The sequence below is a fragment of the Rhineura floridana genome, chromosome 7 (assembly GCF_030035675.1).
Source record: "Rhineura floridana isolate rRhiFlo1 chromosome 7, rRhiFlo1.hap2, whole genome shotgun sequence".
NCBI lineage: Eukaryota > Metazoa > Chordata > Lepidosauria > Squamata > Rhineuridae > Rhineura > Rhineura floridana.
In genome coordinates this window covers 132,778,461-132,910,180 of record NC_084486.1, presented here as the reverse complement: position 1 = coordinate 132,910,180, position 131,720 = coordinate 132,778,461, and the positions used below count along the sequence as shown (strand labels likewise).

The following is a 131,720-nucleotide window of genomic DNA, read 5'->3' as shown; positions in this document are numbered from 1 at the left end:
GTGCCCCAACTGCAGTTTTCGGCCATTCTCTCATGCATAACTTTACCATGGTTTTTTGTACATACCTACCTTAACAGGAAGACGTCCTTCGTCCCAATACCTACACATCAAACAAAGGGGTTACAGCATCAACAGGACAGACACACGCTTTACTATTCCCTTGCCCCATGATATCTGGCAGTCACTAATTTACTTTGATTACTTTAATTTTTACTCCAGCAGTCCCGTTGCTCAGTTCCGCAAAACGCAATTTGAGAGTAAGTCTCTCTGAGCGCCTGGGTGTTTTGCAAAACCTGGAACGGAATCTTTGTGGAGTCCCATCTGGGGTGCCATATTGTTGGGTTCAAATGCAAGCGCTCCCCCTCCCTGCTGCAGGGGCGAGCCAGCGCTTCCCTCAGCCTGGGTAGGAGCGCAAGCTTGACACTTTATTTACCTGTTTTCAGTGTGGCCCAGCCAGATACCAAAAGTAAAGCAGACACACACACAATTACTGCTTGATCAAGAAGGGGTCTCTAACCTGCAGACTGCAGTCTGACAGGGCAGAGAGCGTTTATTAAGTGAAGCATCATTTATATAGGTTTTATAAGCAAAACAAAGTATAATGTTATTAAAATCATGATGGGAATACAGTATTACATAGATAAAGCAAGCGCATCTTCATATCCTTATTACATTACTCATAATTCATAAAAAGCGAGGAATTGATAAAGAGTTTATACACTTGTCAATCTGAGAAGCTTAATGTGAGATAAGAACTGAGGAAAAGCGAGGAAGAGGGTTAGATTGACACTAGTAAAAGATAAACAATAGGGCTTGTATGCCTGCAGAAAGTTATTCACTCAGCAGCATGATGTAAATCTATGGGTACAATTCTAAAAGCAAGTACGTGGGGAACACTTCTTCCTTTGTGCTGAGTTAATATACACGGGATGGGTAGAGTGAAGGCAAGATAAGGGAAATATCAACAATCCAGAATAGGATACATTTAATCTCCTTTCCAAGATGTTACAGCTTTTTAGAGGCGCCTCTGGGTGTTACCTCTCATGAGAGAGAAGAATCGAAACTAAGAGTGTTATGTTCCCCATCCTCTCTTAGGTCATTGCGGTACCAGCTCTGGCTTCAATTTAGCATCTCTGAACAACTTTTGGGGCCTGGAAATAAAATATTCCTAACACTTCCACACTGGAATGCTTTAGGAAGGGTGAGGTATTACTTTTCCACAATCAGCTGTGCACAGGATTAAAACAGGTTCCACACAAGCACTTTATAGTACAATATTCAGCAATGCCCATCCCCATGGCCACTGTTTGTAAGCTGCATGCAGCAAACATCTGTTTGTAAGTCCCATGCAGCAAAGGTTCTTTTTAAATGTTAAATGAAACCTTTCTGTTTGAAGTTTCTGCCCATTTATCGGTTCCTTGCTAGTAACAGCTGTGGGATTATTGTTCCTTTTGTTCCTTGTATATGTATGTCATTTGAGCTACTGATTTGTTTTCATTTTTCTTTTTCTTTTCATGATAGCAAAATAATACTATTTTGCTATAATTAGGGGAAGCTACATAATAAATAATGGAATGAAACCAGTAGTTTCACAGATACCACTGTGTACTGGCAGACAGACTGGAAGCTAGTGAAGTTATTTCAGTACTGGTGAGATATGCTCAGCCAACTGGTCCCAGTCAACAGCCTAGCATAGGGGTGGGAAACAGCTGGCCTTCCAGATGTTGTTGGGCTTCAACTCCCATCAGCCCCAGTCAAAGGTTAGGGATAATGGGAGATGGAGTCCAAAACATCTGGAAGGTACTATGTTGGCTGAGCCTGCTCTAAAAGATGCAAGTCCAGCTAAGCAAGAACACCAAAAAAAGCTATAAAGGCAAAAAAGAAAAATCCTAAATGAATAAAACAGAAAGGAAATCATTTATAAGATATGTGATACTGAGAAAATTTACTTGGATATAAAGATCTATTTAACTTAATTAAGCTTATTTTTAAGTAAAATGGCTTAAGATTGAAAGGCAAAGATAAAAAGGCAAATTGGTAAAAATATAAAAACAGTCAAAGTGAAGCAGAGAGAGAGAGACCAATATAAGCACATATTTAACTCTCTAGCTTAAATTAGCAGGATTTAAAAGTGTTTCACATTTGGCTCAGTCATACCCATTGTTTTTAAAATATCCCAAACCTGTAAAAGGAGCACTCAAGGAATCCAGAGAATTTTTAAAAATCCAATTAACAATTAACAATGCGATTACATTGGGTTCTACAAACAAAACCATGCATCAATATGAAATGATCATAACATCATCCAAGGGATGTACAATGCAATGCTACTTTACAAATATGTCAAGTCCTAGAAGAACAGTGTCTCCAACCAAACAATCATGAATGCTTCAGTTTTTCTGTTATAGCTATGCTGCTGTTAGCCAATTGGCTAATTTGGAGTTTAATGTCACTACGTTTTATAGAAGACTTGCAATGATAGAAGTCTTTAAAAGTGTAAGTACTCTCCCTATACTTTCTGATATCCTTTTTGATTACTTGAAAATTGTCAATGTGACCCATCTTAATCTTTTCATTTGGCTAACGATGGTAATTAGAAAACAGAACAAGGTGACTTCTTAGGTACAACATCTGACATCTGCTCAGCACAATCATTAAAACCTACTTCAAATCACTAAACCTCCTTGAAAAATGGAAATGGACTGCCTTCAAGTCGATCCCAACTTACGGCGACCCTATGAATAGGGTTTTCATGGTAACTGGTATTCAGAGGTGGTTTACCATTGCCTTCCTCTGAGGCTGAGAGGCAGTGACTGGCCCAAGGTCACCCAGTGAGCCTCATGGCTGTGTGGGGATTCGAACCCTAGTCTCCCAGGTCGTAGTCCAACACACTAACCACTACGCCACACCTTAAGGTGTCTTAAAGAGCTTTCTCATCATTCAAAAAATCTTCAGCTTTCTGGTTCCTGGACGGGGAAGGGGAAGAAGGACATCTCTCATCAAAAAAAATGGCATTGTTTCTACATGTGACTGTTTGGGGAAACTGCTTTTAAGAAGAGGTTATCAAAGGTGCACATTTTGTGCAGTAACCAATTTTATGAAATGAGAGCCATATGTTCACACCTGGAAACTCAAACATACACACACACACACATATCCCATGCTGCATAAAAGCTCATTTTTAGATGTTGAACAGAGGAGCAGGTAGGTAGCGATGAAGAAGAAGAAAGGTGCCCCGAACCTGCCGCTGAAACAGATCTGCGGTTTGAAAAAATAAAATCTGAAAATTGTGAAACGGAGTGAGGCAATTAATGCTTTCCCTCACCACCTTTTCTCCAGTCAAAATGCCACCCACCCAGCAGGCTACTATTAGACGTACAGGTGGTGGAGAAAATAGGTACCCCATTGTATGGGTTGTTTTCACCTCACCAGGTCTAATAGTCTCAGGAAGGCAATTTTGATTGGGGGGAAAATGGCTGGAGGGGAGAGGATTAAAAAACCCTCTTCACAGGACTGTTTTCCCAGTCATATTAACATCGCACCAAGGAAAAGAGATCTGATCATCAAACTTCTGCATCATATCTTGTTAGCGCCCTTATTTCCCCAGAAACTCAGTCATCACCTCCTATCACCTCGCTTTCCATACTATCAATCCTTTGTCTACCTTTTCCTAGACCTCCTCCTTTTCTGTCTAGCAAATGCAGAATCTCCACCAAACACAAGAATTACAAAATCATGAATTGAAGCTCAAACTACATTCGATCACACTGACCCAAACCTAGGTCTGTCCTAATCATTTATAAAGAAGGGTGGGGTCTGATTTTAGAGCCAGGTGGGTGCTAAACTCTCCTGCCTGCCCAACTGCAGAGCTCCCTGCTTTCTGCACCCTTAGATGCATTTCTTCTCAGCCAAACTCTGATACTGGAAGTGAGCTTGGTTATGGGAAGGCGTTAGGGAAGAGGCGTAGCACAGTGGCAGAGCATCTGCTTTGCGTGCAGAAAGTCCCAGGTTCAATCCCTGGCATAAGAACATAAGAAGAGCCTGCTGGATCAGGCCAGTGGCCCATCTAGTCCAGCATCCTGTTCTCACAGGGGCCAACCAGGTGCCTGGGGGAAGCCCGCAAGCAGGACCCGAGTGCAAGAACACTCTCCCCTCCTGAGGCTTCCAGCAACTGGTTTTCAGAAGCATGCTGCCTCTGACTAGGGTGGCAGAGCACAGCCATCATGGCTAGTAGCCATTGATAGCCCTGTCCTCCATGAATTTGTCTAATCTTCTTTTAAAGCCATCCAAGCTGGTGGCCATTACTGCATCTTGTGGGAGCAAATTCCATAGTTTAACTATGCGCTGAGTAAAGAAGTACTTCCTTTTGTCTGTCCTGAATCTTCCAACATTCAGCTTCTTTGAATGCCCACGAGTTCTAGTATTATGAGAGAGGAAGAAAAACTTTTCTCTATCCACTTTCTCAATGCCATGCATAATTTTATACACTTCTATCATGTCTCCTCTGACCTGCCTTTTCTCTAAACTAAAAAGCCCCAAATGCTGCAACCTTTCCTCGTAAGGGAGTCGCTCCATCCCCTTGATCATTCTGGTTGCCCTCTTCTGAACCTTTTCCAACTCTATAATATCCTTTTTGAGATGAGGCGACCAGAACTGTACACAGTATTCCAAATGCGGCCACACCATAGATTTGTATAACGGCATTATGATATCGGCTGTTTTATTTTCAATACCTTTCCTAATTATCGCTAGCATGGAATTTGCCTTTTTCACAGCTGCCGCACACTGGGTCGACATTTTCATCGTGCTGTCCACTACAACCCCGAGGTCTCTCTCCTGGTCGGTCACCGCCAGTTCAGACCCCATGAGTGTATATGTGAAATTAAGATTTTTTGCTCCAATATGCATAATTTTACACTTGTTTATATTGAATTGCATTTGCCATTTTTCCGCCCATTCACTCCGTTTCCAGCATCTCCAGGAAGAGCTGGGAATGCTCCCCATCTGAAACCCTGGGGAGCCACTCATTATAAGGCTGGAGGGGAGAAGATATTGGGAAGAAAGTGCCAGCCATGCAGAGGGCTTGGTGACAACCCTCACCCACATGCACCTTTTTGTTCTAAGAATTAGTCCTGTCCCCTGTTTTATATGTGATTGTGGTAGTGGTGGTAGCACAGATCTGGGATTTAAACAAGCAGATCTGCCACCACTTCATGTATTGTGAACATGACGTGCCCACCTACCCAAAAAAACAGCCAGGCACTTGACTGCACTGGAAATATTTTTAAAAAATATACCCCACATTTCTGAAGCTCAAACGGTTTACCTAAAATGCATTACAATAATAACTGTTATATATTTAAAAAAGACTTCCCAAGTGGCTGGCTGTTGCAAGCACTCACAACTGCAGAAAAAGAATATAATACTAGTTGCAAAGTTGAGTCAATTAAGCAGGGTTGGGGAACTTGTGACCCTTCAGATGTTGTATATCTCTCACCAACTCTGACCATTCATCCATCCCAATGTGGGCACTACTGCACATGCAGGAAGGGAACTCTGTGGGTCTCGATGAAGCCCCCTTCCCTCTCTCTTCAGCTGGCCCTCAGCTGCATGCACATCAGAGTATGTCAACCAGAACTCAGAGGAACAGAGACAGCTACCATCTAGTCAAATATTGTCTATTCCAGAGAATCGGAACCTGTGGTTCTCCAGAAGTTGATGGACGTCTCCCATCAGCTCTGACCACCTGTTGTTTCTCTAATTCCTCATATTTTATACTTTCAGCATGGCTTCTCACTGCATTTCTTCCTGCATACTTAACTGAAAACCCTTGACAGCATAGAATGCATTCTGCTGTAAATGTGTTGACTTTGTGAAGCCAATTTTCAAATACATCTTCCTTGCACCATTCATCATTAAAACAACACAAACACCTTCTCTTTTTTTACTGTGCCACTGTCTGAAGGTCCTTCACCACCACCGCTGTCTATCATGATTTGAACATTTTTATTTAAATTTAAGAGAGAAAAATCATATGACTGACAGTATAACTCAGAGAGGCCTTCTGCTGGCTTAGTCAGCAGGCAGCAGCAACATGCTTAGCTACAGAGAGATACAGGGAACTGTTTTTGAATACTCAGCTCCTCCTCTCTGTCACTCTTGGCTGTCTCTGCACCTCTACCAGTCTCGTAACTCAGTGGTTCCCATACTTCCCCCCCCCCATGGACCACTTGCAAGCCGCTGAGGGTCTTGGTGGACTGGAACACTTAATGATTTTCAGCCTGTAATGCGCTGTGCTAGATGCTATATTGTAATACAATATAAAAGAAGCAATAAAATACAATTTAAATCAATATGAATATTCAATGCAATGGATGCATATGGAACAAAAATGGGAGGAATTCACAGAGGGATTTGTGTGTATGTAGGTGGGTTTGGTTGGAAAAGGCAAGTCACCTGTGTAAGGGGTGGGAAAGGGCTGAAAAGATTTGTATTCCTACAAAAATCCCTTAAAACCTGTCTGTATTTCCCCTTTTCCTTCACCCTCTCCTTGCAAACATAGTTGCTGTTTCTTCTCTTTTTCTCCCCAAACCTCATCATGCAGCCAGTCCCGTGCATATTCACTCAGAGTTAAGCCCCACCAAGATCACTGTCAGACACGATTAGGACTGCATCTTTAGAGGTTTGATCCTATGCACTTTTACTCAAAAGGAAACCTAACTGTGTTCTGTGGCACTTACTCACAAGCAAACATCACAGTTCACAGCCTAGAAATCTCTTGGTTACCGCTCCTTACGTAGTGCCTCTCTGTGCAGATAATACCGGGTGTCATGGCAGAATAAAGAGGGGTACAAAATGTGGGGAGGGGGAAAAGGAAATGTGGGGGGCGTAACGGGGGAACAGCAGCAGTTGTGTTAGGAAATGTAGTGCTGTTTGTCCAGTGCTTGCTTGTCTGGCTGGCTCATAGGGATGGAGTTCGCTATCTGATTCTGTCCCGTATTTCAATTCGTCAAATTCCTATTCGCTATAAATTGTGTTCCTCTAGTTATTGCAATTTCCAGTTCTCCCTCTTTTTTTGTTATTTTTTCCAAAAAATTACACAATTCTCTGCATTATTCCTTATCCTGCTGTATATTATATAATGTATTCAGCAGCAGCAGATTGCAAAAATAATTACATAAATAATCACATAATTCTCACCATGGATTTTTTTTTAAAAAAATGGTGTCGCTAACAGCCGCAAACGTTCGCAAAGAGTGGGAGCCTGCTTGACGATGAGATGAACTTGCGGATTATCCTAGAATTTGATACCAAATCCAATTTTGTGAATATTAGACACCATCTCTACTGACTCGTGACTGCCAGACCCTTGGCACACATGCATAAACCCCGGAAGAGAGAAGGGGTGGGCAGAGCCACCAGAAGTGACATCAGTTGTGAGGAGGGAGAGACAAGACCACCCCCCTTCTGCAGATAGTGGAGCTAGGATTGGAGGGCTGGGTAAAAGACGTTGCTACCATGCCCCCTCCTTGTCCTGCTGGGGATGTTTCAAATCCATTAATTTGTCCCTCCAAAATGAAGTAGATTTAGAAGGCAGAGAAGAGTGTGAGGCCGTGAACACACTAGTCACTGGAGCAAATTGTTTCCATTAGCCACACCTGGAGGGGGAACGGGTTGATCTGCCAATCAGTTGCAAAATCTCTGAAGCTGAATTTTAAAAACACAATCAAGCTGCTCCCACCAGGTTTTACAGTAAAAAAAAGGGGGGGTTGGACTAGTGTGGGGTGTCTCCATTTTCAGAAGAGAGAGGTGGAGATACACTGGAACCGGCAGAACAGCAAGTGTCTCTCTATCCTGAATAGGGTTGCCAGGTTCCTGGCCTGAGACTGATCCTGTATCTTTAGGAGAAGAGAAAGTCAGCCAAGTGCAGGTGTTCTTGCAACACCGTAATGAGAAAAACCACAAGGTGGAATTCTCCCTTCCCCCTGCACAACTTTTAAAGATACAGAAGACCTCTTGGCTGCCAGGCACGGCCTCCAAGAAGTCTTCTGTATCTTTAAAAAAGAAAGGGAATGTGGATTGCTGTACTGGCTGCAAAGGAGTGAGGCTGCAAGTGAGTTCCACTTTGCAACAACAGACAGTGCAAAGCATTAGAAAGACAGAGCTGTTGCTGCTCCTGCCGTTCTTCACAGACACGCTGTGGACCACCAGCATGCATCTCTCAGACCACAGTTTGGGAACCCCTGTCCTAACTGCATTTTGCAACATTTAGCCAGGACTAGTTTTCATGGTTATCCCTTACTTTACTGACTATTAACCCTCCCCCCTTTGTATCTCCTGCACATTCCTATTTAGGCCTCTCACAGGGAGGTGTGACATCACAGTGGTGGCCTGTCACATCTCTGGTACTGGCCTCAAAAGGTTCTTGGAGATCGAGGTCAATTCCTGGACTCCAGGCCAGACCTGGAGGGTCGGCAATTCTCCTGGAAATAGAGCTCCATTCCTGGTCATTCCAGGCCAAAGCTGGAAGGTTGACAACCCTATATATTAGAGGGAAACTGCTTGCAAAAATGTGTACATTCATCAAAACTGCATACAAAAATGTGCTTATTAGGAGAAAATAGCACTAAAGTGCTATCATGAGGCTACAGAAATGTGGGAGAACTGAATTTAAGGCCACATTCACATTGTACATTTATTCCACTATTATTCCACTTTGAACAGTCATGGTTTCCCCCAAAGAATCCTGGGAAGCGTAGTTTGAGAAGGGTGCTGAGAGTTGCTAAGAGATCCCTATTCTTCTCACAGAGCTACAGTTCCCCGAGTGGTTTAACAGTCAGTCCCTCCTCCCAGAGAACTCTGGCAATTGTAGAGTGGAAAGATGAGAAACTGAGAGAACCAAAATTGACAGATTCTTCCATCCCTGCTTTGGGCCACCCACCACTTGGCCCCTGGAAGTTTGCCCAGAGGGGAATGCATCTGTTGGGCTCGGAAAGGTCCCCCACTCCTATTTTAAGTCCTTAAGAGCTTGAGCAGCAGCCCCAAAAGCAGAGCTGCCCAAAAAATATTATGTGTATGTGCCAGTGTTGCACAGCAGTTAGGATGGTTCAAATTTCCATTTGGCCATGAAGCTCATGGGCAACCTTCAGCTGGTCACTGTCTCTGACTCTAACCTACCTGCCAGGGTTGTTGTGAGGACAAAATAAAGTTAGACAGACCCATAAATGTTTTCTTGAGCTTTTTGGAGGAAAAGGAGGATATACGTGCAGTTCCTACTTATTATTTCATGATCTCTAAACATGAAACTGAATCTTACTGTATTATATTTTTGTAAGCATCCCACTACCTGTGAATGCTTATAGGTGAGGCAGACAAGGCTAGGAAAACTGCAGCAGTGATGGCAATGGCAGCAAGGGGGCAGTGGTGGGAGGGTGGTGGGCAGGGAGCAAGTGGGGGGATGAGCAAACGGTGGCAGCAGCAACAAGAAGGCAGTAAAGTAAGCAGTGGAGATGGGTCTGCGGTGAGTGCTTGGGGTGGTTTAGGGAGCTGCCTGGGAGAGGGGAGAGCGTTGGTGATCCATGGAGGAGGTGGGGGAGGGTTGGCAACCCATGGAAGGGGCAGGGGAGGGTTGGTGGCCCATGGAGGAGACAAATGGAGGATTGGCGACCCATGGAGGGAAGGGGGGAGAGCTGTGACCCCTGGGGGAGAACTTCAGTGATCCCTGTGGGTGAATGGGAGAGAGCTTCAGCAACCCATGGGGGTGAAGTGCCCCATGGGGAGGAAGAGGGAGCTTTGGCAATCCATGTGCAGGGGGTGCTTGGCAGAGGGGGTGGGAGGAGGGCTTGGGGGTGCTGTAGGGTGGGGTGTAGGCAGGATGGCAAGCAAAGCAAGCAGGGGTGGCAGCTCCTAGTATACTCCTAACTGCCCGAGTCACAGTTGCCTGAGTTGATGGCCTTATTTCTTGAGCATTCATCTTGATTTGTTCTCTAATATTCTTTTCTTTTTTCTTTTTAACTTGGATCCGTAATCCATATATTAATTATGTTTAATTTTGCTATATTAAATTAATGATTCATGAAATGGAAATACAGTGATGCTGGCATTAATATGTATTATGAGTAATATTTATAACGTGACCTGTTAAACAGCCATAGATGTGGACTTCTCCTTAATCAAGCCATATATCCATATACCTGTTGGATGTTGTATCTGGCGCAAGCAGATGCCCAGGATGCAGAACAGTATAGTGACAGGCTGGATGCCAGTTGAAGCAATGAGCCGGACAAGCAATAAGTTTTAAGAGTCACTTTACTGACAATATATCACAAGCTCTCTCTGTACAAACTCCTCGACCCCCACACTCTGCAAGTGTCTGCTGGCCCTCTATATAGATAAGGCCAGCTGCCCGAGCCTAGGTTGCATAGCAACGTGTCCTTGAAGATGGCTCGAGCTCTGCCAACTTTCGCTTCTAATCCACGTAGCTCACTTGTGGAAATTTAACCTCTGCTTCCTTGGTTTAATAGCCAACAATCCCCCACCTTAAATTTCCACATTCTGCCAGTTACATTTCTTTTCCATTTACATGTGTTACATTTCATATTTACATTTGCATCATCTGGTTTTACAGCCATTACATTTCATTAGAAGCTTAGCATCATTTTTATTACATACATTTATTACAGCAATTATTTATTACTCTTCATGATTTCCATCATCCCACTTTTTCCAGTTACTGAAGTCTATATGTTTAATGGAATTTATTTTAAATCTAACAGGTGGAATACCTTTGGTTGTTCTCTCTGATCTGCGTGGTTGTATTTCTGCCTTAGTGTCTGTGTCTGTGTCAGGCGATTCCTCTGTTTCTCTCTCAGAGCTAGAACTTGATTCACTACTGCTGCCTGTTTCTTCTTGTTTTATTGGTACTGTGTCTGCCTGTTCTTGTTCATTACTAACTTCACTGTTTCCCAACTCCACATATGTTTTCTCTTCCCAATCCTGCTCTATTGCTTGCACGCTTCTGCTTAACACCACAGACCTTTGTTTTGGCATCCAAATTCTGTAATACGTGTTTTCAAATCCCAGCATGTACCCTTTGTCTGCTCTCCTTTGCAGCTTCCCTGTCCTTTTATTTTTGGGAACATGTACCCAGCATTCTGCTCCAAACCTAATCAAATGTTTTAATCTGGGTTTTCTGTCATACAATTTCTGATAAGGAGACATTCCAGTGGCCTTATGGAATATTCTGTTTTGAATGTAAGCTGAATACAGAACACACTCTCCCCAGAAACCCTGTGTTAAAGAGGAGTCACACAGCATTGATCTTATTGAGTCCTGAAGCAACCTGTTCCAGCGTTCAGCTAACCCATTCTGATGAGGACAATAAGGGGCTGTTAACTCCTGTTTTATCCCTCTTTTATCCAAGTATTCAGTAAAAGAGTGTCCTGAGAACTCTCCTCCTTGATCTGATCTTATTCTCTGTATTTTGACACCAAACTGCACTTCAATTTTTGTAACAAATCTTTTCAGTTTCTCTGCAGCTTCACTTTTAGCTTTTAGTAAATAAACAGTGCAGAATTTTGAAAAATCATCAACTATTGTCAGGAAATATCTTGCACCCCCCTGAGTAGGTTGAAATGGCCCCACTAAATCCACATGTATTAACTGATAAGGTGCATCAGTACTAGGCATGGCTTCTTTGTTCTTTGCAGCCACAACTGCCTTAGTTTGTTTACACACATGGCAGTCTACATATTTACCACAGTTTCTCAATGTAATATCATTACTGTTCTCAGTTGTTTTCACCACATTTTCATATCCTATATGGCCTAGTTTTCTGTGCCATAAATGAACACAATTATTATGGGGTTTCTCATTAGCACACATGAGTACATGATTTGTTTGTTTCACGTGTAAGAAGAACAATGAGTTCCTTACTATTCCTTTCATGAATATTTTTTCACCTCTCATAATATGCACTGAACCCCTTTTGAACATTACATTGAACCCCATTTCATTGAGTTTCGACACAGCCATAATGTTGCATTCAATATCAGGAACAAACAGCACATCAGTCATAATGGTATTGAAACCTGCTAATTTCACTGTACCCCTACTTTTGATCTGTTTCTTAGATCCATCAGCCATTATTACATGATCCTCTACGTCACAAAATGTATGAAACATAGATTTATCATTGATAATACTATTTGTTGCCCCACTGTCAATTGCCCATAAATCTTTACAGTTATTTCCCTGCTCATTGTTAATACATTGCTTATTCTTACTAGCATAGATCACCTGTACACATGGTTTTCTTCCTCTTTCTCTTCTTCTTGCTTCACAATTCCTTTGAAGATGTTGCTTGGAACCACAAAAATAACATGCCTTTTGTCCATACAGTCTCTCTTGTGCTGCTTTGTTGTTCAGCTTTCCCAAGTTGTGTTTAGACTCAGTCCTTTCTTGCTTTGCCATTTCCTGCCTCCTTTGGAATTCTTGTAAAAGTTTGCCTTCTATATAATCCATATTGAGATTTGCATCGTCCATTGCTTCCAAAGAGCTCACCAGACTATCATAACTTGAATCTAGTGAAGCTAATGTGATATACACTTTTTGCATTTGAGAATGTTCAATTTCACGTTCTGACAACTCAGTAAACAGTCTGTTTATTTCCAACAAATGCTCTGACATGGTTGTATCTCCAGATAAGCGCATCTGATACAATCTTCTGGCAAGATATATTTTAGAACTAGCAGTCTTTTTCACATGAATATTTCTTAAAGTTTCCCAGGTTTCCTTAGCTGTTGTTGCATCACGCACGTGCAGTAATTGAGAATCATCAATAGCAAGAACAATTAACGCCTTTGCCCTCTCATCCAGCCTTCTCCAATCTGCTGGAATAGGCACCCCGGCGGGTGGGTCTTCTGCGATAGCTTTCCACAGGTCTTCTTTCACTAGAAAAGCCTGCATTCTCTGGTTCCAAGTGCCATAATTTTTCCCTGTCAGCCTTTCCAAGGGAATCCCAGCCGATAACGTAATAGACATACTTTCACTTTTCACAGTTCACCGCCTTTGTAATTAGAGCTTCTCACCTCTGTCCTTCAGTCAGGTTTTTTTTTTTCCCACGGCTCTCTCACAGCTTTCAGCTCAGCTTTCGGTTTCTCCATCTCTCTGCTGTTTTACTCGCTGGTCTGCAGTTCTGGCTTTTCTCTGCCGCTTTTCTGCAATCCTCAGCACCAGGTAATCATCAGCACCAGGTAACCATCCTCTGCTACCACTTGTTGGATGTTGTATCTGGCGCAAGCAGATGCCCAGGATGCAGAACAGTATAGTGACAGGCTGGATGCCAGTTGAAGCAATGAGCCGGACAAGCAATAAGTTTTAAGAGTCACTTTACTGACAATATATCACAAGCTCTCTCTGTACAAACTCCTCGACCCCCACACTCTGCAAGTGTCTGCTGGCCCTCTATATAGATAAGGCCAGCTGCCCGAGCCTAGGTTGCATAGCAACGTGTCCTTGAAGATGGCTCGAGCTCTGCCAACTTTCGCTTCTAATCCACGTAGCTCACTTGTGGAAATTTAACCTCTGCTTCCTCGGTTTAATAGCCAAATGGAAGTATTTGTGATCCTTAATCATTATTTTTAATTAGCTTCTGGGAGTTAATATAGCTTGCAGCCCTTGAATGAACTCATCAGGTTACTTATTCATGCAAATGCTTAGCTGCAAGGAAATTACTTTTGACATGTTGAGAACTAATGTAGTGTTGGAGCTAACAGGCTAAGCTATGAAACAGGAAACAAGCTCTTTCAAAGCTTGCCTTGGCTGTAAAATCAGGATGTGAGCCTCAAAAAAACTACTGTCTCCCATTCTGTTGCCCTAAACCTTCTCCACCCCCCTATGGAGTTAATAATACTGACCTACTTTACATGGTTGTTGTAAGGATTAGTGAAATAATGGCTCAGTTCACATGTAATGCTAAGCCAAATCATGGCTGAGAATGAACATATGAGCATAAGGGTTCCTGGAGAGGAGTTCATGGGCACTGCACTCTTCCTCCTATTCCCCTGCTACTACACAACCTGGGGCTAAGCCATAGTTTGTCTTAGATATGTCATCCAAACCCAGGGTCATGGTTTGTCTCCTCCAGAAAAACCATGAGACTGTAAACCAAGAACAAACCTTGGTTACAGCTTGTGGTTTTCCTACAGTAAGACAACCACGAGCCTAAGTTCAGATGACATGCTGAGTCAAACCATAGTTTAGCTCCAGGTAAAGCAGCAGCGGGGCTGGGGGAAGAGCACAGTGGCCATTACCTTTTCTTTGAGACCCCACATGCCCATGCATTCACACTACATTATGGTTTGGCTTAGTGTTACATGCAGAACATGTCAATGTGTGAAGCGTTCTGAATACTCTATAAATCACTAGATCAATTTTAAGTACTTAGAGAAAAATCCTGATTTTGGCCAATGAATGGAATGTATTTAATGGAAAATATGTCTACCCACCAATTTATTCCTGTCTTAGGTCCTGTTTACATGTATCAGCTGAAAATAATATATGCACAGTGAGACCACAACCCTGTGCACACATTCTCTATAACACATATGGCAAACAGTTATATGCATAGTGCCTATTTCCTCAATCCTTCTACTCCTTAAGGTGAATGAAGAAGCCCTTATAGGCATGGGTGTGTTGTGTGCATTTCAGCACTTTTATGTTTGTAAAGAAACACTGGGCGGTGCTATGATGTGCAGGGTCCCTAATATGACTAGACTAAGTTATCAGAAACAATGGTTATATTCTCGTTAAACTTCTGTCTCCCTATCTTTTTTTTTTTAATCTTTTTTATTTTTTTTTGCAAACAATACTTACAGTAGTGCTTTCTTTAGATTAGACATGATTTTCTTAAAACAAAAGAAAATAAGATTGTTTCCTTTTCATATTTAGGTTTTCATTAATGCTTTCTTTTGAAATTACTTAAGCTTGTCCAAATATTTGCCGTTAGGAAATACTGCATACATACTTGCAGATATAGAATTCTTACCAATAGTTCCCAGCCACACATCTGCACATCCAATCTAAAATGTATGACATGGGGAGTACACATACACCACTGTGAGCATGTATGTCTGACCAGATGAAAGAACTGGGTATAATGAACACATGAGATGAGGCAGGAAGGGAGGCTACGCTGGATGATTCCATCCCCAACCAATGCACAAAATATTAAATATACTATGCACACACAAACTGTACATGTGAAAGCTCTTTGTGCAGGATATATGCATGCCAAGATACGTACAAAAAGCCTACTGTACATATATAGGACTATTCATGTGACTGACTTCCCAGGAGGATCCCTACGCCTGTGCAGCCTCCGAGATGAGGTCCGTCTTGGATGAAACTTATCCAGGTTAAATTCAGTCAGAAGGCTCTTTTCTGACTGGGAATAATTTCTTCCGGTTAAAGAAGAAACGTGAGATTTCCCATATAGCTTTGTTTTGATTGTTGGAGTCTGGAATTTGTCAGAATTGTCTGTCTTCCAGCAGCTCAGACAGAGCGAGGATTTTTATGCTAGCTCAGCTGGATAAGTGACCCATTTTTTTATACGGATTAACAGGCAAACATCCTCCTGTCTACATTCATCACTTTCTTATCTATACAGCTAAAGAGATTTGTCAAAGTAACAGCAATTGAGATAACCTAGGTGAGGTAAGACTTTCCTTTTTTTATTCACGGAACTAAGGGGGAAGAAAATATAAATAGCTTATCTTTTTTTTTTATTGCAAAAAGCTGACATGGAAAATAGCTTTTTAAAGATTACAACGGACGAGAGATTTTTGATTGGGAGAGATAAGAAATCTTTTTGATCTATGGCTGGGACTATTTTTCCTGGTCTACTTTTTTTTTTTTTTTTGACGAATCTGCTCATTCTCTCTGCTACTAGCTATTTCGACGCTGTGAACTAAAGCTGTTCTTACACTTCCGGGCAGATAAGAGATAAGGGCTGTCTAGCGTGTGACGTTAGTTTGTTGGAAAGATTAACTCCTTTGTAACTGGTTAAAGAAATAAGCTGCTCTTTGTTTGGGACATTGAAAATTGAAGGAGTTTTGTTCCTTTGGCTTTAAGAATGACAATTAAGAAGATCATGGATGTACAAGAAGGGACTTTATCTCTAGACATGTTTCAGAAAATAATGAATGGGATTAACTCAATAAAACAAGAACTGAGAAATAATAGACAAGCGTGGAGAATTGAATTTCACGAAATGAGACAGGAGCTGAAAGAAACTCAGGATTCTATGAGAAAGGAGAATAAAGATAGATCTGGAAAACAAAAAAAGGATGAAAGAGAAATTAAAGGCAAGGTTCAAACTATGGAGATTGGCTTAATTATGGACATGAAAAAAGATTTGGATTTCCTGGCTGTGATGGATCCTGGAGACAAATATTACAGTTTGGAATTCAGCGCTGCCCCTGAAGGAATTGAAGAGATTGGAGATAAAGATATTATCGGTTCAAAAAAATTCTTGGACTGGAAGGATTTGATGGAACTTGAAATGGAGAAAGTTAACAGAATTAATCCCTGTTTTGTGTCAATGGAAAAACCTTCAAGAGATGTACTAGTGTATCATGTGGAAAAGAGGAACAGAGATGCGGCTTTGCAACAATACTTCAGTGATACGTTTGGATTTGGTGGCAAGAAAATATCTGTGATGGAGGAAATTCCTATCAGACTTTTATTATATGACTATGACAGCAAGATTTTTGGGTGCGTAAAGATGGAAGATGCAAGATGGACCCAATATGGATAATGACAGAAGAGCGATTTAAAATTACTGGACTTAGTAGATTTGATCAGTTGGATTAATTGGCATGTTTATTCAGAAAAAAAAATGGATTGACATATATCTCAAGGATTGGAAATCTCTCTTTGACATTTTGTGGAAGATTAAAATGATATGATATTAATGAGATTTGAAACCAACTAAGATAACCGTTGGAGGAAGGTGATTTTATAATCTATTAAGAGATAGGTTTGTTATATATTATAGATTTATAGCTGAACTATGACAAATCGGAAGTCAATATTCTTTCTTTTTTATATATATATATATATTTTCTTTTTGTATTGTACTAGTTATTGATTTGTGTTGTTTTCTTTTTGTATTGTTTTGGTTTTGAAAATTGGAATAAAAATTAATTGGAAAAAAAAAGGACTATTCATGTGACCAACTGAACCCGTGTAGCGTGGGAGAGCTACCGTTACAATCCCACTCCCACTCTGTGCATTTGTGGTTCCCGGTACTGTTGTCTGAAAAGACCTCTGGAAACTTCTTGCTTAGGGGAAAGGACAGCTTCTCTCATGCAAAGGAATGAGCACATGCTATTGCCCATCTCCATGGAGGGGTATAGCTTGTATACCTGTTTGGCCACATACAGAGATCTGGATTGGGCATGATATATAGAGTGTCACCTTAACAGTGGCAAACAATTGTTTGGGGAAAAGATGTATCTTAGTGGTAGAGCATCTCCTTTGTACCCAGAACATCCTGCTTTCAATCCCTAGTGGCTCCAGGTATTTATTTATTTATTTATTTATTTTTAAAACTTATATACCGCCCGACTAGCAATAGCTCTCTGGGCGGTGAACATAGATACAATAAAATACAATATAATACAAAAACATCAGTCTAAAATCAAATTTCACAATCTAAAAACAGCAAAGGCTAAAATCAAATTACAAACATTACAATCATTAACAAAAAATTAAAATGCCTCGGAACAGAGAAAGGTTTTAACCTGGCGCCGAAAGGATGATAGTGTCGGCGCCAGGCGAACCTCCTCGGGGAGACTATTCCATAGTTCGGGGGCCACCACTGAGAAGGCCGTTGATCTTGTCACTGCCCTCCGGGCCTCCCTATGAGTCGGGACCCGGAGGAGGGCCTTCGTAGCAGACCGTAGTGTACGAGCCGGTTCATAGCGGGAGAGGCGTTCTGACAGATATCGAGGTCCTGCGCCGTATAAGGCTTTATAGGTTAATACCAACACTTTGAATTTGGCCCGGAAGCGTATTGGAAGCCAGTGCAAGCGGGCCAAAACAGGTGTTATATGGTCAGACCGCTTCGTTCTTGTTAGCAGTCTGGCCACCGCATTTTGCACCAGCTGTAGCTTCCAAACCGTCTTCAGAGGTAGCCCTATGTAGAGCGCATTACAGTAATCCAAACGTGAGGTTACCAGAGCATGTACTACTGATGTAAGATCCTCCTTACTCAGGTAGGGACGTAGCTGGGCTACCAATCGAAGTTGGTAGAACGCATTCCGTGCCACCGAGGCTACATGAGCCTCAAGTGACAGGGAAGAGTCTAGAACGACTCCCAGACTACGAACCTGTTCCTTTAGGGGGAGTGTAACCCCATCCAGGACAGGATATGTATCCACCATCTGATTGGAAAAACCATCCACCAACAGCATCTCAGTCTTGTCAGGATTGAGTCTCAGTTTGTTAGTTCTCATCCAGTCCATTGTCGCGTCCAGGCAACGGTTCAGCACATTGACCGCCTCACCTGAGGAAGATGAAAAGGAGAAGTAGAGCTGTGTGTCATCAGCATACTGGTGACAACGCACTCCAAAACTCCTGATGACCGCACCCAACGGCTTCATATAGATGTTAAAAAGCATGGGAGACAAAACCGAACCCTGCGGGACCCCACATTGGAGTACCCACGGTGTCGAGCAATGTTCCCCAAGCACTATCTTCTGGAGACGGCCTGCCAAGTAGGAGCAGAACCACTGCCACGCAGTGCCTCCAACTCCCAACTCCGCAAGCCTCTCCAGAAGGATACCATGGTCGATGGTATCAAAAGCCGCTGAGAGATCAAGGAGAATCAACAGAGTTACACTCCCTCTGTCTCTCTCCCGACATAGATCATCAAACAGGGCGACCAAGGCCGTCTCAGTGCCAAAACCGGGCCTGAAACCCGATTGAAATGGATCTAGATAATCGGTTTCATCCAATAGCGCCTGGAGCTGGTCAGCAACCACTCGTTCCAAGATCTTGCCGAGATATGGAACATTTGCCACTGGTCTGTAGCTGCTGAAATCCTCTGGGTCCAGGGAAGGCTTTTTCAGGAGTGGTCTCACTGCTGCCTCCTTCAGACAGCCAGGGACCACTCCCTCTCTCAAGGAGGCATTTATCACTTCCCTGGCCCAGCCAACTGTTCCCTCCTTGCCAGTTTTTATTAGCCAAGAGGGGCAAGGATCTAGTACCGAAGTGGTTGCACGTACCTGTCCAAGCACCTTGTCCACGTCCTCGAACTGAACCGACTGAAACTCATCCAACAAAACATGATAAGACTGTGCACCAGACACCTCACTAGGGTTAACTGCTATAAAATGAGAGTCTAGGTCCTGACTAATGCGTAAGATCTTATGCTGGAAGTGCTCAGCAAACTCATTGCAGCGGGCCACCGAAGTATCTACAGTGTCCTGAAGGCCTAGATGGAGCAGCCCTCGGACAACTCTAAAAAGCTCCGCTGGGCGGGAGAGAGATGCCTTAATAGTGGCGGTGAAATATTGTTTTTTCGCCGCCCTCACTGCTCCTATATACCGCTTGGTGAAAGCACAAACCAGCGTATAGTTGCATTCATCAGGAGTTCGTCTCCATCTCCGCTCAAGCCGCCTCCTATCTTGCTTCATCGCCCTCAACTCTGGAATATACCAAGGAGCTGAATGAGCTCTGCAAAGGAGAGGGTGCGCAGGAGCGATCGTGTCGACAGCCCGGGCCATCTCCGCATTCCACAGATTAACCAGGGCTTCAACAGGAGCACCGGTCCTATCAGCCGGAAAATCCCCCAGAGCCCTTTGAAAACCTTCAGGATTCATTAGTCTCTGGGACCAATTTAATAGGTCCCCCACCCTTGCGGAGGGAAAAGGTCGCTGAAAGTCTAAACTTCAGCAAGCAGGTAGGGTTGGGAATGTCCCTTGTCTCAAAACCTAGAGAGTCACTGCCAGTCAGTGCAGACAATACTGAGCTAGAAGGACTATAGATGCTATAAAGCAGTTTTCTATGAGATCCCTTAGTAAGAACTGAAATATGTTTCTGTTTCTGAATAACCACTGCAATCTCTTAACTGAACACACTTTCATGTTTAAATGTGAACAGCAAATAACCCGGAGACAGTTTGCTTTGTGTCATGCACCAGGGACATAGAAAGCTGCCTTATAATGAGTCAGATTAATAGTCTCTTTAACTCGGCAATATCTACACTGACCTGCAGTGGATCTCCAGGATCTCTAGCAGGAGTCTTTCCTAGATGCCAGAAACTGAACCTGGAACTTTTGCATTAAAAGCATGTGCTTTACCACTGAGTACAGCCCTTCCCATGGAGAATATGAATGCTTATACCCATCGCCCCAATCTAGGATTTCTTGTGGGAACTGAACTTCAGTGTAAACACAGAGTTCTCTTGTCCATCAATACTTCCCTTGTTCTTTTCATAGGTCGTGAAATTTTTATGTGCAAGGCAATATATGGCTGGATCAGTTGTCCCATTGAGGACCATTAGCAGGTGCATTCACACAGCAGCTCTATGTGTACATCAGATAATATACAGGGCTTTTTGCCTTTCGGTTGTAAACTGTTACAATGAGACATTACATTAATACAAAACAGACAACAGAACTGAATGCTGGTGTTCTTGGGTAATATCACCTGGGCTGGACTAGGCTCACTACTAAACTGAAGAGGAAATGCTCACAATAATACTTCATGATTAAGTGCATGCAATATAGGATTTTGGTGTTTGTAAATCCTTTTTTTGACATCCACTTGTGGCATTAATCCTCTAATGGCATTATTCCCTTAGACTATATGCCAAATTAAGGAGTCATGATGAGGCAAAGTACAAAAATCCATGCTAATCTTTCAGTGGCGGATGCTGTGTGGGATGCAGCAAACAAGGTTGTCCCCATTAAGGGTCGCTCCTTCTTTTGTCCACCTACTTCCTTCCCCTTCTGGCAAATCATGATGATGAAGAGGAAGGAATATGTTTCTAGGTGGTTTGTACACAAGAAATTCCCAAACAGTGCCGTTGTCAGAATCTGCCTCCTTAGAAATCAATCATTAGTTATCTGATCACTTCCTTGGTAAAGTCCTCTGTGCTCTGTACAGGTGACTGCAAGACAATTTATGAACTCTGTTTTCCCATCATGCCTTTGGAAGCTGGTTTTTCTGCAAATCACGCAAAAAAGCTCAGGAAGTTATCGTAGTTGCAAAGGTCATTATCACCTGAATAAAATATGCCTTTGGAATGTATGTCCTGGAAAAAGGAAGATAGTCACTAACATTCCCTTTCATATTATTTGTACTAAAGCATACCCTGATAACCCAGACATACCCCTGTCTTATACGTCTATAGTGCAAGCAGAGGTGAGTGCTCCAGTGACTGAATTGCTATCTAGCAATAGAGCAGAGGCACAGGAAGCTGCCTTATAAATCATCAAATTATTGGGGTATCTAGCTCAGTATTGTTTACAGCTGAACATCAGGACTTCCATGCACAGTGCTATGTAAGCCCTAATGATCAGGTGTAGGCAAGTGGGTGTGGCTTGGCCAAAAAGGCCTCATGGACCGAACAGGTATGACTGGTGGGCCCAATTAGACCTGTGGGCCAGAGGCTCCCCATCACTGGTCTACAATGATTGGCAGCAGCTCTACAGATTTTAAGACTGGGATCTCTCCCAGCCCCACCAGGGATTCAACTTGGAACCTTCTGCATGCAAAGCATATGCTCCCCCACTGAGCCATGGCCCTACTTGTCTGAAGGACAAGATACAGTACACCTCAGTTAAGGAATCCTCCAGGAAGAAGCTCCTTTTAAGGAAGGCTTTTTAAAAGGTGAAACTGACCGGATTTGCTTTGCTATCCATAAACTTTCAAGCCTGTTCCTTTACTTTAAGGTGAAACTGACTAGCCTGAGCCTTTGCTTTGCTATCAGTAACCTGACACACCTATGACTTTACTTTAAGATGGAGTAGGAAACTATCCCTATTCTTTCCATGTTATTCCTATCTCTGGTACCAACATTTCTGTTAAAGAAGTAATGTCCAGAAATGCATCTGTATTACTGTATTTCAGAGTACAGAGGAGAGGCAAGAGGACCTACATTTACTAAGAATATAACTGCTCTGGGGGTTCAGGTGAAAGGCCCGTCCAGCTTCATGTTCTACAAGAGTTGCCAACCAGATGTCTCTGAAAGTTCACAAGCAGAGCACAATGGCAATGACCATCCATTCTTATTTGTCCCTATCGTCTGAACCATGTACATTCATTCAGTTACCATATCTAACCACCATGTCTTGTACTGAAACTGTTACACTTAATTCATTTCTTTTAAATACTTATATCCCACCTTGCTGCTGGACAACGAGCCTTCAAGGTGATTTTCAATTTAAAAAATGAACACACAACAAAATGGAAATGGACTGCCTTCAAGTCGATTCGACTTATGGCGACCCTGTGAATAGGGTTTTCATGGTAAGCGGTATTCAGAGGGGGTTTACCATTGCTTTCCTCTGAGGCTGAGAGGCAGTGACTGGGCCAAGGTCACCCAGTGAGCTTCGTGGCTGTGTGGGGATTCAAACCCTGGTAGTCCAACACTCTAACCACTACACCACACTGCTTCTCAACACACAACAAGCATGAGTAAAATAAAGAAAATAAGTCAGTGGTGACCAAAAAGAAGGTACTGTGCTCCCACAACCACTGCTCTTGAAAGGTTGCACTATATGAGGAAATAGCTCCTCCAACAATATTTCATTCCTGGGGCTGGAGCACCTCCTCTTGGTGAGTTGGATAGCCTGCAGTTTCTGGCTCAGTAGTGAGTCACTGAAGCAGTGGCAGGGAGCAGTTAACTTGTCTACCCACCCACCCACCTACTCAGAGCTGCTGGAACCACAGATTATCCAGGAGGTGTCCTTTCACCAGGGATGAAAGGTTTGATGCTACATGACCCTGGTAGCTAGATAGCTCACTTCCAGTGATTGGGTAACTATTTTCACATTTTGCTATGTGAAAGGGGAAGGGTCACAGCTCAGAGGAGAAGCAGGCAGAAGGTTCCAGGTTCAATCCTGGGCATCTCCACATAAGGCTGGGCATGTCCTGTGTCTGAAACGCTGGAGAGCTGCTGCCAGTCAATGTAGACAGCAGTGAGCTAGATGAGCCAATGGTCTGACTAGGTATAAGGCAGCTTCCTGTGTTTCTGTGTTCCTGCGATGTCACACACACACCTCACTTGCCCAGTGCTAACATTCTGGAAATTTTAAAAGCCATACTAACAGAGTTGTGCAATCCCCATTTCTATGTGAAATGCACAAGATTATGCCAGCCAAATGAATAAAGTAAGCTCCACAGACCTGGAGGTATAAAAAAATAAACCAGGCCTGTTGGAAACCTCTCAGAGATTCTGGTGGTAAGCAAGAGACTGAGCCAAGCATGAGGTTTTGAAGACCAAATAGAGCTACTTACCACCTGCCGTATTTACCAAGCTTGTACTGTAACCCATCACAAGAGTCAACTTTTTCTTGTCCTTTGCATTCACACCCTTTGTATATTTACAGAATGGTGTATTTACTCAGCATCACCTGTCTTTCATCCAGTGTGCTGTGCACTCACTCCTACATCAATCTATCACGTCTTGATCGCTTTGCACTGAAATCTCTCCAATAATTTGGTGTGTTATTCCCTTGACTTCATGCCGCTCCATCTCATGGCTGTATTCACAATCTTTTTCTGAATCTACACCAGTAATTCTTACTTTTTACTCTTACATTCAAAGACAAAGATTTTTGCTGAATTGGTGTTTTAGGAGCCAATAGTTTTGAGCCTAGATCTGAGTCTCAAACTATATTATTATTATTATTATTATTAGTAGTAGTAGTAGTAGTAGTAGTAGCAGTAGCAGTAGCAGTAGCAGTAGTATCATCATCATCATTTCAATGCATGGGTGCTTTTTGGGGGTAAAAAGTCTTTAAGCAACTTACAAAGATTTAAAAACATAAAGTATAACATAAATTCAAAAAGGAAAAAGAAGAGGAGGGCCAGGGTCTCTTCTCGATCATCCCAGAGTGCAAAAATAACGGGCTCAAGTTAGACGCCAGATTTCAGCTGAACATCAGGAAAAATTTCCTAACTGTTAGAGTGGTATAACAATGGAACCAATTACCTAGGGAGGTGGTGGGCTCTCCAACACTGGCTGCATTCAAGAGGCAGCTGGACAGTGACTTGTCAGGCATGCTTTAAGTTGGATTCCTGCATCGAGCAGGGGGTTGAACTTGATGTCCTTAGAGGCCCCTTCAAACTCTATGATTCTATGAAGAACCCCCCCAATATATTACAATAAAACCATGCAAAAATCCATAGAACATACCTAGTAAAGTAGCAGCAAAACATATCCACGAAATCATCATAATCTTTCAAAGGCCAGGTGAGGTTTTTAGATGGTACTGAAAAGATGTTAATGATGGCACCAGGTGGATCTCACAGGGAAGAGTATTCCACAAACAGGGAGCCACAACTGAAAAAACCATCTTCCTTGTCAGGTGAGGCACCCAAAAGAGGACCTCAGATGAATATCTAAGGGTACAGGTAGGTTCATAATGGGAGAGGCGTTCCAAAAGATATTGGCTCCTAAAGCACTAATTCAGCAAAAATTGTGTATCATTTTTGAAAAGGCACAAAGACCACTCAGTGAGAACTGAGTCTAGATGCGGTTGGCCTTCGCCCTTAGACAAGTTACCAACTTCTCAGCCTGAGTTCTGAATCTGTAAGGTACAACAAGAGTGATCTGCTTAATAAGATTGTTGTTAATGCAAACACAATAAAGCTGATAAAGACCATTGTAAATTAAAAAAATAAATAAGGTGTTGTATTGATGGCACTAGAATTATGGGCAGAAGAAACACAGGATTCTGCAGGCAGATCATTCACTTCAAAAGATTTTGGCAAATTTCTTTATTACCCCTACCCTAACTGTGATGACCAACTGTGCCAAATTATAATGTTGAAAATCAGAACAGATACAAAATATTTGGGGAGAATGAACATGCTATAATATTGCTTCATAAATTCATTCTCACAGAAGTATGCTAGCTATTTGATCTTTCAGCTTTTCCCAGGTACCATCAGTTTACTCTTAAAAGCACACAATGAACTTTTTCTTCAGGTAGTCCTGTAACTTGAGCTGTAAACTGACTCAGCCTTCCCAAGAAAAACCAGCTGCCAGCTGTCTGTCACATGCAGGAGGCTCCTGTATCAAAGTCTATACAACTACTTCCTCTTTTCTTTTGGAGTTGTGATCCTAACAACAACAAAACCCCAGAAAATCTGATCAGACTATTTAAATGAAATGTTCAAGGCGGTGGTTGAGGAAAACTATTTGCTAAGCCTTTGGCAAGATGTACTGAAAAGACTAATCAAAGAAAAAGTTGTGGTAATACCTTTCACTGGACCATCATCTTTCTTGATGTACCTGTAAAACTGTTGAACTCTGTACAGTTCTTCCAAAGAGCATATGTTCCAACTACACCACTAAACCAAATCATTGTTTTTTTCTGCATGGAAAAGTGGGCTTAGCAGTAGAAATTGTCCAAAAAGACAAGCAATCAAGCGTACTGAAGGACTTGGAACTGAATCAAGATCAAACTTAAAGGATGTCCGGTATCAAAGCTGATTTGTGTCATAAGCCATGAAAATACTTTGAAAGGTAAAATGACTTTGCATCTCAAAAAAATGGATGGTGAAGGTAGGTTGTTTTATCTGTTAAAATCTCTGGGAATATAAATTGTATTTATGTATGTATTGTTTTAGCATGCTGTGTTCCAAACACTCAGGAAGCAACCCTTAAAATCAGGTGAACAAAATTCCCAATGACAAAATTTTGTATAATATAATTATTTGACCAAACAGTCAATTTTTTGTTCATATCCCGTATTCGATAGTACCTTAACTCGTGGCTGCTTCATACAAGTGTCCTCCTAAATAGATGTCACTGCTGTGTTGGAAATTTGATATATATATAATGTGTGATATGCATGTTAATGCAGTTATCTGTCCATACTTCAGGAATTGGGACTTTCTATGATGGCAAAATCTATACATATGTACGTTTCACATGTGATAGGGTAAACACAGCTTTCCACATGGAGGTAAGATGGCTGTAGGAAATTGTCTGAAGCCTCCTCATATGCCAAACATGAGTCCAGAAAGTGGTAAGGCTTGGATTTTGATGAGCTCACAGGGGTCATGGTTTGTTATTTCAGGCCAGTTACCAAGAATGCTTCTGTATATTATTATTATTTATTAAATTTCTATCCCACCCTTCCTCCAAAAGGAACCCAGGGTGGCAAATGCAATAACAACAAAAATTCTAAAAACAATTAAAAACATTCTAAAAAATAATTGAAACATCCTAAAAACAGTTGCAGATAAAAATATTCTACCATCTAGTGATCTACAGAAAAGGGACAGGGAGGGAAGAGGAAACAAAGCAAACTCAGGCACCATTTCTTAACAGCAGATCTTATCACAACCAGCTGGCACAGAAACCTTATGAGATCCTGTTTGCAAGTTGGCTTCAGCTACAGTTATTTGGATCCAGTTTGGGCTAATACTCACGCCACGCTTTTTGTAGTACGGTACATGACAAATGTGTCTGTATTTTCAAGAGTCCCCTCCCCAAAAGAAGATTCTTCACAATCTGGGGGGGGGAATAGTTTTTTCAGTGCTGGTCGAACACCTTTGAATTTCCCTAGGTTTTTAAATTATATATTATATAATTATATATTTTAATGCATTTTTAATTTTTGGTCCTAATGATTCTCTCTTGATTAGTCTCTGGATTTAGGTAGTTTTATAGTGATTTTTAGGCAGTCCTGGGCTGGCTTTTATGCAGATACTGACTTATTTTTCACTAGTGTATGTTAAAGATGGACAAATCTGTCAGTTTCAGTTTCTTTCTGTTTCTAATTTTTCCAGTCTTGAGCTTACTACCCTGCATTTGCACATCAGTCTGCATTTTTTAAAGTCCTCATGAAAATTCATCAGCATCTCTGTGTGAATTTCTCTTAATGTACACATTTTTGTATGCATATACATTTTATGCAGACTTTACCCTAGTATATGCATTTTTTGCACATAACTTGGCTGTGGAATTGCACTGCAAAATTTATAGAAGTGTGAATTTTGAAGATGGATGTGTTTCAGTTTACATATTATTTCAAAAAGTGCAAATTAGGTAGGTTTGCCTTTAAATGCAAATAGAATGGAATTTCTCCCTATCCTGAGTGTCTGTACTTGTATTCTGGTTACATTAATATGGTTTTAATATATTAATATTATGTGATTGAGTGTATTTTTGTGTTGTCTTGTGAACTGCCCAGAGGACCTTGTTGAATGGGCTGTGTGTAGATATGCACACACAAAAATGGCTAAGAAGAAATATGGTAAACATATACATACACTATTATGGTTGGAATTGCCATATATTAAGTACTTTTCCTGGGCAGAAATGATGAGGACATATATTCCACAAGGCATGATTTTGTCTGCCCTGGTGACCAAGGCAAGCTCAAGAGCAAATGCTGTTCAAAACACAATTTCTGCCTCTTTTTATCCTTGAAAAGACACAAAGCAGAAAACCACAGAAAAGGGTGCAGATGGCTTCTTTCAGAGATCCGCATTCAACTTGTTTAGAAGTCAGACCCAGAAGAAGAAACCCTCTGCCCAGAAAGGGAAATGGGAACATTCATCAAGGAGCAGAGCCTTTGACCAGGAGTCAGACTGGGAGGAATCCAAAGATGAAAGCGGAAAAGGAAATGGAGAATGCAAAATGAATGATTCTGGAGCAGAAACTCAATCAGTGGAGCAAGCTGTCGTTGCACCAGGTAATAGTGATAAGAATATGCATTTGAGGAACAGGGAATGTCTGCACAGAAAATCCGTGGTCCCAGAGTAGATCTCTGTGAGTGACAATAGACGTAACATTTAACAAGTGCTTACAGTAGATTCTTCATCCACCATGTTGCCCCAAGTTACATTTTGCACACGCTCATGCCAGTAAATTAAATTCTACCCCCTCTTACCATAGTCAGGCAGGAAATATCCCTTCCCCACTGTCTTTAAAGCTGCATGTGTATGCTTATATTTATTTATTTATTTATTTATTTATTTATTTATTGGATTTCTTAGTCACCCATCTGGCTGGCTTCACTCTGGGCGACGTACAAAATAAGCAAAATAGCACAAAATGACACATCAATACAATAACATTAAAATTATACCAGGAATAAGAAATCTGCAGCCCTCCAGATGTTGATGAACTCCAAGTCTCATCATCCCCAGACAGCATAACCAATGAATGATCAGGGTTGATGAGAGCTAGAGTTCAGCAACATCTGGAGGGCCACAGTTCCTACCCACCCTTCACCCAGAGGTCCAAGGGAGGGTTAAAATAATTTAAAAACACACAAAACAAAGAAAGAAAGAAAGAAAGAAAGAAAGAAAGAAAGAAAGAAAGAAAGAAAGAAAGAAAATTTTATTTGTTAGTCGCCTATCTGTCTGACTGAACGGACACTCTAGGTGACGTACAATACTATAAAATACAATATACAAATCAAAACCACAATCATCAATTAATCTAAAATCATCCTTCAGTTAATACAGCATAAAAACTAATCCACCCCAGAGATCCTATAGGCCTGCCTGAATAGCCAGGTCTTTAAGGCTCGGCGAAAACCCATCAGGGAGGAGGCATGTCGAAGGTCAAAAGGAAGTGAATTCCAGAGGGTGGGGGCCACAATCAAAAATGCCCTCTCTCTGGTCCGCACCAGCCTAGCTGTTTTGACTGGTGGGACCGAGAGAAGGTCTTGTGAGGCTGATCTTGTCCGGCGGCATAATTGGTGATACTGGAGGCGTTCCTTCAGATAAACTGGGCCAAAACCATATAGCAATCATCCTTTACCTTATTAAAAAAAACAACAACCCTCAAATGCAGACGTGTGAATATGGTGCTGGCATGGGCGCTAGCCAATGGCACAGCCAAGAATTTGCTCATAACTTGCAAAACCAGTATTTCAGAGTTTATCCAGGGAGAAGAAAAGACACATTTGTACTGATTGAGAGTACTACCAAACAATCTCCACTTCTCTAAAGACTCCTCCACATCATCTGTTGGTTGAGAATTCATTCTGATTTGCTTGCACAAAGTTTACGTGAAGTTTAGACTATGGGCTTATCCACATGGGAGCATACCTTCATACTAAAGACGCTGCTTGTACCATCATGATAGATTTGCAAGGTCCATACTTGGTAGCTTCAAATCCACTGTTTTCCATTCACACTAGTAGGTGTTCCTCTGGGAAGGATTACTGTTGCTGTTTCCTTGTGCCCTGCTCTCTAATTTTACATGTTTATTCCCTCCAATTCAAGGCTGAAGCAGGAAGAGCTCCTGTGTGTGCAATTGACAAGAAAAAAGGAAACTGACTAGACACTCCCTCTCCTTCTCCATTGTCCAAGCCTGAGTGAAAGGCGAAAAGGGGGGAAGTGAGTGAAAGGCAAAGTACGCAGCGGCTGCAGCAACTTTTGCTGGCAGCAGAGAGAGGGAGTGGGCAAAGCAAAGCACCCAAAAGGAGAAGCACAGCACAGCTGAGATGGTTTTCCTTTCCTTTTCGCATTATCAGCGGATTGGGTTAATACGGGTTTAAAGAGGAAAACTGTGTGATAGGTTCTGCTTGCCTGCAACTTCATTTGAACCATGCAAATTAGGAAGGGATGCAAGTAGCATCAGACACACACTAATTTTCCGTGTGGATGAGCCCTTTATCTGAATTATATTGAGCATTCATTCTGATTTGTTTTGGGGGTGATTATACAACAATGAACATTCATCCTGATTTGCTTGTGAGTGTTCATATGTTTTGCCATATGTTCACCCTACACTTTTCAGTCTATATCCCCATCACTTCCCTAAATGTAAAACGTCAGTGTTTTTTTTAAAAGTTGATTTGTTGCAACAGAGTGGGCCCCTCCAAACATCCTTTTCACTGTGCATTCGTGATGATTTGTGCTCATGATAGCATTGCAATGGTTATATGCAATACCATATTCCATACTGTTTGCACTTGCAAAAGTTTTGGGGTGGTAATATAGCTCAGTTTCCAGCCAGTGCATGTCCTGTGATTTCCTGCTGAAATCTGGAAATCTTTTAATACTACAAACATTCCAGTTTATTTTTTGCACCACTTTTGTTGTGATCTAGTACAAGAGTGCCCTCTAGAAGGCAATAATGCAATAACATCTTTTTTTTATTGGGTAACCTCTCTGGTAGACTGTGGGAATGCTGTGGACATAATATATCTCAGCTTCAGCAAAGCTATTGACAAAATGCCCCATTATATTCTGATTAGCAAGCTAGCTAAATGTGGGCTGAATGGAACAACTATCAGGTGATCCACAGCTAGCTAAGGAATCGTACTCAAAGAGTGCTTTATTAGTGGTTCCTTCTCAAACTGGGAGGAAGGAACGAGTGGGGTACCACACAGCTGAGACCTGGGCCCAGTGCTCTTCAACATTTTTGTTAATGACTTGGATGAGGAGGTGCAGGGAATGCTTATCAGATTTGCAGATGACACAAAATTGGGAGGGATAGCTAATACCCTGGAAGACAGAAACAAAATTCAAAGGGATCTTGATAGGCTGGAGCATTGGGCTGAAAACTACAGAATGACATTGAACAGGGATAAATGCAAAGTTCTACACTTAAGAAAAAGAAACCAAATGCACAGTTATAAGATGGGGGATACTTGCCTCAGGAATACTACATGCGAGAAGGATCTTGGAAATGTTGTTGATCAAAAGCTGAATATGAGCCAACAGTACGATGTGGCTGCAAAAAAGGCAAATCCACCACTAACACGCTATTATTATGTCAATGACATATGGCAGAATATACCTGCAACAAAAAAGACCAAAAAAACCCAGCCTGGAAGGGCTCAATGATAGAGCACTTAACCCACTTTAATTGCACAAACCTAAATTTCCAGTATGTGCTTGCATGGATCCTTCCTGAAAAATAGTGACAGTCTGGAGGCACCCTGAACATGTTATGTTTGTCTTTTCTTGGGGAACAACTCCCCAGTGGTCATTTCTGGGCTCAGCTTTTTTAATCTGTTTTGACTGAAGCCTACATAACTGGAAGCACGTGTGAGCCAGTAAGAATGCTAACCGCTTATAGGTTTTATTAGAACCAAGTGGTATATAAATGTTGGTAAATAAACAAACAAACAAACCTGATCATTCCTGGAAGATGGTAAAGTGATGTAAATAAATTGCTGCACTTTCTTTGGAGGAGACATGGATTCAAATTCCAAGGCAACCTGCAAGCATCAGGGGCTGTGTTCACTGTCACTCAGCCTAAGGCTGCCATCCTATGCATTTGGAATTAAACCCCATTGAACATAGGAGGGCAAGCTTTTTAGCACACAGGAGTGGGTGGCTCCCTACCAAACAGCACAAGTAAGGATGGCAAAGCACTCTGTACATTGAGGAGTACTACAAAAATTGCATAGCTGATAATTTACAGGTATTCGTGTATCTCCCCTCTAAATATACTGTGAGCATAGTTTGGAATCTCAAGGGAAAGAAAGAAAAAACTAAATAAAAGTACTACAAAAATTGCTGATAACAATCAGAATGTAAGAAAAGTCTTGTCGGATCAGAACAAAACACTGTCTAGTTCAGTTTTCCTGAGTAAGCTTAGCAGTCATGGGATAAAAAGAGAGATTATCATGTGGACCAGTAACTGGTTAAGAAACAGAAAGTGGAGAGTAAGGATATGAAGAGATGTAGACAGTGGAGCCCCCCCCAAAGATGGTTAATGGGACCTCTGCTTTTAAACTTTTTCATAAATGATCTAGAGTCAGGATGGTGAGCAGTGAGGTAGCCATGTTTGCCAGTGATACCAAATCATTCAGGGTGGTTAAAACAATAGTGTATTGCGAGGAGCTCCAAGAGAATCTCTCCAAACTATGTGAATGCAGTGTAAAATGGCAAGTGTAAATCAATGCAATCAAGTGTAGCTATGCATACTGGGGCAAAAAGTCCTAACTTCACATATACGCAAGTGGGGGTCTGAACTGACTGTGAATGACCAGGAATGAGACCTTTGAGTCATAGTGGATAGCTCAGTGTAGATGCGGACAGCAGCAGCTGTGAAAAAGGCAAATTCCATGTTAAGGATCATTAGGGGAAAATGTGTACATGATCTGCCAGGCAGGGAGTCTCCTGTATGGTCAGAAGCATGATGTTTGTTTTTTTCCAGCAAAAGCTGGGATTGTTGAAAATCAGGCAAGTCTCTAGTATATTCCTGTTGTTTTGATTCTGCAGATAACTTGCTACTTCCTGTTTTCAAAGCAGAAACAATCTTGGGCCATCAGAGAGTTCAGCTCTTCCTGGGGAAATGGGGCAAACACCCCTTCAGCAAGGTTTTGGACTTAAATAATTCTGCATTAAATGCAACAGATATAATGGAGCTGAGTGAGTATTCATTTTGCTATACTGAAAGCTCTATCAGCATATTTTCCTCCTAGTAAATGGCTTCAGAGGTGTTGTTAGGTACTCAGGGCATAGGCCCATTTCATTACATATGATCATTTGTATGTATAGATGCAAATTTAGGCTGACTTTCTAAGGGAAGACACACACACACAGGGACTTACTCTAAGCTATGGGGTACCAATAGGATTTCATGGGCTCAGTACAAGATATGTAGATTGGACCTTCAACCCCACTTGCAATTGATTGACAACAACTGCTGCTTATTTGTTTATTATTTTTTAAAAATATACTCAATATAATAAACAATTATACTGTTTAATAGGCTCCTTTTAGGAGGAAGGGCAGGATATAAATTTAATCATAATCATCTCTAAACAATAAAAAAGGTTTAGTTTTGGGTACATCTCATGATTAGCAAGGAGAAGAGCTTAACCACAGTCTGTATTGTGCATTGTGTACTGCCTTCAAGTCGATCCCGACTTACGGCGACCCTATGAATAGGGTTTTCATGAGGCTGAGAGGCAGTGACTTGCCCAACGTCACCCAGTGAGCTTCATGGCTGTGAGCACCTGCGTGTTTCTGCGGTCCTGGTGAGCCATAGTTGGGCTGACTGCGTCATGCAAACTAGGCCCAACCTAGAAGCCCCTCTGGAATTAGACTTCATTGGCTGTATTTGCATATCAAAGTTTAGCGTTACAAGAACGAACCTGGAGCTCACATGCTGCACACAACTGTTATCAGCTTAGCCTTAAAATATCACAACCCCTCACTTCACAGATGTGGGAGAGCTACACAGTTATATATTAGATGATAATAATAGTACCTTGCTCAAGAACATTACTTTGCATGCATGCATACATGCTGTCCTCACCCTATCAACAGTGCTTTATCCGTCACTCTGCTTTTTTCTCTAGTTGCCATAATACCTTTGCTGCCAGAACTGGAGGAGATTGATCTTTCCTGGAATGATTTCATAGGAGGGACATTAGAATCTCTCACCCTTCAGTTCAAACACCTGCAAGAGCTAAAAGTCCTCCGACTGAACAACTGTAGACTCACAGCCAAGGATGTTGCATTTTTAGGTATCATCCAGTAGTCACATAGCTTACACCAACAAGTTGTTACAATGGGTTATTTCGTTAGAGATGTGGGTGAATTATGCCATACACAGATTTCTAATCTTGATTTGGAGGAATCTAGCCCTACAGATTCCCCCCCCCCTTTTAGACTAAACCTCAGAATGTCTTTGGTATTTGGCTGACTTAAAATGGAGCTGAATTTGGACCTTGAGGTCACTTACCAATGGCCATGGAAGATGGCCAGATGCTACAAGAGGGGTGAGAGCCCATTTCAGCAGTTTTTATATAATATATGGTGTGGGCGGGGTGATGTGAGATGGCATTGTGATGCGGATGATGCCATGTGGCTACCGCACAAAACTTGCATGCATGAGCAGCACCAAGTCTACAATAAACTGCCATGGGTAGAGACACCCAATCACTGCAGAAGTGCAGAAATTGGATGCTTCCTCCATCCCACTGCCACAAATGTCAAGGGCTGCATACACACGATTATTATTATTATTATTATTATTATTATTATTATTATTATTATTATCCACCCCTCACCCAGAGGTCCCAGGCTGGGGGGGGGGGCAAATAGAGGAACCCCCCCGAGCAGTACTTTGCTCCCCCCCAGGATTTTTTTGGGAAAATTGTCTTTTCAATTTGTGACATAACAGACAATGACAACCTCTATTTAAAGAATGATAGCATTTAAGAACAGGAGCAAGTTAAGAATTAGACCCTCTGAAAAATTCAGTGAATAAGGCAGGGCAAACACACAACAAACGCCTCATCTGAAAGAGCCCCCCGAAGTCTGTTCACTCAAGACATTCCCTGACTGAGGGTGGATTTTTCATTATCACAATTATACTAATAATTACTTAAGTGATCCTGAAAAAAACAGCCAGTATAATAACATGACTCTTGAAGAGTTAAATATTAGAACTTTGTATTATGGGCTAGAGTTAGACTGCACCCCTTAGACTTGACTTTGCTCTGTTTTTCATTTTCATTTTCTGTTGTGTTCTCTGCCCAACCAGCAATAAAGAAGCATGTTTGTTTGCCTGCAGTAAGAAGTAAAAGTTTGTTTATTCTACATTTATTAAAATGAGTAGAGTAGAATTTAGTGGTTATTACTAAGGGTTAAATAAGGAAAAAAATTAAAGTTATCTGAAAAATAACTGCCCTTTACTCTTTTAAAGCACTCACTATACTCACAATCATAATGGCTAATTTTCTTCTTCTTTTTCTTGATTTGCTTGATGGCAAAGGACAAAAACAGCCCTAGAGGAATAGAAATATTGCTGTGTACACTACAGTTAGTTAGCTGACTGGCTGATTTTCCCAATATGTGCAGCTCAGCATGAGGCCTTTTCAGGGCTTCTGGACAGAAAAAAAATCAACCCAACAACCAGTTAAAAATAATCCAATTACTTTCCACAATTAGTTTCCAATTGCTTAGTTCGTCTTTTATATAGCAGCCAGCTAAAAGGTTTTCCCTTGATTGCCCAACAGGAAGGAAAATCTAAAGGCCAGGACCAAGACTAGAAGGAGGGACTCTCAAGGAGGAGTTAACAAACACACCCTATTGCATTCATTTTCTCTGCCCTTCCCTACTTGTAGCATGAACAAGTTTGTTTTTCAGGTGAAATCTAAACTGAGATACCTAATGTAGCATCAAAGCCAAGCTCAGGAGCTCACTGTCTTTAACAAAGTAGTTCAGTTCATGAGGAATCAGTACATAGGGACAGACCAGGGGTGAAAGAGGATTGTAGCTATAGGCAAAGTCAACCTTTTGAGCCTGGTATTCCTGGGGATCTCTCAAAAAAGTGTGAAACAATTCAACAGATTAAACTTCATTCATGTAAGTTAGCACGCTCTCTGGACGGAGAAGGAGCAAAGGGAAGGTTACTGCCTTTCCGTTCCCCTGGCCTGGCCTGGCCCTCACATGCTCTCCACCAGTGAGGGATGGGGGATTGGCTGGTGCTATGCACCTCTACGCCCCACCTAGAAATGTGGCTGCCCCATTAGGTAGTGAAGAGTATTGTTGTTTTCTTCTTCATTCAAATCAATACATAAAATGGTACCACTTATTCCAGATCTTATTTACAGGGGAAGCACTTGAAGTCATTCCTCACCTTGAAACACTGGATGTATCATGGAATACCAACATTGGTGGGAGGCTTTTCCTTCTCGTCCAAAAAATTCCCAAAGGCCATAAGCTCAAAACACTAAAAGTGACAGATTGTACTCTAACACCTGAAGATGGTGAATCACTAGGTAAGAGTCCATTGGCTTAATGATGCAACAGCTTTGAATACAGTTTTAGCATTGTGTTATTTTGTTTAGACATCAAACAAATGCCACTTGATTGTGATTTTAAACCTGCTGCATTTGAATGCATTAAAGAATTTGTGTGAAAACTGGCAGATGGCTCTCTGGGGCTTATGGGTTAGGAAGGCTCAAATATGGTTCATCAAGTGCATGCCCTCATTTAACAATATGGCCCTGGTTTCCAAATCATGGAGGTCTAGGTTCACATTTGAGGTCAGCCCTTCAACTTACTCTGGCTTTGAACAAGTAACTATGGTCAGGTTTTACATATGTCGTGTGGGAAATGATGACACCTTATCTCATTGGTTTCTTGTGCTGATGAATAAGAGGAAGGCACAATATCAAAGAGAAATTACTAAAAACCTGTAGCCAAAGTTAAAGTTGGTTTGAACAAATCAATATGCGAAATTCAGAATCCTCTGTCTTGCAGTATCCAAAGGGCCTTTCTTTATATGTGATGAACACCAGTTATATTGGCCAGATTCCATTTTTTAAAAATATAGCCAAATTCCATTCTGAGAGTCAGCAAAGCTGTCAGCATTTCCTTCTCTGTCATTGACAGTAGGGGGGGGGGAAATTCTGTATACCTCTCTGAGGTTACCTCAGTGATTAACCATCATTGGCACTACCGATGTGAAGGCCTGGGAAAAACCCCAGGAAAAGGGTTTTTTTAAAAAAATAATACAATTTTTCCCAGGCCTTCACATCTGTAAGCACAGAGGTGGAAACGTCATAGTAGTGTATGTTTCTCTGATTGGCTTTTGACTTGGCAGTCTCTAAGGATTGGCAAGGTATTGATTGATTCATGTTTGTCTTAAAGCATGGGAGAACAACCTTTTCCAGATCCTGAAAAGGTTAGGTTTTGAGGTATGTGCAGAATCTTATCTCTCCCCCTTACCACCTACCCCAAATAATGCACATTCTTATTGATGTATTCATAAAGGGTATGTGGTTGTTCTGGGGAGTCCAGACACTGTGTAGCAGCAGTCATCTTGGACACTTTGAAATAGCCTTAAGAAGGATGTTTAGAAACTGGATAACTAAAATGTGTGCATGGCTTGTCCATGTATTTATCATGAGACAAAGAAAATGTGCTTTGTAGCTGAATTTAGAGCTATGCTCATATTGTTTGAATTCCAGGTGCCCTGATTTTCTAATAATAAACCTGTTTTTAATTTCTTGCATTACCCTGCCATTAACCAATCTGAATATGTCATGAGGACCAGCCTATTCCCTGCCTTCTTTTCAGCTCAACTTCTAAACAGGATCCACAGCCTAGAAGTACTGGATCTATCAATTAACAAAAATATAGGATTTAGTCTGAAGAGTATTGCCCAGGAACTAAAACATGTGTCAGGCCTGAAAGTACTTAATTTGAACATGTGTGGCTTAAAACAAGATGGATTCCATTGTTTTGGTAAGTGCAGGTCTTGATTTGGGAGCTGGGATTTAAAAAAATTATAGTTAGTGTTTGCATAGAATTTATGAATGTTTGAAATATCTCATGTGCATTATCTTCTTGTAGCCCTTACAGCAACCCGTAAGGTATATGAATATTATTATTCGTATATTACAGATGAGAAACTAAGGTTGAGAAGCAGTGGTTTGTTGAGTGAGTTCATGATAAAGGGAAGATTCAAACTGGTGACTTCCTGATCCATATGCTATATCAGCTCTCTTTTAGACTGAAATCTGTAAAATTAAGGCTGCAAACCTAACCCTACTTACCTGGGAGTAAACCCAGCTGCATTCAATAGGACTTACGTCTGAGTAGACATGATTGGGATTGTGTTTAGTTCCTTAATCAGAAGTATTCAGAAATCACATTTAAGTTTGCAATTTGTACATTTTCAAAATTCAGATTTAAATTTGAATGATGGGTGTTTTAAAACATATTTGTCAACATCCATAACTGAGAACTTTGAAATAAATGTGAATTAAATTAGGAAAACATACAAATGCAAATTTAAAAATTTGCTAAAAAATGTTTCCCCATATGTGCTTCAGCTCTACTTATCAATCAGATCTTTGGCAGTAATATTTCTAAGTGTCATTTGAAAATGTTTGAAATTCAGTATATGAAATTTGAATCCTGAAATTTGCAAAATTTCAAAATTTGTTTGATTTTTATTTTATGTTTATAGCCAACTTCTGCCATTGAAGGAATGTGGGAAAGGACTAAAGGGGTTTAAGAGCAAATTGCCTTGGTGGCAAATTGATTATTGACAACTTGTCTTTATGTGCCAATATAATTTCAGCCAGCGCCCTGCAACACTTACTGGAACTAAGAAAATTAGATGTGTCATGCAATAAAGAGATTGGAGGAGGTTTTGGGACCTTAGCAGCTTATTTGGCTGGCCTACATAACCTAGAAATCCTGGATCTTCATCAGTGTTGTATTACAGAAGAGGACATGACAGTTTTAAGTAAGATACTGTAGAATAATTTAACTGTGGAATTGTTTTTGTAGAATCATTACTGTAATTTAATTGGAAGGGGCAATAAGTTATCTCACCATCACACAAAAGTGTGACTGAATAATCTCTCCCTCTGACTCAGAGATGGGGAACTTCTGGCCCTCTAGTTGTTGCTGGACTACAAATTCCACCATCTCTGATTATTGGCTGTGCTGGATGGCACTGATAGGAGTGCAGTCCAACAACATCTAGAAGGACACAGGTTTCCCAACCCTGCTGTAGCTCCTCACAAATCAGCTTACGTGATCTAGATTGCAATGCACAAGATGCAGAGACCAGTGCCTTTGCAGAAAGTTGCAGCAAGGCTAGCCAATGTGGTGCCTTCCAGATGATGACTTTTAACCCCCATCATCCCTGACCATTGGCCATGTTTACTGGGATTGATGGGAGTTAGAGTACAACATCTGAAGGCTTCTTCTTAGCAAAATAACAAGCCCACGTCTCAAGTAAGCAACAGAACTTGTCCAGCCCAGTATTGTCTGACAGCAACTGTCCTTCAAACATCTTTTCTAACTTGTTACTATGCAGTGGTGGCTGGTGGCTCCATGTCAGCGGGGCAGTGGAATCTGCTCTTAGTTTTACTCCAAACTTTCAAGGAGCTGTCCAATGTGCTTTCAGTTCCATGAAAGTTCAGACTAAAACCTGGTGCAGATTTCACTACCCCACTGACATGGAGTCACCAGCCACCACAGCTACTATGAACTTTTAACCTAACACAACAAGGTAATTAGAATCTCAGAGCTTACGGGCAGCACTTTCTCCCCTAATACCAGTCAGATGCGGGTTTTTTAACCAAAAACTCCTGATCCTTAGAACAATTAGAATTGTATCTTGAGTTGAAAATTTCAGAAGGCAGGGGAAACTTTCCACCATTCTAATGTCGGACTTCATGCTCCTAGATCTCACTAACCAGGGCTGGCAAAAATGCACATTAAGAAGTTATAAGCACTGATTACAAAAGTTTGATTTGTTTCTACTAGGGATGCAACATAGTCTATTAATCAATTAGAATAATCTGTTTTAGAACTCTGGACAGCAGATTTTAATTTATATATAAAACATAAATAGGACCTGCAACAGAATGCTGCACTGTGCCCCTGGTGTCACAGCTATGGCTCTCATTTCATTCCTGTCTCCTCTTTTTCTCCTTTGAACTTGTTGCTTGATCTGCCTCCTCTCTGCTTCTAGGAACACAGGCAGCTGCCTTATACTGAGTCAGACCATTGGTTCATCTAGCTCAGTATTGTCTACACTGACTGGCAGTGGCTTTCCAGAGTTTCAGGCCTGGGGCATTCCCAGCCCTACCTGGAAATGTTGGGGATGAACCTGGGAACTTCTGCATGCAAGGCAGTTGCACTGTCCCTGAGCTATAGCCCTTCCCCTTATTTTTGTCTCTTCTGTATTCCCCGAGCTTTCTCACCTCTACCCCCCAATCTGATGCTATTCTTTTTGTTGTCTTCTCCTCCCTGCACACATAGCTCAGAGCCAGTGCAATCATTCTCCTGCAATGGTCAAAGTGTGGCTCATGCTGAAATTGGACAGCATGGTAGACTGATGCCCTCACTTTCACGTTTGCTCCCTGCTCTTTCCTTCTTCCCAGCACAAATGCACAAATCTACAGTACTTTGCTTTTCCACTTTTTTGGAAAGGGTGGAGGAAGGTGGGGTTGGCCCCTTGCAAACATTTTTTATTTTTTTTTATACTTCTGCAAACTTCACCCAAGCATGAAGATATAGTATCTCCTTCTTGCTTCCTGGTGTGGATGTTTTGGCTACAAAATGTTTGGCATGGCCAGACGGAATTCATCACTTAGAGGGAGTGAAATTAGTACTTATAAAATCTGCAGACAGCAGTCACTACAGTATCTGTGGCTGCTGCAATATGTGGGTGCATCATCTAAAAACAAAATCAAACTTTGTTTCAAAAGTATATTCATATGCAAATATATGCAGATTTAATAAATTAATTGGTTAAGATTTCTTTAATTGTTCAAATAATGTAGGAAATTCATATCCAGGGAAAGAGGGTGATACAGAAGAATGGAAGAAAAGGACATATTTGAATATGTTTAGCTGCTTTCTGGAATATGGTTGACTGTGGAGAATTATTATTACAGTGCCTCTGTGCTATTGATATTTTTGCAGCCCAGATAATACCTCTTTTGTCAAGTCTTCAAGAGTTGAATTTATCATCAAACAAAAGTGTTGGGATGTCTTCCAATCACCTTCTTAGCAGGCTCCGATTTTTACCAAAACTGAAATCTGTGCTCCTCAGCCATTGCTCTTTAAGGCATGACTCATTCACATCTTTAGGTAAGAATATTTCTTAAAGTGATTTTGGCTTTCATTACCTATACATCAATCTTCTGAATTCACAGTCCCAATATATTAACTGGGCATGGATATCAAATGAGAAGAAACAGCAATGGAAGTAACATTCCCAAGAACATTCATCACCAGGAAGTGCATTACAGGACCATCTACTCTCCTTAGGCTTGATATAATCAACCCTATCAGTACTTCATCCTAGAATGTATGGAAATGGGAATAACAGTGCAGTCTCTACATAGGAGAATACATTGGTTTGAAGAGCTTCTCAGTATTAGACTAGCATCCTTCCATTAAAGAGTTTTTGCTAGAGAGAACCTTGTCTTCACATAATACTTAACAAGCCCGGTGCCAGTGGCTGGGAGGGTGGAGCTCCCACTCCATAGTCCCCACCAGCATAGGGTTGTGGACCACAACTGGACAGTGGCACAGCTTGCAGAGCAGGAGCTGTGCTCTCCTAGCCAGTATCACCCCAGCACATGCTCACAGCTGGCAGGTGCTTAAATACACCCGGTTGCTTCACCTCACATGTTAGCGAGCATGCCTGCCATCACCCAAGGTGGCATGCATGCATGCTGATGGACAATGTGGTGCAACCAGGCATATTTAAATGTGTGCACACACATGTGGAGGTTGGAGACCCGGGGTGGGCTGGTGCCAAGGCACCGGGCTGTTGCCAGCCCTGATAATTATAGCTTTTCCAGTTTTCTCTTTCCCAGTTGGACTTATTATTCATTCGTTCATTCATTCATTCACTAAAAACAAATTATAGCCTACCCTTCAAATAGATTCCTAGGGCAGCGTACAATACTAAATCAAAAGTACAATAAAAGCATTTAAAAACATAAAACACTATAAACTAAGAGCAGCATGTTTTGCCAGTGTCCAAACAATCTCTTATCCCCTTTCAACAGCAATACTTTTGGTACTCTTAAATCAGTTAATTAGTTTATAGAGCAATTGGCAACTTTTTTTTGCTTTCTTTAAGTGTATGTTGCAGTAGTCTTTTTTTTTTAAACACATCTGCTTTAAAACAATACTCCATCATCAGACACTGTGTAGGTTTGTTCCTATCATTGCACTGCCTATTTGTTTTTCCCATAAAAAAAGAAGTTGCTCTCTGATTTGGAGACCATCCAAATATGCACACTGCAGAAATAGAGCATCGCACGGTGAAGGTTAGGCATGCTGAAGTCCTATTCAGATCAATGGCACTTTATGCCCATAGGTAATGCTTATCTGTAATGCATTTAACCCATGCACTCATAACTTTCTCTAGATTATTTCTATGGTGTGCAGTTAAGGGTTGGTGTATACAAAACAGCCACCATATGGAGGCCACCTGAAACTGCATCCTTGAAAGCTGTTGTATAGAGCAGCTTGCCATGTCAATTGGGAGATTTTATCCACAACAGAGCATTTTCCTTTGACATTTAATGTGGCAGAGAGAAAATCCCTTAGCTCGTATGACAATCTGCTGCATGTGAACACCATTCTGGATAGTAGATTTAGTACAGGTTAGGGATGGGATCCGTTGGCCAGTGCTGGTTCAAAAGCATTCTGTTGACCTGACAGGCCAGTATCAATTCCAGTTTGTTCTTTGTCCACTAGCTGCTGCTTTACAGATCCACTTTTTCCCTTGCAAAAAATATTGATATTAATATAGATATTTTAAAGAAAATATTGATAGTTGTAAAGGAGCTATTAATATTTTGAAAGGAAATATTGCTAAATGAAACAAAATAATAAAATTGTTCTTAATATTGATATGTTAGAGGTAGATTTTTTTTAAAAAAAAACAGTTTTTGAAAATAGCCGCAGAAGGGAGGAGAATGTTGGAAAAGTTCTGATCTGATTTGTAGATTTGCAGTTAGATGCAGAGAATTGTGTGTCTCTGTGGACCAGGCCTATTTATTTCAATAAGCACAAGATGCTGTTGCTAATCTTTTCAGCCGAGGCTGCCCTTCACCTTCCTGAACTGGAGGTATTGGACATTTCTTGGAATAAATGCGTTGGCGGGAACCTAAAGCTGATTTTGAAAGTGCTAAACCTTGGAGCCAAGATCCAAGTGTTAAGACTAAGCAGCTGCAGCTTGGTGGATGAGGACCTGGCTGGCCTTGGTTGGTATAAATTATATTTCCCTTCTCCTTAGTACTTATTTTTACACTGCTGTTCAGAGCTGACTTGCTCATAGGACACAAAAGAGTTTTCCCCCAATGGGAGGAAATTTGGCCAGTAGTAGGTTTTCAAATAGGATATCTCGCCTTATCTATTTGCTTTACAGCGGACTTAACCTCAGTAGCCTATTGATTATGGAAGGGGAAGAGGAAATCTGAAAGGTATTTTAACAATGCTTATACAGAGCAATGTTAACAATGCAAAGCAATGCTCACTATAAACTTGTTCACACTTTACACTGAACGCAAGTACAAGCTGTCTATACAAATGAACAAGTGTTTGTGTGAAAGGGTGTACCGATTTGTACAACTCAATTATATTGCACATTGGTTCAGACTCTACACTCATTCAATATTACACATGAATACCTATATCAGTGTATAGGTCAACTATTGTGTACAGAGACTATACACTCATTGAACGTAATGTGTGAACATCCCTAATCTCATTTTTCTGTATGATATTCTTCCCCCCAAAGTACCATCCCCCCTTTTTAATACAAAAATCCATTCACAATTTTACTTTTAAGCCCAATGTTACCTACTGATGGACTAATTATTTATTTCAGCCCTGGTCATCCAAGCTGGGCATCTGGCTCAACTACAGGAACTAGACCTTAGTTATAACAACCAAATCTCTAACGAAGGATGGGCAACATTCTGTCAAGACTTAGTTGCGCTCAAGCAGCTTTCTGAATTGGATGTCAGCCATCAGCCATCATCACGCGGTGACTGCGGGGAATGGTTTGGCAAACTCTTGGCTGCCTTGCTGAAGCTGCCCCTGTTCACAGAGCTAGGACTGCAAGGCTGGATACTTTCCGAAGTTCAGCAAAAACAACTGGAATGTTTTAATCGGAACAATGAACGAAATGTTCACTTTGACGTTTGGTATGGAGCATGACACTTTGTGCTAGCATGCGAGTCAGCAGCTGGTGGCCCAGTGACACACGGCTCCTGCAGCCTTACCTGACAGAGTGCCATGGGGCAGAGAGAGAGAAAGAGGCAAAAGACAGCGAGGTATTTCTTGCAGATTTGAGATACTGAAGTCCCGATTACTGATCAGTGCTAATCCAACTCAGCCCCTCCTTGTGTTTCTAAGAATATAAGACTTGCCTTGCTGGACAGTTTTCCCTACCAATGGGAATTTGTGGCTTGAGCACTAGAAAAATATTCTCTTGATCTGTGAAAATGATTTTCCATGCATTCTTTTTGTTTGCTGGCTTGTATTTATTCCCTTGGCACTTTAAGGTGTCACTTAACAGGACTATTTCTTCTTGCCCTTGCCCTTTCCTTTGCCTTTCCCTTTTTTTTCTTTCTCCTTGCCTTTCTTCTCTTTCTTCTCTTTCTTGACCTTCTTGATCATTTTCAGGACCTCGGCAAAGGCTCCAATTCCTTTGCGTACCATTAGGCCACGCCACCATGCCTGGACCTTAGGGGCAGAAAAAAAGCACCCACATAAACATTAATTTTTTTTTTTCATTTTTAAACCGCCCATAGCGAATAGCTCTCTGGGCAGTGTACAAAAGATTAAAAATACAGAAAATACAAAATATCACAATAAATAAACAGAAACAAAGAGATTTAAAATTGTAACATTAAACACATTAAAATACCTGGGAGCAAAGCCAGGTCTTAACCTGGCGCCGAAAAGATAGAAGCGTCGGCGCCAGGCGTACTTCTTCGGGGAGGCTATTCCACAGTTCGGGGGCCACTACAGAAAAGGCCCTAGATCAAGTAACTGTCCTCCGGGCTTCCCGATGGATTGGTACCCGGAGGAGGGCCTTAGACGCTGAGCGAAGTGACCGGGTCGGTTCATAGCGGGAGAGGCGTTCCACAAGATACTGCGGTCCCACGCCGTGTAAGGCTTTATAGGTCAAAACCAGCACCTTGAATCTGGCTCAGAAGCAAATAGGTAGCCAGTGCAAACGGGCCAGAACAGGTGTTACATGCGCTGACCGGCTGGTCCTCGTCAGCAGTCTGGCTGCTGCGTTTTGCACTAGCTGAAGCTTCCGAACTGTCTTCAAGGGCAGCCCTACGTAGAGCGCATTACAGTAATCCAACCTAGAAGTTACCAGAGCATGAACAACTGAGGCGAGGTCATCCCTGTCCAGATAGGGGCGTAGTTGGGCTACCAACCGAAGGTGGTAGAACGCATTCCTTGCCACCGTGGCCACTTGTGCCTCCAGAGACAAGGAAGGATCAAAAAGAACCCCAAGACTACGAACCTGTTCCTTCAAGGGGAGTGTAACCCCATCTAGAACAGGGTAAGCATCCACCATCTGGGCAGGGAAGGCATTCACCAACAGTGTCTCAGTCTTGTCTGGATTGAGTCTCAGTTTATTAGCTCTCATCCAGTCCATTATCGCGGTCAGGCAGTGATTCAGCACATCCACAGACTCACCTGTAGAAGATGAAAAGGAGAAATAGAGCTGCGTGTCATCAGCGTACTGATGGCAACGCACTCCAAAACTCCTGATGACGGCACCCAGAGGCTGCATGTAGATGTTAAAAAGCATGGGGGACAAAACCGACCCCTGAGGGACTCCACAATGGAGAGTCCAAGGTGTCGAGCAATGTTCCCCAAGTACTACCTTCTGGTGACGATCCGCCAAGTAGGAGCGGAACCACTGCCAAGCAGTGCCTCCAACTCCCAACTCCGCGAGTCTCCCCAGAAGGATACCATGGTCGATGGTATCAAACGCCGCTGAGAGATCAAGGAGAATCAACAGAGTCACACTCCCTCTGTCCCTCTCCCGACAAAGGTCATCATACAGGGCAACCAAGGCTGTTTCAGTGCCAAAACCAGGCCTAAAACCGGATTGAAACGGATCCAGATAATCGGTCTCATCCAAGAGCACCTGGAGCTGACCGGCAACCACCCGCTCCAGAACCTTGCCCAAAAAGGGGACATTTGCCACCGGTCTATAGTTGTTCAAGTCATCTGGGTCTAAGGAAGGTTTCTTTAAGAGAGGTCTTACTACTGCCTCCTTGAGGCTACTAGGGACTACTCCCTCACTCAAGGAGGCATTTATCACTTCCTTGGCCCAGCCGGTGGTAGTAGTCCTGCTAGCCTTCACTAGCCAAGATGGACAAGGATCTAGAGCAGACGTGGTCGCCCGCACCAATCCAAGTACCTTGTCCACTTCCTCAAGCTGCACCAACTGAAACTCATCCAATAATGAAAGACAAGACCGTGTTCTGGACACTTCAATGGATTCGTCTGTCATAACATCGGAATCTAGGTCCCTACGGATGCATGCAATTTTATTTTGGAAGTGCCCTGCGATGTCGTTACAGCGAGCTTCAGATGTTTCAATAGTATCTCGAGGACCAGAATGTAAGAGTCCTCGTACAACCCTAAAAAGCTCTGCAGGGCGGCAGAGAGATGTGCTGATAGAGGCAGCGAAGTGAGACTTCTTCGCCGCCCTTACCGCTTTTATATACGACTTAGTAGAGGCACTTACCAAAGCATAACTGCATCCGTCTGGAGTTCGTCTCCATCTGCACTCCAGCCTCCTTCTCTCTTGCTTCATCACTCTCAGCTCCGGGGTATACCACGGAGCTGTATGAGCTCTGCATTGAAGAGGGCGCGCGGGAGCAATCGTGTCAATAGCCCGGGCCATCTCCGTATTCCACAGTTCGACCAAGGCCTCGACAGGAGCGCCAGTACTATCAGCTGGAAAAACTCCCAGAGCCGTCTGAAAACCAATAGGATCCATAAGCCTCTGAGAGCGGACCAACTTAATAGGTCCCCCACCCTTGCAGAGGGAAAGAGTCGTTGTAAGTCTAAAACTCAGCAGGCAGTGATCTGTCCATGACAATGGAGTAGATGAAAAACACCCCACCTCCAGATCACCATTTCCATGACCAGTGGCAAAGATCAAATCAAGAGTATGACCCGATACATGCGTTGGGCCAGTAACAAATTGAGACAGCCCCATGGTTGTCATGGAGGCCATGAAGTCCTGAGCCGCCCCAGATAGAACAGTCTCGGCATGAATGTTGATGTCCCCCAATACCACAAGTTTGGGGGACCTCAGCAATACCTCCGAGACTATCTCTGTCAGCTCAGCTAGGGAAGCTGGTTTAAAAATCAGTTGTTTGTAGGGATGGGAGAGGAATTTGTTCAGTCTACTTTTTGCAACAACCTGACCCATTTTGATGGCTCTGAACTTGTTCACAGTTTAGAATACAACTCCTGATCAGATGGCACACTTCTCTGGATTTTACAGTGCAGTTTTGGTATGCATGAAGTTTGCATAAAAAATTATATTTCATGGTAAAAATGTGTATATTATAAGGGAATGCATTGAAAATCACTGAAAAATATGTATTTTAGGGGAATGGTGTATAATAATGCATACAATTTAAATGCGAACTTTTTATGGATTCTTTCCAAAAAATCACACAAAACAGGATGGAACAGACCTATGATCAAGTGGTAGCAAAAATGTAATGGGATAGATTTAGGATGATCTATCCATCCCTAGTTGTTTGCCCCTTTAAAGGCCTGCCAGTCTTAAGGGAGAGGCAATGATCTGACCCTGGAAAAAATAAATGGCTTCAGTCCAATCCTAGAGTTTGTTGGAGCCAGGGTACTCATGTGCACCTTACATTTAAAGCTATATTATACCACTTTAAACAGTTATGTCTTCCCCCAAAGAATCCTGGGAACTGTATGTTAAGGATGCTGAGAGTTGTTTCGGAGACCCCTGTTCCCCTCACAGAGGTACAGTTTTCAATCGATCCCACTTCCCAAGGAATTCTGGCAACTGTAGCTCTGTGAGGGGAATAGAGGTCTCCAAGCAACTCTCAGCATCCTTAGCAAAGTTCGCTCAGGAAGAGCACCACCAAACCAATCTTCCCCTTTCCCAGGCTCTCACTCTGGGTAGATTAGAGGCCATATTCCCCTCACAAAACTATAATTCCCAGAGTTCCTTGGGAAGAGGGATTGACTGTTAAACCACTCTGAGAATTGTAGCTCTGTGAGGGGAAGAGGGGTCTCCTAACAACTCTCTGTACCCTTAACAAACTATACTACCCTGGATTCCTTGGGGGAAGCCATGTCTGTTTAAAGTGGCATGATACTGCTTTAAATGTATAATGCCGATGGGGCCAGTAAGTCAGCCTTTTGGCAACCTAATGCCCTCTAGATGTTTTGTATTGGGGCTGATGGGAGCTGCAGTCCAAAAAATCTGGAGGGCACCAGGTTGGAGAAAGCTGCTGTATATTGTTCACTGGGAACTCTCCAAGGTGCTGCTATTACCAGCCTACCTTGCCCCACAGGCTTTTTGTCCAAGTTCAGACAGGTCACTCTGCCACCTGACCATTCTTACTCCTTTCACCCATTGTTTTGGCATGTTACCCTTGTGCTTTTCTCTATGCCCCATCTTCCCCACATTTCTCTAATACCATGTCATGCCAATGTACCTAGAGATAATATACCCTGAATACTAGAGGCTCTGACAGGGTATCTGCTAGCTTGCTTCCATTATTTAAAATCCTATGGGCTACCCACAGTTTAATTAAATGTTTACTACAACATGCTACGTGCTGCTCTTTTTTGTGATCTGTACCTTTATGGCCAAGGCCTTATGTCGTCTTGCCTCTCGTAAGTACTGCCATATGGCTGGCAGCCCTTGGTTAAAGACTTCTACTGGTGGGTCCATCATAGGATTTCCTTCAAGTAAGAGAACCTGTAGTTTCTCTAGACTATCCAAATTCTCCGGGACTTGAAACAACTGGTTGTTATGAACGAGTAGTTTTTGCAAACCTAAACACACAGAATCATAAAGGTGAAATGTTCCATAAGCAACATCCATTTTATCTTTACTTGCAAGCTAAACATTTTTAAAATTACAAGTGCTGAACTACCCAGGTTTTTTTGTTTTTAATAATCCTCAAAAATAAGCTCAGTTGGAGTCAGGCGGACTCTAAACTCCTTAAGCATCAAGCAGCTTAGAGCAGGGAAAGGGAATCTGTAGACCTCCAGATGTTGTTGTACTCCCGTTCCCATCAGCCTCAACTAGCATTGCCAATGGTCAAGGATGATGGTAGCTTGTAGTACACCAACATCTGGAGGGCCACATTCCCCACCCCTTAAAAATTGCCTAGGGGAGTAATTCCCAAAGAGTATACTGTGAAAGGGTCAGAAACCTAGCTGAGCATTACAGCCCATGATCTCCCACCCATTTGGTAAGAGGAGGTCAGCAGGGATGAGGAAGGTAGATGGCTCAGGGTCAAAATGAAAAAGGGCTGTAGCTAAGTGGTAGAACATCTGCTTTGCATGCAGAAGGTCCCATATTCAATCTCTGGCATCCCCATGTAGGGCTGGGAAAAACTCTTGTCTGAAAACCCTGGGCAGCCACTGCCACTCAATGTAAACAATACTGAGTTAGATGTATCAATGGTATGAGGTGTCTTCCTGTGCCTACTATAACTTGTAACTCCCAATTACGTTTAGTTTTATACATCAGGCAGGCCTAGGGTTGCGAGGCTCAGGGCCTGAAAATGATTCTGTATCTTTAAGAGAAGAGAACATTCAGCCAAGGGCAGGTGTTCTTGGAGGCTGGGCCTAGCAAGAGGTCTTCTGTATCTTTAAAAGGTGTGCAGGCGGAAGGGAGAATTCCACCTTGTGGTTTTTCCCATTACAATGTTGCAAGAACACCTGCACTTGGCTGAATTTTCTTTTCTCTTAAAGATACAGAATCATTCTCAGGCCCTGAGCCTGACAACCCTAGGCAGGCCATGTACCTTAGACATTTACAGTTTGTGCTCTGGCCTAGAACTGTGGTACTAGAACTTGGAAGTGACTTTGTGGATCATTGATTCTAATTCCCTGCAACAGCAGGATTCCTCAGACTTTAACTCAGGGTCACATCAATTCCATTCATTTAAAGCACCACTTTAATGGCTTCCCCCAAAGAATCCTGGGGACTGCAATTCATTAAGGGTACTGAGAGTTGTTAGGAGATCCCTCACAAAGCTTCAGTTCCCAGCACTGCAAAGTCACTCTGACGTCAAGCAACTTTACACTGAAAATGTGTTGCCAGCTGGTCACAACGGGTCCACATGGCAGGCACAATTATGTGCATTAACCAGTGTTTGGGCAACTCTGGAGCACGGCTTGCACCACTTGCACTTTAGTCTTCATCCAGCTTGCTTCACAGCCCAAGGTTTCCCAGAAGACCAAGAAATCACTCCACAGCACCAGGGAGGACGCTCCTACCACTTGTTTAATCTCGCCATCCCATAGTGAGACCAGGGCTTCAACAGGACTGTCATCATTCTCCACTGGCTACAAGCTCTGCCTTTGTGCAGAGTAGCCATTTCTTTACCTTGTAGATGGCATATGGAGTCAGGCAACTCTATAAGAAAGTTGTTGTGGCAGTCAAGTATTTCCAAGTTGTTCAACAAGCCTATGGTTGATGGAAGATATTCCAAACAGTTGTTCTCAAGGTACAGTTCTTTCAGGTTCTGGGGAAAAATGCATGTGTGCATTTGGTATATATACAGTACACGGAGACGCTCCTCTGTTGTCTGTAAGGTAATTTACAATTTAAGAAACACAAACTACCACTCTGTTAGAAGGAGAAGCCATCTCCAGTCATTTTTTACCCATTCTTTTTATAGGGGAAGGGGGTGTAGCTTAGTGGTGGAGCACATGCTTTGCATGCAGAAAGTCTCAGGATCAATCCCTAGCATCTCCAGGTAGGGCTGGGAGTATCCCCTGCCTGGAATCCTGGTGAGCTGCTGCCAGTCAGTGTAGGCAGTACAGAGCTAGATGGTCCAATGGCTCTGACTTAGTATAAGGCAGCGTCCTATGTTGTTCCTCTAGGGGCACACCAAAAGCAAAACAGGACCAAAAATTAAACAAGTGTGCTTTTTAAAGTGCCAGCTGCACTGCTTAAAATTGGACACACACACCATATAATATAATAAAGATCTCTAAGTGGTTTGCAATGAATATTTAGCTGGTTATTCTACCAGTTTCAACTTGCAACCATGTCTCTATCTCTACTAGAAAATTCAGCGTATGTTCTGCAAGCCTAGATCCAAATCTGCTACTGGAAGTACTCTCCCAAATCAAATAGCCCAACATTCTGTTCCACATGTGGTTTGGCTTGCATGGTTCTCTATCCTGTGGCAAAAAAAAAAATGCATTCCATATTTTGAGCATTAACTGTGAAAATACCCCAATTTTTAAAGACCTTGCCAATAGTTGGTGTTGTGAGGTACATGTGTACCTGATTTTAGGTTCCTGCTTGACCTGAAAGTACTAACAGGCATGCTGTATATCCTGTTTCTCTGGACCAAAGCACACATAATACCATCAACACAGTTAGCAATGGCATGGATGGTTTTTTAAAAGGTAAATTGCAGGTACAATGGGGTGGGGCACTCATCTGGATCGGACCCTGGCATTCCAAAGGTCACTGCTTCAATCCCTGTCATCTTTTGTTCAACAAGGGTCAGGTAGCAGGTGAAGGGAAAGACCTCTGCTGAGGACCCTGGACAGCAGCTGTCAGTCAAAGTAGACCACGAATGAGGAACCTGTGGCCCCCCCAGATGTGGTTGGACTCCATCTCCCATTCCCATTTAAAGTGGGACTTTAACCCTTCCCCATAGACACACACTGTGGTCCTGACTCCTGATCTAGATCCCTGCCACCTCCACTAACTGCACTGTGGGAGCAAGTCCCTTTGCAAATGCTGTTCCTTTCAGAGTCTTCTCGTAATCCAAATGTCTTAGAATGTGCGTGTCAGATTTCAGGTTTCTAGGTGATATAGAAGTGCCTTTAACCAATTTTGGGGCACGTTTTGTAGCAGAGATATAGGAGAGGATCCTAGGAGGGAGAGGGACTCAGGTGAAGACCACCTTACAGCCTGCTCCAGCTAGACTTCCCCCTGCTCCTCCTCCTCATAGGGCCATGTACTATCAACTGTGCTGTGGGAAGGATCCCAAATAAGACATCAGGACCTGCTCTGGTTGGCTCTCTCTGCCTACCACCAACTGCCCAGTGGGAAGGATCATGACAACCTTTTACAAGTTTATTGGGCGTGGGGTTTTTTTAAATGTAGTTTAATGTTACGTGCAAAATTTTGTACCCTGAAAGGTGGGAACATAAATTTAAGAATAATTGTAATGAATAATAAAAATAAACGTTACATTTTCAGACTTTTCTAGTTATCAAGGGGTCCTGAGCTACCTGTGTACCAAATCTCAATTCCCTATTTTGTTTTGTTTTATTTATTAAATGTATATTCCACCCTTCCTCCTGAGGGGCAAAACCCAACAAACACTTCAGTAATAAAATACAATTGACATTTCTAAAAATAATTTATAAACAACTTCCTTAAAAATTTCCAAAAACTACTTTAAAACTTCTTAAACACATGCACGCACACACACTATCACCTACTCTCACAGCTAATCATTTCAGGGTTGCCAGGAGCAGATCTTTTAGCTACCAAAAGCCTGGGTAAACACGAATGTTTTTAGATTCTTCCTAAAAGTTAATAACAAGAGAGACAGACATACCTCACTAGGAAGTGAGGGAACCACCACCGAGAAGGTCCTGTCATGGGCCACTGCCAACTAGGCAAACCCCAGTGGTAGCACTAAGAAGTGCAGGTGTGGCTTAACATTTCAGGATACAAGTTTAATCCCCCATTTTGAAAAAGGCAAATGTATTATTTTAAACTTTTTCTAATAATATGCACTTCTTGGGATTATCATGTGTCTACTTCAATAAGAAGCACCATAACAATTTTTCCAGTCACATCAGTCATTGCGTCAGTATGTGAGGTCCAAGCATCCATCCACCACAATATAAAATGCAGAAGTCAAAACAGATGACACCAGAAATCTATAGGATTTTGTCATTATGTTGGACAACAAGCATTCTTCTCTGTAACAGTGGCCCTTTCCTTATTCTCCTGAAGCTGCTGCAGTTGTAAGCCTGCAAGCAGGGCCACCATTCTGGAACCACAGGCACCTGCAAGCCTGCCAGTAAATATCCTTTCAAAATCCACAGTGCATGAGCTGAGGGGGCAGGGCACACACCTACAATTTTTTGCTCCTTTCTATTTTCTGCTGCTTTAGTTGTGCAGCCCTTTTGTGTTATGCTACATCCCTTATGGCAGCCATTTTGTGTTGCGCCACAATCCCACAGTTGCCTTTTAGTGTCATGTCAGACACACCCCACACACATATAGCAGCCATTTTGTGTTATGCAACACACCCCATGGCAGCCATTTTGTGACTGGCACCCACAGCACTTTGTCAAAATTCCAAATGGCCCCAATGGCACCAAAAGTTGGCAATCCCTACTATACATAATACGTTGACTGTGTATTCACACATATACATACCTCCTTGGACCACCAGGGAGAACTACTGCTGAGATCCAAACTTTGCTCATTTTATTACCTGTAACTTACTGATACTTTCCGGTAATTCTGTCAGTTTGATTCCGTTGTCTTGTCCCATGTACAGTTTCTCTAGTGATCCAATGTCAAATATTTCTTCAGGAAACCAGACAAACTTGTTGCCAGTCAGACTGAGGCATTTCAGCTTATAAAGCCTGAATACTGCTGGAGGTATCTTGACAGTTTATTCAAAACAGGAATTTTGAAACATATATATAAATTACAACACTCCACTACAAGTCAAAGAAATGAGCATGAACAATTATCTGCCCATAACAGGGTAAAACAACTGGATACAAAACTCCCTCTGACAAACCCCAAACCCCTTTTATTATTTTATTAATTATTTTATTTATTGAATTTCTATCCTGTCCTTCCTCCCACAGGAGCCCAGGTGGCAAACAGCAAAAAGTTAAAACTGTACAATGTAAAATCAAATAGGAACATATTTTTTTTAAAAATTAAAACCATCTAAAACCATTTAAAAGCAACCACCTACCCACACAGTTATTAATTTTACAGTTGCCATAGCCAGTATCACTCAGCCATCAAATGCCTGGATAAACAGGAATGTTTTTAAATTTCTCCTGAAAGTCAATCATGAGAGAGAGGCACACTGCACCAGGGAGGGCATTCCACAAATGGGGAACTACCACTGAGAAGGTCCTGTCACGGATCAATGCCTTCTTGGCAGGAGCCAGAGGTGGCACCACCAACAAAGCCCTCCCATGTTGATCATAGGGTCTGAGATGGTTCATATTGGGGAACTAGATACTTGGATCCCAAGCAGTTTAGGACTTTGTATGGTAGTACTAACACCTTGAATTGGGTTAAATACTTCACCGGTAGCCAGTGTAGTTTTCAGGACTAGTAACATATTGACCCATTGGGCTGCCCCACTTACGAACCTTGCAGCCACATTCTGCACTAGCTGAGGATCCGGGCCAGCTTCATGGACAGACCTACACAGAGTGCATTACAGGAGTCCAAGTGGGATATCACTAGAGCCTGGACAACTGAAGTCAGGCTATCCTGCTCCAGAAACGGCAGTAGCTGGCGAACCAGGCTAAGCTAGGTATAAGCACTCCTAGCCACAGAAGCCACTTGAGACTCCAGTGGTAAGTTGGAATCCAGGAGTACTCCCAGACTATGAGCTTGTTCCTTCAGGACAGGTTGTGCACCTAATTCCTGAACACATGAACCACCCACTGAGGATTGGGGATAAATCTGATTAAGTTTGCATTTCAAGGCAAATCTATTAAATTCACACTTTCCTAAACAACATGAGAATCGAAACATAGCCTTCCTTCGAAATTCACACAGCTTCAAATTTTGTGATGCAGTCTGCCAAGCAACCAATGTTTACAAAATGCATATAGGATAAAATGTGCATAAAAATGAATATATGAGTGAAAATAACATGCAAAAATGCATTATATGATGAGAAATTGCTTGCAAAAATGTGTGCGTTGTAAAAACTGCCCACAGAAGTGTTTATCAGGAGAAATTCACACTAAAATACTGGAGAATTTTCATGAGATTTTTTTAAAAAATTGCAAATTGCTATAGAAATGTAAACTGAATTTAAGACTGGAAGAATGAAACACCAAGAGAACCAAAACTGGCAGATCTTTCCACCCCTACTACCCATCCGCAGCACCTCCATCTTAGCAGAATCCACTAGGCGGGCAAATCTGTTAAGCAGATAGGTTGCTGTTGCTTACTGAGAGGAAGAGTGATGTAACTTGGATGTTGGCATCAGAGCTTGGAAAAGTTACTTTTTTGAACTACAACTCCCATCAGCCCAATCCAGTGGCCATGCTGGCTGGGGCTGATCGGAGTTGTAGTTCAAAAAAGTAACTTTTCCAAGTTCTGGTTGGCATGCACCAGTGGAGCCAATCCAGCATGCCTGCCAGTGTGTTTGCATCATGCTGATTTCCCTGCCGCCTCACCCCTTCTCCCAGTAAACAACAGCAACCTACCTGCTGGGAGGCTAGTGTAGTGGCTCCACCCTACCCAGCAAGCAGCTTCTGGACATTGGTCTGTTGCCATCACATGTAGTGTGGTCCTGATGTTCTTGTTTTTACTGTAATGAAGATTTTTTAATTGATTTTCAGTTCACCTTAGTTACACTACTGAATCATACCTCATATATCAGATTGTCATCCAGTGACAATACCTCCAGATTTTCCAACGCACAAATCTCTCTCGGAAACTCCTCCAGAAGATTTTCACTTAGATCTAATATCATCATGCTGGTTAGCTTGGCAAAAGATGGATGTATCATCTGCAGTGCACAGTTTTTCAAGTAAACCACAACGAGTGACCTCCAACGGCGAATCTGGCGTGGAAAATTTGCCAGGATATTCCGAGACATCGAAAATTCCTTCATTTCTGTTAGTTCCTTGAAACTTCGTGGAAGTTTACGCAGAAGGTTACTGGACAAATCAAGCACAGATAGGTTCAAGCATTTACTCAATGTATCAGGCAGAGACGTTAGGCTGTTAAATGCAACAAACAATTGGGACAAACTTTCCAAGGAGGAAATCTCTTCAGGAATGAGGCTCAGAGTATTGTCTTCTAGATCTATTATTTCCAAGTTATAGAGATGACAAAGTTCTGAGGGGAAAATTTCAAATTTGTTCTTTTTTAGATAAATCTCTTTCAGTTTGGTCAAATTGACTATTTCCTTGGGAAGGCAATTTAAATTGTTTGTAGAGAGTCCCAGCAGTTCTAGGTGATGAAGGTGTTTGCAGATTTCCACTGGAAATTCATCCAGGTTTACATCATACAATCTGAGCTGACAAAGTGCTCTCAATTTACTGACAATATTCAGTGAATTCAGAGAGAGTGGATTACTACTTAAATCCAAGCTCTGAAGACTTTTCAGTTCTCCAAGTTCCTCACACACGCCTTGTATATTGTTCTTATTCAGATAAAGGACTTTCATGTTTTTAAGCTGATGGATACTCCCCGAGATGCTTTTAATTCTATTTCTCTCCAGATGCAATTCCTCCAAGTCTTCCAGTTCAAAAACCTGCCATGGGATGGCTGTCAGTTTCTTGTTGGCTAAATCAACAAAAAAGATCCGGTCTGTGATCTGCACTGGCACAAGGACCTCCTCTTTTGGTTCTTCATCAACTATGTTTTTATCTATTATCTCGTCTTCTTCTTCTTCTTCTTCATCTGTTGCCTCTTCTTGTGCCAACAGCATATTGTCCTTTTCCAGAATGGTAGCACTTTCTTTGGAGAAGCAGGCCTTGACTGTTGCGGTAACGGAGCTCTTTGAGGTAGCAATCATTGTAAGACTAGTTTTGGCTACAAAAAAGGAAAAAAGATTAACTTGGGAGACAGTCCTTAAAATACACAATATTTTATGAAGAAGAAACAAAATATTATGATTATGAACCTAAGTGCATTCATTCATAATTCCAACTATTTCTTGAGTAAAGGACAGTGTACACAATGTTTGGGACATGATCCTTTGGGCTTGTACATATTAGCACCTTAAAATGCAGCAAGGTCATTTTTCCCTGCTACGTATCAAGTTGCATTTGCATGTACATCAGAGAGGAATGTCTTCACCCAATGGGCATTACCTGTTTGGTTTCCATGCCCCTGCAATCACCCCAAAATCCTATTCATGAAGCTGCCACCTGTGCATGTGCACTCATCTGCGCATGTGCAATGGCTGTCTCCAAGATACACATTTGGCTTAACTGCAAAGTTAACATGGCTTAGGTTTTCCAGTTGGATTGAAGCTGGTTTGAGGGGGAAACAACACATCTGGTTTGAGGGGGGAAAAGTTTGAGGGGGGGAAAATACCCTGGGCTCCTGCTGGGAGGAAGGGCGGGATATAAATCAAATAATAAATCAAATAAATAAATAAATAAAGCAGCAGTATTTCTTAAGAAACCACAGGATTGCTATGGATTGTGACTAACATCATGTGTATGCGGCTTCAAAAACTAGCAGCAGGAGTGCACCGGATGCAGAGTAAACCATAACGTGTACACAGCCTAAATCTAGGACTTTTTTTGCATTCCCAGATCACGTATGGCCATACTGTTCTGGTTGTATCTGAATCTGTTCTCAAATTTTGGGCGTGTTATGCTTGAACAAATGTCATGTTGAAATCTATCCTTTACTTTCTCAAGTTTTCTTCCCCTGCAAAAGAGGCTTCCATGTTTCTGCCTCAGTCTCAAGGCATGTGAGAATTTCTTTAGTATTTTGGTTGGTGCAGCAGGGTTTTGACCTCACCTTACCATTGTGAAGTGGCCAAGAGTGGTGCATGAGGTTTTTCTTCTGGTAAAGATTTCAATAGCCTCTCCACACCATCTCTGGCTGCTCACCTTTCCTTAACTAAAAAAGCCCAGTGGGAGGAATTACTTCATGATGTCTTTCCCAGGACTGTGACTGAAGCATCAGTACCCAGGAAGGCTGCAGAGTACAGACCACCAAGGAAATGATTTGCAAAATGAAAGGACACTCACCAGCACCCCTCAGCCACCTGAAAAGTAAGGCAAGTGTGTCAAAACCCCAGCAGCCCACACATCAGAATTTCATCAAAATGTTATCTTCCCTGTGATATTTTTTTTTCAAATGCAGTTTCTTTTCTCATTAATTGATGGAGAATGGATGGGGATAGAAATACAGGAGATTTTTTTGCATAGTGCAAGCTTGAACATTTTATGGAACGAACTTTGCTTTTGCTTAACTTAAGAATCTAATAAAATTAGCTTAACCAAAGCAAGATTTTTGGATTATATTATTAGATGTTCCCCATTTCTCTGAACAACTTATAAAGTGGAATAATGTGTGGACAGTCCAGTATAAATCTACCCCTAATATGCTATTATTGCATCACCTACATGTTGCAGAATACACCTGCAAAAAAACACAAGTCTGGATAGAGCCTGGCTTTATCTACAAATACACAAGTACAGCATGAACTGAAGCAAGCAACATCTGTAGTACCAAGCACCAGACCTGCTATCCCATATCAGATCCCCAGGGAGAAATGCATACACCCTGCTTCATTTATTGTCAGCACTCATTCTCTCCTGTTGTCTCATTCATGTCTGTCCCCCTAATTCTTTATTTGTATGGCCTGAGGCCATTATTACACATGAAAGTATTTTGCGCAAAAACACTTTTGACTGGAGCAAGTGCTTGTGCAACTTGAAGAGTTTCTTGGCAACTAAGATGTATGATATGGAGCAGCCCAAAGGTCATTTTGAGGTGCAGGGACATATAAACTTTAGCTCCTTTTTCAAGGTGTTCATGCAGTTCTGTATCCAACGCTCCTGTTTTGCTAATGCAAGAGACTTCCACTTGCAGAACAGAATCTCCCCCTCCTCTCCCCGCACACTCTCAAAACCAGCTCTAGAGGGTTGGCTGATTTGGCGGGCATGCAGAGGGAGGAGAGGAAGGGGAAGTCCTTTTGCACAAGCAGAGTTCCACTCGTGGAGCAGAGGGTTAGACAGATTCATGGCTACTAATCCCAGTGTCTACGTTCTACCACCACTGTTGGAGGCAGGATGCTTCTGCATACCAGTTGCTAGAAACCCATAAGGAGACAGTGCTGTTGCGGGCTTCCTATGGCTTGAGGGCTTCATCTGGCTGTGACAACAGGATGCTAGACTAGATACATCACTGGCCTGATCCAGCAAAGTGTGCTTTGTGTTCTTAAGAATACTAATAACAATAACAACAATAATAAAGAAGTTGTATCCAACACTGCCATGCTGCTCAAACATGTCCAGTTAGTTTCCAAATCGCGTGAAGTACTAGTTCCCCTCTATTCAGCACTGGTTAGGCCTCATCTTGAATACTGCGTCCAGTTCTGGTCTCCGCACTTCAAGAAGGATGCAGACAAACTGGAACAGGTTCAGAGGAGGGCAGCAAGGATGATCAGGGGACTGGAAACAAAGCCCTATGAGGACAGACTGAAAGAACTGGGCATGTTTAGCCTGGAGAAGAGAAGACTGAGGGGAGATATGATAGCACTCTTCAAGTACATGAAAGGCTGCCTCACAGAGGAGGGCCGGGATCTCTTCTCGATCGTCCCAGAGTGCAGGACACGGAATAACGGGCTCAAGTTGCAGGAAGCCAGATTTCAACTGGACATCAGGAAAAACGTCCTAACTGTTAGAGCCATATGACAATGGAATCTATTACCTAGAGAGGTAGTAGGCTCTCCGACCCTGGAGGCATTAAAGAGGCAGCTGGACAGCCATCTGTCAGGAATGCTTTGATTTGGATTCCTGCATTGCGCAGGGGGTTGGACTTGATGGCCTTGTAGGCCACTTCCAACTCTACTATTCTATGATTCTATGTCTTCTGCTTGTACAATGGAACTTCCCCCTCCTCTCTTCTCCCATCAGCTCCCCTCCGTACACACTCAACATCTGTTCCAGACAGTTGGGGATTTCCAGAGCAGATTTTTGGGGTGCACAGAGACAAGAGGACGTTCTATTGCACAAGGGGAATATCATTCACTTAGTGTTGGATACAACAACAACAAAATAGTACTAGTGGTAGTAATTTAATGCTGCATTTTAAAACTGTTGTAACCCACTCTGGGACCTTTGGGTGAAAGGCAGGTAATAAATGTTACTACTAATAATAGTAGTAGTAGTGGTGGTAGTTATGTGGGACCATGCATGACTAGAGCTGGATTGAGGTGCAAATGTGACAGGGATCCTATCTTCTTAGTGACGACATAAAAGAGCTAGGAATTGTTGCTTATTCTAAAACTAGGAATTGCTGACAGAGAAAGTAGACAGCATCGAGAGTGTTTTTTTTAAAACCACTAACAGTTTCTGCCTGAATTCTGACCCAACTGTCGCATTCAAATAGGGAGTGGATATGATTTGTTCACGTACCTCTGATGTCATAAAACCACCTGGGATGGATGACCCTATATGATCTTCAATAGGCAGCTCCAATATGAGAGGAAAGGAGAGGTGGGAAGACAGCCCAGGGAGAGGCTGATGAGCTCACGTTTACCTCAGATATCATAATAATACTACTACCACCACCACCACCATGGAGAGTTTCCTATTGGAGTTAGCCTCATCTTCCCAGGTATCAGTAATGGGATAGAACAGAGCAGGAGAAAACAAGGAGCTCCTAGAGAAAATACTGGGAGAATTCGCATATCAAAAAGTCAGCTTTCCTAAATTTAATATATAGAAACCAAATTCTATTCTAGTGGCATTATAACAACTGCCAGTGTAGTGTAGTGGGTAGAGCATTAGTGCAGGGAGACTTTGTCAAGATGCCAAAACCCAGTGTGGCATTATGTAAATGCCATTTTAAAAAAGCAACAAGGTGGTTGTGAGGATAGAGGGATGTGTGAGTGTGCAGAAACTAGCCTACTATACAAAGGTAACATTCTCGTCTGTTGCTTTACCCACTTTTGCCCCACCTACTGCCAACATGTGCTCTCCCCCCCACAGGGAATTATTTATTTATTTATTATTAATTTATATCCTGCCCTTCCTCCCAGTAGGAGCCCATAGGGAATGTGGCCCTCAGGCTGAAAAAGATTCCTCACCCCTCCCTAGTAAGTCTGAAAACCACTGCCCCACAGGGACTGAGCACCTAGAAGGCCCTCCCCCCCCATTCGTTTTTAAAATCAATTTCTAGGAGTTTGGAGGATGCAGTCTCCCAGCCTCGAAGCACTTCCTTCTAAACTTGTCTACGTGGGAGCGAGCAAGCTGTACTTCCTCACTAGTAAAGGGAAGGTGCTCTGTACATGCTCAGAAATACCATTCTTTAGTTTTGCTTTCCAGGTGTGGAGGCTGAGCTTTGGCACTGAAAGTACCTCTTGATGAGTTGCCACATCATATCTTAAGGACTACCTGATCCCTTATATCCTGGCCCAATCACTGAGATCTTTGGGGGAGTTTCTATTGTTGGTGTTCCTCAATAGCTCAGAGGCATGGCTTGTAACAACCAGAAGCCATTGCATTCAGTATCATGGGCCCAAGCCTGTGAAACTCCCTCGGAACTGAGATAAGACAGGCACCCTCCTGGCTGAACGTCATCAGGCACATAACTAAGCCTTTCTTGTTCCAGCAGGCATTTTAAAGTAGTGTTTGGTTTTATGGTAATTTTATTGTTCTATTTTATGTATGACTTGTTTTTACACAAACCACTTAGGAATGCAACTGATTAAGCGGTATATAAATATCTAAATTTTCTCAAACTGAGCCCTGCCACAAGCCATCACCAAAGGAAGCACGCTAACAAAGAAAGACGGCTCTGTATATTGTCCGAAGGAACGTATGTAAGAAGCTGTCAGGCCACTGATCCGGCTCAGTATCGCCTACTCTGACTGGCAGTGGCTCTCCAGGATTCCACACGGGATATTTTCCAGCCCCACCTGGAACTGCCTGGGCTTAAACCTGGGAACGTCTGCATGCAAAGCTGATTCTCTACCACTGACCTATGGCTTTTCCCGAGTAATTTGCAAATGCTCTGCATATTTTGCAAGTGTGCTGGCGCACGATGGTACTTTATTTAGTTCCATCCTGCTGCTCTGGCACCCGGAAAACAGGCGGTTGCCAGTCCCTCTTGCTAGTTGCCTTTGTAGGTAAAGGTGGGCGACGTGCTCCCCATCTTACCCGGGCTCTCGCGGGCTGAAGCTGTAGAGGCGCAGGCGCACTCGGAATCCCCCGGGACGCAATCGGAATAAAAAGCGCGTACCCAGTCACCATAGTAACTGGAGTTTGTTGCCTCGGCTCGTGTTCTCTGCAAAGAAAGGGGGGTAATGCATCAACAGCAGCAGGTAGGTAGCAGCGCAATGGGGAGCGGGGGAGAGATGGAGGCTGAACCCTGGGGTTTCACGGTTTCCTGAATGCATGACGGGAGGAAAGAGCGGCGTCCTCACTTTTCCCAGCTCGCCCTAATCTCGATATAGTGGAAATGGACAAACAAAAAGGAATTTAGTTTCTTCATGAAGTATCAGTGTATGTTTACTCAAAAGTAAATCCCACTGTTTGCAATGGGATTTACTCACAAGTAGGAGTAGGAGTCTGTGTGATTAACCTGTGGAAACTGTTACAGCACAGAACTGTAGTGTAATGTGTAGTAATATATAAGATTAGTGGAGAACAATTTAGTTGGAAGCTTCTAGAGAGAACATCACAGGTCTATTTTCAGGTCCTGGGTGGGGCTTAGAAGAGAATGTGATGACGGTATCTATCATCATATTGATGGCATCAACTGATTTACCGCCCTTGCAAAGTGATCTTACTCTCCCTCCCTGGCAAATCTTCTGATATGTTAGAAAGGGAGTCGTAGCTTAGTGGCAGAGCATCTGCTTTGCATGCAGAAGGGTTGCATGTTCAATTCCCGGCATCTCCAGGTAGGGCTGGGAGCGACTCCTGCCTGAGATCCCAGAGAGCTGCTGCCAGGCAGAATACCCATACAAAGCAAGACCGACAAATGTCTGGCTCAGTATAAGGAAGTTTCCTGTGTTAAAAGGAGGGTGCGTTTTCTCCCTCTGCTTTTGTTCACGGAGACAGAAACCATTATTCTTATAGTCTCATCTGTCCGTGTTACCTGAATGTAAGAGTGTTTCCAGATGAGGGTTACATATGTGTTGTTGTTATGTGCCTTCAAGTCGATTACGACTTATGGCGACCCTATGAATCAGCGACCTCCAAGAGCATCTGTCATGAATCACCCTGCACAGATCTTGTACATTCAGGTCTGTGGCTTCCTTTATGGAATCAATCCATCTCTTGTTTGGCCTTCCTCTTTTTCTACTCCCTTCTGTTTTTCCCACCATTATTGTCTTTTCTACTGAATGATGTCTTCTCATGATGTGTCCAAAGTATGATAACCTCAGTTTCATCATTTTAGCTTCTAGTGACAGTTCTGGTTTAATTTGTTCTAACACCCAATTATTTGTCTTTTTCGCAGTCCATGGTATGCACAAAGCTCTCCTCCAGCACCACATTTCAAATGAGTTGATTTTTCTCTTATCCGCCTTTTTCACTGTCCAACTTTCACAGCCATACATAGAGATCGGAAATACCATGGTCTGAATGATCCTGACTTTGGTGTTCAGTGATACATCTTTGCATTTAAGGACCTTTTCTAGTTCTCTCACAGCTGCCCTACCCAGTCCTAGCCTTCTTCTGATTTCTTGACTATTGTCTCCATTTTCGTTAATGACTGTGCCGAGGTACTGATAATCCTTGACAAGTTCAATGTCCTCATTGTCAACTGTAAAGTTACATAAATCTTCTGTTGTCATTACTTTAGTCTTCTTGACGTTCAGCTATAGTCCTGCTTTTGTGCTTTCCTCTTTAACTTTCATCAGCATTCGTTTCAAATCATTTCTGGTTTCTGCTAAGAGTATGGTATCGTCTGCATATCTTAAATTATTGATATTTCTCCCTCCAGTTTCCACACCTCCTTCATCTTGGTCCAATCCCGCTTTCTGTATGATATGTTCTGCGTACAGATTAAACAAATAGGGTGATAAAATACACCCCTGTCTCACACCCTTTCTGATGGGGAACCAATCGGTTTCTCCATATTCTGTCCTTACAGTAGCCTCTTGTCCAGAGTATTGGTTGCGCATCAGGACAATCAGCTGCTGTGGCACCCCCATTTCTTTTAAAGCATTCCATAGTTTTTCATGAGCTACACAGTCAAAGGCTTTACTGTAGTCTATAAAGCACAGGGTGATTTTCTTCTGAAATTCCTTGCTCCATTCCATTATCCAACGTATGTTTGCGATATGATCTCTGGTGCCTCTTCCCTTTTTAAATCCAGGTTGAATGTCTGGCATTTTTCGCTCCATATATGGCAAGAGCCTTTGTTGTAGAATCTTGAGCATTACTTTACTTGCATGGGATATTAAGGTAATAGTTCGGTAATTACTGCATTCTCTGGGATCCCCTTTCTTTGGAAGTGGGATATATATTGAACGCTTCCAGTCTGTGGGCCATTGTTTAGTTTTCCATATTTCTTGACAAATTTTTGTCAAAATTTGGACAGATTCAGTCCCAGTAGCTTGTAGCAACTCTATTGGTATGCCGTCTATTCCTGGTGATTTGTTTCTTCCAAGAATTTTAAGAGCAGTTTTCACCTCACATTCTAAAATTTCTGGTTCTTCATCATATGGTTCCTCCATGAATGAATCTGTCATCCTTACATCTCTTTTATAGAGTTCTTCAGTGTATTGCTTCCATCTTCCTTTTATTTCATCTCGGTCAGTCAGTGTGTTCCCCTGTTGATTATTCAACAGCCCTACTCGTGGTTTAAATTTCCCTTTCATTTCTCTAATCTTTTGGAATAGGGCTCTTGTTCTTCCCATTTTGTTGTCCTCTTCTATTTCTATACAATAACTATTGTAATAGTTTTCTTTATCCCTACGTACTAGTCGTTGTATAGTTGCATTTAGGGTTCTGACCGTGTTTCTATCTCCTTTTGCTTTTGCTTTCCTTCTCTCTTTAACCATTTGAAGAGTTTCTTCAGTCAAACAGGTTATTCAGAGATCGCAAACAGATGGCTGGCAACAGGTTTGTTTTCCTCAGAAAGAGCAAATCCTGATTCAGTGGGGGAGGGAATACAGGCTGGCATTTTGACGCTGACTTGCATAAATGAGCAGCAACAATACCACAGTAGACGCTACTCTGGATTGGAAGCACCTTTTGTCAACAGGGTGTACTCCTAAGTGCACAGGAGCGCAGACTTGCAGCCTGATCCTTTGCATGTCTGCTTGGAAGTAAGACCCACTAAGCTCAAAAGGATTAACTGGGTTCAGTTGCTCCCCCCCCCCACTAGTGCTTCTCCCCTTCCTTCCCCTTTCATGCTCTAGGTGTAACCCTAAACAAAATCTTAGAAGAAAATTCCACATGCTTCCAAATAGTTTTCAGAATCAGCCTAGTTGCCTTTTGTTTGTGTGAACAGAGGAGGACTGGTACCGTAAAGCAGCACTTCCATGGACTACCTCAGGGTTAGCCAGTGTTTTGCCCTCCAGAGGTTGCTGACTGCAACTCCCATGATCCCTGACCATTGGCCATCCTGGCTGGGCCTGATGGGAATTGTAGTCCCCAACATCTGGACAGCCCCATGTTGGCTACCCTGGTCTACTTCAGTCTGGGGCTATTACTCCAATGGGTTGAGCATTCAGCACATGCAAATAAGATAATTCTATTGCAAGGACTTGGGTGTATATTTGAAGGCCCAATTTGTATACATCTCCTCCCTCAAAAAAGGGGACAGACTGCACAAACTGGACCCCACAGAAAAGTGAGAAGGGGGGATAACCTGTCAAGAACCACGTTCTCTTGGGGGTGATTTTTTGGGCAGGGCAGAGTCACCCCCATTTTCTCTCCTCCTATTCTCTCTCTCCCTTCCCATCCAGCGCAGTGTCAGGGGAGGAATAGATTGCTTTTGCTAGAAGTCTGAACTGATGACTTGCAGGGCCCTAGAGCAACACTGAAGGGCCCTCAGAACTGGAAGCAAGTTGCTCCATGCAGCTCAAGGCAAGAATACGGTCCTGTGTGTGGGACCGCTCACGTCACTCCTTACCAATGGTCTGTGACAAGAGGCATGGTATAAGTATTTTAAGTAATAAATGGGTGGGTAGTGGGGAGAGGAACCTATGCCAGCTCCTCCAATATGTGGAAGAGGATTCCCCAGATATGTGTACGAAGCAGCTTAAAATAGCATCCTTGTGAAAAGTGAGCCAAGAACTTACATGTAAGCATTCGCTTAAGGCACAGGTGGGCGACCTCAAGCCCAGTTGTGGCCCTCCAGACCTCTCTCTGTTTGGCCCTTGAGAGTCTCCCCAGACCACACCCCTCCACAGCCACACCCTCTCCTCCTAGACCACACCCCTCACTCACCTTGCTTCACCTCCTCCTTAACTGTTTTTGGCCAGGCTGGAATATAACCTTGAGCTGTGATCCTGAGTCTTGCTTGCCTGGATGGAAGATGGACAGGAGGGTCTGAGTGTTTGTAGCAGTTACTCTGGTGTACAAAAGTCAAATGGGCATTCATGGCTTGCTCTGCCCACGTTTGCATCAGATGCCACCCGCCAGAAGGGAATGCGGCCCTCAGGCTGAACAAGGTTCACCACTAGGTTTGCCAGGTTCAAGGCCTGAGACTGATCCTGTATCTTTAGGAGAAGAGAAAGTCAGCCAAGTGCAGGTGTTCTTGCAACACTGTAATGAGAAAAACCACAATGTGGAATTCTCCCTTCCCCCTGCACAACTTTTAAAGATACAAAAGACCTCTTGGAGGCTGGGCCTGGCAACCAAGAGGTCTTCTGTGTCTTTAAAAGTTGCGCAGGGGGCAGGGAGAATTCCACCTTGTGGTTTTTCCCATTACAGAGTTGCAAGAACACCTGCACTTGGCTGACTTTCTCTTCTCCTAAAGATACAGGATCAGTCTCAGGCCTTGAACCTGGCAACCCTATTCACCACCCCTGATATATTACTATCCTCTTCATGTACGATGTGTAGTAAATGGTCTTTTTTTTTTTTTGCCCTCAGCTAGGTATGCCACAGTATATAAGCCTCGACAAACAATATTCTTTAGCCTGCGAAGAACTAAAACAGCCTGAGAACCTGTTCATAGCCCATATTCTCCGAGAAGTGAAGGTGGACGAAGAAGCGTAAGGCAACAGTTATGTTATGGGGATTAAGTTAATAAGATTGTAAACTCTTAGGTAAGGTTTTTATACTCTGTGCTTAAAAATTCAAAATTCTGTGCCAAGGTAATCCAGATTCTGCATCAGTTAAGATGGCTTCTGCAGTCTGCATGCAAATTATGTAAATGCACCTATACTTGCTTATTTTGTACACTCTGCTAAGCATGAGGAAGGTCAGGAAACTTTGCAAGTTTCTGAAGCCACTCCTACCCCCACTTTCGCTCTTCACATACCAACCAGCTTCTGAGATTTCACCAGGTATTGCCACAATAGTCATGAGAACTAGAAATGTCTGGGTTTTTTTTGTTTTGCTTCATTTTTAAATTGAAATTTTCAGAATGCAGAATTCCTTGCCCGGTACCCAATACTGTGTTAAGTCCATAAATGCCTGGTTGTCTGGAATCATAAAATACACACACAGCCTTGATCATGTGAAGTCTCCATTTTTCATAGCTCAGTCACAGAGGACATATTTTGAACTCGGAGGGCCCTAGGGTCAGTCCTTGCTGACTTCAATTACAGTCTTGTGAAAGAAGGCTGGGACAAACTTTTGAGAGCCGTTTCCAGGTAGAGTGAAAATAGACCAACTGTCTGACTAAGACTACATACACAGCATGGGTTATATTCAACTAAGTCCTACTCAGAGTAGACTCATTGACATTAATGAACTTAAGTTAGCCATGTCCATTAACTACAGTAGGTCTACCCTGAGTAGGACTAGCGTTGAATACCACCACATTTATTTATTTATTTATTTATTTAATTACATTTCTAGACCGCCCTATAGCAGAAAGCTCTCAGGGCGGTGTACAACAAATAAAATCACAATTAAAATATGAGCAAGTGTGGAAAAAATATATATATATATAGTACAATTATAAAACATTAATAAAATTGCCATTGAGATTTATAAATTAAGATCATATTAAGTTTAAAATGTTAAATTTAAAATATTTAAAAATTTACAAAATTTAAAAAGCCTGGGCGAAAAGGTAAGTTTTTACCTGGCGCCGAAAAGATAACAGAGAAGGCGCCAGGCGTATCTCGTCTGGGAGGGCATTCCATAGTTCGGGGGCCACCACCGAGAAGGCCCTAGATCTAGTTGTTGATCTCCGGGCCTCTTTATGGGTTGGGACCCGGAGAAGGGCCTTCGACGTCGAGCGTAGTGAACGGGTAGGTACATAGTGAGAGAGGCGCTCCATCAGGTATTACATACATTTAAAGCACATTTATTTATTTATTTAAAGCCATTTTTACCCCACTCTTTAGCCAAAACAGCTCCCAGGGTAGCTTACAAAATCCCCCCAAAGAATCCTGGGAACTATAGTTTACCCCTCACAAACTACAGTTCCCAGGATTCTTGGGGGGGAGTCATGTGCTTTAAATGTATGGTATGTATGCAGAAACAAGGTAAGTTTCTCTAAAGAGGCCCTATCAGTCTTAATGCTAGCCACGTGCATGCTGTTTTCTCCCTCTGTGTCTTGCTCTTGTGTAGCTTAGTGTCTGTGACAGCCACCATCTAACCACTCTGGGTCCCTGGCTGGAATTTTGACACTGTTTGATAAGGGGTGGCCTTGTGAAAGTATTTAAATTCTTATCTGGTTGCAGCAAGCTCTTAAAAGGGGAAGGTGGGTTGAGCAGAGGGGTACACTCCAGATGTCCCTTCCTCAGGCAGCCAGGGTGGGACCAAGAGTGGCTGTCACAGTATCATTGAAAATAAACGCGGTTTAGGGCTGACCACGTTTCCCAGATGTGGAGTTGGCATTCCTCTGGGGTTTCAGTTCTGTCGGAAAGGCCCATGTAGTTGACCCTCACCGATAAAGCTGAATAATTTGAATCAGTGGTGGGGAACGTGTGACCTTCCATTTTTGGGCTCCAGCTCTCATCAGCCCCAGCCAGCACGGCCAGTGGTCAGGAATGATGGGAGTTGTAGTCCAAAACAAGTGACTGGAGGGCCAGAGGTTCCCCACTCTCGACTTTAACGTTACCTCAGCTGTTCAGAAGCCAATAATGCGGACAAGGAAGGGGCGTCTCCTACACAGCTAGGATAGTATTTAAAGGGCCTCATTAGAGGTGGAAGCATGTTACTCAAGGATTATTTTTGTGAGTTTTTGATGGAAGCAGAGTACAAGGAGCAATTTGGGAAGAAGCTGTAGAACTCTCATCTGGAGCATTGCAACAGTGGCAGAGGCAGTGTCACTGCTCTTCAAACAGACATTGGAGCAGGGCGTCACTACCAGGGTGCAGATCGCACCCGGGTGACACCATGAGGGGGTGACACCCAGAGCTGCACCCCCCCACACTCCAGCTAGTGACGCCGCTGCCCCCCGGCACCCGGTCCGGTGCGCACCGAAAGCAGGCGCCTGCTCGCTGGCGGTGAAGCCTGGATGGGCCTTCCACTGTCAGCGTGGAGCATGGCACGCGCAAGGCCAACCACCCCTGTCCATGCCCCTGGGAGGGCGTGCACCAGAGGTCCGCACCCCCCTGCACTCCCGCTAGTGACGCCACTGCATTGGAGCTAAGTACTTAAAATAAATCTTCAGATATTCAACGTAGTTTAGCTTAAAGGAGGAAGTGTACATACATACAACTTTATTACGGTCATAGACCCAAACAAAGGAGGAAGTGTATAAAATTATGCATAGCATTGAGAAAGTGGATAGAGAAAAGTTTTTCTCCCTCTCTCATAATACTAGAACTCGTGGACAACGAAGCTGAATGTTGGAAGATTCAGGACAGACAAAAGGAAGTACTTCTTTACTCAGCGCATAGTTAAACTATGGAATTTGCTCCCACAAGACGCAGTAATGGCCACCAGCTTGGATGGCTTTAAAAGAAGATTAGACAAATTCATGGAGGACAGGGCTATCAATGGCTACTACTACTACTACTAATAATAATATTTTATTTATTGGTCGCCTATCTGTCCAGGTTAGTGGACACTCTAGGCGACTTACAATAACAAAAAGCTATACATAATATACATATACAAAAACAAACCACAGTCCTAAACAATTTAAAACCAATTTCCAATTGAAACTTCATAAAATTAATCCTCCTTAATCCCACAAAAAAAAAAAAGCAGCACACAAGAAACAAACAAAAAACAAACAAACACCCAGGCCACCCCAGCCAGCCGGCTTATGTATCCCTCCAAAGAGGGACAGGTGGTAGCAATCAGTCCCAGCTGGCTGGGTACCTGGGGCCTGGTCCTGCAGGATGCAGGTCTACCAGGCAGAAGTCCCACAGGGAATGGTGGTGGGTAGCCATGATGGCTGTGCTCTGCCACCCTAGTCAGAGGCAGCATGCTTCTGAAAACCAGTTGCCGGAAGCCTCAGGAGGGGAGAGTGTTCTTGCACTCGGGTCCTGCTTGCGGGCTTCCCCCAGGCACCTGGTTGGCCACTGTGAGAACAGGATGCTGGACTAGATGGGCCACTGGCCTGATCCAGCAGGCTCTTCTTATGTTCATATCTCCTGTTGAGAATATCTATTGGCTGCAATGGCTGACAGCTCTGACATCATCAATACCCCTCCCCTGCAAATCTCCCGAGCAGTTTCACAACGTTTTTTTTATAAAACTTTTGCTAGTTTTTTTTTTATGCCAAATATAAAGAAGTGAACATGTACATGCTACTTTTAAAAATGCAGGCAACCTGCCTGGCTTACAAGAGGAGGCTTAAAGCTGGAGTTGGTCCTGTATTCAACTTCCTAGTGTATGTATGTTTGAAATGAATGTTGTTGAGCAAGATATGAGCCTAGTGGGTACCACTGAAAAACATTTAACATTCATAATTTCTTTCAGTGCATTTGAATGCACCCTTGCAGTGCTCATCTAGATGATTTTCCTTTTAAGTACAGGTCATGCTGTTTCAGATGAACAGAAATAGCAGAGGCCACAAAATCTGCCTTTCTGGCTTTTAGTGCTCAGCTCAGGAGTGCTTTTCAAGGGGAAAGTGTACCTACTTTTTTCTGGGATGTTCTTGCTGTCCATGCTTTGTACTGTATTGCCCAGCCAGAAATTTGGAAAGCGGGTTTCTGGACATGCTGTGGAACAGAATGGAGAGCTGATGTAGTGTAGTGGCTGAAAGCATGAAGTGGTACTCATTGGTTCAGATCTAACTTCAGCCCCCTTCCCATCTGTAATATGAGGATGATTGTACTGAGCGATTCTATTGGGCTGTTGTCAAATTACTGAGATTATTAACTACTGATTATTGTAAAATATGCAAAGCGCTTACATTTCCTGTAATGTACAGTATGAGTGCTGAAGGAAGGGAGGCAAATTGCATCATGGTACTGTTTACCTTGAAGCGGGCAAAAGGATAATTTTGTTTAAGGTTTGCTTTTAAACTCCTACCCACAAGTACTCTGACATCTTGTGGGTTTGTATACATTTTTCACCCTTTCCTAAAGTTTTCATGAGGAGGAACGTCTATGAGAAATAATTTTTGAAGCACTGAAAAAACCCAACCCATAACAACAACATTTCCTCTCGTTTATGTTATAACAGGTTGACAAAAAAAACCACTATAAAAATAGCTGGAAATAACCGCTTGATACCTGTGCAGAAGGTGACAGATGCGGATTTTCAAATCCTGGCTGCTGTCTTTACAAACAATGTGTTTCCTACAGGTATGTCTCCTTTGTATTTCACCCTTTGAAAAGCAAACCAATTGTTAGCTTAAGGTCCATTTCCCCACCCCCTCCCTTGCCTATCCTTTCATATGTACATATTGAGCACATACTGATAAATGTTCAGCCATACAGAGTGTAAGCTGCTTATGTGGGAATTCTCGCTGTGGTGTTTGTTCAGTGTGGTGGGTGAGCATTTAAAACATCCATGCTTTATCACACCTGTGCCTGCACTTAGCCCAGGGTGGAGGACTATGCAAACAAAGAACCATCAATAATATTCTGTCTTTGTTTAGGATTTGCCATCTGATCCACGGAGCCAGTTTTTTGTGGGCCGTACACAAGATCCACCATTGGCATGCATTTCAGACACATGCGCCCCTAATTCTCATACCCCTAACTTTTCCAGCCCAAGGGCCGCAGTCTCTTCTGAGTAACCTTTTGAGGTCCACGTGCCAGTGATGGGTAGGGCCAGAGGCAAAAGTGAGGAGAGCAACTAATGTATCTTTTACTTTGCACAGTAGGCTAGTGACTATACATACTCATGTACTCCTCCCTATCCTCCACCCAGGTAAGCAAGAGTCCTTATAAGAGTGCCAGGACACATTCCAGCCAGGCAAAAATGCTTGGGGAGTGAAGCAGGGTCAGTGAGGGGTGTAGCTTGGGGAGAGTTCTGAAGGACAGACAGAAAGACCTACAGCAGTGATGGGGAATCTCGAGCCCAGGGGTTAAATGTGCCCCCCCAGCTCCCTCTATCTGGCCCTCAATACTCTCCCCAAGCCACACAGCCCTACTATGTACCCTCCTTCAGTGTTTTTGCTGTTGGAAGTGGGGCAAGTGTTTTTGCTGTTGGAAGTGGGCTTGTTTACCTTTTACCTGTGATGCTCTGACTGACTTCCTTCCCTTGCAGACTGATATGTCTTAGGGAAGCTTATCTGCCCCTCCTCCTTCCGCCCTTTCCGCTCTTCTCTTCTCCACTGTCCGAGAGAGAGGAGACACCGTTGTCTCTGCTCTGTCTCTCCTGGGCCATGAGGGCAACTCCCAAGCCTGGGCATTGTGCCTCCAACTTAGTTAGTTAGTACTAGGTTTGCCTTTCTGTCTATTATGTATTTCTATAAATAAAGTAGCTTTTCTTATTTTACTAAGTCTTAAGTCTCAGTGATCTCAAAAGCCTGCTTTCTTAGGTAAACGCACACACTGGCACACACGCATTTCAGACCATTGACAATCTCTGCTTAACATTTATACAAATTTACCCAACATTTGCTTGGCTGGAAAATGTCCTTGAACTCTGATAATGCCTCACATGTCTGGAGATGGAGGATAGAGATGAGTGTGGGAGTATGTGTGGAAGTTTGCCTACTGTACAAATGTACATTCATTGCTCCACCCATTTTGCCTGTGGCTCCGCCCAGCACTGGCATGTTGCGCCTTGGAAGGTTACCCAGAAGGGAATGTGGCCCTCAGGCTGATAAAAGGTTTCCTGCCCCTGCCCTAGAGAGAAGGGAAGACCGTTATTTGTGATGTCAATATGCTGACAAGAAATGTGGTGCACACACAACCTAAGAACTATTTTGCACTATCAAATTTCTCATTGCATAGAGATGAACAGGGAGGCAAGGCCTTGGATACTTTGGAGCTGGTTTTCCTCCTTTGAATTTTTCTTCCTTTGAATTCACTCAGCCTCAGGGTGGACCCTGTAATCATGTTTGTAACCAAACCCGGGGCTGGAATAAAAGCCAGCACTTATGTAAACGGGGCTTGGGACATTTTGGCAAGTGACGCTGAAATCACCTTTGAGTCTCTCCTTTACTTATTTACATTAGCAGTTGACAGTAGTTCACGCTGAAGAGAAAGTGGAGAGGAGCCACTTGCAGCATGAATTAGAGTTCTTGGCCATCTGCACTATACATTTAAAGCTATGTCATACCACTTAAAACAGTTATAACTTCCCCCAAAGAATCCCAGAGACTGTAGTTTGTTAAGAGTTCCCTGGGAAGAGGGATTGACTGTTAAACCACTCCATTAATTGCCGCTCTGTGAGGGAAATAGGGGTCTCCTAACAACTCTCTGCACCCTTAACAAACTACAGTTCCCAGGATTCTTTGGGGGAAGCCACATCTGTTTAAAGTGTTGTGATACTGCCTTAAATGTATAGCGCAGAGGAGGTTTTGCATTCAGTTGGCAAACCAAATTGAAGCAGGAGCTACTTAAGAACATAAGAAGAGCCTGCTGGATCAGGCCAGTGGCTCATCCAGGCCAGTGGCCCATCTAGTCCAGCATCCTATTCTCACAGGGGCCAACCAGGTGCCTGGGGGAAGCCCGCAAGTAGGACCCGAGTGCAAGAACACTCTCCCCTCCTGAGGCTTCCGGCAACTGGTTTTCAGAAGCATGCTGCCTCTGACTAGGGTGGCAGAGCACAGCCATCACAGCTAGTAGCCATTGATAGCCCTGTCCTCCATGAATTTGTCTAATCTTCTTTTAAAGCCATCCAAGCTGGTGGCCATGACTGCGTCTTGTGGGAGCAAATTCCATAGTTTAACTATGCGCTGAGTAAAGAAGTACTTCCTTTTGTCTGTCCTGAATCTTCCAACATTCAGCTTCTTTGAATGTCCATGAGTTCTAGTATTATGAGAGAGGGAGAAGAACTTTTCTCTATCCACTTTCTCAATGCCATGCATAATTTTATACACTTCTATCATGTCTCCTCTGACCTGCCTTTCTCTAAACTAAAAAGCCCCAAATGCTGCAACCTTTCCTTGTAAGGGAGTCGCTCCATCCCCTTGATCATTCTGGTTGCCCTCTTCTGAACCTTTTCCAACTCTATAATATCCTTTTTGAGATGAGGCGACCAGAACTGTGCACAGTATTCCAAATGCGGCCGCACCATAGATTTATACCCTGGCCCCAGGGACATGGTAGAACCATCTGAGGCCCGCTGTAATGAATTTGCTAGGCACTTCCAGGATAAAATCTTTAGCATCCACCAGGACTTAGACTCCAGTGTTATAGCAGGTGAATCAAGCGAGGTATCCAGAGCACAGCTTTGTCCCGATTTCTTAGATGAGTTTCAGTTGGTGCAGCTTGAGGACGTTGACAAGGTGCTTGGACAGGTTCGTGCAACCACTTCTGTGCTGGATCCTTGCCCTTCTTGGCTAATAAAAGCTAGCAGGGATGGAACAGCTGGCTGGGCCAGGGAGGTGATTAATGCCTCTCTGCGAGAGGGGGTGCTCCCTGGTGGCCTGAAAGAGGCAGTAGTGACACCACTCCTGAAGAAACCCTCCCTGGACCCAGAAAATCTTAATAACTATAAGCTGGTAGCAAATGTTCCATTCCTGGGCAAGGTCCTTGAACAAGTGGTTGCAGGCCAGCTCCAGACACTCTTGGATGAGACCGATTATCTGGATCCATTTCAGTCGGGTTTCAGGCCTGGTTTTGGCACAGAAACAGCCTTCGTTTCCCTTTGTCGGGAGAGAGACAGGGAGAGTGTGACTCTGTTGATTCTCCTTGATCTCTCAGCGGCTTTCGATACCATCGACCATGGTATCCTTCTGGGGAGACTGGCTGAGTTGGGAATGGGAGGGACTGCATTGCAGTGGTTCTGCTCCTACTTGGCAGGTCGCCTCCAGAAAGTGGTGCTTGGGGAACATTGCTCGGCACCCTGAACTCTCCAGTATGGGGTTCCGCAGGGGTCAGTTCTGTCCCCCATGCTGTTCATCATCTACATGAAACCGTTGGGTGCGGTCATCCGGAGCTTTGGAGTGCGTTGCCATCAGTATGCTGATGACACACAGCTCAATTTCTCCTTTTCATCTTCTTCAGGTGAGGCTGTCAATGTGCTGAACCAGTGCCTGACTGCGACAATGGACTGGATGAGGGCTAATAAACTGAGGCTCAATCCAGACAAGACTGAGATGCTGCTAGTGGGTGGTCTTTCTGACCGGATGGTGGATGTCTAACCTGTCCTGGATGGGGTTGCACTCCCCCTGAAGGAGCAGGTTCGTAGTTTGGGGGTTTTCCTAGAATCATCTCTGTCACTTGAGGCTCAGGTAGCCTCAGTGGCATGGAGTACCTTCTACCAACTTCAGTTGGTGGCCCAACTACATCCCTATCTGGACAGGGACAACCTGGCTTCAGTTGTCCATGCTCTGGTAACCTCTAAATTAGATTACTGCAATGCACTCTACGTGGGGCTGCCTTTGAAGACGGTTCGGAAACTGCAGCTTGTGCAAAATGCAGCGGCCAGATTGGTAACAGGGACCAGACGGTCCGAACATATAAAACCGATTCTGGCCCGCTTGCACTGGCTGCCTTTATGTTTCCAAGCTTGATTCAAGGTGCTGGTATTGACCTATAAAGCCTTACATGGCTTAGGACCACAATACCTGATGGAACGCCTCTCCCGATACGAACCCACCCGTACACTTCGTTCAAGATCAAAGGCCCTCCTCTGGGTGCCTGCTCCGAGGGAAGCTCGGAGAATGGCAACAAGGGAGAGGGCCTTCTCAATGGTGGCCCCCAAATTATGGAATGATCTTTTTGACGAGGTGTGCCTGGTGCCAACACTGTTATCTTTTCAGCACCAGGTCAAGGCTTTCCTCTTCTCCCAGGCATTTTAGTATGTGTTCTCTATTGTTTTAAATTTTTTAATTGTGCTTTAAATTGTTTTTTAAAAGATCTATTTTAAATTATATTTGTTTTTAGTTACTGTAAACCACCCAGAGAGCTTCGTCTATGGGGCGGTATACAAGTTTAATAAATAAAATAATAAAATAAAAATATACAACGGCATTATGATATTGGCTGTTTTATTTTCAATACCTTTCCTAATTATCCCTAGCATGGAATTTGCCTTTTTCACAGCTGCCAGTTCAGACCTCATGTGTATAATGGTTGTATTCGTGAAAGAAAAAGAAGGTCATTTGTAATGGAAATGAATTCCGGCTAGGTTTTACATTCACATTAGAAATCAAAATGAAACAAGAGCCACTTGCAAGGCACTTCTAGACTGTCAGTATTTTTGGGTGGCATTCAGTCACATTCAGGTCTTGCAATTACAGTTGGTATGGAGGTCTTGCAGAACAAACCCACTTCCCCAAAAGATTGGAATTCTGGTGATCAGGAAAGCGATGGGGAAATGGACTGGACAGTGTGGGGTAGCTCTTGCTTGACACAATGTCATCTAACCTCCTGTACGGGAAAATGACCGCAAGACATCTCGCTGTAAGGAGGAAGTGTAGGATGGCATGCTCAATTCCCCTGTCCCACACCCCTGCATCCCAGCCAGGTAGGCCTTGGGCCCAGGTAGGCCTTGGGCATGCTTTCTCACCCAGCCTATGTAGAATACAATAGTACATAAGTCAGAGAAGCTTTGTTTATTTAACACAGATGAGGTAAGAGAGGTTCTTAATTGGCAAAAATAGATAGTGGATGCCAACAGATCATTAGGAAGGATGTTTTCACATACATTGCTAACTTGGCCTTCAAAGGCAGCTGCAATGACTCAGGCTGCTACAAAGCAAGGACACTGACCAACAAAACTGATAAACAAAGGCAGAAGTGTGAGACTCAAATAAAAAAAAAATCCCCACAGGTATAGCTAGTTAAAGTCACAGGTGCAAGCCTGCACCCAAGTCCAGGGGCTCTTTTGGGTATAAATAAGGGTCCCTAACTTCTGCTCAAGGGGCTTCAACACAGATCATTGTTGCAGTGCTGTGTAAGCAGGTGGCCAACTGAGATCTCTCCGTTCTTATGTGGGGCTCCCGGACAACAGAAAAGAGACGTAAAATAACAACTGTGCTCAAGAGCTGCTTTTATCTGTTTAAGTACCTTATCTGTAATAAAACACTAAATCTTTCAATTAAAGCATTGTCTTTTTTTTCCATTTGAGGGCTCATTGCCTCTGGAATCTCTTGAATTATCTTGCCTGTTGGCAAAACACCTCCTCACAAATAAATCAGAATGAATGCTCAAAAAATAACTGACATCTTCTAATCTCCCCACAAACAAATTAGGACGAGCTCAATAAACAGGTCATCTGGAAGCACCTTAAGTATCATGTTACGGAAATCTTATTAGAAGAGCGGAAAGGGGCACAGAATTTGGTGGCTAAAATGAAAGGACTGGGCTAAAAAAGATTCAGTGCAGCTAAAATGCAGTGTGCTCATTTCTGTACTCCTCGGCTCTTTCAGGACTGGACCTGAGATATAACCTGTTAAGTGATGCAGGCGCAGTACACATTGCAGCTTTCCTCCAGGTACTTCTTGTTAGGACCAAATGATTTTTAGGTTGTTTTTAAATTGTTCTTTTATGTCGTCTTTTAACACGGTTGTAACCCACCCTGGGACCTTTGGGTGAAGGGCAGGTAATTGATGATGATGATGATGTATAATACTGATGAATTCTGTAGCTGTGATTGTTAAGGTGGCCCTCTTCCAAAAGTGACAAGACCACAAAGCTGTTCCTTTAAGAAAGGCACAAGATTTACAGGTATAACTTTCTCCCTTACGAGGTGCAGCATCCCTTGTTGGACATAGTCACCCCAGTGATCATATATGGACTATATGGTTACATGCATCTCCGTCTCTGAGCAGAGAGAGCTTTCAGGGATTCCCAGTGTTATGTTATGCTATAGTTATTGCTATGCTGCCTTTTGGGCAAAGGCAGCGCACAAAGGATCAGAGCTTGGAAATGTTACTTTTTTGAACTACAACTCCCATCAGCCCAATCCAGTGGCCATGCTGGCTGGGGCTGATGGGAGTTGTAGTTCAACAAAGTAACTTTTCCAAGCTCTGCAAAGGATACACACAAATTCAAAATACAAGCAAAAATGTGCCTGCCTTGGGTTTGGTTTCCTTGGAATGAAGGTCACTGGAGGCTGGTGCTTTCTGTGATAAGGTTTATTTACACATATAATACAGGCTGAGTATACGATGAAAGGGCTTAGAGCATTAACACTCCAACAGGTACAGGTCGCCCATTAGGTTTCTAAAGGGCTTCCCAGTGCCATAGCACTGGATCCATCCCAGAGAGCGAGAAAAGCCTCTATGGCTCCTCTCAGCCCAGTTCAAGACTGTCAGTTCTTTGTTCTCCTTCACAGACCTTGATGACATCAGCTTCAGTTGGGGGAGGGAGGTATGCCTCCCCTTCCGCTAGTAACTTCAGCTAGTAGTTCCTGTGGTAACCAGTCATCTGTACTTGGCCAATTGTTTTGTTATACAAAGAGATACATAAAAGACTAGCCAGGGTAATTTACTTAACAAAGAAACTGGTTGGGCAACTTTTAGCAGTCTCTCTTTCTGTAGAATGTAGCCTCAAAGCTACAAAATTACAGAATTGGAGAGAGGACATACAGCCCAACTCCAATGAAAAAAAGAGAAAGAAAGAGGATTGGGATTGGGCTTGATGTCCTCTTGGGATCCCCTCCAGTCCTATTATCTTATAGCTGTGAGACTGGATTTGGCAGGTATATATGACACACGCACAACTTTTAAAACAGCAAATAGCACTCCAGGCAAGTTGGCTCTGGTTTCTGGAAGGATACAGTTAATCACTGAAACCATATATTTAGTACAGTGACTTAACAATGTGTTTTGGCTTCTTCTTCAGGTGCTCTGATGCGAATTGCAGAAGGCACAAGCCAAAATACTTTGCTTTAAAACTTAATATCTGTGTTCTGTTCATCACTGTAATAAATATTTCTGTCTCAACGCATAACAATGGAGCACATAGGTGATGGGAGTGAAGCCATCCCCCTCACCTTCCTTACCTTGCTGTTCTCCATTGCTTGAAACACTTTTATTCCAGCCCGGCTCTGATGCTGGAAGTGATCTTGACCAAGGAGAAAATTGGAAGCTTTCCCCCCAAAACAAACTGCAGGTGCACAAAGGGTTAAAGCCCCTTCTTCCCGATGCCAGGGTCCTAATCAAGAATGCAGCCCTTTATTTTATGAGCCCCCCAAGCCAGGGTCCTAGTCAAGGTCAGGGCTCCAACACCTGCAACTGACTTAAAAAGCCGATCACAGCATTGATAATTACATGATTGACATCTTGTCTAGTCTGGCTTTGAAGCTCTTGCAGAGTTCTAAAGCTCACAGGCATCCCGCAAAATATCCTGGCTGCCATCCTGCTGATCAGAACCTTGCGTGCATCCACTAAGGAAAGAAAGGGCTGTGTAGTTTCCAGATGACAAGGCTTTGGATAGAATGGGGTGGATCACGGGTGTAACGGTCCTGTGGAACCCACACTTTAACAACATGCTGAATTTCCTTGTATTCTAGGATAATCATACCCTGCTTTACCTCAACCTGATGTTTAATGACATTGGTACCATTGGAGCAGAATTCATAGCTAAAGCACTGCATGTAAGTATTGATCAACCCAATGGGAAGGGACGCTAGCCACATCTGCCTCCACTTTGAAGCAAAATACTTTGGAACTCAGAAATCATCTTGTGGAACTAGATTGCTCAGTTCAATGCTGAAAGCTAGAATCCAAAGAATATTTATTTAGAAGCACCACGGAAAGCACTGCTTTGGGTATTGGCTGTGCTGTTTTAGGAAATGGGGCTTGGCTAGGTGAGCCATGGGTTCCCTCCCAGTAATTCCCCCGCCCCCAATGAATACGATCCCTTAAGCATGTAACAGGATTACAGCTGTAGCAAGTTATTATTTTTCCTTGCGATCAATGGAATTCTAGGAGAGTCCTTATTTTTTGAGTTTAGATTAGACTAATCTGCAAGGAAATAATTGACTTTTCATGACTAGAGGAATGATACTCTTCTGCACCTAAGAATGACCGGCAACAAGATTGACAACAAGGGAGGAATGTATTTTGCGGCGATGATGCAGATTAACAACACATTACAGAAGTTAGATTTTGGAGACTGTGATCTGGTGAGTAAAGTCAAAGCAAAAATTCCCCTTTTAGGACATGCCTACACGCACAAAATTGTAAACCTGCCTCAGACTAACAGCCATGACTTGCATAGCCAAGAAGCTCTGGGAACTGTAGTTTTGGAAGGGGTAAAAGATCAACTATAGATAGGAAATGGTAAACCATCTCTGAATACCTCTTACCGTGAAAACCCTATTCATAGGGTCACCATAAGTAGGGATCGACTTGAAGGCAGTCCATTTCCATTTTCATAGACGGGGTGGTAGACTCGGTGGAAGCTGTGTGCACCTGGCTTTCTCTGGATTGTGTCTTTTGTCATTATTTCCAGGGCACACAGAGTCTAATAGCATTAGCAACTGTTATGAATCACAACGAATCGATCAAAGCCATAAATCTAAACCGGCCAATACTCTACAGCGAAGAGGTAAGCAACATCATGGATAGTTTCCTTCTAAATGGAGACACAGAAGCCAGAAATGCAGCATCAAAAAAGAGCCTAGGAAGAAAGTAAAAAAATATTGATTATGAACAGAAGAGTATGAGTTAATACTCTCTCTACTGGCTCTCCATCTTTCTCAGTCCCATTAATGTCGCTGCTTGCTTTTCATCTATCCTCTAAAGTAGGAGTGGGAAATAGATAGATTGGACTCTACTGATAGATACTTGGGTTTAGGTTTCCAACTGTTTTAACAACAGCAGTAACTAAAAGTCTCTCTTTCTCTCTGGCTGTTGAAATGAAGAAAACTTGGCAGGATGGGAGTGGAAAGAACCAGGAATAGATTTTTTTTTGTGAGAAGGCTGAGCGTTCAGTTCTAGAATTGAAAACAAATTCCTGGGCTGAGCATAGGCTCAGATGTATCCTTTACCCTCCTTTAGTTTGGAGTGTATGTCTGCCCCCTTGGCTCCAGTGGGTGGATCTTGGAGCCTGAAATCTGCCCATCCCTGCTCTAAGGTAAATGGCAGAAAGGAAATCTCCCTGTAGGCTGAAGGTATGTATGTATGTTAGAGCTCCAGAGTCAGGCAGAATGGCATTTAAACAGACAGGGCGAAAAAAAACACCACCCCTTCATATTGTAGATAATGCGTTAGATACAGAGCTGGTTTGCATGTAACACTATGTCAGACTATCGCTTAGCAGAAATGCATGAATATGTGGGCTCCTGGAAAGGAGATAGGGGCTGCTTTGCTGATGCTGTGCTACTTTGAACTAAGCCATAATTTGGCTTATCGTGTCTGTTGGAAGTGGGGCAAGAGCAACTCCTGTTTTGTTCTTTTGTTTAAGCTCCAGAAGGAAGATAGGGCTAGGGTCCTCCAGATGGATAGGCTTGTTTACCTTTACCTGTGATGCTCTGACTGACTTCCTTCTGTTGCTAGACTGTGATGTCTTTAGGGAAGCTTACCTGCCCTTCTCCTTCTGCCCTTTCCTTCCTTTCTTCTCCGGCTGTCCAGGAGAGAGGAGATATCTCTTTGTCTCTGCTCAAGCATGGGGCTAACTCCCGCACCTGAGTGTTATGCCTCCAACTTAGTTAGTTAGTTAGAACTAGGTTTGCTTTTCTATCTACTATGTATTTCTATAAATAAAGTAGCTTTTCTTATTTTTCTAAGTCTCAAGTCTCAGTGATGCTGATGCAGGGTAAAAGCCTGTTTTCTTAGGTAAACGCACGCACACGCTGGCACACTTGCATTTCAACATCTGCTGTTACTCTGCTGCTGTGGTGTTGCTTTAAATGAAATTAAGCACACAAATTACACACAGCGCAACAGTGTCGTCCAAACCTGAGTTCATGGTTTGTCTCACTCCAGACCAACCATGAGCTGTAACCAAGGTTTGTTCTTCAGTTTACAGCGTTTGGTTTGTCTAGAGCAGCCTTTCCCAACTAGTGGGCCACCAGATGTTGTTGGACCACAATTCCCATCTTTCCTGACCATTGGCAATGCTGGCTGAGGCTGGTGGGAGTTGTGGTCCAACAACATCTGGTGGCCCACTAGTTGGGAAAGGCTGCTCTAGAGCAAGACAAACCACAAGCCCTGGTTTTGATGAAACACTAAGCCAAACCATGGCTTAGGTCAGAGCAGGAGGACTGAGGGAGGAGCGCAACAGCCACAATCTCCTGCATGGGAACCCTCAAAGTTGTGTGTTCATGCCAAACCATGGTTTGGCTTAACATTACATGCAGACCAGTTCACACAGTAGAATTTGATGAATGAAACATACCTGCCCTGTCCAGTAAAGCAAGTGAAAATTTGCATTACATCTGCATTTGTCCACTATAGAACTTGTTATGTGTGGGGGTGAAGGTATGCATCCTCATTGCCTCTAAAACATGTTTTGTACAAATTGTTGTAATTTAATAATATGGCACTTTAGGAAGAGACCACAGTCCACATTGCCCTCATGTTGAAAACGAACTCCGTTCTCGTTGAACTGCATTTGTGTAAACACGAAATGAAGAACTTTGGTGTTGAACATCTGTGTGATGCTTTATATGAAAACACCACCTTGCGATACCTTGACCTCAGCTGGTAAGACAGGCTTGAGTTATACAGATAGTATTTTTGCTGTTCGTACAAAATACACTATATAAAAACAGATGCAGTTGAGACCTACTCCTTCAAATATGCTGAGATCAAATTTTGATTGTTAGTTTTGAACAACTGTGCCTGATAAAAATATATATACATTTAATAATAATAATACTTAACCATTAATATCATACAGTTTAAACATGCAAAGTGCTTCACATAAATTATCCCAATAGTTCTTGCAACAGACCTATAAGGTGGACTAAGATTATTATCCCCATTTTGCAAAATAGAGGGGGTAGGGTGATGCTGAGATAATAGTGGATTGTCTAAGGCCACCTTATGTGTTCATAGCACAAGCAAGATTTGAACTGGGAGAACTAGTCAGCTCACACTCCAAGTTATTCAATTACCCCAGCTCTTAAGAAACTACATGACCTTGTAAAGTATATTGTTTTTCTACTTATCAGGAATTCTTCTACAGTGCCCAAAAGTGTTCCCTGTGTGTCAATTGACAATTAATAATTTAATTGACAATGCGCATATCATGTCAGTCCTTTTCTCACCTGTGCTGACTTCCAACTCATTTCCAGGTGTCTTTGATATATAATGCCCTACGCCGCTTTGGGCCTCAGCACAACATACCATATTCTCTCATACTGTATGTATCTACCTGTACCTTAAGGTCATCTGCAGAAGTGCTTCTCAATATGCCCCCTCAATCTGAAGCTGGGAAGGTGGCCACAAGAAAGAGAGAAGCCCACCTGGCATCCACATTGCTTTTTTTTCAGGGCCAGTTTAAGATTTTTCTCGAAAGTTCTTAAGATCTGGTTTTAAGTCCCTGTGGTAAGATTAGTAGTATTTGATGGCTGTTTTATTTTAGAAGTTTGTATTTAGGTTTTCGTGCTGGTTGTCTCTAACAGCAGTATTCAATTAACACATCACAAGGATCACAAAGATTGCTGCTTGTGGAATGGGACTCCCCCCTCTCCTCCCCCCACATGCGCTCTGCGCCCTCCCCAAATCTGCTTCAGAGGGTTGAGGGAACCCCTAGAACAGACTCAGGGGGCAAGGAGAAAGGGAGAATGTTCTGTTGTGCAAGTAGAAATCCTTATACTGATGAAATGTTTATGTAGCACTACAACCCTAAGTTTACTGTGGCTTTATTGTAGTATGGTTTTATTGTTTTGTTATGCTATGTTATTTATTTTGTTATGTTGTGTTTAATTATTCTATTGCATTTATATCCCACTTTTCCTCCAAGGAGCTCAAGGTGGCATACATGTTTCTCCCCCTCTTCATTTTATCCTCACAACAACCCTGTGAAGTAGATTAGGCTGAAAAGCAGTGACTGCCCAAAAGTACCCAGTGAGCTTCATTGCTGCGTAGGGATTTGAACCCTGGTCTCCTAGGTCATAGTCCTACACTCTAACCACTTTGCCACACGGGCTTTTTATTTATACAATGCCTAGAGAGCCAGTGTGGCGTAGTGGTTAAGGTGTTAGACTACAACCTGGGAGACCAGGGTTCGAATCCCCACATAGCCATGAAGCTCACTGGGTGACCTTGGGCCAGTCACTGCCTCTCAGCCTCATGAAAACCCTGTTCATAGGGTCGCCATAAGTTGGAATCGACTTGAAGGCAGAACATTTACATTTACAGAGAATTTATTTTATGAGGTGACCGATAAATGTAATAAAAAAAGAAATGCCCCTTCACAGTTAAAACAACAATTCACCTTGTGGCGGCATTGTAAAGACTAGCACACTTATTATGGCATATGTTTTTGTAGCATAGAGTCTGCTTCATCCTCTAGAAGTTCTTACTGTTGAAAAAGAAATGTATATGCTCATCTCTTTTCAGCAACAAAATTACTCGGGATGGTGTCAAATTTTTGGGAAAGCTGTTAAAACTAAACAACACCCTGGAAATCCTGGATCTTAATTTTAACAGAATAGAAGATGATGGTGCTTTCTATCTGACTGAGGCACTTACTACGCATAATCGGACTCTTCAAGCGTTAGTATGCAGAACTCTTAATTCCCAGAATACATTACTGTAAGAACAGGTATTTGGATACAGCAGCACAGAAATATCAGAAACAAAACAGCTCATACTACAGACCAAAATGTCTGTGGTAAGCACCACAGTGACATGTGGGCCCATCTCTAGGGATTTGCTGAGGTGATAGCAACATCATTGGGGAGGCCATTTGCAATCCAAGAGGTTCACTTCAGCAACCTCTGTGACATTGCAAAGGTTCCTGGGATGCACCTTTCAGATCACCTGCCACTTCGGTGACTCCCCTGAAAGTATTACCACCCCAAGTAGGTGCTTGAGTCACTTGTGCCGTCAGGCCCTATGTGTGGTGTGGGGCTGTCTTAGAAATGTGGATGATTGTACTGGGAGTGTGGGCTGCCGCATGGACTCCACTGGAAATGGCCTCCATGTGGTGGTTATTCCACATGATAGGCTGATGGGCAGAGAAGTTTGCCACCTGTGCCAGCCCTCCTTGTGGAGAGCTACTTTGCCACTGCCATCTGGATGTTCAGCAGAGGCACAAGAGATGTTCTGCCCAGCAAGACTATTATTCACACATCATGATCATTACATGGAGTTTGTTTGAAATGGCCTCCATGTAAAGCAAGGGTGGGGAACCTCAAGCCCAGGAGCCAAATATTTGGTCCTCTGGAGTCTCCCCAGGCCATACTGCCTCCTCAGCCACACCCCTTTTCCCCAGCCCTAGTCCATACTCTCCTTGAGAGTTTTTGCCTGGCTGGTGTCCTTCAACTCTGATAAGGCTTCTTGGTTGCCTGGAAGAAGGTGTATATGAGTATGTGTAGAAGTTAGCCTACCATACAAAGGTAAAATTGACATTGCTTTGTCCACTTTTGCCTGTGGCCCCACCCACCACTGGTTTGTGGTACCTGGAAGGTTGCCCAGATGGGAACATGGCCCTTGGTATGAAAAAGGTTCCTTGTCCCTGTTGTAAGGATTGTAACATGTATGTCAGCCTGCCCTAACTGTGACTCCTGGTAACCCAGGAAAGGTTAAAAATGGCAGAGAGCATCTGTTTCAAATCTCAGAACCCCGTAGTAGGGGAGGGAGTTGAATGGGGTTTCCAGTCATGAGGGACAGGACTTCCTTCCTCTCTCTGGGATTGGCTGGTGAGGAGAAAGAAAGAGGCTGTTAAGAGAGTGTTGGGTGCCATCCCAATCTTTGAGCGGTGCAAGACTTCCAGGGGTTCCTGCACTTATCCAGGGTTTGGTTTCCTTGGAAAGGTCAGTGGAGACTGTGGTATCTTACAGGATATATGGTTTTTATTTACACACATTCACAACCTGAGCATAAGATGGAGGGGTTCTCAGTGTTATCAGTCCATCAGATCTTGCTCCCCATCGCCCGTAGCTTTGGGCTCCCTTCGGACACAAAGAGCAAGCAAGCCTCTCTGTTTTCAGCTCCCACTAGACTAAAAAGGCTAGCTTCTCTTTGGCTCCCGAGTTGCGGGGAGGGGAGGGAAGGAGGGCCTCTCTCCAGAAAGAGTTCCAATAGCAACAGGATCTCTCTGTGCTACATTCTTACATATGCTGATGGTGACCACTGGACAAACCCATTAGCTCACAAACTAGCTTAACAAAGGAAACCAGCAGTGGGTTTCTTCCCTGTATATCCCAACTTCAGGCTTGAAGAGGATCCAATGAAATAATCTATCTGAACTCCCAATCTCATAACAAGAGGAACTGGGGTAAGCATTGTGACTGGTGGTAGCTGCCAAGGCTAAAGGCATATTTAGGTGAGAACATAGTGCAGCTTGTGGCTTGTGTATAAAGATGTTTACATGCTATTTATGAATGCTGGTGTGGCTCCCTCTGCTCAATGACCTTGATTTTTTGCTTGTACCCTTCTGGTTACTAGGTTGTCAGTGACAAACAACAGCATAACTGGACAAGGACTGGTGGCCCTTTCGGAGTCAATGAAAACAAACCCAGTCCTTTCTTATATCTACATCTGGGGAAACAAATTTGATCAAGCCACCAGTGTGGTATGTCCTATTCTTCTCCTCAGTTATCTTCTTCTTATGTAATTAAGTGGTTATATAACCCCCCCACCCTACCTCCCCAAAAAGATGGAAGCATTTCCCTCAACCAGCCTGTTCCAGAGATGGATCAATGTTGCTGCCAACGTGCCACCAATCAGGACAGCAGGCACATCACTGCCTGTGATGGCGGCTGCTTAGTCAGGCGTGCTTTGAAGTTGGTGCTGGATGAGACCAAAGGCCAATCTAGGCCAGCATTCTGTTCTTGCTGTGACCAACCTGACGCCTATGGGATGCCCACAAGCAGAACATGAGTGCAATAGCACTCTCCCCACTTGTGATTTCCAGCAAGAGGTATACAGAAGAATATTGTCTCCAACTGTGGAAATGGAACATAGCCATTGTGGCTAGTAGACACTGATAGCCTTCCATGTTTAAACCTCTTTTAAAGCCATCTGAGCTAGTGGCTATTACTACATCCTGTGAGAGCGAATTTTATAGTTTAACAATGCATTGTTTGAAGGAGTACTTTGTCTGTCCTGAATTCAGCTTCATTGGATGGCCCAAAGTTTTCATAAGAGAGGGAGAAAAGCGTCTCCCTATCCATTTTCTTCACACCATGCATAATTTTATGCATCATAATTTTGCCACCCTTGAGTTTCAACAGCCCAGGGCATTGTTAATAGAATCTGTGAAGTTCCTAGTCCCAGTTAAACTTGTGGCACATGTGTGCCTACTGGGTACACACAAAATTCAGAGTGACCAAGTAGTAGAAATATCAAATTTCTTATTAATGTATGTAGCTTATGAAAATGACAGGATTAAGGAAATTTCACAGATAGGGTTCAAAGATGCTTGGTAGGAAGATAAGGTTTCCTCCCTCCCCTCTTAAGTTTATTTATTTATTTAAAGATATTGGTCCCATAAGAGAGATCCACAAAAAAAGAAGGCTAAAGCCACCACAAAAGCAATACAGAATTAACTAAGAGTGTAACATTTCAAAACCAAAGTAAAAAAGCACAGAGAATTTTTAAAGAAATCAGTAGCAAACTCACCGACACTAAAATGACGTGATCTTTACCATACAGTGGAAGCTAAAGAATGACGGGGCCAGGAGGGCCTACCTAGATGCAGCCTTTGATAACCATGGCACCATGATGGAGAAGCCCCGTCTCTCATACCCACCTGCCAAAATGTATTTGGGGGCGGGGGGAGGAAAATGGAGCAGGAGCTCAAATTTTTATCCGGGCATATCTAGGGGAAAAGAAAGTCCTTAAAGGTATCCTGGCCCCAGACTGTTTACAGCTTGAAAGACAAAGAGTCAGCATTTTGAATTAAGCCTAGAGACAAACAGGCAATCAGTGCAGATGAAACAATACTGGAGTAAAATGCCGAACTGCTCTTCTCTTTTCTGCTTCTTCCTTTTCCCTCTCCCCCACTTCTCCATTTGCTCCTCTATTTTGTCTGAACCTCTGTTGTGGCGCCAGAAACAGGGAATTAGCTTTCCAGTCTCCTTAACCACCACTGCTTCTCACTCTTGGCCAGCACAGGAGAGAGTGGCAGCTGGAGACACAAGCCTGGCCCTGCATTTTTAAAAATAACATTAATTTTATTCTATGCCAGACTTTAAACAAAAAGAAGACCAAAAACAAATATACAAAAATTAAGTATACAGTACCTTCATTAGTCAGCAATGTATACCTAACTTGGCACAATGACCTTGATGAGTTTAGATTTAGAATAAGTCAAATGAATGTTTCAGATCTCTGAACGAAAATGCTATATTCTGCCAATATGCAATAAATAGTTTCCACCATCTTAAAAAATTGCTTTGTGTCTGTCTTCCTTCCCTCATTCTAACACAGTTACTTAGCTTTGGCATAACTGTGCCTCTCCCAGTCCTCAGTTCTTGTTGTTCTCCACTTTTTTGGTATTACAAATCGTAGCTGTCACTACGAATAAGTGCAGGACACAAAATAAGGGGATCAAGTTATAGGAAGCCAGATTTTGGTTGAACATCAGGAAACACTTCCTAACTGTTAGAGCGGTATGACAATGGAACCAATGACCTAGGGAGGTGGTGGGCTCCCCAACACTGGAGGCATTCAAGAGGCAGCTGGACAGCCACCTCTCGGATATGCTTTAACTTGGATTCCTGCATTGAGCAGGGGGTTGGACTTGATGCCCTTATAGGCCCCTTCCAACTCTGCTATTCTATGATTCTGTAAAATGTGACAGAAATAGTAATGGGTCCATTTCCAAATTGATGCATTTTAGGAAAATAATTTTCACCTTCCTTTTGGCATTTCCAACATTTCTTGCTAACCATACCTTCTGCAATATCACTGGTGTTATATGCCATTGTGTCATAATTTTAAGACAGTTTTCTTGATCTTTGGCCTCAAGCTCCTTGCTGCACCCACAGCAATGCCCCCAAAGCTGGATGGAAAAGCAGGAGTCTTCTCATAAGGCTGCTTTATCTGCTGCTGAGACCTGTGATGTGGGCTGAGTTGGGGGCAGGCCTCTTCTTTTTCTGACCAGGCCTGGCCCCAAACTCAATCAAGTGATTACTGCAACTGCAGTTACAGTTAAAATACCCTCTCTTTCCATAGCAACATGGCTGTGCGCCACGCAACACAGGCCTACCAGCGGCAGCCACTGTTGTGGAGCAAGAGACAGAGAAATGCAAGAACATCAGGAGGACCCAAGTCAGTACTACTAGATGAGGAACTAATGGCCTACTTGATGTTGCGGGACTACAGCTTCCATCATCCCTAACAATTGGCCATACTGCCAGGCTGATGGGAGGTCAACGACATCTGGAGGGCCACATGTTCCCCATCCTTCAGGGCACTAGACTTGTGGCTACTTTTTCCAACAACAGCTGCACCTACCTACCATCTCCCTCTCTATATTTCTCCCTCCTTCTCTTTATATAACTCCTCAGAACCCACCTCTTTACCTGCACATCCTCTTAGTCTTCATCCTATGTAATGAAATTTAGCTTACTATGTATAATGAACTTGCACATATCCTTCTCCATTATGCTCATTTTCATCTTTCTCTCTTCCTTATATGTTCTCTTATTCTTTGTCATCTCCAACCTGTCAGTTTTTAAAGGGACAGATATACTCAGATTGGGGACTTATTAGGATCACAGCTGCAGAGCTGAGAGAAGGCATTTTAACCCCCCCCCCGTTTTCTAACCTCACACATACACAGCTGCTGCTTGCTCCGTGAGAGAAAAGCAGCTGAGGTGAGGGATTTTTATTGGAAAAAAACAGTTCTGAGGGGCCAGGGGTGGGAGAAACATTCAACCTCCCTCCCCCAGCATTGCAGCCACGCACAGCTGCATCTGCCCTTTAAGAAGAACCCAAGAGCATATCTTGTCACAGATCTCCTATAATGTCTCAGTGAACCTGCTATCCTGTGCATTTCAGGCATTTGCAGAGTTACTCAAAAGCAGCCGCCTGAAGCCAACTGGCACAGACGTTGAGCCATATGAAGTGGATGGGAACACGTACCTCGCTGAAGTCTCCCATGGCCTCAAGAGGCATTACTATTGGACACCAAGTTATGGAGAGCCTGATAACAAAGATGCCAATGCCTCTTTAGCAATAACTCCTGTTGCAGAAAACTTGTAAATGCCACCATATTTTCTTATAGGTTTCTGCCTCTTGGGTTTTTTCAGTTATGTGTGTTTCCAACAATTACATGTAGTTACTTAGAGAACTGATTTGAAAAGATTTTGAACCATAATCAGTACATTAAACTGCATTGGGATGCTGCTCCATTCCTACAACTGGATCCCAGTACAGTGACGATTATTCTTAAGTCCCACTGAATGCTTAAGTTGTTTGTGACGTCCTTGTTCCATTGCTTTCCATGAGTCTCAAAAGTGACTTTTTAACTGTATTAGGACCATTATGAGCAACATTTACTGTGTTGAGGCAAAGCACTCTGTAGAAGTGTCATTATACAACTCAAACATTTAGAAGCTACTAAGGAATGTGCAATATCTTGAAAGTAGGGCTGCAGTCATAAACACGGTTCTTTGGAAATAAACTCCATTGAAATCAATATGACTCCAATGTAAGTGTCTTTAGGATTGGGGTGTATTATTTGCATAAACATTTTTCTATATGAATAAATTCACTGAAGCATGCTGTGAGGTCAGGAGGTGGTGGTGAGAAGAAAGCTGTGGCAGTGTAGCAGGGTGGGACTTACGGATCATTATCTGAAGACAAAAATTATTTGTACAGAATAGAAGTATGCCCTGAATACTGATTTTTTAAAATATGAGGTACATTGGGGGAGGAATCTACATGATGTTCAAAAAAGTGCTCTGACCTGTTAAGTCTCAATTACAATGAATTTTCTACATTGAGCTCTATTGGCTTTCACAAAGCCCCAGCTAACCGTGAATGGCAAGACCTAGACTTAGTGCATGCATTGTATTTCTGATAAACCTATTTTGAAACCTGTCAGAATGATCCAAAGTTAGATTTGATAGCTATATGCAAGACCTAATAAAAGTGAAGGCATCATCTTTTACAGCAGGGGTGGAGCACCTGTGGCCCTCCAGATGTTGCTGGACTACAACTTCCATCATCCTTGACCATTGGCCATACTGGCTGGGGATGATGGGAGTTGGAGTCGAACGTCATCTGGAGGCACATAAATTGCCAACCCTTGCTTTATAGGCTTTACGACCAGGTAGGATCTGACCAGTAAGATGGACTCTTCTGCAGCCTTCTTTGCTTTCTCATATTTCCTACCATTTTGCTCCAAAGTATTGGCCGTCTATGTACTGGCACATGTGCATTTGATTGCTCAACCCTTGATTTACTAGCACAGAAGGTGTGTACCGCCTTCATTGACAAGCATTCCTTTCATTGGCAATCACTTGTGGCCGAGTAAGATTGTTTTCCAAGATAAGGTCTTTAACAGTGGGTCCGTAAGTGACTGTGGAGGCCAATTCTGGATCCACGCAGCCTCCCACAGTGAGGACATAGATTTCCAGATGGAAGATGGTCGCGATGAGGATTTGTTTGACGTGCCTTCCGCTTAGCTCGTTTATCCCATTCACCCTGTATTCGTGCTTCTTCAAAGTCCACAACACCTTTGATAATAGCTGACCTCCATTTGGGACGTTCATAGGCCAAGACTTCCCAGTTGTCAATGTTCATGTTACATTTCTTTTAGATTTGCTTTAAGAACATCTTTAAACTTCTTTTGCTGTCCACCGATGTTCTACTTTCCGTCCTTAAGTTGGGAGTAAAGTAGCTGCTTTGGAAGACAGTGATTAGGCATTCAAACAACAGGACCGGTCCAGCGAAGTTGATGCTGAAGGATCATTGTTTCAACACTGGTAGTCTTTGCTTCTTCCAAAATGCTAAAATTAGTCCATCTGTCTTCCCAAGTAATTTGCAGAATTTTCCGGAGGCAGCGTTGGTGGAATCTTCAAGAAGTTGGGAGTGGTGGAGGGTGGGCAATTTGGACTTAACATCTTGACTACACAGGATTAGCTTCTGCATGAACACTGAAAGAGCTCTTCAGCATCAATTGAATGAGAATTCTTAAGGCATGAGTCGCTGAAGAAAAAAGGAAGTGTCTTCTAGAAATGCACAAATTCTATCTTGAATTTTTAAATGACAAAAAAATGCAATGGTTCTAGTTTACAAAAGAAAGAAAACCTGCACTCTACAATGTAGGTGCATTATCAAATGTCCCTACTTGAAAGCAACATGAAGCCCAGCTCAATAACAGCTTGCATGATTATGTTCACTTTACCAAATATGCCCTCATGGCCAAAGTTGCCCCAAGAGTTTTCATCACACACAGGATGTCAGTACAATTGCTGGAGGAAAATAAATTGAGGTTCTGAATAGCCAGTGATGGTACATCTCAGAAGTGTGTCTGATTGGGGAGACTGGCTGTCTGTGACAGGCAACAGCACTTCATGATCCTCTGTCCCAATGGGGAGAGGCAATGCTATATCTGAAGGCTTCACATCAACAGAGTTGAGCAATGGGCTCTTCTCATTTGGAATGGAGTCTTGGTCATTGAAGGAATGGTCAAGTGTGATGGGATCCGAGGGGTTCTTGGAACCTGTGAAAACAAATTAAGCTGTGCTCATTCCTGACAGTTGTGCACATTAACAGGAAGACACAGGGAGAGAAGATATGATTTCTCCCACAAATTATATTTATTTATTAAATTTATTAGTCGCTCATCTGGCTGGTTGTCCAACCACTCTGGGCGACGTACAAAATAAAAACATACAAATACATTAAAACATTAAAAATCTCAATAACAATAATAAAACCTAACCCACCCCAAAAGCCTGCCTGAAGAGCCAGGTTTTCAAGGCCCGGCGGAAGCTCATCATAGAGGGGGGATGGCGGAGATCATCTGGGAGGGAGTTCCACAGGGTGGGGGCCACAATTGAAAAAGCCTTCTCCCTAGTCCTCACCAGTCTAGTTGTTTTAACTGGTGGGATAGAGAGAAGGACTTTTGAGGCTGATCTTATTGGGCAGCATCACTGCTGATGCTGGAGGCGCTCCTTCAGATAGACTGGGCCGAAACTGTATAGGGTTTTAAAGGTCAGAACCAACACCTTGAATTGGACCCGGAAAACAACCGGTAACCAGTGCAACTCCTTTAGCACTGGAGTGATGTGATATCGCCGGCAGCTGCCTTTAATCAGGCGAGCCGCCGCATTCTGTACCAGTTGCAGCTTCCGGACTGTTTTCAAGGGTAACCCCATGTAGAGCGCATTACAGTAGTCTAGGCGAGAGGAGACCAGGGCATGTACCACAGATGGGAGCAGATGATTGGGAAAGTAGGAGCACAGCCTCCATATCAGATGGAGTTGATACAGCGCTGCCCAGCTCACAGCCAAGACCTGAGCCTCCATGGACAGCTAGGAGTCAAGAATGACCCCCAGCCTGCGGACCTGGTCTTTCAGGGGCAGTTGTACCCCATTGAGCACCAGGTCAACATCCCCCAACCTTCCCTTGTCTCCCACAAACAGTACCTCGGTTTTGTCAGGGTTCAGCTTCAGCTTATTCCTTCCCATCCAGCCACTCACCGACTCCAGGCACTTGGATAGGGTTTCTACAGCCAACCTCGGTGAAGATTTGAATGAGAGATAGAGCTGCGTGTCATCCGCATACTGGTGACACTGCAGCCCAAATCTTCTGATGATAGCCCCCAGTGGCTTTATATAGATGTTGAACAGCATCAGGGAGAGGATGGAGCCCTGTGGCATCCCACAAGTGAGAGGCCAAGGATCCGAAACCTCATCCCCCAATGCCACTCTCTGGTACCTACCAGAGAGGAAGGAACGGAACCACTGCAATACAGTGCCCCCTATGCCTAACCTCTTCAGGCGGTCCAAAAGGATACCATGGTCAACGGTATCAAAAGCTGCTGAGAGATCCAGGAGGACGAGGAAGGTACATTTGCCCCTATCCAACGCCCTCATATTATCCACCAAGGCGACCAAGGCCGTTTCAGTCCCATGTCCAGGCCTCTCTCTGCTATTTTGAGTTTTTAGACATTTATTGTAAACCTGAGAACAAAACTGACAACTGGAATTTAAAGTTCACATTTAGGCTACAAGAATTATTAACAAAATTGGCCTAATTTCAGGGACATCATTATAGATTGGGGGGGGGGGGGAGACAGAAAACCACCACCCTGAAAGCAGTATTTACATTAAGACAGAATTCAGAACTAGACTAGCTCATTTCAGGTATCTGCCATCTAAGGCCAAGTGCATTTCCATACATGACATCTAGCAGGATACCCACGCACTTGTGCTAAATGGTAATACTTCCGTTTGCAAACACCCTCAATTGCCCAGGTAGCTCTCTCAGTCAATTAGTAATATTTCTTTGAAGAGTTCTTCTACCAAGAGGAATCTGAAAGCTTAAGCAAGCATGAGTTCATCTGCTTTTATCAAGAAAATTTTTCATTGACTCAAGTTTCAATGTGATTTGGTGTTATCCTTCAGTTTTGCTAGCATTAATCTGGTAAATACAGCACCTACTTAAACAGGCTCTGTAATGCCATTCCTTCAACACTTCACTAATGTACAGAGTTAGTGCCTTTGGCAAAGGATAGCAGTTCTCCCATTGGCAGCACGTTCTATGCAGGGCTAGATTAACAATGGAGAATGTTGGGGCACAGTCCAAAGAACCCATCATTTTCATGTGTAAGCTGATCTGTGGAAGACAGGTGAGTGGGTCTCCTTGCCTTTGGGCAGGGAGGCTGAATAGATGGCCTTTTTGATCTGTGCTTCTATGAGTACCAGATGTTATTTCTTAAATAACCAGCACTTACCTGCATGAACCTTTCCTTTGTGTTTCTTTAGGGTTTTTATATCTGTGTAGGAGTTTCCAGACAGCTTACAGATAAATGGTCTTTCACCTTAAACAAAAATTGCCAATTAGACTTCATGAATGTGCAGTGCAATCCTAATGAATTTGACCCTTGATTTCTCACAATCAAGCACAAATATTCTAGTCGCCGTATCACAAATCCTACCCAGGTTTCTATAGCCAAGTTGCTAAAAGCTATCCTGCATGTTTGGAAAATGCTAAATGATAAAGCGGCTTCTCAATTCCTCAGGAATAAAGCTTCTCAATTCTTTCCAAATCATGTCCAACATTTGAGGCCCAAAGCACATTAAATCTGGAATAACTATCCATAATTCATTTTTTAAGAATTACATAATCGGATCATAAACTCCACATATATACAAGCAGTAAAAAATGGGGTAGGGGAATCACTCTAACTGAAAACTAGAGGATGAGTAGTATACTATCAAGAACCTACTTAGTTTTAAATACTCTTGGATAAGCACATACCTGCATACTAAGCATGGGAAAAGTAACACAGGAAGATGCATGCCTGAAAACTAACCTGTATGGGACTGAAAATGCTTGCCGAGTTCTCTTGAAGAAATGAAGCTTTTGCCACAAATGCCACATATATATGGTTTCTCGCCTATCGAGAAAAAGGAGTTAATTAACTCGATACACTATCTACCAAGACTGCACATGAAGACCTCCTGAAATCACAAGTGTATGGGCAAACTTAAGTCTTCCCCCATTAGTAGAAGCCTTCAGAAGAGACAATACATACCTCCATCATTGTCCTCCATTGGTATACTATGTAGGATGCACAGTTTCTTAATGATATGCAGAGCTCTCTTATATTGAGTCAGACCACTGGTCCATCTAGACTAGTGTACTATACTGGCAGCAGTTCTCCAGGATCTCTGAACTTTTGCTTAAGACCTGTCAACTAAAGATTTTTATGACCTCTTACCTGCAAAGCATGCATTCTACCACAGCTCTGCCATTGGCCCCTAAGCACCTCACTCAAAATCCTACAGCACCTGGTATTCCCAAGCCCAACCCTCCATAGCTTTCCAGGTCAAGTGTGCTCATGGCAGTAGGGCTGCAAACTGAAAGTTGAGCTTATCAGTGTGTTCTTCTAGTCAATAATCAATACAGCAAGCAAGAAAGGGTTAACACAGGTACCAATTTAGCTTTTCTTGCCTCTTCTCCTGCCCTACAAAGCCATACACCTATTCCTGGGTGCTTCCATATCAGTCCTGCAACCTTCACCCTCTTGATTGTCCCATCTGTATCAATTGGCCTCAGCCATGAGGCTTTCAGGTTTGAGAGATACCAAGGAATCAATAAGTCAGAGTCTAGGTTTTCTTGTTGTTATGTGCCTCCAAGTTGACTATGACTTATGGCGACCCTATGAATCAGCGACCTCCAAGAGCATCTGTCATGAACCACCCTGTTCAGGTTTTCTTACAAGGAGATTTATTGAGTAACTTTACAAGCGCGCATACCCAATGGATCAGACTGCAAGGTCCCTGCACAGAACATTGACCGGTCTGAACACCCCACTAGGCATCAAGAGTGACTTGTATAGCAAAATCTTTGGCAAGGCACAATGGTGATGGATAAATGATTAGTTGCTATCTTACATCAAATAATTGCTTCTCAGCATAATACATGATTAATTGTCCTATATCAAGCTAGGCATCAAAAGCGATATCATGGATAAACCCATTGGCAAATACCTGCAATGACAGCAATTTATAGCTACTATTCTTGAAGCATCACAGCTTTTGATCTGAAGCATCATAGCACTTGATTGATTATCTTGTTTTCATACATTCAAAGTGAGAAGACGTTACACTAATTAAGACCACTAGCAAGCAGATCATCTTGACTTCTTAAGGCTACTCTCTTGGCAGCATTAGCTCATTAGCCCTCTTAGATAAAGCTTGAAGCTGCTATTCTTGGCAGCACATCAGAGAGCCAGACCACTCCTTGGCAAGGTAAGCTCATTAGCCCCTTTAGACAAGGACCAGGTGAGCTATGAGCTGAGCTAACTGTACACATTGACCGTCCTTTGACCATCTACCAAGCTGCCAAGAAAGATACTAAATCATCGCAAATGCTGACAGATACCCTCTCAAAGGAGAGAGAAAATCACACACAAGCTTCCATGCCTAAAGAGCTTTATATTTGACCTTACAATAGCTATATATTTGCCCACCAGCCTATACACCATCCCTCTCACATCTCACCTATATGCTTTCTTGAATGTGTGATAAGTGAACTTGCAACTGCAAAGGCTTTCCCACAAGTGTCACAAACATAAGGCTTTTCTCCGGTATGTTGCCACACATGATACATCAGGGTACTAGCCTGTGTATATCGCTGCCTGCATCTATCACAGACATATGGCTTTTCTCCACTGTGCTTCCTAAAATGAAAGAAGCATATTACAGTCTATTGGTGCATCAGCTGCTTCTCTGGGCAACAGCCCTATTTATATGTTTAAAGAAAACATGTGGGAATTAAGAGTGGGAGGGATGTCAGGCTGAACATGACAGCCCCACCCCCAACCTTCCTGCATTGACCAAGAAGGTCTGAAGGGGGATTCTTGTATGTGTGCATGCATTTAGAATCCTCCCCTCAACTGGGAACCCCCTGCATTATCAGGATTCCTGAGCAGGGGAAGGATTCTTCACATGTTCAGCTGAACACAGGAACCATCTTCCTACAGACTTTCCCACTCAACATGGGAAAGTCAGAAGTAGAGTCAGGGACATTGGAGATGTGACTGGTGTGCATGTCCACACCCTGGAAACTTGTACAGTTTCTCCTCTCCATGATGCATATGGCTATGGAAAACCAGCTAGCATTTCTGAGCAAAGCCTTTGTCACAAAGTTCACACTTGTATGGCTTTTCACCCATGTAGAGAGTTGAGCTGTTAACTTTAGCAGTGTTTTGTGAAGGATGAGATTTTTCAGATGAGAACTGGAAACAAACCCGAGGATTGGGGGCAAAGTTCAAAATCAATGAAAAGCGTGTCAAAGACAACTTATCATTATGTCTAAATTCAAACTAGCAGGACCCTAAATATCCTAGTAACTATTCCAGACTAGCCAATATTAAAATAACATTTGCTAGCCACTATACCATGCTAGCTGACTGGACTATGTCTCAGGAAGTCACTGGTTCAAATCCCACCTCTGCCATGAACTCACTGGGTAGACTTAAGCCAATTTCAACATTTAGCTAACAATTGCTAACCTATACTTATCACCAGTGACAGATAAGGCAAGAATATTTTTCCAGCCATCCATAATAATGTAGATGATGTCAGCCTTCTTGCCACACACAAAAAAAACACTGACAAATGCCTTATAGTTAAGTTAGAATCCTGCCTATTTTGAACATTTCAAACAACATGTTTAACCCACAATGCCTCAGAGTAATCTTCCATTTATATATGGTAGCTATATAGGTGTTCCCTTAATTTCATATAGCAGCCCAATGGGAACAGGCCCAATTCAATGTATTAATACTAGCATACAAGGCCTGAAAGAATGCCTGTCCCAATATCAGTCACCATGGGCCCTACAATCAGCAGGGGAGCTCCTGTCAGTGGTGCCAACAACTGGGCTATGGGTTGCCTGGTTGACAGTGACCCATGACGGGTTTCTCAGTGATGGTTCCTCATTTGAGGAATGCCCTCCCTAGTAAAGTGTATCACTCCCCCTCACTATTAACTTTTATGAGAAATTTAAAAACATTTCTGTTTACCCGGGCATTTGATGGCTCAAAGTCCTGTCCCTTGCAACTCTGAAATTATTTGTTTGAGTGTAGCTGATTGCTTGTAGGAGTTTTAAACTGTTTTTAGAAATTTTAACTTTACTGTTTTACAATTATAATGAAATGTATTGACATATTCGCTGCCCTGGGTTCCTCTGGAGGAAGGTGCAGGATAAACAGTTAATAAATAAATAGTTTCAACAATTAAAATAATCACAGCCACATTTGAATTCCCAAAATGCACCTTGTACTCCCAAGTCTAAGAAAGAAAGGACCACTTTGATAGGTCTGACATCTTCCGACATTTTCTCAAATGAGTGTATCATTAGTAGTTACCACAAGATGGAAGGAAATGTATATTCACATAATTATTGTTATTTTGAGACAAGTGCTGAAGTTGGGACTACATATTGCAGCTCCCAAACCAAGCAATTTAAAATGCCTGCCCCCCCAAAAAAGATTAAAATATGGCAATTCCCTTTAATATTTTTTTACTGTGGCCAAAGCAAAACCTATTGCTTATACCATAGTAGGCCTGCAAAACATGTGTATCTACAAGCTGAACACATCACCTTAGCTGCGTACTGAAGCCTGGCAGAGGCATTTTAACACTGCTGTCTTTATAGTCCTAGCCAGGCAGCAAGAAAGCCCTCAGCAGCAACGTGTGCTACACGATTACTGGTAACAAGTGTGCAGGCCTTTAATAGAGGCAAAATGAATATGGTTTATGGAGCACATTCAGACAATCCATGCCCTTAGGAACGTAAGAAGCTGCCTTATACTGAGCAAGACAATTGGCCCATCTGTTATAATGTACACTGACTGACAGTGGCTCTCTTGGGTTTCAAACTAGAGCCTTTCCTTTCCTATATTGTTATGGGTTTGGGGTTAAGATGGATGATTTCTATGAGCCCCCTTCCAGCCTCTGATTTGGAATCCTGGGGGTGAGAAACCCGCTCTACTGGTCAGATGAGTTTATTTTGTTAATCTAATAGAGTGGCCAGGTGGGTGAATGGGTCTATCAAGTGCCCATTAACTGGTGAATGGGCCAGGGAGATCCTTTTGTCATTGAAACTCTTCAGGAGAGCCTCCCCCCCCTTCCTGGGCCTAGGAGAGGTTTGTGTTTAGAGTTGTGTCTGGAAAAGGCTGGGAACTGGAGACAGGCAGAGAGACTGGCTCTCTGCATCATGGCTTTCGGGTGCCTCCTGTAACCCTGACGGAAAAGCTGGATATTGGACTGCTGATGCCTTGAACCCCTCCAGCTGAAGCTCATGTTGGAATGTGTGTAAATAAACAAACCATATTTCATAAAGACACCACAGACTCCACTGATATTCTTTCCAAGGAAACCAAACCCTGGGCAAGCGCAAGGACCCTAGAAATCTCACTGCTCGGAAATTGGGGTGGCGCGCAACAACTTTATTGTAGAAAACCTCAAAGCGGTTTACAAAGAACATTAAAATTATCAATAAAACCAGTTAAAAACAACTTAAAACAGCAATAGACTAAAATGTTAAAACACAGCAACATCTATGTGTCTGGATAGGCTGCATGTGTAGGAATCAAGCAGGTTAGGGTTTTAAATGGGTCAAAAATAACTAAAAGTATATTAAATAGTTTGAGGACAAACAACCTTCCTAAAATGTAAGAACATAAGAAGAGTCCTTCTGGATCAGGCCAAACAAAGGCCAATCTATCTAGTCCAGTGCCCTGTTGTCAGAGTGGGCAGTGAGATGCCAATGGGAAGCCAACAAATCAGGCCATGAGCGCAACAGGTCTCTTCAGACTTCTGATTCCCGGCAACTGGTATTCAGAGGCCCATTCAGAGGAAGATAAAGGCAAATGGAGGGGCCACACTGTGATTTGTCTGGGCCCACACTTTACAGCCCAGTAATTCTAAACACACCCACTAGGGAATAAATCTAGTGGAACTCAACGGAACTTAATTCTGAGTATACACGTGCATAGGATTGTACTGAGGGAAACTGTTTCTTCCTTTATCATGTCACACCTTGTTCATTTCTGATCTGCACTTGTGGGTCAAGAGAATCTGCATTATTTGCAGGGCATTTTAGTCAGCGAATAAGTCTTCACCAGTAGTGTAGTGGCAAATTTAGAAGTACAGGGCCTCTTCATAATAGTCACAGCCACGCCCCTTTCTAAGATTATTATAGAACCTTCTAAGATTATATAATAATCTGTCCAGGCTTCAATACTGCTTTCTGCTTCTCTATTAGTACTGTCACCACTTGACTGTTTTTTCTCACTGTCCGAGATATTGCTTGAATAACTGAATTCAGTGCCTGCATATTTACCTCCTGCTGCTACCAAACTGTTTGATGATGTAGCTAGGATGCTGTAATCAGGATTTGCTGTCTGTTCTGCAGTTACAGAATTGTCACTCTCCACATCTTGCCTTTTTGAAGTAGGAAATAATAGGAACACCCTTCTCTCTGATTAGCTCCAATCATCAGGAAACGACAATGAAGCAAATTAGAAGACTTCTCAGTGGATAACACACTTCCCTTTCATACTGATTGGCTTTTACTTTACTTTTAAAAAGGAATAAATTACAGTTACTGTTACATGGCCCCAAAAAGGAATGCATTACCTTTACAATTACAATTGTTCTGAAAGGAATTTATTACTTTACCACTACTCAAATGTAATCACTACAATTACATTTAAGCTACTTTAAAAAACACACTAGAGTGCCTATAAGGTGCTGGTCTTGGCTGCTGCACTAAGTCACCTAAAACAACATTAAAAATAAACACACACACACACAGGTAGTAGAATAACTATATTTATCCATAAGATAGCAATGGTGGTCTCTCTGCTGGTAAGGGAGGTGGGGAGGAAGGCAGAGGCCACTGCTCAGATTTTTGCGTGTCAAACCAAGTCCAACTTACACACACACACACACACACACACACACACACACACACACACACACACACACACACTTAGCCAGCAAGTGTCATCTCTCACACTCAACCACCTCCCGGACTCTGCCCTGCCACCGACTAAGGCACACCCACCCAAGATAACATTTCCCCCTGGGTTGTAAAAAAGTTAAAACACTGCAAATGCAACAAAGTAGCCAAGTAGGGCAGCAGAAGCCACTGGGTGTGTCAAGTGCAAGCACAGTATTAACACACACACACACACACACACACACACACACACACACACGTCATCATCTCTCACCTCCACAGTTCTTTATCTCCATTCTGCTGCTGCCTCTTTCTCCTCCTTCATCCACGTGCTTGACCTCCAGCTCCATCCTCCCTCCTCCATTCTCCTCCACTACTATCAATTTTTTAAACAATTGTTTTCTCCACTCCATCCCCATCTCGCTGTCCCTCCCTCATTGCCTCCTAAACACCCACAGGGCACAACGCTGCGCAGAAGCCCAGTTTGAGGCACATTATTTTCATCCACAAATCAGAGGAGCAGAAGACTTCCCCTGCTTCCAGTAATGCCCAAAAGTAATGCTGGAAACATTACAATCACTCCTCAAAAGTAATAAGATTACTCCTCATTCTATTACAAGCCAAATGTTCCTCAAAAATAATAAATTATAAGTAATTCATTTTTTGTAATTAATTACTTCCTGATCTCAATCAAGAAACATGTCAATACTTTATTGCAAAGTCAACAGACCATCGCAAACACAGAGAATACAGGAATGGACACATAAGAAAAACAATTAGCAATTATAAATACTCAGGAGCCCGTCCCAGTCACGACCTTCCTAATCATCATGGCCTGATTTAAGTATTTAGCCACTGTCATGGTAATTGCTTCGTCAAAGCCCTGAAGGAGAATTGTTAAAAGTATGCTGGGAGTACGACCTGGTATATTTGAAAGAATAGGGATTAAAAGGTCATTTCTAACTCCCTCATAAAATTTACATTTAAAAAGAACGTGCGAAACCGTTTCCACCTCATGTGTATCGCAGGGGCAGTACCTGAGCATTCTCGGGGTCTTATCGTACCTACCCTCCAATAATTTCGAGGGTAGGGCTTCAAAGCGAGCCAACGAGTAGGCCCGCCTATATTTGGGGACAGTAAGCCAGTGTAAGTATCGCATCCCATCATTACTGGGGGATACGATCAGACCTACAGCCCGAGGAGAGCATGAATTAATTACTTCCAAGCTCTGACTTATAGGATGCTGGAGATAAAAAAGGGACCCTGCTGGGACCTGGCTCCCAAAAAAGTAAGGGGTCTACGTTCCCTAAGAACCTGGAAGACTACACCTCTGGTCTTCACCTAACACCTTTTTGTTATTATTTTTTTATTTATATCCCGCCCTTCCTCCCAGCAGGAACCTTTTTTATTGTTGTTAATAACTTTTTATTGAATTTTCAAACATTTCAAACAAAATAAACATATCGGTGGTGATAGAAAAGCATACAAAAATCAGGCATACAAAATCAATAATTGAGACAGCTCTTCTGAAACCCATTAATGCCTTCTAATTAGTCCAGACCAGCTGACAAGGTGGTCTGCAGGAGGACGACTGGAGTATTTTCACCTAACACCTTTTCTGATCTCTCATGCATAGAAAAATCTAGCAATAAGTAAACAAATGCATAAAATAAATACAAATCCGGGCTAATGTAACTCAAATTCTGCCCCAAGTGAAGCTGAATTCTGGAAGTAGGACATGTTCAAATTAAGCAAAGCATGTTAATGTATTTGTAACCACATGTGTGTAGCCCCCCCCCGTAGCTCAAGACATAGGAATCCTTTTTTCCCCAGACACCTGATACTTGATACTATTGATCTATATCAGTTTAGCATACACGTTTCATTAGAGGTGCTCAGATCACCATAGAAATATTCATTAACTACTACAATAATGTTTTTGCTTATTTTGCATAATTCATTCTGCCTCCACCCATTGGAAGGTGTAAAGCGCTGTGCATTGAAATCCTACCACTGGAAATCCCTGATTTCACCAGGCATTGGACACACACTTAGAAACGTTTATTATGATTCTAGATTGTGTGCCTAATCACAGAATACACACAGTCCTGATGATATGGCTGAATCTGTAGTGGGGTTAAGGTATGGAAACTTCTTCTTTAGGAGAGGTGGTTAGGCCTGATAACATTTCTAGTTGTGTAATTTTGGAATTCTCTACCATTTGCAACACCTAGAATGCTATGTCTGTTCTTCTTTCAAAGACTATTGGGAGGTTAGTCCCAATACTGATTGTATTAAAACAGTGACATATTCCCACATTACATCCGTACAAGTCATCCCCTAGCTAAGAGAAGGGGACAACCACAGTCTTGTGGTTCTTGCAGTGGTGCCCAGCAGAACCAATGACAGAATGAGCCAACTAATTCTAAACTTGTCTCCAACCTTCTCCTTGCAGAGTTCTACAGTGGCAACACTGAAATGAAAGAAGAGAAAGTTGACAGGCAGAGCTGCTCCCTGGGGTGGATGTAAGAAAGAAGGCAGGTAGCTGGGGGCTGGTGGAGAGCAGACTGAGATTGGTGGGGCAGAGCTCTATTTTCCCTTATGAACAGTCTCCATGGGGTTCTTAAAGCATGAAAGATTGACTCATGGTATGTGCACAGACAGCAGAATTTTTGCCTTCACCATCTCCCATTCAAATAGATATTCAGAGACTTACAAAGCTTGAGGAGAAGGTATCATAGCAACATGTAAGTCACAATAGAGCCAGCAGCACATGCCTGGGAAGGTTGTTAGCCTTACTCTTCCCCCAATATAAGACAGCCCCACTGACAGTCAAGTGCCCTGAGCAGGAACAGGCAGAAGTAGAACCATCACTCAGGGATGGGTGAGCTGCCACCAGCTGTGGTGTTCGACAATGGCTCAGGTCTGCTCAAGGCTGGTGTCGCTGGGGACAAGGAACCACGTGTCATCTTCACCAACTTGATAGGCCGCCCCAAGGCCAAGTCTGTGATGCTGGGTGCTGGCCAGAAGGATTTCTACATTGGTGACGAAGCACAAGCCAAGCGAGGGATCCTCTCCCTCAGGTGCTCGGAAAACATTGAGGAATTTGAATAGTAGGGAAGCGATACGTGTTGGCTAAGCTGAAAACTATGGTTTTTGTAAAAAACTGGTTCCTAAAGAATGGGGGTGTCTGGGGAAACAGAAGGCCTGCGGTGGTACAAGGAGGGGGTGGCGGCGGCAGCAGCAGCAAGTGAGCCACAAAAGAGGGCTTCAGTCTAATGAAAACTAGAGTGCCACAATAAGGTAGAGCAGGAGTGAGGAACCTCAGGACCAGGGGCCAAATGCTGCCCTCCAAGCCTTTTTATCTGATACTCCACAGGCCACCCCCTTCACTAGTCCTGCTTCACACCCTCCTGGAGTGTTTTTGCCCTGATATTGTCCAAGGCTGGGTGGCAGACGTTTTGCAGCCTAAGGGCCACATTCCCTTATTGGTAGCCGTCTGGGAGCCACATGCCAGCGGTGGGTGGAGTCAAGGATAAAAGTGGGCAGAGCAAGAGATGGGCCTCTTGCCTTTGTAAAAAGGCAACATTTGTACGACCCACACATCACTCCATCCAGGCAAGCAAGAGACATTATCACAGTTCAAGAACCCCTTCTAGACAGGCAAAAGCACTTAAGGACAGGGCTGGGACAGGGAGAGGGGGTATGGCCAAGAGAGGATCTTGAGGCCAGATAGACAGACCTGAAAGGCCATATTCAGTCCCCCGGCCTAAGGCTTCCCACCCCTGTTCTAAGTATTTCTGTGACTGGGAGAGCATTGACAGATTCCTCTATAAATGGTCACTGCTCAGTGTAGAATAGGGCCTTTTCCTTTAGCAAGTGACTCTTTGGGCCATACTGGGCAATTTAGCCTCTCTGACAGTTCAACCCAACCATTACCTCTTTTTCTCCCATCCGTTCACTGCACATGCTGTTGGTGGTCCTAGTGCAGAGACAGAGAACCTGTGGCCCTCCAGATGTTGCTGGACTACATCATGGTGGCTGGGGCTTATGGGAGTTAGAGTCCAACAACATCTGGAGGGTCATGGTTTCTCCACCCTAGTCCTAATAGCTGATGGCATCCAAGCCATTACCACCATATTTCCTGATCATGCTGCACATACACAGCACCATAAGAACACAAAGCAGCTGACTGGGTAGAGGTAGCTACCAGAACCAGGATGTGTGTTTGAGGTAGATATACCATGCTGGCAGAGTTTGGGATGAGTTTAGCCCCCTAACTAAGCCCAATCTGGTGTGTGGATAGTGTCATTATATTGATTAGTCTCTAGGTGGCACTGGATTTAGGTCGCAATCCCTGTGATGAGAGCAGTGTAACTTAATGGAGCAGTGTAGTCACAGTCCCATCACCAGGCCTGCCACTCGTACCAGCCAGGGTGGAAAGAGGGGAGGCAGGGGAAAAAGCCTCTTCAATACACCAGTCTGAATTGGTCCCATTGCTGCTATGTGACAGCAGCAGAGGTCTGGCTTAGGATAGCAACCCAACTCCATCCTCTCCCTGCCCCCAAAACACCCTCTTTCAGGAGTTTCTGCTGGCTAATGTTGATGGGGAAATGATTGATTGGTGGTAACTTCCACCTGAGTAGATTCATTGGGGTGCTTCTTGGTGGTAGTTTTCCCCTGCTACATGTGGACATGGACAGAGCTAGGTGGAAGGACACATCTGCCTCATCCCATACTTCCCTGCGGTATGGTGAATTGGGGGTTTGGATTGATCTGCCCTTGGTATACAGATGGAGTCAGGAGTTTCCTGATCTGTTCTTGTTTAAGAGAGATAATAAAATGCTTGTCTAGCTTCCTGACTGCTGTATCCTCTAAGCCAGCCTTCTCCAAACTATTGCCCTCCAGACATTTTAGACTACAACGCTGAAGAAGGCTCCTCTAAACCTTCCTGGACACCTTGGAAAAGGGCTGGTAAATCTTAAGCATATAAGCTGTGAGAAGAATGGTTGTTAAGGAAGTTGAGAGATCTTTCTAAACCTGCTTTGGAAATTTTTTTAAATGTGGATGCTAGCAAACAGTTTTATAAAGCTTCAGGAAACAAATAATAAGGCTGTGAGCACACTAGTTGCCTACAGCAAAACGTTTCCATTGACCACGCCTGGAGGGGAACGGGTTGATCTGCCGATCAGTTGCAAAAACTCTTTGAAGTGCATTTAAAAACAGAAAACACGCTCAAGTTGATCCCACCAGGTTTTACAGTAAAAAGGGGTGGGGTTTGATTAATGTTGCGTGCCCCTGTTTTCAGAAAAGAGAGGTGGAGACACACTGGAACTGGCGAAATAGTGTGTCTCTACCCCAAGATGCCACAAGCTGTGAGTTTTTCATTAAGAGAGTCATATTGTTAAAATAGTACCTTTTTTGGATTGAAGTGTTAATGGAAGTACAAAAAACAAAAGAGCTTAGGATGTCAAATGCTTCTTTAACAAACACAAGGCCGGGACAAAATAGGGGAAGGAGAGGAATTATCCCGTTGAGGAATAAATAGGATGAAAAGCCATTCATGGTTGACCTCAGTGTCTGAGGCACATTACTAAAAGGGTGGCCAGTTCACTCTGTGCCTTGCAACAACTCATGGTGTTTGGTTGGTGCCATGGTAGCAACTCATCTGGAGTAATGGAAACATACAGGGGGAAGAGTATGTTGTACGGGTCACACAGATCCTGTCAGTTGCTATTTATGCATTGAGACAAGGGAGGTATCCACTGTGATATAGTGGTTAGAGTGTTAGAGTAGGACCCGGGAGACAGGGTTTTAATCCCCACTCAGCCATGAAGCTTGCTGGGTAACCTTAGGCCAGTCACAGTCTCTAGCCTAACTTATCTCATAGGGTTGTTGTGAGGATAAAATGGAGAGGGAGGAGAACCATGTATACCACCTTGAGCAACTTGGAGGAGAGGTGGGATATAAATGTAATAACAAATATAAATAAATAAATATCATGTGTGCACAATCTTCAAAATTAGGACTGTCTGAAAATGCCATGATTTTAGCTGCTGAAGGACAGTCCAAGACAGTTAGCTGCCTGAGGCAAAGTTCATGAAGGTGTCTCCCCCCATGTTGCTTTATCGCTGGTGGTGGGACAGTGTCCTCCACCACACTTGAAGGCAGCAAGCCAGCTTAGGGGTGCAAGGCAGGCTGCATAGCACACGTGGCTCTGCCTTCCAATACTTTCCTACTTCTCACTCATAACTCTAACTGGGGCCTGCTCCTTACCTGCTCAAACAACTATTGCAATACAGTGTTGGCATTACAAGTGTGTTACATGATCAGAGAAGTGCATTCATATGCACAATGATGGCTGGAGTGAGTGGTCTGGGTTTGCTGCTTCCCCGCCTGCTCACTTATTCAGAGAACTTTCCCAATAGCACAGTCTGTAATTCATTGGAAGAAGGCAATTCAGCAAGACAGCCATCCAGGTCAGCAACAAGCAAGCATTATTGCCAGCACGAGCTAAGGAGAAGAACAGCAAGTTTGTGTGTGTGGGGGGGATGGTTTCAGGGAATATGGTCTGGAGGAGGGGTTCAAGGGGAATGACAGAGGGGCTGCTCTCCCCCCCCCAAGTGGCTGCTTCACTTCAGCTGTGAGGTCAAAGTGGATCAATTGAGTACTATTCCAGGAAAGCTGATCACTGTACTTAGCCCAAAACTAAAAGCCAATTGATTGTCTCTTTAAAAAAATAAAAACAAATAGGAGTGTTGTGAAATCAGTTTCCCAAGTACCAAAACCTAAAACAGTATTGCTTGGGATAACTAAGTTTATTTTGCACTTCATCCTATCAAACACATTCGCCCTGATCTACCCAGAGTTGTCCTTGAATCTTACTGAAGTAATTGGACTAAGTTAAGCCTACAGCAATGGAGTTTCATGGTTAACCAAGCTGTTCACATAAGTGAATGGGACTAATTCTCAGGTTAATGCATGCGACACTCAGCTGAAATTTTTTGCAGAAGATTCCTAGTCAAAAGTCAACATCAGCAGACTCACAAACAGACAATGTTGTAATCTATAGTTTGGGTGCAATTTGTTCTGGAAACTACATGGTTCCATCAATGCAATGTCTAGCAGCTGGCTCTGAGTGAGTAGGGTTTAGAAACTCTTGTTTCTAATGGATTGGTGGTTATTTGTAACATTCTTCTATGGTTTGCAGTGTACTCATTTTCACACTGAACTCTTCACCCCTATTCTAAACAGATCATATAGCCGTACATTATTTTCACATACTGTATTTAAAATTGAGTTGCAAGAACTGACACTTACTTCATATACATCTATAATACATATGAAGTTGGTTCAATTGGCTACGTCACTCCACCCAAAAGAACAGGTCTGTGATAGGGGTGCCAGGTTCAGTCCCTGAGACTGATCCTGTATCTTTAGGAGAAGAGGAAGTCAGCCAAGTGCAGGTGTTCTTGCAACCTTGTAATGGGAAAAAACATAAGGTGGAATTCTCCCTCCCCCCCCGCACAATTTTAAAGATACAAAAGACCTCTTGGTTGCCAAGCCCAGCCTCCAAGAGGTCTTCTGTATCTTTAAAAGTTGTGCAGGGCGAAGGGAGAATTCCACCTTGTGGTTTTTCTCATTACAATGTTGCAAGAACAGCTACACTGGCTGACTTTCTTTTCTCCTAAAGATACAGGATCAGTCTCAGGGATTGAACCTGGCAACCCTAGTCTGTGAGAGTTTGGAAGAGTCTCTGCTAAGGAACCTCAGGCCTCTCACAGAAGTACAGTTCCCAAGGTTTCTTGGCTGCAGCCCATGACAATGAAAGATGCTTGAAACTGGTTCAGATTTGTCATGGAACCACATGGGTATTTATTTTTATTCCCTACATGCATACTCTGCCTTTCATCCAAGGAACTCAAAGCAGTGTACGTGGGTCTGTTCCCCCCCCCCTTATCCTCACAACCGGAGACATATCTTAGGCTGAGAGACAGCAACTACCCTAAGTTCACCCAGTCAACTTCATAGCTGAGATGGGATTTCAACCCTAGTTTCCCAGGTCCTAGTCCAACACTGTAACCACCACACCACACACCCCATAGAAGTATGGGGGTCACACTATATTTTTTGCTTTACTAAACACAAAACCTATCCTCTGCTCCAGAAATTAATCATTCTGCCCCCCCCCCCAGTACTACACTAGACTTAGCCCTTTGGTTATTTTCTGATTTGATATGTTTTTACACATACCTGCACATGCAATACCTAGGGAGCACATAAGATGCTGATGCATTTAGTAGTACCAAAAGTTTACTATGTGCTTCTACTGAGTACATATGAATGTGTATTTGTAAGTGGGGAATGCTTAAGGTTTTAGGGATGATAAATTATAATAATACTATCTTCCTTTATACTTACATTAAAATCCGATAGATATCCAGTGGAACATGGAATTGTCACTTCCTGGTCAGACATGGAGAAAATATGGAAGCATGTTTATGATAATGAACTGAAGTTAAACTCCTGCACAAGACCAGCACTGATAACCGAGGCACCACTCAACCCACTGGCCAATCGGGAACAAATGACAAGACTGCTCTTTGAAAAATTCGAGGCACCAGCCCTGTACGTGGCCATCCAGGCTGTCTTGTCTCTCTATGCTGCAGGCCTAACTACAGGTTGTGTGATGGATTCTGGTGATGGCGTCACCCACACTGTCCCAATCTTTGAGGGCTACTGCTTGCCTCACGCTGTTCTCCGGCTTGACCTGGCAGGTCGGGACCTTACAGAATACCTCATGAGGATCCTGAGGGAAAGCGGCATTGCTTTAGTGAGCACAGCTGAGAGGGAAATTGTGCGAATAATCAAGGAGGCCTTGTGCTACGTGTGCTTGAACCCTGAGGAAGAGATGGCTAAAAGACCTACTGCGATTGAGAAAACTTGGAAATTGCCTGATGGGCAGATCATTAAAATCCACAACCAATTGTTCCGCTGTCCTGAGACCCTTTTTCGTCCATCTAACATTGGAATGGAGGCTCCAGGAATTGACAAACTCCTATTCAACACCATCATGAAATGTGATATTGACTTGAGGACCACTTTGTATGCCAACATACTCCTTTCCGGTGGTTCCAGCCTCTTTCCTGGTATTTCTGAACGCTTGACAAAGGAGTTGATTCGCATGGCTCCCAAGGACACAGAGGTAATGGTCCAAGCACCTTCTGACAGGAAGATCTCTGTCTGGATGGGAGGATCTATTCTTTCTTCTCTCTCTGCCTTTCAGGAGATGTGGATATCCAAGGAAGAATATGCTGAAGTTGGGCCCAATATAGTACACAGGAAATGCTTCTAGATTCCTGTTGTACTGAAACATTTTTATTTAAAAAGCTGTGGGTAGAACCTCAAATTCATGGCATCCTCAGTGAGGCTTGTAGTCTCACATCTTTCTGAAAGATGAATAAAGGTAACAATTCCATCCATGCTTGCCTATGTTTGTGAATGTTTATAGCACAATTACTATTTGTCTATTGATTATTTTAACATTTAAACCCCCACTCTTCAGTAGAAAAAGCTCCCAGACAGGCATACAAATATCAGTAATAAAACAGACCTTGCCCTCGGGCTTACAAGCTAAAAGACATGACACAAAAGGAAAAGGGATTGGGAGGAAGGAGGTAAAAAGCAAACTAAGGCTGCAGTCCAATACACACTTACCTGGGAGTAAGTCCCATTTAACCCAATGAAGCTTACTTCTGAGTAGATATGTATTGGATTGCCACCTAAGGAACTTGTTCTTAGTTTCAGATGTATTTTTGTCCCTACATGTAGTGTTTGAGTGTAGAAAATAAAATGCTGCTCTGATGTAGTTCACCAGAACTTTTCTTACTCCCTCTATTCAGCACAATCTCCAAGTCTGACATCTTTTATCACGGTACTCTTATGTTTTCCCCCTCTGTATTAAATAGGGGTGCCAGGTTCAGTCCCTGAGACTGATCCTGTATCTTTAGGAGAAGAGGAAGTCAGCCAAGTGCAGGTGTTCTTGCAACCTTGTAATGGGAAAAAACATAAGGTGGAATTCTCCCTCCCCCCCCCGCACAATTTTAAAGATACAAAAGACCTCTTGGTTGCCAAGCCCAGCCTTCAAGAGGTCTTCTGTATCTTTAAAAGTTGTGCAGGGCGAAGGGAGAATTCCACCTTGTGGTTTTTCTCATTACAATGTTGCAAGAACAGCTGCACTGGCTGACTTTCTTTTCTCCTAAAGATACAGGATCAGTCTCAGGGATTGAACCTGGCAACCCTAGTATTAAACCATGCTAGACTTATCATGAAGCAATGCAAAGTAAAACACTTTGGGCAGTATACTTATTTATAAAAGGATTTATATCCTGCTCTGTCACAGCACAGCAATATAAAAATGTAAGAAACATTAAAAGCAGTACAGAGGAGATGCCAGATTCCTGTAAGTCTCCATTTCTCTATGCTACTGTTTTTCAGACATGTCCCAGGCTTTCTTTTGAAGAATATCAGGGTTCCTCTGTAAGAAAACCAGGACCTAGCTTCCCAGGAGGGGGGCATGGAGGGACACAGCTTATCTACCTGCTGTTGATCTTCCCTTTAAAAAAGAACACAAACTCTGGCAAAAGAAATGCAAGAAGACAATAAGGGATGCTAAAAAAGAATTTGAGGAGCACATTGCTAAGAACATAAAAACCAACAACAAAAAATTCTATAAATACATTCAAAGCAGGAGACCATCTAGGGAGACGATTGGACCCTTGGATGATAAGGGAGTCAAAGGTGTACTAAAGAACGATAAGGAGATTGCAGAGAAGCTAAATGAATTCTTTGCATCTGTCTTCACAGTGGAAGATATAGGGCAGATCCCTGAACCTGAACTAACATTTGCAGGAAGGGATTCTGAGGAACTGAGACAAATAGTGGTAACGAGAGAGGAAGTTCTAAGCTTAATGGACAATATAAAAACTGACAAATCACCGGGCCCGGATGGCATCCACCCAAGAGTTCTCAAAGAACTCAAATGTGAAATTGCTGATCTGCTAACTAAAATATGTAACTTGTCCCTTGGGTCCTCCTCCGTGCCTGAGGACTGGAAAGTGGCAAATGTAACGCCAATCTTCAAAAAGGGATCCAGAGGGGATCCCGGAAATTACAGGCCAGTTAGCTTAACTTCTGTCCCTGGAAAACTGGTAGAAAGTATTATTAAAGCTAGATTAACTAAGCACATAGAAGAACAAGCCTTGCTGAAGCAGAGCCAGCATGGCTTCTGCAAGGGAAAGTCCTGTCTCAGTAACCTATTAGAATTCTTTGAGAGTGTCAACAAGCATATAGATAGAGGTGATCCAGTGGACATAGTGTACTTAGACTTTCAAAAAGCGTTTGACAAGGTACCTCACCAAAGGCTTCTGAGGAAGCTTAGCAGTCATGGAATAAGAGGAGAGGTCCTCTTGTGGATAAGGAATTGGTTAAGAAGCAGAAAGCAGAGAGTAGGAATAAACGGACAGTTCTCCCAATGGAGGGCTGTAGAAAGTGGAGTCCCTCAAGGATCGGTATTGGGACCTGTACTTTTCAACTTGTTCATTAATGACCTAGAATTAGGAGTGAGCAGTGAAGTGGCCAAGTTTGCTGATGACACTAAATTGTTCAGGGTTGTTAAAACAAAAAGGGATTGCGAAGAGCTCCAAAAAGACCTCTCGAAACTGAGTGAATGGGCGGAAAAATGGCAAATGTAATTCAATATAAACAAGTGTAAAATTATGCATATTGGAGCAAAAAATCTGAATTTCACATATACGCTCATGGGGTCTGAACTGGCGGTGACCGACCAGGAGAGAGACCTCGGGGTTGTAGTGGACAGCATGATGAAAATGTCGACTCAGTGTGCGGCAGCTGTGAAAAAAGCAAATTCCATGCTAGCGATAATTAGGAAAGGTATTGAAAATAAAACAGCCGATATCATAATGCCGTTGTATAAATCTATGGTGCGGCCGCATTTGGAATACTGTGTACAGTTCTGGTCGCCTCATCTCAAAAAGGATATTATAGAGTTGGAAAAGGTTCAGAAGAGGGCAACCAGAATGATCAAGGGGATGGAGCGACTCCCTTATGAGGAAAGGTTGCAGCATTTGGGGCTTTTTAGTTTAGAGAAAAGGCGGGTCAGAGGAGACATGATAGAAGTGTATAAAATTATGCATGGCATTGAGAAAGTGGATAGAGAAAAGTTCTTCTCCCTCTCTCATAATACTAGAACTCGTGGACATTCAAAGAAGCTGAATGTTGGAAGATTCAGGACAGACAAAAGGAAGTACTTCTTTACTCAGCGCATAGTTAAACTATGGAATTTGCTCCCACAAGATGCAGTAATGGCCACCAGCTTGGATGGCTTTAAAAGAAGATTAGACAAATTCATGGAGGACAGGGCTATCAATGGCTACTAGCCGTGATGGCTGTGCTCTGCCACCCTAGTCAGAGGCAGCATGCTTCTGAAAACCAGTTGCCGGAAGCCTCAGAAGGGGAGAGTGTTCTTGCACTTGGGTCCTGCTTGCGGGCTTCCCCCAGGCACCTGGTTGGCCACTGTGAGAACAGGATGCTGGACTAGATGGGCCACTGGCCTGATCCAGCAGGCTCTTCTTATGTTCTTATGTTCTTATGTTCTTATGGACCACACATCCAAATAAGAATTTTAAACAGGATTATTTCAGGGTGCTTAAGCACATTTCAGTTAATGCAAGGCAGAAGGTAGGTTGTCCCATGTGAACTGGATATGCTTCTTAGACTATAACCCAGAATCCTCTACAACACACATGAGTTCCTTGAAAAACAATTGAATGTGGAAAAGATTTCCCAAACACAGAAAGTGTGAAAATAACTGCTTCTTGTCATCAAAACACATACACACATTCCTGTCCAGAAGACTGTTAGGATAAGCAAGCTTGCATGCTTTTAATAGGGAGATGTCCCTTTTAGCCAGAATTTGGGGACATCTCTATACTTGTTTACTGTGATGTAACTTCCTACTGGTAGGTGTTATTTCCCTTCTTCTCTTCCTCGTCTTTATTACGAGATGTTGTTCTCTTATTAGAATAATTCTCCATTAAACTGCAGGAGAGAGAAGCCTCTACAGGCTTCTCTGCCAGATGATCCCAACATGGACTAAATCTACTACCTACTTCTATCTTTTCTCTGCAAGCTAGAGCCTATGTTTCCTGAACATATGAAATGTTGTGAGTAAATACTTTTCTTAATACTCTTTGCCAAAGACTGTCTCTGTTGTTTTTATTCAGCTAGTCTGTACTAGGGGAAGGTGGGCTGGTTAATTCTCATTCCGCTTTGCAAGATACATGCTCTGCTAAGAAACGGAACTACTGAACTGTTTCTATTTCATTTTAAACCAAATAAAGACTGGGTTGGGGGAAGATTTATTCTGACTTTTTAACTTTAGGTGCAAAAATATTTAAAGTTAGAATCAGTGTTGTCAAGCCCCTCCTCAAAATCTACCTTTAGAATGCACAAGCCAGCTACTGCTAATATAATCACTATTTTGCTTCTCTTTCCTTCTCCCCTTTCTCTGCCTTCTAAGCATCATGTAAGGAAGAGCTGCTGTTTTTCTAACCAACTTGTGCTCCTGTTTCTTTAAAAGCAGTTTGATCCATAGATAATAGCAGGTGAGTATGGTTATCTCCATACCAAGCAAAGCTTCACTTGCTGATTTCTACATAACAAGGCACAAAAGCAGACCAGGCCGGTATTTTCTGGTTAATCGGCAACCCTACCTTGGTTTCTTGAATAGACTATATGAGGTGGTGACGAGGGAAATCTCAGTGATATGCAGAGGTTTAGTCGTCCAGGGTCTCATGGGTCTTAGACCCATTACTTTTTTGGAAGTAGGCTCTCAGCAGGGTCCCTTCATCTCCAGCATCCTATGAGCCAATCGGCAAGAAAGGGGAGTGCATCAACCACTGAACAGAATCCTCTAACATTCTTGTCCTTTCCTTCTGATTGGAGCCAATCAGAGTGAAATGAGGTGAGTCAGCCACTGAGAAGAGTCTTCTCAGCAACTTTCAGCATGAAAGCAACTTTTCCCTTTCATGCTTATTGGCTGTTGTTGTGGGAGAAGGCATTAACAAGGATCTCATTCTCAACCTAGCAGCAAACAAACAAAGTGGGGGAGTAATAATAATAATAAATTTAATTTTTGTGTCGCCTATCTGGCCGAAGCCACTCTAGGCGACGTACAAACTAAAATTCAGTAAATTACAATACAATACAGATAAAATACAATAAAATCAGAATGATCATTAATCACAGCAGCATGAAATCAGTTAGGGCGATCAATAGATAATAAAATATCCCAAAAAAGTTAGCCCTCCCCGGAATTCCTGAAGGCCTGTCCAAAAAGCCAAGTTTTTAATGCCCGGCGAAATATATCCAGGGAAGGGGCATGGCGAAGATCGAATGGGAGGGAGTTCCAGAGAGTGGGGGCCGCCACTGAAAATGCCCTCTCTCTTGTCCCTACCAACCTAGCTGTTTTCGTTGGTGGGACTGAGAGAAGGCCCTGTGTGGCTGATCTGGTTGGGCGGCTTAATTTGTGGTACTGGAGGCGCTCCTTCAGATAAACTGGGCCGAGACCGTATAGGGATTTAAAGGTTAATACTAACACCTTGAATTGGGCCCGGAAAACAACTGGCAGCCAATGTAGGTGAAATAATACTGGCGTGATGTGATCACGGCGGCGGCTGTTTGTAAGCAACCGAGCCGCCACATTCTGCACCAGTTGTAGTTTCCGGACCGTTTTCAAGGGTAACCCCACGTAGAGCGCATTGCAGTAGTCTAATCGAGAGGTGACCAGGGCGTGTACCACCAGTGGGAGCTGATGAATAGGGAGGTAGGGTTGCAGCCTCCGTATGAGATGTAATTGGTACCAAGCTGCCTGGCTCACTGCCGAAATCTGAGCCTCCATGGACAGCTTGGAATCAAGAACCACCCCGAGGCTGCGGACCTGATCTTTCAGGGGTAAACTCACCCCATTAAACTGTAGGTCAACAGCACCCAACCTCCCCCTGTCACCCACAAGTAGCACCTCGGTCTTATCAGGATTGAGCTTCAGTCTGTTCCTTCCCATCCATCCACTCACGGATTCCAGGCACTTGGTCAAGGTCTCCACAGCCATCTCTGGTGAAGATTTAAAGGAGAGATAGAGCTGCGTGTCATCTGCATATTGATGACATCGCAGCCCAAAACTCCTGATGATAGCTCCCAGCGGCTTTACATAGATGTTAAATAGCATGGGAGAGAGGATAGAACCCTGTGGCACTCCGCATGTGAGGGGCCAAGGGTCTGAAACCTCATCTCCCAATGCTACCTGTTGATGCCTGTCAGAGAGAAAGGAACGGAACCACTGCAAAACAGTGCCTCCTATTCCCAATCCTTCCAGGCGATCCAACAAGATACCGTGGTCAACGGTATCAGAAGCCGCCGAGAGATCCAGGAGAACAAGAAAGGTGGATTCTCCCCTGTCTAATGCCCTCCTCATATCATCCAGTAGGTGTGGCTGTGACTAACATGAAGGGACCCTGCACTTCTGAATTTGCCACTACACTACTAGTGATGTGAAAGGTTGTATTCTTCATTTTAAAGGTGTTGCTTCATTTGCATTGTTTCTTGTTCTGTAGGAACAACACAGCAACTCAGACTACAATCCTAAGCACACTTAGTATGATAAGCCCTATAGCAAGCAAGGGTGGGGAACCTTAGACCTGGTTTCCAAATGTGGCTCTTCAAGACTCTTTTTCCGGCCCTCAGGACTCTTGCCACATGCTCCCCAGCACATCTCCACTCCCCAGGCCATGCCCCTCACCAGCCCTGCTGTTTACCCTCCTTGAGTGTTTTCATCTGATTGGAATGTGGCATTGAACTCTGATAATGTCTCTTGCATGCCTGGATGGAGGATAGAAGTCTGTGCAAGTGTGTGCAGAAAAGAACTGTACGAAGGTAAAAAATACATTTGTTGCTCCATCCTCTTTTGTCTCTGGCCCTGCCCACCACTGGCATGTGACCCTTAGAAATTGTACAGAAGAGAATTACACTCTCATACTGAAAAGGGTTGACACCACTCTGTACTACAGAGTCTAAAGAAATGCAGGTGCCTATGTCTTTATCAGCAAGTCCCACCTTATTCTCCCTAATAACCATGTTTAGGACTGCAGCCTCAAACTTGGAGTGGATGGACAGGTGTATTGTTTTTACTGCGCAGAAGTAGGAAAATTCATCCATATGAACACTGAATACCACATGAACCAGCAGTGCACACTCTGCCATTGTAAATATTGCAACTGCTGTTATCTTTGAAACTACTGATAAAATATCATAGGGCAATTGCTTTTTTTAGCATGTCTTTACCAAAAGAACTTGCTTCGTTTTTTAAGTCAGGGGTAGCCAAGTGATGAATAAATACTGCAAGAGGGCAGACGCTTCAACTCAAGATAACACTTGGTACATCTGATGAAATGAATTTAAGCCCACAAAAGTTACACCATAATAAACTCGTTAATCCTTCAAAGGTGTCACAAGACCCTTCGCTATTTGTGGAGGATGGGGAACTTGGTATAAAAATACGAGTGTTACAACATGTCACCGTGCATGTCTGAATTAACTGACCCAAAGCCTACAAGATTTACTCCAGACACCAGTTTTGTCCCCAAACCTTTTTTTAGCACGGGAAACTAAAACCTCTTGGAACTTGTGATGCAACTGTAAAGAGAGCATCTGTGAACACACCCACACATCTGGGTTCCATCCCAGGCAGACTTCAGCACCTCTCATTTTAGAAATTAAATTCTGGACAGAGCCACTGGAGCAGGGGAGGATGAAAGCAACCCTTCACCACTCCCCTTCCTCGACAGGTCTTCAGCTCCCTCCTCAACTCTCAGGCTTCTGCAATTCTTCATCCTGCTGTTCTAAGCTGTAGCCAGAAGGGGGCAGAGCAATTAGTCTGTGCTCGACCAGTAGCATGTGAAGCTGAGACAGTGCTGTTTCTTGCAAAAACAAAAGGAAAATTCAGTAACAGGCAAAAAAACCTTGTGGTTTAAGAATGAATGTACCTATAACCCACAGATATTTCTATCAAACTTTTAAAAAGCAGGGAAATGGGGCCGCTATAGTGAATGCACCAAGGGAGCAGGACACCTGACCTCTCTGAGATATTGGACTGCCCTACAAATTCGTCAAAATGCAAACACAATTTGGGTTGGTCTTTCACAGTTCAATCCACTTGCTGTGTAGCTTAGAAGAATTTGGTAACATGTGCCTCTGAGCATATGGCTAGCGCTCCGTTGAACTCGGTGTGGGGCTGCACCTCTCCCAATCAAATCGATGGGCTCGTGCCCATGGGGCTTTAATGCATCGAATGCATACGCACAAAAAAGATGCGTATATTTCAACGGCAGTATATTTTCATATTGCCCCCTCCTGCTTACAACGCTAGAAGAGAAATCCGAATCGGTTGATCTGCCGTTTCACAGGCTTTACAAGGCCAGTTTGGGACTAGAGGTGGGCAACGGATGGAGGAGAGCATGTGCGTTGCACATATATTCTGGGAGGCTTTTGCGAACTAGTTCCTAAATGTTTTTCTTTCTAGGGCGATTGCGGGGGAGGGAGGGGGTCCTCTTCCCATTGACTGAATCCCTCATATTTGTCTTTAGGCGTCTGGGGTTTATTTAAACTTTTTCCGTGTATGTGTGTACGCGTGTTTCTGTCTCACTATTTTCTATCTCCCCGCGCCTCACTCCGTTCTCTTTCCCCCACCCCCTTCCTTGTGCATTTGTAAAGTAGCCCCATCGAGAAATAATAAATATCCCTGTTGATCACTTGATACGAATGTCACAACATGTCGCCGTGCATGTCTGAATTAACTGACTACGGAACTCAAAGCCTACAAGAACGGGAAAAAAATGGAAGATTGGAGCCGTTGCACGAGACATAACACAGATTTGCAACTACAAAGGCTAACAACCAAAGAAGGCAGGGGTGGGGTCTTCTCACTGTAAACTTCCGCCCAATAACGGTTTTCCGACCCGCACCCAATGAAAGCAGCGCGAGTTCGCTCATTAGCCAATCAAACGTAGCAGAGGCGGGGTACTCGTCAGAAGAGGCAGGCTATTTAAGCCGGATGCCTGCCACTCGGCTTCCAAGCGGGTCAAAGCTCTCCTGGTTTTCTAACCCTAAATAGCCCTTAGCGGCTGTCGGTCGTGTTCGCTGTTTTACTCGTTGACTTTCAGCGAACTCAAACATTTAAAAAACGTCATCGCTGGAGGGCCTCCCCCGCTTGCCGGCCGCACGCCTTCTTCCCAACCCCATTTTCTCCTTCGGAATTTCTCCGAGGCTGCTGCTGCAGGTCCCCTGAAGAGGCCGCGGTCAGCCTGGCCCGAGCCGCTGCTGCCGCGAAGGGTTCGGCCCTGTCAGCCTCGGGGCGGCGAGAACTTCTGGGTGGGACGGGTGCGAGAGCAATAACGGGCCCTCACGAACGGATCCCGCGCGCTCTTGAGCCGTAGAGCGCGCGGCGAATGATGCCCGGACATGCAAAACTGGGAGAAGGGGTTGGGGAGAAGAGGAGAAAAGAAGCTGGAAATGGGGGGAGGAGCTGAGGGGAAAAGAAAGGTGTATCTTTGCAAGTGGCGAAGAAACAAGGGAGAGCGGTTGGGCCTTGCATGAGCTGGGGCCGACTTTCGAGCTTGGCTTGATAGCTTAGGGTAGGCAGGCTTTGGCCTCTGCTACTGGCCAAGGGGAGGTTGGCCCTCCCTTCCTTCTGGGAGGCACATGATAGTAAAGGGGGAGGCCATCCGTATACCGGGGAAACTGCTGCTTCTCTGATGCTTGATTTTCTCTTTCTTCCTCGTACTTTCGTATCTTATCTGTTAGTAAGCCCGTGGACAAGCAGTTCTTTGTTTCTTAATATGTTGTGCGATTAGAAATTGTTTAGACACCTTAATAAGTGTTAATAAATCTCACCCACTCCAGCGGGTCCCAAAGATCTCCTTGTTTTGTTAATCATATTTACAAATTTTATCTTAATTTCTCTTCATTTCCTCCAATCTGTGTAGTACAGAGCTCTTTACCCAATTCTCATAAAGTGTAGAGGCTGTGTCTTCATATGGTGCACTGTCCTTGTGGTGTATTCTTCCCAGATATTGCCCATTTGTAGGTGATGGTGATATATTTTCTGTTGTCTGAACCCAAACCTTTCTTCCTATACTAATGATGTTTGCTCTGCTTGGTCTGTTTGTTAAAGTGATTTTGGATTTTGTAAATCATGGGACAGCTATGTGTAGTTCAGTTTGAAGCCTAGCACATAGAACTATGCAGTGTCTGTTACAGGCTAGAATAATTGTTCCACTGTATATCAACACACGGCATATCTATGCCTTGAACTGTAAGGCTATTGAGTCTAACCCCTTGCTTAATGCAGGAATCCAAATTAAAACATAAGTTGTAACAGTGTATGTTGCATGCTGGAATAATTGTTCCACTGTATATCAAGAGACTGCATAGCAATGCTACACCCAAATACCTAGTCATGTGACTTTTCCTGATGATATCTGCTAATGGTAAGCTATTGGTGTAATGCAATATAAAATAACATATTCACATGCCAGCATGTAAATTACCAACATAAAAATTTGGAGAAAGTCAGCCTTCATAGATGTTTCTTGTTGATAACTTTAGAATTATTAGGGTTGGTATATATGAATTGTGTGAACTCTGAGGTTGGTTTTAAGCCAGTCACATAGTGAGGATGTAGGGAAAGTATTGCAAACAGAGTTGATTTGATTTAAATCAAATTGACAAATCATGATTTAAATTGCTTCTCTGAAGTACTCAATTTTAATGATTTAAATCACTAGTGAGGAAAATTCTATTGTCATCATTTTTAGTGGAAGTACAATGTTTAATATAATAGCACATATTCAGAGATGTAGGTTTTATTAGAAGGTAGGTACACACTAAGTAATTCTGAATTGTTTTACATTTTCATCAAAAAATGGGGTGATAATTTGGTCATTTTAGTACTGAAGCAGAATGAATTTGTGAAGTCATTCAGGAGATGAACCAGCTCCAGTTGTTCAGTTAATCATGATCTTTTTGTCATGATGTGCCAGAAACACCAGCACCAAGCAGGCATTTAAATTGTATTAATAAGATTGTTCTTTTGGTTAGTTTTCTTCTTCAACAAACAACATCAACAAAACATGCACATGGATTTTTGAATTGTTAACTAGTTCAGTTTTTAGATAAATGTAAAATTCTTTAAAGAAAAATTTAGGCAAGTTCAACCAAGGCAACATGATAAACTTGAAATATTGGGTGGTGCAGTTAATTCAGTCTCCCCTTTGTCGTCTTTGTTTATTGTCTGGAAAAGAAATACAAGCTTTCCTGCAGTTATTTTTCTGGTTAGAATGAATTGGTCCAAGGGAAGAAAAAAATATTTCTACACCTGCAGAAGAGGCAACTGCTGTTAAGTGCTAGATTATCCCTTCAGTGGTTGTCTCCTTGTTCAGATCTATTCCATCTCCCCAAATTTCCTATTCATTGACCTTCTCTGTCTTCACACTTAGAGAGAGGCAAAGCCAAGAGAGAGTGTACTTCATGTACACTACCTGCAGAATAGGACTGTATTTTTTATTTTTTTTAAAAAAATGTATTTTATCAACCCTGGTTATAAATACAAGTACATTCTAGCTTTATAATTAACTGCTGCCATCTAGTGGTATATTGTAATCATAACACTTGACAAGAAGTGGAAGAAATGGAGACCAAAGGTATGGATTGAAGTTTTCCTATCTCATAATAAAGCTAAAGGAGCTGGGGAAACATATCATTAGGCAACAAGTTTGCAAACAAATCATATAATCCTCTAACACTGGATTTCAATATGCTATTTTATTCAACATTCAGTTTGGCATTACTCTGCTTCATGACTTGAAGCTATGGTTTGTGAGTGCCTTCCCCCTCAAACACTGATTAGGTATGCTTCACTAGCAAATTTAACTTAATTTCTAAGTCCCAAGTTTGAAATTTGAAGGCCTTGGAACAGATGTACAGAATAAGGCTGTACTTTGGTGATTAGTCTGTAGATTGCTAAACTGGAGTAATGATCATCCACCTCCTTGGCAAACCTTGAGACAACATCACCACTACAGCTATGACTGTTCCCTCATTAACCCAGTCTTTGTGGCATCTCTTTATCAGTTGGCGGTGACTCCCTGTGAAAAGCACGGTCACTTCGATAGCTTTTTTAGACTGGTTATTCATGATGTGGTATGGTTTATTTTTCAAAAGATAGGTTTTATGTTTACAATGCCACTTTTATTTGGCCTCTTATTACTTAAAGCCATTCAGTTTCCTTTTATTGTGGCCCTCCCCCAAGCACCAGGACAATTTAACAAAAACTGTTGTAAGCTGCTCTGAGGAGATGGAGTAGAGGAGACCATAAATCAGATAAGAAATAATAGCCTTGGCCTGGAGTTGTAAGAGGGAATTGATTGGCAGAGGAAGTGCTAACCACCCCTCTTACTCCATTCTTATCTACAAATGCCTGTCCCCAAATTCACACAAAACATTTGGTTCCACCCTAAGATTGACTAGTTAATGGTTCTGTTTCCCAAAAAAAGAAGCTGTGGTTTAAATGTGTTAGGCACTTTTAGGGTGTTTGCAGATTCTGCCACTCTTGTAAGATCCTTAAATGCGTCCATAACGTGTTTGCTTTGTGAAAACTTAAGAATACATTAGAGAAAGAGAATGAATAAAGATGTGAATTAACAGGTACCCTATTTGCAATAACAGTCAAGATGATGACGGGGCAAGAGAAATGACTACATGGAGCAAGAGTGGCCACCAGTCAGTCTGCAGAGATGGATGCGACTCTTGACATACTTTCTCAGTGCAATTCTTGATTGTATCACAACTGTGTTTTCTTCCGAGTTTGCAGCCTTCATGATTCAATGTTTAATGTGATTGCAATGTGCTGAAACACAGAGGCAAGGGAGAACACAAATATTTTCATTCCACATGATGAAATCTATTAAAATATAAGCCACTTTTCATAGAATATATCAAGGTGGTTTACGCATACAAGGGTTTAATACAATTAAAAGCATCAGTAATACTGTAGTGGGTGTGTGGGTGGTCATGTTAAAAGCCCTGTCTAAAAAAGTTCAGTTTTCAAGAGATACCTAAAAGAAAGGATGGTTCCTGCCATACCTCTTAGTAGGGAGTTCTGCGGGGCAGGATGTGCCACACTAAAGGCTTGGTCCCTAGTAGAAGCCAACTGGACTGCAGGGGCATGAAGAACCATGAAAGGTGTTCCTTCAGAAGATCTCTGTGATTGAGATTGAAACGGAGTCAAGTGGTCCTTAAGGTACTTTGGGCCCAAGTAGTTTAGGCCTTTGTGAATTAACACAAGGATATTTGGGATCCAAACCAAATCTTGTGGTTGGTCAACACCCCAATACATGCCCCTGCTGTTGCCCATTTTCCCATTTTATTTTCATAACAGCCCTAAGGTATAGGTTAGGCTGGGAGTTTGTGACTGGCCCAAGGTCACCCAGTGAGCCTAACAACTTTGCATTTGAAACTGGGTCATCTCTTGATTTATCCATTATCACAGTGGTATGCGTGTGATGTTTCATGTAGAGGATAATTCATTAATGCTGCTCATGCAGTGTGGGACATATTTACATCAAATATAGTCAGAAGATATTTGACAATGTTCTCTATATTCTTTGTACTACTAGCAGTAAGCTCTGTTGTGTGATCTAGTAATGTGGTTGCATATGCAAACCTTCAATCAAAACAGCATAGTCTGCCTCAACTGAAAACTTAAATGTGCATCTTGCTATATACTCTGAACAAAAATGTAAATGTACTGCCTTCAAGTCGATTCCAACTTACGGTGATAGGGTTTTCATGAGGCTGAGAGGCAGTGACTGCTTCATGGCTATGTGGAGATTCGAACCCTGGTCTCCTAGGTCGTAGTCCAGTACCTTAACCACTACACCACACTGGTTCTCACTGATAATTTCAAAATAATCTTGTTGGGGAAAGTGAGGATTCAGTGTTCCTACCATTGAAGCTGTTTTGGGGAGAACTGGTATGTTGGCCAAAAAAGAGTTAACTTCCCCTTTCTGAAAGGAGCACACAATAGGAGTAGGTGAGAGCTACCCAATAACAGTTCTGGGAAGGAATAATGAGAGCTGCCATGGACTACATGCAGTTGGGGCATGCCAGAGAGCACCCTCTGGTGAATCTTGGGGCAAAGCATTAGATTTTTCTCTATTCCATTTCCAAAATGCTTTACTTCGGAAATCTCACAATGTTTAGTAGACCTCAAGGTAAATGTGAATCAGCAGTGTAGAGTGGTGTCTACTAAGACCAATGCAGTCCTAGGCTGCATCAACAGTAATGCCCTGATGATAAGTAATGGTTTTGCTCTGTTCTGCATGGTTTAAGAAGGACTTTGGCAAACTGGAATATGTCCATAGGAAAGAGTCAAAGATGGTGAGCAGCTTGGAGACCAAGCTGTTTGAAGAAAGACTGAAGGAGATGAATATTGTAGCCTGGAGAAGAGACAGAAGGACAATATGATAGCTAACTTCAGCTATTTGAACTGCTGTCACATGATGGATGTGATTTGTCTTCTGTTCTAGAGCAGGTGTGGACAACCTTTGGTCCTCCAGAATTTACTGAACTACAACTCCAATCAGCCCCAGCAAGCATAGCCAATGGCCAGAGATGATGGGAGTTGTAGTTCAGCAACATCTGAAGGGCCAAAGGTTCTAAAGTAGGGGTGGGACCCAAACCAATTGATTCAAATTACAAGAAAGGGTATTTCAGCTAAATATTATGAAGAAGTTATTAACAGTATAAGCTGCTTAGCAGTGGAACAGACTGCCTCATTAGAAGGTGATAACGATGATAGCTCTCCTGCTATCATGGACAACGATGGTCTCGGGGAAGGAGAGCATCCAGCTGAGGAAGAGGGAAACAATCCCTTAGAAGGGACCCATTCCTTAGGGGATGAGCAGCTATCCTCTCGTGCCGAGGATATATCTCCAGGGGGTGGAGGGATCCTTGTAGTGGGTGATTCGATCATTAGGAACATAGACAGTGGGGTGTGTGATGGGCGTGTAGACCGCAAGGTGTTTTGCCTGCCTGGTGCGAAGGTTGCGGATATCGCCCGTCGTTTAGATAGTTTGGTAGACAGTGCTGGGAAGGAGTCAGTGGTCGTGGTGCACGTTGGCACCAACGACATGGGGAAATGCAGCCGTGAGGTCCTGGAAGCAAAATTTAGGTTGCTAGGTAGGATGCTGAAAGCCAGGACCTCCAAGGTGGCTTTCTCTGAAATGCTACCAGTTCCACGCGCAGGACCAGCCAGACAGGCCCAGCTTTGCAGTCTCAATGCGTGGATGAGACGATGGTGTCGGGTGGAAGGGTTTGGATTTGTTAGGCACTGGGGAACATTTTGGGACAAGCCGGGCCTGTACAAAAGGGACGGGCTCCACTTGAACCAGAATGGAACCAGACTGCTGGCACTTAAAATTAAAAAGGTAGCAGAGCAGCTTTTAAACTGACTGAGGGGGGAAACCCGACAGGAGCTGAGAAAGGTCCGGTTCGGAATAAACCTCCCCCCTGGGATAAAAACCAAAGAAATGATGAAATTTTAAAAGGGGTAGGCCTAGAAGTAGGCATTGTGAGAGCAGGGGCACAGGATATAAATTCAGAAGAGCAAAATTACCACAGGCCTAACCACAAGTGCCAAAGACACTTGAAGAGAGACACTGCTTACAAGTGCCTGTACGCTAATGCTAGGAGCCTCCGAACCAAGATGGGAGAACTGGAGTGCTTGGTCTTAGAGAAGAGCATTGATATAGTGAGCATAACGGAGACCTGGTGGAATGGAGAAAACCAGTGGGATACGGTTATCCCTGGATATAAACTATATCGGAAGGACAGGGAAGGACGTATTGGTGGCGGAGTCGCTCTATACGTGAAAGAAGGCATTGAATCCAGCAAGCTCGAAACCCCAAAAGAGGCAGACTCCTCCACAGAATCGTTGTGGGTGGTGATACCATGCCCCAGGAGGGACTTAATACTGGGAACGATCTATCGTCCCCCTGATCAAAATGCTCAGGGAGACCTTGAGATGAGATATGAAATTAAGGAAGCATCCAAACTAGGAAATGTGGTAGTAATGGGTGACTTCAACTACCCGGACATAGACTGGCTGCATATGTGTTCCAGTCATGACAAAGAAGCAAAGTTTCTAGATATTCTAAATGACTATTCCCAGTTGGTCATGGAACCGACCAGAGGGACGGCAACCCTGGACTTAATCCTCAGTGGGGACCGGGACCTGGTGCGAGATGTAAGTGTTGTTGAACCGATTGGGAGCAGTGACCACAGTGCTATTAAATTAAACATACATGTAAATGGCCAATTGCCAAGAAAATCCAACACGGTCACATTTGACTTCAAAAGAGGAAACTTCACAAAAATGAGGGGATTGGTAAAAAGAAAGCTGAAAAACAAAGTCCAGAGGGTCACATCACTCGAAAATGCTTGGAAGTTGTTTAAAAACACTATATTAGAAGCTCAACTGGAGTGCATACCGCAGATCAGAAAAGGTACCGCCAGGGCCAAGAAGATGCCAGCATGGTTGATGAGCAAAGTCAAGGAAGCTCTTAGAGGCAAAAAGTCTTCCTTCAAAAAATGGAAGTCTTGTCCGAATGAAGAAAATAAAAAAGAACACAAACTCTGGCAAAAGAAATGCAAGAAGACAATAAGGGATGCTAAAAAAGAATTTGAGGAGCACATTGCTAAGAACATAAAAACCAACAACAAAAAATTCTATAAATACATTCAAAGCAGGAGATCATCTAGGGAGACGATTGGACCCTTGGATGATAAGGGAGTCAAAGGTGTACTAAAGAACGATAAGAAGGTCCGCTCATATAACACCTGTTTTGGCCCGTCTGCACTGGCTTCCTATTTGTTTCCGGGCTAGATTCAAAGTGCTGGTTTTGACCTATAAAGCCCTACATGGCATGGGACCGCAATACCTGGTGGAACGCCTCTCCCAATATGAACCTACCCGTACACTACGCTCAACATCTAAGGCCCTCCTCCGAGTACCATCCCATCGAGAGGCTCGGAGGGTGATGACTAGAACCAGGGCCTTTTCAGTAGTGGCCCCCGAACTGTGGAACAGTCTTCCTGATGAGGTGCGCCTGGCGCCGACGCTACTATCTTTTCGGCGCCAGGTGAAAACCTTTTTATACTCCCAGGCATTTTAAAGTGTATTTTAAACAGCATTTCCGTATTTTGGATGTTGTTTGGTTTGTTATTGTTTTTTATTATTATTATTTATTATTTATTGTATTTATTGTATTTATATATTGTGCTTGTTTTTATCTTTTTGTACACCGCCCAGAGAGCCTTCGGGCTTAGGGCGGTATATAAATTAAACTAAATAAATAAATAAATAAAGGAGATTGCAGAGAAGCTAAATGAATTCTTTGCATCTGTCTTCACAGTGGAAGATATAGGGCAGATCCCTGAACCTGAACTAACATTTGCAGGAAGGGATTCTGAGGAACTGAGACAAATAGTGGTAACGAGAGAGGAAGTTCTAAGCTTAATGGACAATATAAAAACTGACAAATCACCGGGCCCAGATGGCATCCACCCGAGAGTTCTCAAAGAACTCAAATGTGAAATTGCTGATCTGCTAACTAAAATATGTAACTTGTCCCTTGGGTCCTCCTCCGTGCCTGAGGACTGGAAAGTGGCAAATGTAACACCAATCTTCAAAAAGGGATCCAGAGGGGATCCCGGAAATTACAGGCCAGTTAGCTTAACTTCTGTCCCTGGAAAACTGGTAGAAAGTATTATTAAAGCTAGATTAACTAAGCACATAGAAGAACAAGCCTTGCTGAAGCAGAGCCAGCATGGCTTCTGCAAGGGAAAGTCCTGTCTCAGTAACCTATTAGAATTCTTTGAGAGTGTCAACAAGCATATAGATAGAGGTGATCCAGTGGACATAGTGTACTTAGACTTTCAAAAAGCGTTTGACAAGGTACCTCACCAAAGGCTTCTGAGGAAGCTTAGCAGTCATGGAATAAGAGGAGAGGTCCTCTTGTGGATAAGGAATTGGTTAAGAAGCAGAAAGCAGAGAGTAGGAATAAACGGACAGTTCTCCCAATGGAGGGCTGTAGAAAGTGGAGTCCCTCAAGGATCGGTATTGGGACCTGTACTTTTCAACTTGTTCATTAATGACCTAGAATTAGGAGTGAGCAGTGAAGTGGCCAAGTTTGCTGATGACACTAAATTGTTCAGGGTTGTTAAAACAAAAAGGGATTGCGAAGAGCTCCAAAAAGACCTCTCCAAACTGAGTGAATGGGCAGAAAAATGGCAAATGCAATTCAATATAAACAAGTGTAAAATTATGCATATTGGAGCAAAAAATCTTAATTTCACATATACGCTCATGGGGTCTGAACTGGCGGTGACCGACCAGGAGAGAGACCTTGGGGTTGTAGTGGACAGCACGATGAAAATGTCGACCCAGTGTGCGGCAGCTGTGAAAAAGGCAAATTCCATGCTAGCGATAATTAGGAAAGGTATTGAAAATAAAACAGCCGATATAATGCCTTTGTATAAATCTATGGTGCGGCCGCATTTGGAATACTGTGTACAGTTCTGGTCGCCTCATGTCAAAAAGGATATTATAGAGTTGGAAAAGGTTCAGAAGAGGGCAACCAGAATGATCAAGGGGATGTAGCGACTCCCTTACGAGGAAAGGTTGCAGCATTTGGGGCTTTTTAGTTTAGAGAAAAGGCGGGTCAGAGGAGACATGATAGAAGTGTATAAAATTATGCATGGCATTGAGAAAGTGGATAGAGAAAAGTTCTTCTCCCTCTCTCATAATACTAGAACTCGTGGACATTCAAAGAAGCTGAATGTTGGAAGATTCAGGACAGACAAAAGGAAGTACTTCTTTACTCAGCGCATAGTTAAACTATGGAATTTGCTCCCACAAGATGCAGTAATGGCCACCAGCTAGGATGGCTTTAAAAGACGATTAGACAAATTCATGGAGGACAGGGCTATCAATGGCTACTAGCTGTGATGGCTGTGCTGTGCCACCCTAGTCAGAGGCAGCATGCTTCTGAAAACCAGTTGCTGGAAGCCTCAGGAGGGGAGAGTGTTCTTGCACTCGGGCCCTGCTTGCGGGCTTCCCCCAGGCACCTGGTTGGCCACTGTGAGAACAGGATGCTGGACTAGATAGGCCACTGGCCTGATCCAGCAGGCTCTTCTTATGTTCTTAAGGTTTTAAGCATAGGGGAGATGGCTACCTAATGCTGTGGTAGTGGGTTTTCTCTTTTGGCAGGGGATTGGATTATTAGATGATGTTTGAAGTCAATTCCAACTCTGAAGTTGTAGCTGTATATTTAAAACTTAACATCCTGATAATGTGCCCATTTCCCGTTTTCCAGAGTCCATAAATTCTTATTGTACCTAAAAGACAAGTTGCAATGTTTTGATCTGAACTACGGAGACTCATACTTGACTTTAAAGATTTACCATTTATTGATGACTGAAGAGATTTTAATAGCACAGTATTGGAAAAATAACTAGACACAAACTGTTGTGAAATGGGAAAGGAGTTGATTGTTTTAATTAAATGTATTAATTGGTTCATTGGATGAAAACTGGAGAGAGAAGGAAAAAGTACAGTAAAATAATGAATATATTTTTCAGCATTGTTAGTATGCTAAATTAGACTGAGTTGGGTTGAGCTGATGCAGAGTTAATTTGTATTTAAGATTAAGAGAAAACGGAAGTTGTATAATTATATCGATTTTCCTCCTATTAATTGTAACTAAAGGATTGGTAATGTTTTCTTAAGTTGTGTAATTATATATTTGAATGTTAATAAACATGTAAATGAAAATATTCATTAATGGCAGCACCTACTCTTCCCTTAAATATTAGACAGGCACCATTTCTGTTACCTTTTTGGCGCCTATTGAAGACTTTCCTCTTTAAACAAGCCTTTTAAGTTGAGACCTTATCTCAGTCTGTGTCTGTGTTGGAATTGCTTTTTAAGATGTTTTAACCTTTTTTTAAAAGATGTTTTGAATGTTTTTTTTAAAAAAATGTTTTTAAAGATGTTTTAATGTATTTTAAAGTCTGTGATGTTTTAAAGTGTTTTTAGTGCTTTTGTTTGCCTCCTTGGGCTGCTGCTGGGAGGAAGGGCAGGATATAAATCAAATAATACATAAATAATAAGTAAAATGTTTATATTTTTATGTAAATAAAAATCTGGTTTGATGTATTGCTTTATTATTTATTTATTTAT

At 42.9% G+C, this 131,720-nt stretch overlaps 5 protein-coding genes across 10 annotated transcripts; 3 read left to right on the top strand and 2 right to left on the bottom strand.

The window, feature by feature from the left end:
- Positions 1-25,770: 25,770 nt before the first annotated feature.
- LRRC31 (leucine rich repeat containing 31) lies at positions 25,771-44,067 on the top strand. The gene is made up of 10 exons (XM_061637735.1): positions 25,771-25,804; positions 27,684-27,944; positions 32,443-32,592; positions 33,528-33,695; positions 35,790-35,957; positions 37,261-37,428; positions 38,270-38,437; positions 40,633-40,800; positions 42,768-42,935; positions 43,562-44,067. The coding sequence occupies exons 1-10, from the start codon at positions 25,771-25,773 to the stop codon at positions 43,891-43,893; spliced, it is 1,785 nt and encodes a 594-aa protein (XP_061493719.1). The 3' UTR covers positions 43,894-44,067.
- LRRIQ4 (leucine rich repeats and IQ motif containing 4) lies at positions 43,544-62,176 on the bottom strand. The gene is made up of 6 exons (XM_061634499.1): positions 62,056-62,176; positions 55,569-56,740; positions 53,424-53,597; positions 50,330-50,468; positions 48,569-48,765; positions 43,544-44,421 (listed from the first exon to the last, which is right to left on the bottom strand). The coding sequence occupies exons 2-6, from the start codon at positions 56,721-56,723 to the stop codon at positions 44,257-44,259; spliced, it is 1,830 nt and encodes a 609-aa protein (XP_061490483.1). The 5' UTR covers positions 56,724-56,740; positions 62,056-62,176; the 3' UTR covers positions 43,544-44,256.
- On the top strand, positions 62,112-91,219 carry LRRC34 (leucine rich repeat containing 34). 2 transcript variants are annotated; one of them, XM_061634500.1, is made up of 11 exons: positions 62,112-62,219; positions 66,949-67,070; positions 71,617-71,738; positions 77,930-77,994; positions 80,017-80,100; positions 80,503-80,631; positions 80,961-81,056; positions 83,001-83,155; positions 85,019-85,174; positions 87,071-87,197; positions 90,632-91,219. In XM_061634500.1, exons 1-11 carry the CDS (start codon positions 62,202-62,204, stop codon positions 90,833-90,835), a joined length of 1,278 nt encoding a protein of 425 aa, XP_061490484.1. In that variant the 5' UTR covers positions 62,112-62,201; the 3' UTR covers positions 90,836-91,219. The 2 variants fall into 2 exon arrangements, with proteins under 2 accessions (XP_061490484.1, XP_061490485.1); XM_061634501.1 differs by having other exon boundaries at positions 85,019-85,178; positions 90,632-90,716.
- A 1,820-nt stretch (positions 91,220-93,039) lies between these two features.
- On the bottom strand, positions 93,040-98,489 carry MYNN (myoneurin). Its single transcript, XM_061637734.1, is given in 5 exon segments — positions 93,040-93,302; positions 95,541-95,627; positions 96,123-96,206; positions 97,816-98,005; positions 98,343-98,489. Coding segments are annotated over 5 exon segments (771 nt in total).
- Positions 98,490-108,682: 10,193 nt separating this feature from the next.
- ACTRT3 (actin related protein T3) lies at positions 108,683-111,761 on the top strand. Of its 5 annotated transcripts, XM_061637289.1 has the most exons (3): positions 109,242-109,424; positions 110,723-111,491; positions 111,573-111,761. In XM_061637289.1, the coding sequence occupies exons 1-3, from the start codon at positions 109,387-109,389 to the stop codon at positions 111,639-111,641; spliced, it is 876 nt and encodes a 291-aa protein (XP_061493273.1). In that variant the 5' UTR covers positions 109,242-109,386; the 3' UTR covers positions 111,642-111,761. The 5 variants fall into 5 exon arrangements, with proteins under 5 accessions (XP_061493270.1, XP_061493271.1, XP_061493273.1 ...); XM_061637286.1 differs by lacking the exon at positions 109,242-109,424 and adding an exon at positions 108,683-108,765 and having other exon boundaries at positions 110,723-111,761; XM_061637287.1 differs by lacking the exon at positions 109,242-109,424 and adding an exon at positions 108,752-108,824 and having other exon boundaries at positions 110,723-111,761.
- Positions 111,762-131,720: the final 19,959 nt, after the last annotated feature.

Bases quoted from the DNA above. Each gene is read 5' to 3' on its own strand.
- LRRC31 (XM_061637735.1), top strand. From the start codon at position 25,771: ATGACTTTGCATCTCAAAAAAATGGATGGTGAAG. The intron at 33,696-35,789 runs GTATCATCCAGT...TCTTATTTACAG, and splicing joins CAAGGATGTTGCATTTTTAG to GGGAAGCACTTGAAGTCATT. The intron at 38,438-40,632 runs GTAAGATACTGT...ATATTTTTGCAG, and splicing joins AGAGGACATGACAGTTTTAA to CCCAGATAATACCTCTTTTG.
- LRRIQ4 (XM_061634499.1), bottom strand. From the start codon at position 56,723: ATGATTGCTACCTCAAAGAGCTCCGTTACCGCAACAGTCAAGGCCTGC. The intron at 48,766-50,329 runs GTAAAGAAATGG...CTGTGTGTTTAG, and splicing joins CTCCATATGCCATCTACAAG to GTTTGCAAAAACTACTCGTT. The intron at 44,422-48,568 runs GTACAGATCACA...TCTGCCCCTAAG, and splicing joins ATAAGGCCTTGGCCATAAAG to GTCCAGGCATGGTGGCGTGG.
- ACTRT3 (XM_061637284.1), top strand. From the start codon at position 109,387: ATGGTTCCATCAATGCAATGTCTAGCAGCTGGCTCTGA. The intron at 109,425-110,722 runs GTGAGTAGGGTT...AAAATCCGATAG, and splicing joins TGTCTAGCAGCTGGCTCTGA to ATATCCAGTGGAACATGGAA.
- LRRC34 (XM_061634500.1), top strand. The intron at 77,995-80,016 runs GTACTTCTTGTT...CTTGTATTCTAG, and splicing joins ACATTGCAGCTTTCCTCCAG to GATAATCATACCCTGCTTTA. The intron at 81,057-83,000 runs GTAAGCAACATC...ATGGCACTTTAG, and splicing joins CAATACTCTACAGCGAAGAG to GAAGAGACCACAGTCCACAT.